This window comes from Tasmannia lanceolata, unplaced genomic scaffold, assembly GCF_043159265.1.
Source record: "Tasmannia lanceolata isolate RefF3 unplaced genomic scaffold, GAP_Taslan_0.1 ptg000015l, whole genome shotgun sequence".
NCBI lineage: Eukaryota > Viridiplantae > Streptophyta > Magnoliopsida > Canellales > Winteraceae > Tasmannia > Tasmannia lanceolata.
Window position 1 is genome coordinate 27,932,596 of NW_027518692.1, and position 129,275 is coordinate 28,061,870.

Genomic DNA, 129,275 nt, shown 5'->3' on the forward strand with positions numbered 1-129,275 from the left:
CCAGGTCGGGATGTGGTTTTTAAATTTAAAACTCAAACATGCGGTAATTGTAAAGTTGTGGTAGTAGTATTTAGTAAAAACATATAAAAGAGATGTAGAAGTGTCGTAGAGAATTCTAATGTATTGGAATCCGACGCGTGTACTGCACCCATTTAGAAGAATCCGTGTAATGGCACAACCAATATGGACATTCATGCTGGTAATATATGTAAAATAACGAAGTGGATTTTCATTTCACAGCTAAAATGCTACAAAGCAAACTCTATTCACCAGATGCATAAAGGAATTGCATGAGGAGTGCAATGGATTTTCCAACTCTAGAAAGCATACATATCAGCAATCTACAATACCAAGTTGCATAACAGAGATTCGAAAGGGTAATCATGTAAGGCCAAACATGTAAAGACTGAGAGGAACGATTGATTCCAATGAGGCAAATTTCACAGACATTGTCCCGGACAGTGATTTCAAAAAAAGATTAGATACGACAGATCTCGAAGCATCCTTATTCACCTTTTAGGAAGTGCGTTCCAATTCCAATAAAGCCAATAAGCCCTCTACATATTGGAATAAATGAATATTTTCAAATCGTTGTGAAAGCAGACGGGGGAGCGAGTTTGTTTTCTTTCAAACAGAAAGCAAAAAAAAATCTGTACTGTTATCACTAGAATGACTGAAGCTATAAACACTTTCTTATGGAAAATTAGCCAACCCTAAAGGGTTTTGTAACTTTTGTCCCAAGTATGAATAGCTTTCTTCCAAACAGAACGAAAAATTTGTGGTGTTATCTCTAGAATGACTGAAAGTATAAACCCTTCTTATGGACAAGTAGCCAAACCTAAAGGGTTGTCCCAAAGTATGACTAAAATATTTCCAGTTGTTCCATGCGGATCCCTGTGAAGTTCCAACATTGGCAATGGCTTTGCCGTGCGCTCTAATTTTTTAAATGATTGGTGCATTACCTCACCATTCAAAAAAAAAAGGGAGCCATTCAACAGTAATAGCAATTAAGGAACTCAAAAACAGCATGGAAAAAGGTTTCTGAAGGAACAGAGCCATCTGCAACAAGCAAATAAACTAATGGAAAGCTCTTAAAATGGCACAAATGCAGAAAGAAGAAAATGAGATTGCTAAGAGCTCAAACATTCCATAAGTTCTATTTTCTAACACTCAAAATCTAACCAAATTAAAGTAAAAAAAATAAAATATCAGATCCTTAATTTCTCATTCATCTAGCAGCAAATGCCAGTTTCAAGGTTCAAGAGGCATAACAGAAACCATGACCGTGGTGAACAGAACAATAAAAAATCAGCCACATCCCTCACTGGCCTGTCTATGTAAACTTTATAACGCTAAAACAAATAATCAATGCCTCTCCTCTCTTTCCCTGTTCCACTGTTCAATCCTAGCCCTCCGTTCCTCACTCCCTTCTCTATTTGGGCTTCTAGTTCGTCTTGGACTTCCATGCCGTCGCCTCCCTCCATCACTGTCATACCTCCCATGCCGGTCCCCACTCCTTCGGCCATGGTAGTCCCTGTGATCACGATAGTCCTGTCCATGCCTCTCTGATTCCCTCTTATAGCGAGGACTCGAACTTCGGCTCCGACTCCAACTACCCATCGATCTTCGATACCGCCCAAATAGCTTTCTCCTCAATTCCCGCCCTATCAGCTTCACGTGCATGAAATTGCAATACCCACCTCGATTGCAACTATTCTCCTCAATTGCCGGCAAGTTGCCTCGTGAAAATCCGTCACCGGAGAGAAATCAGCAATAATAGGACGACCAGAGTAGAACCGCCCTTGTAGTGCTTGCAAAGCGGCAGCTGCATGATCTTCCTCCTTTAATTGGACGTAGACATTACCAACCATTTGATCGGCGAGATTGTCAAAAATGTTGAGGCTCTCAATCTTGCCGAACTTGTTGAGTTCCTCGAAGATATCTTTGTAGAAATCCTCGAAGTCTTCTTGTATCTTATGAGGATCGATTGCCTGGCCATGTGGGTCGAGGCCAGGGGTGATCATATCGGGACGCTGGTACATGTTTGATAGGAGGAGGGTGGGGGAGATTGTAGGACGATTGTGAAGGCGGGAGCATCGATCGCCATGGCGGCAAGCACCGATTTTGAAATAGAATGGGCAATTCACCCGGTCCTTCTCGGTACCGAAGATCGAAGCTAAGTGTTCCGCCATGGACGTAAATGAGGAATTAACAAAACCCTAGTTTTGAAGAAACCCTAGATAGAAGGAGATGATATGTTTTTCAAATCCGATTTCTTCCTCGTTTGAAGTGATATCGAGCAAATGGGGGCTAAAAAACTTTATTTCACAGAAACCCTAGTTGTAGGAGGATAGAAGGGTTACTACAAAACCCTAATTTTGAAGAAACCCTAGATAGAAGAAGATGATATGTTTTTCTAAACCGATTTTTTCCTCGCTTGAAGTGATATCAAGCTAATGGAGGCTACAAAACTTCATTTAGCAGAACCCCTAGTTGTAGGAGGGTTAGGGTTTTGTAGAAACTGACCTTTTTTCCAAGTGGATTGAACCCGTTTAGAATAAATGAAATGAAACCTTACGTTTAAAATCGTAGCTTGAACCTTGCAAATGATAAAATGTCAGGGTTTGGGCAAAAGAACCACCCTTCTCCACTAACCCGAATCTGTAATTTCCAGAAATCGTATTAGAAGAATACCCAGGTTTCTGAAAGCCCTAGATTGCAGAAAAAGAAAGGATTAAACCCTAGATTGCAGGGGGGGGGGGGGGGGGGAAGGATAAAACCCTAGATTGCAAAAAAAAGGGATAAAACCATAGACTGCTAAGAAGCTGATTAGGGTTTCCGATAAACTGACCTTACTACGTCGTTCTGGATCGGTTTTCAGAGAATGAAATTAGATAGGGTTTCAGAATTTCGCCCCTTCTTCCGTTTTTTTTTTTTTTCTTTTCTTTACCCGAGTTTTTCCACCTTTCGCCCGGAAGATCCCGAAAACCGGGTTCGAAGCAGGTGATGTGGTTCGCTCGTGTAGTGCGTGTTGTGTACGCCCAACCCCCAAAAATCTTCTCCATAGGATGATCCTAACCGTTCTATTGGGTGTATATTACGTCTTTTTTTTTTTGAATTTTTTGATCCGTCGATTTTATACCAAAATTTATCGGAGAGTTAGGATCGTACAGTGGAGAATATTTTAGGGGGTATGGGCCTATCTAGGGGCGTGAGCAATAAATGAATGTTTTACATCGTCCACATAGGTGGGCTTACGCACTTCTTTCTATACATGTATTTCCATGAAAATATGGGACGGGCACCATATAATATGTATGAGGACATTAGTTCAGGGAAAAAAAATTTGTGTGAAGGGAGACGTTGTTGGGTTATGAGAGAGAGAGAGAGAGAGAGAGAGAGAGGGGGATGACGCCACTGAGACTTCTGGGGGGCATGGGAAAATACTCCTTGAAAAATAATGAGTCCCCGTTGGGGAAGTGAAGCTCTTGGGCAGTAGTGGGCCAAAGAAAAGTGGTTTCAATAGGCTAAGCGACATGAGCCAGAATGAAAGAGCCATAAGAGGCCAACAAGAAGATCAAGAGGAGAGGAAGGAGGACTAACAATTGCGCTTGGATACAAGTTTAGGTACATTAATTAATTTTGGCTTCATAAGAGGAACTTTACAACATTGAAGACAGATTATGCAACTTAAACGTGTCATGAAGTGGAGTGAAGCGACGGAGAGAAAAAGGGGTGGGCTTGCATAAAAATTATGTTTATTAATGGGGTGTGCATTCGCATGAACAAAGATAATATATGAACAACTTTCTACATGAAAACATGTGAATATTGTACAAGAAAAAAAATCAAGAGAAACCAGGTTCACCTTGCTAGTAGGCCAAGATTCATGCCTCCTAAGATTCACACTTTTGGCTTTTTCTTCCTTCTCCTGTAGATGCTGTTAAAGATAACTCTTGGCCAAGATTCATGCCTCTTAAGATTCACACGAGCTCTCCAAACCCCCTGGACAACAGGTCCCACCCGCGCTGCTTGCCTGCTTGTTCTGCCCTCGCTTCCACCCAATGGATATCATATCAGGCCCTGTTTGATGAGGCTACCTCCATTCATCTTCGGGTTGGTTCAGCTACATTTGCATGTGCCTCCCTAGGCTTTAGCTATCTGGATGGGACAGGTTGTCCCTACAGTTTAATAGCACGCGCAAGTCCCTCGAGTGAAAGACGTTCAGTGGTTAAACTTGGAAAGTTACCCTTCTTGAGAAAGTGCTTGATGTCACAGAACCATGGATTTCCATCGTTTATTACAAAATGATTTACGACCCATTCCTTTGATCCAAGATCCTACCTGTTATCTGTTTCACTTTCTTCTGATTCCCCTCGTTCTTAATCAACCAAGGGAGTGGTTAAATAATGCGAGACTCGATTTTCTCGCCGGAAGCTCCTTGCCGGTTTGATGAGATATCCCAATAAAAGAGAACCTTCATGTTCTCCTAGCGGACATATAGGAGAGGTGTGCTAGGATCCATTCCACAATGAGCCCGTTCTAGCCCCTGTCAGTCCTTTGCCTCCTTGAACTTTGGTACTGCCTGTTTCCAGTCAGAGCTCTCTTGCGAGCCGAGCTCCGGTGCCTCAATTGATGCTCATCCCTCATAGTCTGTCTAGGATCTCTTAATTGTAGTTACTTTTAGATTTTTCGAATGGAACTGTTTTGCTATTGTTGCATGATGCCTAGGAGGTCATAAGAAATAATCCCACATCTCATCAGGCTTGTTTTTAGTTTCCTGTCTATCTGGGTTGCCTATCTGGAGGACCAAGATTCTCTTGTACTCTTTGTATCTTATAATATTTTATATGAGAAAGAGTCCTCGCATGCCTACGGTGTAGACGAAAACTTAGTACAACCCACTTTGGAAACTTAGAGTTTTACGTGGTATCGGAGGTTACCCGAACGTTCTCTCTTCGCGTACCTTAATGTTCTCAATCTTTTTTCTCTTCATTGGTCCATGGCTTCACCATCTTTCTACAAAGCTGGAGTTATATACTATATGCACTCCAGCTTGAAGGGGGGTGTTGAAGAGTACGTAAGGGTAGTTTAGGTATTACATGTATGTGTAGAATGTATTGTAGTCTCTGTACAAGGTTTCCCTACTTTTGGTCTATATATAATTTATTTCCATGGGAGGACTCTTGAGTGGAGACTCTCCATCCAGGGGCGGAACCACATATAGCGTGGGGGGCCATGCCCCCCCCCCCCCCAATGATTTGCAAAATCCTTGATATGTGGAGAAATTTTTTCGTGTAAATTCCAAAGTGATATGGCTACAGCCCCCCCAAATTTGTTAGTGTAAATTCCAAAGTGATATGGCCCTTAAAAATCGTAAAAAAATTGATTCATTCTTATCCCATAATTGAAGTTTTCCGGAATTGCCATTTTGCCCCCATTTAATTTTTCCATTTTTTTTGGAAGAGGGCAATGCCCTTATAGGTATTTCTCTAATAACTCTCTCTGTGCAAGTCCAAATTTTTGGGGATTTCCTTCCAACGGTATGCTCTGCTTCTCCCACCCTATGCGAATATCTCTCTTTCTTTCCCACTCTCCCTCAATCTCTATCTATCTCAATTTCTCTCTTAACACTCTCAACCTCTAATCCCATAGAGACCTCATCTACTCTTAACTCTTCTCTATTATCTTTTTTTTAAGGTTCCTTTTTTACTTTCTGGCTGTAAAACAGGGTATCTAAATTTTGGAAAGAAACTTTTTTCCAGAGAAACTATGATGCCACCATCAAAATATAATAATGCATATACTTGCACCCTATTTAAATCCCCTTCTTTTGGTATAATGCATGTTTCTTAAATTAAAGTCCTTCATAGGCTACTAGCCTACTAGAATGGCTCATCAAGTCATCTTGCAGAGTCCAACGACTAATAAGCTATAGTAGAATAAAGAGGCACACGGTATAAAAAACAAGGGGGTGTAAATATCAGTCATTAGATGTGGATATAAAAACAAAAAAGGGAAAACTAAATATTAGTGGCAAGTTTCTGCATCTCTATTGAGATCTTCAATTAATATTTATATTTATTTCTAGAATTTGTGTATGACGCCAAGAACAGACAATATAGAGGACATTTTGATATTATCTTGTGACCATCTTTATCGAACGGATTACATGGACTTTATCTATTTTTTTTCACGGAATTTATCTAATTTTTTATCATTCGGTAAAGTTATTTTTCATGAAAAATAATCCAAAATAAAAAAATTCAGAGAAAATTACAATTTTCAGACAATTAGTGTTTAGTTAACTAAATACTTTATTAAGGAGAGTGGTATTTACCCCCCTTTTATCACCAGGACACCCAGCGCCAGTGTACGCGGCAATCAAACCCATTGGATTCTTATGACGTAAAGTAAATTAGTCCCCTTTTAGTCGTTGATACCCTGGGACCGGGAGTGCCTAGTAATAAAAGGGGCGTAAATATCACTTCCCTTTATTAATTGAGTGTATATCAATTGTAATTTGAGAGCTAAGTTGTATATTATCAATTTAATAACATAATTCAGATAAGATTCAAATAAAAAATGTCATTAATTTCAGCAACAGTAGTCCATTTAAAAATAAAATAAAAATCAACACAAGTCAAAACTAATGCATAAAGAATTACAATTCAAAATCATTAAATTCTGGGTATTGTAAAAATAAAATCCCCCCCGCCCCCCCCGCCCCCCCCAAACATGACCAATGCAGGCAAAGTGTAAATTAGTCCGCCCCCCAAGTGTAAATTCCTGGCTCCACCCTTGTCTCCATCTCTGATGGGAAATTTCCCTTGTCGAATGTTTAGGAGGGAGTAGATGGTATGCTTGTGAGTGATGTCTTCTCCTACATAGAATACTTCACTTTTGGTCCTGTTAACATAACATTGTTTGAACATGTTCACGCAATCCATAATTCTGGAGGCTGAGATTGGGGTGACATCTGCATCAATCATAACGTCATCAGCAGATAGAACATGGCTAATGGAGAAGTTACCTCGGGAGAATGGTGTTGAAATCTGCTTGGTGAACAGCTTCTTCTGTGATAGAGGAGAGCATTTCCATGTAAATATAGAAGAGATGGGGTCTCCTTGCGTAAGACTCTTGGATGAATTAAAGAAGCTGGAAAGAAAATAACTTGAACATCCAAATATAATTCACGAAGATATCCATCTAAATAAGCCATAACCCTAACGTTGCCCTCTAAATTGTGAAAATGGAATAAACGTTAAAATAAACTTTGGGCGATGATTTTTTCCCCTCCATGTAGGATTATTCGCCTCCCTTATCACATGACTTGACGTCAAAAAGCGTTAAAGTCTGCCTCAATTCACGTGACAGGTGGGGCGCATCATCCTATAGGGGGCGAAAACATCATCTCCCTAAACTCTTCCGTCGGAAATGTTTTTCCTGCAATCCAAAGCGGGGCCAGGCGCACGTGCCTTGCGTTTGAACTTTGAAAACAATCGGCAACAGACGCACGTGCCACTCAGATTTCGAACCTAAAACACCCTAAAAACACCCATCTAACTGGTTCCAAGTTCCTCATTCTCCTCTATTTTCTCCCTTTTTGCCCAGAGAGGGAAAAAATCGCCATGGAAACCCTACTAGTGGACTGTGTTCAGAGTAGCCTTCGTCTCTTCATGCACCGAAATGCCATTTTCCTCTGCGAACGCCTCTGCGCTGAGTTCCCCTCCGAGGTTAATTTTTTTAATATCTCGATTCGCATTTTTTTGGGTTTTATGTGAGTATGTTGGATTTTGTAATCACATTTGAAATGGTTAGGTTTTGGTGATTTTGTTTTGGAGTTCATGGATGATGATCCTCTAGAATTTTTTTTTTTTTCCACTCATATGGAGTGATATTAGGTTTTTTTTTTTTGTGTGAGGAGTGCTAGCGAATTGATTTAATGCATTTGAATATTTTCTTTCGTTTTATTCTGGATTTGATTGGGAAAAATTGCCTGATTAACGTTGATAAAAACTAGGTTTTTCTTTAATGCGAATGAGATGAAAATGATATTGTAAGAAAATGTATGAGAAGATTAGTCTCTTGTATTAGAATTCTTGGGCTTGGTTAGGTATTAGCCTATTAGCGCATCGAGTTGTTTTGAGTTTTATATTATTTTATGAGTTGAAGGAGTTTTATCTTATTTTATTTTTTTGGTAGATAGGATGTGAACAGTGAGCTGAAGTTCACTTGCACTTGAAAATAAGATGTATTTACAAGAATTATTGGTGATTTTAAGCAGACTCATCTATGCATCGTAGGGTATTAATTGTTGGTACTCCCTTGCAAAAACTATGACCTAGGTTAGAAAAGGAAGGTTCTTCTAATCGGCATTACATGATTACCATGGATGCAAGTATAGAACATCTGGAGTACTTCAGCAACAAAATGTATATTGTCACCTTCAAAGAGTAGAAATTGGAGGGTTGTTGCAGTTTTTTTTTTTGGGTCCTTTTTTTTTAATTTACTTCCTCACAAGTGTTGCTGGGGACTTGGGTCCCCAAAACTTTGATATTTGTAAGCTCTTTAGTGCCTGCATTGAGTATTCTTTGAGTTTTGGAATCTCCAGGACCATCCAAGACTGAGAGAGAACTTATCAAGTACTGATGCACTGTTATACATGCTAATGTATATTGTGCTAGGTCTGGTGAGCAGGTGCGGAACAATCTCTAGACAATGAAAAAATAGAGTTCGTATAGAACAATGTCCAAAACATGGTGCACCTCAAATACCCAATTGACATTGCTTGCCGCAAATGGTCCAACACTTCTATCTTCATAAGCTTTTACTTATATGGTCTTTGTTAGATACGATTGGCGAAAACACAGTAGGCTGGTGGTTTGCAACTATTTGTTAGCTTGTAAATTTCTTGTGATCCAAGACGACAATGGTTTAATGTGCCATGGCTGCTGAAGATCTGTTGTCCTGCAAACTCTCGTTATTGCTGAGTTTGTCAAAGTTGCTATCATTTATATGTTTCGTCTCCTCCCCCTCCCTTCTTTCTTCCCCTCTATACACCCACCCACCCACATGCACACACACACACACACACACACACACAATGTGCCATGGCTTCTGAAGATCCATTGTTCTGCAAACTCTCGTTATTGCCGAGTTTGTCAATGTTGCTATCATTTATGTGTCCCCCCCCTCCCTCCCTCTCTCTCTCTGTCTCTATATATATATATATATATATATATATATATATATATATATATATATCTGTGTATGTACGAATATGGGTATATCAATATATCTACACACAGACACACTATGCACATTATCCACCTCAGCGTTGGCCGAACACCAAGCATACTGAAAAATCACTGAATGACTCACCTCATCCTTCACGTCCTCAATTGCGTCCTCAAGCACCAAGGATACCTCTCGCCCTCCTTAACCCTTCTTATAACATTGAGCGAATCATCTTTGACTATGAGGATGTCCAGACAGTCATGCTCAGTTAGGAAAATGCATGTGAGAGCTTGCGTATTGGACCAGAAAGAGCCACTTTGATCTCCTTGTTAACATTATGCAGTAAACCCCCAACACTTGCTGATCCGGGATTCCTAAACTTGACCCATCAAAGTTTAATTTTAGGAAACCAAAGAGGGGGTCCACATAGGGGCCACGATAGCCACAGGGGTTCTACTAAATCGAATCTTACCCCAACATCTCTGAAGCGAAGAAATAGAACAACCATGAAAATCTGGCAGGATCGCGGCCAATTGGACAATAGTGAGAAGAATTTTTATCTGGATGGACCACACCTTCGAAATATCCTCAAACACTGCTATTTCTCTCATTCCAAAGAATCTAAATAGCTGCTGGCATGGTCCCATAGAATCTGTCCCTTGGCCAGCCAAGGGGCAAATGACTGTTGCTTAAACGACTCAACAATATGGCAAGGAACGACCCGATCCGTCCCAAATCTGCAAAATGATCAACAATGACATCTCCGAAGATGATCTGCCGTCATAATTTTATTAAGGAAAGTGGTGCATCAGAATGTACAAACCCTGAGGGGCGCGTGAATCTTCCAAGCTCAGCCAGCGGGGGAGGTAGAACAGGAGGAACTAGGTGATGATCTAATGATTGAACCAAGAACATCCCATCCATTTCCTAAGACCAAGTTCTCGTCTTATCAGTTCTAATGTAAACCAATTGGAACCTGTTTAGAAGAATGACAACTCTGTCAATCTCTCCATCGAAGAGGTTTCTGAGGAATTGGAGATTCCAATCCACCTTGTTATTATGCTGAACAGGACACTCTTTTTTCTTGCATCTCTACAGACCCCTCTTTTTGCAAGTGAATCCACTAAGTCATTAGTACTTGCAGGAACAGTAAAAATCCTCTTCAATGCAAATATCAACAGTAGTCTTTCTCTTATCTACAAGATGTGTCAATCTCCAAGGCCCTTAAATCTATCAGCCCAGGTGATAACATTGAAGGAATCACATTCTACACAAAGACTACTTCAAATGAGTGAATAGAACCGAACCATAACTTCTCTAAACATGCTATGTTTCTTTATGTGAATTCAGACTTTTATTAGTTTTCGAGAAAACGGTAACTAATTTTATTCAAAGAACAGGAACAGAAATACAAACAGTCCATGACCCCATTTCAGAAACATATATTTACAGACGGGGCGGAGATTTCCCCTCAATTAAATTCTCATGGCTGACCCCTTCTCTGGACAAGGAATCAGCAACCTCGTTAGCCTTTCAAACACATGATGGAATGTACTTTTCGCCGCACTCTTTTCTTAATAATTGAGCCCAGGCTCCACAATTCCCTGCTGTTTCCAGATCCACACCCATTATCATTCTGCCACTTGCCGTCCACAATGAGATGCCCATCAAACTTGCTACAAAAAATTAGCAGATCCATCTGGAGCGTCTTTGCTCTTGTTTCATTCGAATATAACAGAAAATCCTCAGACCCAATATGAGATGCCCGTCTAACATAACATAATTTCTCAGGCTTCTATTAGTAATCACTTATGCTCAGATATTTCTGTCTTCAGTATTGATATGTCCTTGTTTGTCTTCTTTAGGATTGTTTACATGTCGCCAAGTCTGTATTCCCTTTACGGCTATATCTATAGTTTGCATTTCTTTCCTCTTGTAACGTTTCTTAACTCTTGTAATAATTTCTCTGAAGTGCAGTTGAATTTGCAATTATTGGCTAGTTGTTACTTGCACAATAATCAAGCTTATTGTGCATACCATATTTTGAAAGGTATCTACTTCACAATTTTCCCCATATTTCCTTTACTCTTATTCCTAATACCGTTTGTTTTCTCCAAAGTGGTGCTCATATGACTTCTCATTGTTGTTCGGTCTTAAAATGTGAAGGAACAAAAATGGCTCAATCCCGCTACTTGTTTGCAATATCATGCTTTCAGATGGATCTTCTTCGCGAAGCTGAAGCAGCATTATTCCCTGCCAATGAGCCTAATGCAGAGGTATCCCTCTCCTCCCACACCCCGCCTCTACAACCATGGTTTTAAATTTCGTCCGAAATACCGAAAATTTGGCCGAAATTTCAGATTTCGGTTGGGACTGAAACTGAAATCACCTAATCCCGAAATTTCGAAATTTTTGTTAATTTCGGACGAAATTTCGGAAAAATGTGATTTTTAAGTTTGTTTACAAAATTTCGGCAATAATTAAATTTGCTTTGATTTTTTACCGAATTTCGGCCAAAATTTGAGTTTCGGCTATGTCCGAAACCGAAACTGAAATTTAAATCCATTTCTACACCCACACCCCCATAGACACGCACAGATTCATTTGAGGAATGCATGCTTTGTTTTTCTAGAACTGGAGCATACGCTGAGATTTGATTGTTGATTTAAAGTTAAATCTTTTTTGATTTTTAGTTCTATGATAGCATGCTTCTTATGTTTGTGTGCAGGTGCCAAATGGTGCGGCTGGCCATTACCTTCTCGGGCTTATTTATAGGTGCTTATTTCCTCATAGTTTATCTTGTCAAGACAATAAATAGTGCATATTTTACCCAAAATACTGATATGCAATGAGTTCAGAATATGCGGCACCTCTCTGTCAATAGGTCTCTGTCAACACTTCATCTGCCTCTGCATCTAAAGTCTAGGTGTCTTGGCTGAAAATTTATGTAGATAGTTCATCTTCATTAACTGTTTGCTAATGGTTGTCGCCATCATTTTTGAAATAGTTACCAAATATCATTAGCTTTCTGTAAGGCACTGGAACGGCTGAAGATCTAATTAATTTGACGATGTCAAAAATTCAAAACCTATCAAAACCTACAATGTGAGCTTATTACTACCTATCCATTGGTCAGGTATCATTTGTTGTAGGTCCTTCCTCAATAGCACGAGGTGAACATTAACAGTTAAACATCATTATAGCTCCTTCCTCAACAACATGAGGTTAATTTAAACTTCAGGATGATTTTTCAATTGTCCATCGTTCATCAAAGAATAAATAAATAATTAAATAGATGGATACCAAAGAACTTGACACAGGCCCCCGCAGACCTTCGCATATTCTTCTAAACAGGTCAGATACCATGTTGAATGTTGACAGTTGACACATGTTGGATTTCCCAGGACTATTGGTTCGAACGTAACACTTCTGGATTTTTTTTACTCGATTTATTTTCCCCCTTACTTGTGTATCATACAAATTTACATTTACCCCAGGCTCAATCAATCACCATCTGGTCTGCTAATGCATCACATAAAAGGTTCTCGAGCCTTCCATGCCAGTGTGTTGAATGCTTAGTTTTCCAACCGGAGTTAGCATCAAATTATTGAAGGCCTTTCATACTCATCCAAGAACTTCCTGATAGTCCAAATCCACTATCATCTTCCTCAATTATGCTTTGCCTCAGTGGCATCATTTATAGTTAAATATTTTGTTTGTCTCAGTATAGTATCTTAGTCATAGTTCTGAATTGATTTCTTTTGCCCAAGGAGTTGCAATATTTGGTTGTGCTTATAGATAATGTTATGACTCAATATTATATTGGTGGTCTTTACTCTTGCAACTCCTGAAATCCTTTAATTATTCAATGCATTTATTATATATTCATGTACTGTTATTAGAGGGCGAGCCTTGGCGCAACGGTAAGGTTGCTCCATTGTGACCTCTTGGTCACGGGTTCGAGTTACGGAAACAGCCTCTCTGCAAAGCAGGGGTAAGGCTGCGTACATCTAGCTCTCCCCAGACCCCGCAATGGCAGGAGCCTCGTGCACTGGGCCTCCCCCTTTTTTTTTTCATGTGCTGTTATTTGTGTTTCAGCCACATTTTAAAATTAAGCACATCATCTATTGTTATTTTGGCCATCTTAGGTACACTGATAGAAGGAAAAGTGCGGTTGATCACTTTATGCAGGCTTTGTCAATAGATCCCTTTCTATGGGCTGCTTATGAGGAGCTGTGTATTCTAGGTCAGTACAAAATGTGTCATGTTCAATTTCTTTATCTGCCAAGAGGCCAGAGACTTGTACCTTTGATGGTTACTAAATTTTCTACTACTATGTTAATGAAATTTAAGATGATTATAACTTGTTTACTCATGAAGAACCACCTCCAATTAAACCGTAGTCTAGATTCTAAAAGTTCTTGACTTGTTGTGGACACTCTTTATGGGGCTGGGCGTCACCTACCCATTCAACATGCCACTCCGGTTTTATTATCTCTTTATTGACTTTGTGATGCCACTCAGGTTAGCGTAGTGCACATTGAGTATCATCTGCTTGCCTTGTTACTTTGTTGCCATTAATCAGAGTGTATTCCCTCTTCCGTAGATCACCTAACAAAATACAACTTTATATGTGTCGTTATGAGTATTGTCCACTTTCCATAGTCTTTAGGAAGGAATCCTTATGGATTTTCCAAAGCTTATGATGCTGTATTAAATGTTCCTTTTCATGATAATTACCGCGACTTACCTTTTATTAAGTGTTGCTACAATATAAAAGATTAAATAGTGCCATCTCCAACGGCTTAAGCTTTTGGGATAATTGGTTGTTTCACATGGTATCAGAGCAAAGGTCCTGAATTTAAAACTCCTCGATATTAAAACTCCACATGTAATGGCCAACCCAAAAGATGGGCCACATGTTCCACGTGTAGGCCAACCCCTAAAAAGAGGGGCCACACGTGAGCGGGAGTATTAAAGTATAAAAGGTTAAATAACGCCGTCTCCAACGGTTTAAGCTTTTGGAGTATTTGGTTGTTTGACAAGTGTCGAACTAAATACTAGAATTTCTAATTGTATCTGTAATTGTAAATGAAAAAGTATTTTTATTCTGAAAATGCATATATCTGTCTTCTAGACTCTGAAATGCAACTATTAGCATGGAATGCATTCTTTGTGATGGAAATGCTGTCAATTTAATCATCCTTCCTGTTCACTAATTAGACTGTGTCTCGCATTTCAGCTGGGAGGACCTACTTTTTGTTTGTTCATGCCATTTGGTGCTTATTTTCATCATGGTTTGAAATTTTGGTTTTGGTGTCGGTTTCGGTTGTGACCGAAACCGAAATTTTTTGCTGAAACTTGGTAAAAAAAATCGGCTTTTACTGTTTTTTTTCCTGAACCAAAATTTCGGCAAAAACTGGAAATTTTGAAGGAAAATTTAAAAATGAAATTTGGCCGAAATCCAAAATTTCAGTTTTTAAAACCATGATTTTCATATTTCTTGTGTATTGTTTTTTTGAAAGGTCATTTCTTGTGTATTGATACGGTATATATCTTTATGATTTAGGTGCTGCAGAAGAAGCAAATGAAACATTTGGCGACTCAGCTGCTCGTCGAATCCAACAACATATGCATTCTGAAGCGAGCTCCCAAAGCTTGCAGAGTGGCAGTGAGGATTGTATAGTACAATCCAATCGGACATTGGGCTCAGATGATGTGAATCCAAGGCAATTGAAACAATTGCATGGGCACAACCTTAAAGAAATCCATGGTCATCCACTTGGATCAGTTATTGTGGCAGGGAATGCTCCTCAACATGCAAATTGTGCTCATAATATGTCTCTATATAATACTCCATCACCGGTGTCAATGCAGGTAAATTCATTTAAGACTCTCCTAGTAGGGGTGCAAGTCGGGTCGGGTCGGGTTGAGGCTAACCCCGTAACCCGAACCCGAACTGAGGAACCATTTACTCAACCCAAACACGACCCGACTCAAGTTCCAATGCGATGAGGTTCAACCCCACCCGACCCAAGGAACCTCTTTTTTTCCAACCCAAACTCGACCCGACCCGAGTTCAACCCGACCCAACCTGACCCAACCTGAGTTTTTAAGCTTACTAAAGTAAAAAAATAATAAAAAATGCCAGGTTTCACTCGGGTCGGGTTGCCCAAGCCCTTAACCCGAACCCGATCCGAACTCAACCCAGGTGCGGAAACCTGAACCTGAACCTGAACAGAACTCAACCCATTGCAACCCAACTTTTTTTTTTCCGGGTTGAAGCCAATGGGTTCGGGTTGAACCAGACACAAGTTGCACCCCTATCTCCTAGAACCACTGCTCTATTGTTTCTTGGAATATTAACAGAAGATAACATTGTTCACTCTGACTAAACCTACTGATGTCCTGATGATCTTTTGCTGTACAAAATATACATTTGATACATCACGGACTTGATTTCCTAGCTTAAAAACTTTTGCTTAGGAACTGACCAGCCGGGTTTCCAGCACATGTCAAAACCATTTGACTTGCAGCATAAATTGGCCAAAGCTTTCGTTTTATTTGCCCTCCCAAGATATATTCCTTTTTTTTACTAGTTTATGACCTACTCATGTATTCCGTGGTTGGAAATTATTACTCGGATGCCTTTTAACAACATTCTGATTGTCATCAAAGAGGAGATATTATGTTTCCTTGCTTTTAGTGATCTTTCGGGTTCAACCCTCCTGTAGATAGTTAGTTTTGTAGGTTTGTTGCTTTTTGGTGTTAGTCTCTGCCTTTTAGTGATCTTTTCAGGTTGTTGATATCATGGATATGCTGGGAAATAGAAAGCTAGCGCAGTTTTTTGGAAGGTGGTGGTAGAATTTTCTTTTTACAAGTGATAAGAGTTTTTTTTTAGAAAGGAATAGACTCAAAGTGGTGGTAGTTTCAGAGTAAGGTTGTTTAAAGGTTGTGATTCGAGTGGTCTGAAAGAAGATGGTTGGTTAACTTATAAGGTGGTTAGTTTGTAAAGAAGGTGGATTTTATTATTCTGGAGGTTGCAAGTGAGCAAAGAGCACGATGGAGATCTTTACTATGCTTCAATACATGTGGCCGTTCTAGGCACTAAACTTTAATTGGAAGCTGTGGAGCATTCGCTTGGAAGTTGATTCCCCTTGGCTTGAGAGACTTTAGGATCATTCGCTTTGGGTGATATCCTTCCCCCGAGGCTGTTCTTGCCCTCAGGAGGTTGGGAGAGGAGAACTTTCAGGGGTGTATCTGGAGGCTGCTTGATTAGGAATTTTGTCAGATCAAGCACGTCATGATGTAACTAAGAATTGTCCTCTTGCCTTCATCTTTAGGTCAAGAGTATACTCTTGACTCACCATACTATGTAATGCAAGTTGGGATTTCTTGTTCCCAATGTAATTCTCATAGTATAAATATATTTTGTCAAATTTAAAAAAAAAGATATAATGTTTCCTTATGCATACACTTGTGTATTAAACAACATATTCTTTCTGTAATGATGCGGCAATTGATAATATCTCCTCATGGTATTTAGATCCCTTATTTTGTTAACCTTGCAGTTATCAGCTGCTGCTCCACCACCTCTATGTAGAAATCTGCAGCCTAACCCAAGCATTTTGGGTGGTGAAGGTTCTCCCAGGTCAACCATCAATGCTGCTATGCAGCCCCCCAGGAGGAGGTTCATAAATGAAGGGAAGCTACGAAAGGTTCTCTCATGCATTTTCGTTACTTTTATCAATGTACCTTGTCAAGCATGGTTTTAAATTTTGTCCTAAATCTGAAATTTCGGATTTCGGTTGGGACCGAAACCGAAATTTCGCGAAATCTGAAATTTCTTGAAATCCGAAATCCGAAATTTCAGGAATTTCGGCTGAAATTTGGTAAATAAATAAAATATTGCATTTTTTTGTACCGGATTTCGGCCGAAACTGAAACCGAAATTTAAATCCATGTTGTCAAGAACATTGAAAATATTTTAACAAAAACAAATGCTCATTTATTTTCCTTGCTTTTGGTTTGAAATTATGGAATGCTGGTCTCTTGCACATCAATTAGAAGTAGAACTATACAAAATAGGGGAGTTTGTTTCCACAATAAGTACATCTCAGTGGCAAGGAAGAACCTTATGCATCTTTGCTTGCCATGAACTGAGTAACGGAATCTCCTTTAGCGCTGGCCTCTTTAAGGCACTGTGGAGCAAAATACTGGTTCTTGGAAGCCAGGTGGTTGGTGGCATGGTTTTTAATTTCATCCGAAATTTTGCGAAATCTGAAATTTCAAATTTCCCAAAATTTCGGAAATTTTGGCCGACATTTCGAGAAATTCATTTTTTTTAAAATTTAATATTTTTATGAAATTCTGACTGAAATTTGGTAAAAAGTCATTAATTTTTTTTTGGTACCGGATTTCGGTCAAAATTTCAGTTTCAGCCAAGGCTGAAAACCGAAACCGAAATTTAAATCCATGGTTGGTGGTCATGTCTTTTTGCACGCTGTCGCCTCTCTGTCTTAGAATTTACTTTGAGAGCATGACTCTGGGTTGCTAGGTTTTACCTGCTTTTTCCATTTCCCCTATTTCCTTGAATATTGTTCATATTTCCTCTTCCCTGTAATTAGAAACTTTGGCGTGCTTATTCTGGCCTGTAGAGCTTTCGGACGCATGCAGACTCAGTTATGGTGTTGAAGCTTTCTTACATGCGTTGCTTTTTGAAGTTTATTATTATTTCACCTCTTCGTTCCTTTAATATCCTTTCAATTCTTTGGACTTTTCACTTGCCTTCCCCAACTGCATGGCCTTCTTTGTAGACATTCTACTACATGTATTTTCTATTTTCTCCTTGTGTTTAGGCACGCTTTATTCAAGAACTATTAATCTGTTTCTCTTTATCTTCTCTGAGTCTTTAGTTCAGTAGTTCTGAGGTTAACCTTCATCTTATTATTTGTTGGCTGGACTTGAGTGCAGAGCTTTTGTTCATCTTCTGCCCATGCTGCTCACTCTCAGGTGCATGTTCGCGTTCTTTTGCACTTTGAGAATATTCCTTCTATTTGATCACTTTTTGCTTCTCCAATTGTGTGGACCCACTGTCTTGTTCCTTGGGACACCTTCTGTCCTTTTCATTGTCTGCGTTACCATCCTCCCTAGCTTGAAAAGTGATGTTCTTAGCATCGTTTTAAATTTCGGCCGAAATATTGAAATTTCGGCCAAAATCCAAAATTTCAGAAATCCCGGAATTTCGAGAAAATTTAATTAAATTTTTTTTCTTCTGAAATTTACTTTTTTGCCGAAATTTCGGCGCAATAATGAAATTTGTTTTTTTACCGAATTTCGGACAATATTTGGTTTTGGCTATGTCCGAAACTGAAATTTCAAACCTTGGTTCTTAGTGAGAATAGGTTTGATGATTATGTTCTAAATATGGTGCGTATGATTTGTATATCCACATTTTATCTGTGCTTCACTGGCATGCCTGTTTTCATGAAATGTTCTCACTGAGCACTTCATCACAGGTATCTGGGAAGTTATTTTCTGATTCAGGACCTCGACGAAGTACAAGGCTCTCTGGAGAAGCAACAACAAATGCCAATGCAATTTCCTCACAAGTAGGGGGAAATGGAACAAGTCATACTTCTACTAAATTTCTCGGAGGATTTTCTTCGTCATCTAAAATGAGCTCAGCAACATTTCGTTCTGTGACCGTTCGGAAGGGACAATCCTGGGCGACTATAAGTTTAGATGAAGGTTATCCTCCTTTTCTTTCATTAATCATTACATGTTCGGGATTTTCTGAACCATTTAAAGCTATTATGTAAGTTTGAAAATGGATGATTGTATAACTTCTATCAGAGAATTATATAATGACACAATTTATGAATTTGGCTTTCGTCATCTTCATATTTCTTTCTCCACTTCTGGTCTTTACTTCAACAAATGCTAGCATTTTGTGACTTGCACTCTTGTATGCTGGGTAATACATTCCTTTTTAAATTATAAACTAAATATAGGTGATGGATGGAGCTACGTTTTGGAGCTTGATTTTAGCTTATGAGGGTTTTTTTAAATGGTTAATACATTGGATCGTGTTGAGCCTTTTATTTTATGCTTATAGTCCTCTTTCTTCAGTAGACGGATTTCAATGGACAAAGTATATTGTGGGTGGAAATCCTCCTTTGTTTCAGGTTTACCTCATACTTTGATATATGACTAGAGAGAGATAAGGGTCACTTGGGAACAAGTAGAAATCTAGACTCCTAGATGGGCCTCCCGATCCTAGGATGCTAAGTTCAATGACGGGTCCAGACTGGGCAATCCAGGGATGACTGGAGTTGGAGGACCACTAAGGGATGAGAGAGAGAGAGAGAGAGGGGGGGGGGGGGGGGGTGATCGTGTGGGCTTTTTTCGGGTTCAATTTGATTCGCGAATTCAAATGAAGCAAAAGTGCGTGCGGTCCTCCAGGGCTTCAGGCTGGTGGAGGGTATAGATTTTGGCTAGATTAATAGTGGAGGTAAATTCTCTGAATGTCATAAGATGGTTAGATGAAATCCACCCGTGGACATTCACGCATTTCATGGAAGAGATTATATATCGAGTGGCAGATTTGAAACTATTGTCATTCTGTTTTTTTTTTGGTTAATATATAATCTTATAGGGCCTTTGGAGTCAATGTACATTTATTTCATTGGATCAATTCTATCCTACATTTCTTGACAAGTCACTAGAATGCTTCAGCAAGAGAACCCACGAGCCCATACCATTTCAAGAAAAAAAAAACACTTCACGAGCCTAGATTGGGAGCATTCATCCCTGGTTTCAATTTGTTTTGAACAAGTCACTAGAATGCTTCAGCAAGAGAACCCACGAGCCCGTACCATTTCAAGAAAAAAAGAAGAAACACTTCACGAGCCTAGATTGGGAGCATTCATCCCTGGTTTCAATTTGTTTTGAACCTGTATGCACTAGTGTGTACCTTCTGGTTAGAACTACAATCTTGTTTAGTTGGATTCACCGTTGATGCATTCTTGCCTCACTTGGGCCTGGTTTGGTCAACTGTACGTGCTGGTTGCTTTTTTAAGTAGTTTGAAACAATTTCAAGTCTTTATGTTCATAACTGTTTCGTCTTATTCTATTGGATCACTGTAAGATTGTTGCAAGTGCTTTGGTCTTATTGTAGGGCGACGGCCTGATGCTTTTGATGATGCTCAATCCGATAATGCAACAACATCTTCATCCGCGGTATTGGGATCTGGTGATGATAAATTACCTGAATGGGAGAGAACACATAATTTGACACATGTTTCAAGAGTAACTGCTGGTGTTTTAGAGCTATTGAGCCTCTTGCGGACCCTCGGAGAAGGCTACAGGCTTTCCTGTATGTATAGATGCCAGGTATACCATTCTGATTGTTGAAAATAAATTCTCTAGATTTTCGTTTTGATGCTTTCATGTTCAAATAATTCTTATAATTGAGCAGGAAGCATTGGAAGTTTATCTTAAGCTTTCACACCAGCAGTACAATACTGGATGGGTACTTTCCCAGGTAATTATCTTTCTGCATGGAAGATTTAAATGCTTGTTGAATTTATTAACATTATAATATTCATGCTCAGTTGGAAGATAAATATTACCTCACTTGTGCACTGATTAATTGGGCATTTATAATGGTCCAATGAAATTTGCACCATTCAACATATACACTTTGCGGCAATGGGAGGAAAATCTCAGATATTATACGTGTGAACCAGAATCTATTGTTTTACTTTTAAGAAAGGGAAGCTATGAAGAGGAAAGAGAGATAAGTTGAGTTTTTTCTCACACTTTAAGGGATTGTATGAATGGATAACTAAAAATTATTGTCCCAATCTTTATGCTTACTTCGAGGAAAGCCTGCAATGCCATTTTAATTATGGATTTGATATTTATTAATTAGTTTAAAATTTAAATTACTTGGCTGTAAATGTATGTTTCTGTTAATTAAATAGTTTTCTTTGACTGAGGATCTCTTTTGGTAGGTTTGAGTGAGGATTTCTGTATTTTAATCCGGTTAGTCTCTTTTTCATTAAAAAACAAACACGTAACTCGTAGTTCTTGAAGAATTGGGTTTATACAACTCTCGAAGTAAGCTTTTCGTCTATATCTTATTTTTGTTATAGACAGTGCAAGGTTCTTTTTTATTTTTTGACAGTGCGAGGTTCTTTTTTATTTTTTGTTGATATGATATTATAAATCTTGTGCTCTTTCTCCGGGGACAGTTTTGTTATACCATGCCTTTCATTTGCTCTTCATATGGTTCTGTTCTTATATAAGCATTTCACGTGTACTTTATTTATTTATTATGGTACTGGAACATTTGCAAATAATCTATGCAGGTAGGAAAATCATATTTTGAGCTGGTAGATTATTTTGAGGCTGATCGTGCCTTTAGTTTGGCTCGCCGCGCATCACCGTACTCTTTAGAGGGTATGGATATCTACTCCACAGTTCTTTATGTAAGTTTCTTCTCACTCTTATGTATTCTGTTTTATATTTTTGGTGGTTACTGATATGTTGATGATTGGACGACCATTCACAAAACCATGAAACCTGGAGATCATTCTCAAAATGATGATGGTCAAGTGGGGCCCACAAGATCTCTCAAACCCATACTAGAAAACCCATGAATATATGTATATATATGGGTAAAATTATCATTTTGACAACTTTGACCTTGGTCATCCTGTCGCAGATTGCAATCCCCCATAATTTGGGTTTTGTAGGCTAAAGGGGGGCCACTCGATTGATTGAGGAAGTTTGGATTCTTTTGTTTATGGGATTGGTTTAAATGTAAAGATCCTGATTAATATCTTGAGGATAAATTTAGGGGACCGATATCTGGAGTCTAGGAGACCATGTTTTGATAATAAGACAACCCACCTCGTTTTACACTTCTTTAATTGGCTTCTGATTGCTTTTTCAGATTGTCAGCTGGTTAAAAAAGTGTAAAACAAGGCAGTTCATACCATTATAAAACATGGTCGTGTGGATATCAATCTGCTAAATTTAATCGGAGAGTTTGCTATTTTGCTTACTCTTAAGTTTAGGAGTCCAAGTCAAGAATCTTAGGATAGTTCCATTTTTTTCAGGCTAGTCAAAGAGTCCTATTTGTGCTCTGTAGATTCAGAGGTTTTCTTTATTTAATTAGGAGAGTTAGTATTTTAAAAAGTCTAGAGTTAGTAAGCGTTTTGGAGACAAGGGTCTTTGCCATTTTCGTAGGGTTAATTCCCTATTGCTGGATTTGACATGGATGAATGAATAAAGATTTTGAAGCTTTTGCTCTTGCGTGGATGTGATATCCTTAGATCTTGGCATGACCACTTGATCAACAGAAGATCTGATGCCCTAGAATCACATTGGTGTGAGGCCTTGGGTTTTGGTTAGTATGACTTCAACCTTAGATATGAGTGTGATGCTCATGATCTAGCTATTGGTGTGATACCTTTGTTGCCATGGGTGGGATGCCTTTCTCTAATTAGTGGTGTAATGTCCAATCATATCATTTGTTAGTCCTTATTCCTTCTTTATTCTCTTGTCGCCTTCTTTTCAATCCTTCTCTCTACATTTGATCTTCTCCCTTGTTTCTTAATAGTGACTCGTGTAACTATATATTTTGGGTCTACTATCATGATGCACACAGTTTCAATCGAGAGATCCTAGCCGTTGATCTAATGGGCGGATTTGGCTCCAGGGTTTCCCTCTACTCCATAAACGACACCCATACCAAAGTTTCAACTTGATCAAATAGCCAGATCTTCTGATTTGGCTCCAGGGTTTCCCTCTACTCCATAACCGACACCCATAAAAAAGTTTCAACTTGTTCAAACGGCCAGGTGTTGATCTAGGCTCAGATCTAGATCTGGATGTTACCAAAACCTGCACAATTTAAGAAACTTTCAAATCTGATTTCTTTGTGATTTGTTGATCTCCAACTCTATTATCTTTGGTTAGTGATTTCCTACCCCACATTAAAATTTCAAAGAGATAGTTACTTCTCTAAACCTGGTTTTTTTAATGGCCTCTAAATCTAAACATTCCCAATAGGTTTTTGTTGAAATTCTTGAATTGGATTCAGATCACCAAGAGAAGTGAGAACCCAATCCTTATTCCTTCCTGCTTTCCGAGCATTCCCTTCCCTAGAAACATGCTAAATCATTTGATCTCTTCTTCGTGAGAGTTCATTCTAGTCATCCCATTCTGGTAAGTCTTTTTCTGTAGTTGCCCTAGTCGCTTCCTTTTTTTTGTTGTTGGAACAATCGAATATAAAAGTGAAGAAAGAAACCAACAACACAATAGCTGAGCTGGTAATATTATAGTGCCGTCTACATAGGCAACATCCACTATCTTTATATAACACATAGGAATGATTTTAAAAGGTTCCCAAATGCTAAGAAGGGTAGATTGTTATCTCTGCCACCAAATGTCAGCAAGTTGAATTTTGATTGGTCTTCTTCTTTGGGCAACTCTGGGCTAGCGGGAGTTGGTGGCCTGTTTGAGAATGAGAAAGGTAATTTAGCATGGGAATTTTCGATATGACTAGTACCAAAGTTTCAAGTGAAGCGGAGCACATGCTCTTCTTGTTGGCTTGCAACTATTCTATGATGATCTTGATGAGATGTTATGGGTGGACAGTGTTTCGTTCAACTTCATATCAAAGGCATTTTTTCTGTAGTCTGAGACCCTTTGGTGTTTGGCTTACATAGTATATATGGTAATTGATGCGCATAGGTTGGGGATTTTCCATTTTTTTTTTTCATATTCTTAGAGGTACTGATGAAAATATGGATTCATTTGTCAAAGGTATATAAAAGAGTCCCAGTCGTGGCAATCTTTGCCCCTATTGTCAGGCAATTTTGTGTCTACAAGAGTCCCAGTCGTGGCAATCTTTGCCCCTATTGTCAGGCAATTTTGTGTCTACGCTTTTCTCTGTGTCTCTATGCTTTATTTTTTCCATGTGCTATCTCTTTGCGTGTGTAGCTGGTTGCATCCGTTTCAACTATTTCGTCCATTATCCTGCGAATCTGGACTTTTCAGATTTTTCCTTGGATTGTTTCCTATTTGTTTTTTCTTTTTACCTTTCCATGTGGAGTTATTTTCAAGTAACAAAGGAATTTTGAAATTTTTATAGAGGAATGTCATTCGATGTTAATCCTCGTGCACTGGGCCGCCCTTTTTTTAATGTCATTCGATGTTAATCTTCATTAACTTCATACGATTTCTTCTTTAAAATGCATCTATGTTTGTTCCATTATAATTCCTCTTTTTTTCATTAAACTCTTTTTATTTCATTAAAAGGGGTTTCCAGCTACACTAATATCTTAAGCCAACCGATTTCACCTGTATGCTTGAAATTTCAAATTTCCCCAACTAAGACTACTAAGGGCATTTAGCCTGTTACTAATAGGATGGAAGTCTTTCTATTTGCAGCATTTGAAGGAAGAGATGAAGTTAAGCTACCTGGCTCAAGAGCTAATCTCAACTGATCGATTATCCCCTCAAGCTTGGTATGTTCTAAAAACTCTTTGCTATATGTCTGTGTGTGTGCAGATATGGAAATACTGTCGAGCCTTAAAATTAGGCATTGGCTAACCGTGCTATTTTTTTTTTTTCGAATAACGAACTTTATCAAGGAAGAAAGAAAGAAAGCAACAAAGGAGCAAGATGTTCATAGTGGGAAAATCAATCAAAAAAGGAAATATGAATGCCAACTCATATAACCACATTCAAAGTATATGAATCGGAAGTAGCTATAGAATCCCTAGACACCTTGCCCAAGCTACCATTAGTCGATATACATATAGGAACATGGGTACATGATATTAAATGTAAACCACGTCAAGGCGCAAAGCTGGCTTGTGCAGCAGAAAGTCAGAGACTTTTGCTAAAATAATGAAGGAACCAGCACCACAATGTCTTGTGCGGCTACCTTCGGGTGTTGAAAAACTCATTGATTCGTTGATTGTCTAACGTGCTTAGGAAAACCTCAAACTACTATGTTTAAGTATTGCTCAATTCACTATGCAAATCTCCACATATAGGCTTCTCCCTTCACATCATCTTTGCTCCACTGGTGAATTCAATGAGAGAATCTTTAGCCAGAAGGCGGGTGGCATTTTCCGGAGTAAGCTAAGGCTATCTTATTACGTTTATAATGTGATGTTTGTCATTTGTCTAACGTGTTGAAACAAAACCTCAAATCAACTTTGTCTAAGTACTGATCAATGCATTCTGCAAATCTCCACAGATAGGCCTCCTTGGCTTGTATCTATCTAATCACATAATTCTAATCTCCTATGATTTAGCCGACACTTTGAATTTATTGCTGACAAACGTGTCCTGCCGTGTCCAACGCGAGATGCGTGTCCACCCGTGTCGACACTCCTTTGGACACTTTTAAATGTATTCCGAGTAGTGTTAGAGTTAATGTGAGTGTGTGGGCATATATTTGTGTAATAATCAATAATTTTGTGCGTATCTATGTGTCATCATTTCAAGGTTTTTAGATGTTGCCATGTCAGACAACTCATATTCATGTTGAAACTCGACACACGTATCCATATCGACAAATTATAATTATATATACTTTCTATTTTAGCCGTGTCCCCGTTTCTAAATTTTGGGGGTTTGCCGTGTCCGACACTCTGTGTCAGTGTCGACACGCGACACTCGTATCCTTGTCCACAAATCATAGCTAATCTCCCACTACAGTCAGAGGCTCAACCTCTAACTCAATCCAAAGCTTGGTGCCCTATCTATGCGCAATAATTTTAGCCTCATTTGAATCCTTGCAAGTACTAGGACCTCAATTTCTCTTTTGCCGTATTACGGGGCACAAGCTTAAGTTTTCTTGTACAGTTCTTGTCTATGATATCTAGATACGGATACGTATACGGACAGAAAGATGCAAATGACAATTTCTGAAATCTTGGACACAGATTCGTTTATGGGTTTCCCATACCATAAGATAAGATGCAAGCATTGTAGACCAATGTTACAAGAGGTTGCCATCCCTCCCTCTGACTTGCGATCTGGAGTTGCACAATCCCAAACGCGGTTCGTTTGCGACCTGGATAGCCAAAAAGGGTGACCGGTGGGAAAGAGAGAGATGCACATAGAGAGAGATGGGAAATAGAACAAAATCCAACACTCCTTGCTTTTGCTGTTGCAGAGAGAGAGAGAGAGAGAGAGAGAGAGAGAGAGAGAGAGAGAGAGAGAGAGAGAGAGAGAGAGAGAGAGAGAGCAATGAGGAAAAGGGGACATAGATTGTCGGTGGCTGATACATACGAGACAAAAACCAACATTTTTTCCTTGCTAGAAAAAGAGATGCACAAAAAGGGAGAAGAAGGCAGGAAAGAGAACAAAAATCGACACTCCTTCCCCTCTATTGCTATTGCTGTGATGAGAGAGAGAGAGAGAGAGAGAGAGAGAGAGAGAGAGAGAGAGAGAGAGAGAGAGAGAGAGAGAGAGTACCGTAACGACTTGAATTAGCGCTCTAAACCAACCTGTTACTCCAAATAGCGAACCAACTTAGCCTACCCCCATCGTACCACGTAACTGTTGCACCCCATACCCGTACTGCGTACCTGAACGAACTACATTCCAGGTAATATCGATGTATTGTAGACAAAAAAATACCATAAAAGTAAGCTTAACTAGATTAAAGTTAGAAGATGAAACTGATAATTAATTTAAAATAGCATCTATATGACTCACATTCTCAAATTTATAATTGCAGATATATGTCGCTAATAAGCCAAAAATATGATAGCTAATTTAAAAGGATGGCATATATTTTAAACATGATAATTATCTTGACCAGCAGAAATATCTGATACGAGTATTGGTATCATATCGTATCGAACACGATATGTTGGACCTATATAATTATCTGAGTATTATAGCTTCTTGCTTGGTTTTTATGACCAAACTGAGTGTTACTCGGTGTCTTTTCAGTGGATCTGTTTCATACATATCCTAAGAAAATGTGCTGTGCTAAACTTCTCATTTGGATTTCTCGATCTTTACCTTGTTGTCTGGCCATGACCTGCGCGCTATACATACACATGTACAAATGTTCAATCTAGGGCACATTTCCACTTTGGAGTGTCACTATTTTTGAGTGCCTCAAATCATAACTTGCCTACTCTAATTTTTGTTGCTTCTCACGCTCCCTCTTCCTGTCACTTTTGATAGTGCCTTTGGGCCCGCATGGCCAGACAATCGATGTGATTGATTGTCACCTTGATTAGTGTAACTAAACATGTCACATCAGTGTCTTGGGTTAGTGCTTTTCTGTGTTGGTTGAAATAGAAAATTGTTTTGGGTATGGTGCCGTGGTTTTGACTCATTGGGTGGAGTCCACCTTGCTGAGCTATGGTTTAACTAATTTATTTAGGGTGTTTATGTTTACTACTACGGATGCATGTTGCATGATTTTTCATTTTTTTTCTGCAGAATGTTCTTGAAGCCTTTATCCAGATTCAGTACATATTGTTAGAAAGTTTAACTGTGAACATGCTTCCAACAATCCAACTTCCTTTCTAACACCTGCTTAGGCCCCTGTTCGTTTAAGATTATGCCAACCGATTGTGAGTCCATAACCTATTATTGGACTCAAAATTAAACGTAGTTTTGAGTCCAATAATAGGTTTTGGACTCACAATCGGTTGGCATAATCTTAAACGAACAGGGCCATAGCATATATAATCTATTATCTATCTGCTGATTCTGCTCTATCTAAGTTTGTCACAAAGCATTTCCTACTAATGAAATGGGGATGCAGGTGTGCTATAGGTAACTGCTACGGCTTGCAGAAAGATCATGAGACTGCTCTGAAAAATTTCCACCGTGCTGTTCATCTTGATTCAAGATTTTCTTATGCTCACACACTCTGTGGCCATGAGTATGACAACCCATCAGTTCTCTACTATTTCTTACTTGAAACTAATATTTAGTTTATACTAGACTAACATAATTGATAGCATCCTGCTATTTTATTGAGTAACTGTTTCCTTAAATCTTTTCTATATTTTGTTGCTTTCATTAACAGGTATGTGGCTTTGGAGGATTTTGAAAATGGAATAAAGTGCTACCAAAGTGCTCTTCGTGTAGATGCTCGGCATTATAACTCCTGGTATGGCCTTGGGATGGTGTACCTTCGCCAAGAAAAGTATGAGTTTGCGGAGCATCATTTTCGAAAGGCTTTCCAAATCAATCCACGCTCTTCTGTTCTCATGTGTTATCTAGGAATGGCTTTACATGCTTTAAAGGTTTGGTCCTTGTATATATTAACTTCTAATCCTATCATTACAGAACAATTTCTTTGAAATCCTATTTTTCACTAAAAAGCTGGTTCATGCTCACCATTGTGCATGCAAACCAAGGAAAAGTGTGCGAATTTTATACGTCAAGATATTCATTCGCTTTTGAATTTCTTCATGAGGATTCTTGTGTTTCTTTTTCTGGCAGAGAAATGAGGAAGCATTGGAGATGATGGAGAAGGCCATTCTGGCAGATAAGAAGAACCCACTACCCATGTATCAGAAGGCTAATATACTATTAAGTATTGAAAAATTTGACGAGGCTTTGAAATATCTAGAGCAGCTAAAAGAGAATGCACCTCGTGAAAGCAGCGTTTGGGCATTGATGGGCAAGACTTATAAGCGACTCGGCATGCACGGGAAAGCCATGTTACATTTTGGACATGCTTTGGATTTGAAACCATCTGCAGCTGACATTGCTACCATTAAGGTACCAACTCACCTTGGTTCTTATTTTTTTCCCCTTGTCCTTTGTGTTTTGTATTATGATGAGGCATGGCTGAATAAATGCAGATGCACTTTCTTGGAAATTCGAAATATATGGAATCTGCATCATGATAACACTGGATAAATGCAATGCTTTCAGCATTATCATAAAATAACTGTATTTTAGCCAGTAGTCACTACATCATAAAATAACTGTATATACCGTCTCTTGTGCAACACAACAATAGTTGGCACTCTATTGTCTTCTATGTGGTACATTGGCCGCTGCCACCCCTTGTGTGCGTGTGCGATTGCATGTAAACTTTACACTTGCGTCATGTTGGGTTTTTCATGTTTACTATTTTAGACATTGAATACTTGAGTGTCTACCATTCAAAAAAAGAAAAAAGCTTGAGTGTGCCATTCCGAAGAAATAAAAATGAAAATGCTTGAAGTGTGTCAAAATTACAAGATCTTCAAATGCTTATTTCGAGTTACGGAAGTTTTTCGACATTCCCTACTCCCTTTACATTTTTTGCATTCAGTTGGTCTTTGATATGAGCTCCCTTTTTTTTCTTGATTGGTAAGATGGGGTTAGGCAGACCCCAACCTGACAATTAGAAAGAAAAGAATATTACAATCTGGTATAAGGGGCTCCTGAGGAGTCTTGAATAACAATGTCCAGGAGGTCAGATGGAAGGAGGAGAGTTGGAATGTTTGCTCCTTTACAAGAGCAGTCAACCTTGGACAAAAAGTCAGCAGCTCTATTGGCTTCTCTCTATATGTGTGTGATTCTCCAATGCTTAAATTGGGTGAGGAGAGCTTTGATCTTTGTAAGAGTTATCTTTTTCCTATGGACAGGGAATTTCACCTTTGATGATGTTAACAGCAAGAAGGGACTCAGACTCGACCCATACTTGATCTGAATGCTTTTCTCGAGCAAGTAGACCCATTAAAATGGCTTCCAGCTCCAGTTCATGGATTGCAGTTGGGTTGACATTGATGGAAAAAGTACCCAGAATTTTGCTGGAGTAATCTCGAAGGATACCTCCGATGGCAGCGTGGTTTCCGATGAGAGAAGCATCGGTGTTCAACTTGGAGGTGGCCACGTCGGGGGGATCCCAGCTGTATGTTTTGGGAATGGAGGACTTCTGGAAAAGCGGGTGGCCCAGGTTTAAAGCAATGGCTTTGGATCTGCTGTTGAGAGTGTCATTGAGATGGAGGTGGAGCATTCTAGAGCGAAGGGTGCTGAGGATGGAGCTGAGAAGTTGCTGCTTGTGAGTGCGATATCTGTCATGTATTCTGGCATTTCTGTCTAACCAGAGGTGGTAGATCGAGGCCCCGAATGCTATATCCTGATTGCAGTGGCATATAAATGATTAGTGTGTCATCTTACAAATAACAGTGGGCGAAATATAAAATATAACAGCATGAATAAATGCCTGAAATATAATGAAAATTACCTAGAAATTAGGGGTATAAACATGTATCCACAGCCAGTTGTTTGATAGGAAACCCAAAAGTGTCGTGTATGTTACATTAGTGTTATGGATGTTACCAACTATGTTGCATCAGTACAGATACGAGTGTCGGATTCACCAAACCACAAAAAGAACGATTCGTGGATTCACCACAATATTTTAATCAATTCTCATTTTTTTACACAATAATATGGTTGTAAAAAATAATATATTAAATATTTTAATAGGTTATGTAGATATAATATTTTATTTACCTATAAAAAAAGATATAATATTTTATTTCCATATAAGAAACTTACTATTAGGATGGGTAAAACTCAATACATATGGTAATTGTAAAGTTGTAGTAGTAGTGTTCATAAACAACAGATAAAAGAGATCTTGAAGTGTCTCATAGATTCTTGAAGTACTAGAATCCGAGACGTGTCGGACACGGATTCTTCGCCCATTTAGAAGAATCCATGTAACAGTGGTTACCAACAACATAGCAAATAGCAAAGGAATTTGAAATTTCTACATAATTGGCTCATGTAATGTTTTGCATTTTTGGCAGTCCGCAATTGAAAAGTTGAACGTACCCGAGGAAACGGAGGTGTCAGAGGAAACAGAGGACAGCTTGTAGATTTATTTGCTTCAATGAAAGTAACAGTGTGAAGGATCTTGGACAAACCCCTTGATTGTAAGGAGGTCAGCATGCCTTTGCTTTCGACTAATCCACATGAAAACAAGCTCCGGTGGTGATCAAATGTTCTCATGAGCCTCCCCAGCTACGCGATGTTTGTAACGGTAATATTCCAGTTTTGTAATATGACAGATAGTAATGAGAGAAAAGTAGCTTTAAGAACCTAAAGCTGCTTTACATGTATGTAGGAACAGGGGTGCACCAGTGCCAGAAAGGCTTTGTATGATCATTGGATGTTCATTGTAAGTGCATTTTTCTCCATTCCCAAAATTTCAGAAGAATGTATTTTCAGTTTGGTGCCCACCATTGTTGTCCATAACTGCAATTGGATACCTCATAAAAATAGATGTGAGCATAAATATGAGAAATCTGTATTGCAATGGTGACTTTCCTCACAGAGTATATGGCAACAGCTTGAGGTAAGTTATTCCCATTGTTTGGTGAGTTCATCATCTGTATCTAACTCTCATTGATTAAAGTGTTGATTTCATTTCATTAAGCTTCATTTTGTCGAAATTTGTAAGCCCTTTTTCTAACAAAAATGCAATGGGTTGGACGTTTTCTGTTTGATAATCCAAATTTCATTTCTGCTTATTGCAATGTAATAATTCTCAGTAAAAAATAAAAAATATTATTTACCTTCTTTGTTGTAATACATCCAAGATGGAAACAGCTGAGCTAACAGGATCAGAACTACATCATTTACAATTAATAGAGTTCTAATTGAGTTAGTCTTGTAATATAAAAACAGAACAAAAGAACAACTATGAAGACAGTCATTTTACCTGTCAATGGTAAAAGGCAAGTTTTAGGTCCTACTTAAGTGGGAATGTATGCGAAATCTAGAACGTTGTTATTGTAGAGCATCATGAGGCACACCGCTCACATATCTGAGTTCCATCCCATTGGTAAGATAAAAGAACTAGAAAAATCAACGGTTTTTGGCAGGACCCTAAATGGGGCTTGATCCATGGGCCAAGGATTGCCCCATCAATGTGTTCGATAGCAACTGGGTGACATTATAGTTGCCATTTAGATCAAGTAAACGAGGCCAAAGTAGCCCAATAAATGTCTTTTAGAGGCCCCAGTTCTGCCTCGTTTACATGATCGGATCCTTTGATCCAGAGGGCAATCATATTCATCGAGATCACCTTCATCGGATGATTCTAGGCCCTTGATCGATGGAGCATCGACCAAGCCTTTTTTAGGGTTCTGCCAAATAGACCTAAACCATTCATCTTTGTAGAACATTTGGGCTGCCTTGTGATGTTCTACAAGATCAACCGTCTCGATCTCACCTACTTCCCAAATTATACCCCTTGTAAGGCCCAGAAATCCCCTTTTACAATTAATCCTAAAAGTGACTTTCTGCGTGATCTTCTCTCTTTCCAATTTAACAGGTCAGTAGCCGTTGTAAAGCTGATGAATACTTAGGTAATGAAGTGGAGATATTGCCTTTTGACGTGAAACATAAAACTAGAAACTTATTACAAAGTCCGTTGTCAAAACATTTTTCATCAAAGGTGGTTTTGATATCTACACCCAAACTAGGTTTTTATATAGTTAAATTTTATCACCACAAGCATAGGATGACTTACCATCCTTTCACCCTCATTTTCCAAGCCTTATGTAGCTCCAGATTTCGGTGGGCCTTCTATCTATTTAAGTTGATGACATTGAGGCCTCCAATACTCAACCTCTATTTTGATAATGGAACACTATGGCTTCAAAGGCCTTGTATGTGTGACAGGGGCATCTGGATATCTAGCTTCTTGGCTGGTTAAGAGACTTCTCTTATCTGGGTATTCTGTGAGAGGAACTGTGAGGGACCCAGGTTTCAAAATTTCTTCTCCTTATGATTTCATGATGGCTTGGCTTATTAAACACCCAAACTGCGCTTGGGATTGCCGGAATCAGACACTAGAATCGGCACCTTGTTCTGATTCCGATGTTTGGTTATAAAAAAAAGATTGATTTGAATCAGGGCTGGAATTGACAATGGGGGCAAAAATCTGTTTCCTACCCCAAGAGGTGGTTTTTTTTATTCCACCCCGGTAGGAATGAGATTTTTTATTTTAATTTTCTTCCATGGGAATCAGAATAGGATGCCGATTCCAATTCTTGATTCCGGCAATCCAAAGACACCCTCAGATGGTTGTAATGACAACTAGGGTTGTTCTCTGATAACTAGATTCTGTTTGGGGCTGTTCTTCACAGGGATAGCAAGCCTGAGTTTATTTTATATTTAGATAGCCTTGTTGCTATGGTTCTTCATGCAGAGAACAGCCCCAATGAATATGGCATGCGATAGAATCAGGGTACCCAATCGGCCAATCCCCAGAGCAGCTTTTCCAAGGATTTATGTCCCTATTGAGAACCTCTTTGGTGTTACTTAAAAACACCCATTGGTTGAAATGGTTGAACCCATCTGTGATCAGTTGGGCTCCCACCCCATCAAAACATGAGGTGTAAAATGGTGGGTCCGACCCCATCAGTGGGCCTAATACTATATTTTCTTACTTATGGGTGGTTTTGGCAGGGAATTACAAGAAAGTGGAACACCTATGGAAGTTGGAAGGAGCAAAGGAGAGGCTCCAATTAGTGAAAGCTGATCTGATGGAGGAGGGTAGCTTTGATGATGCTGTGATGGGTTGTGAAGGTGTTTTCCACACTGCTTCTCCTGTTCTTGGACCTAAGTCTGATCCCAAGGCATGTTATATCTTTCCCACTCTAAACTTTGTTAACGGGGTTATTACACAAACATAGTTTTAAATGAAAGGTACGGACCCACATGCATGAATAAGGGGATTGAGCCTATTAATCTTGTTAGCCACCAAGTCTGGCTTATTTCCCTTGGTCCCACCTTCCTCGAATGATCCTAGACTCTTGATCAAAGGTGATGAGACCGACATGTCTTAAGATGCTTTTGAAGCCATTGATTCTTTGCACACCTTAATCTTGTGAATTGAATAGACATGGGACGCCATCGTATTGCTGAATAATGACCCACCTTATCCATGGACTCAATCACCCAAAAAGCGTGCACTTTGGATGGGGTCGGGTTGAGATTTTGCTAAAAAAATGAATTGGAATCAATGTGAACCTGACCTGATTTTATGGTAAAAGCTCAATCCGAATTCCCAAAAATCGACCTGAGGTGCACCCCTATTAATTACCCATTAATACTTGTATCTCTAAAACTCATCAAATTCCCCAAAACTGATTGGGTAGTGACACTGTTTATGGGTCCTATTTAGGCTGAAATTTTGGATCCAGCTATTAATGGCACCCTAAACGTGTTGAGATCGTGCAAGAAGAATCCATCCCTCCGGCGGGTTGTCCTCACATCGTCTTCTGCGGCGGTGAGAGCAAGAGATGATTTTGACCCCAAAATTCCATTAGACGAGTCGTCGTGGAGCAGCATAGAGTTATGCACAAGGCTTAAGGTAAACGAAAAATGACTAAACTTCTTGTGATTTGAGATAATGACTAATTTTTTTTGTGGGTGTGTGGACCCAATGGGCCTTGATCCTGCTAGTTCTCCAGCTCAAGCCCGTAATGGGACATCTCTGTTGGGCCCCAGAAGCCAAAATGCCCAAATCGGCCCACAATTAGCAGATACAGTTGGAAGGAGGTGGAAAACTAACGGAGATAATTGGGGGTGTCAAAGGGCTGGAACCCAAAGGTTAACTGGTGGGCCTGAACTTTTGTTGTATTTGGGCTGGGCTCATAATTGGGCCATTCGTGGCCCAACACAAGGGCCCAACATCCTACTTAAGCCCTGTTTGTTTTGGATTTTGAGAACCAATTGTGAGTCCAAAACCTATTATCGGACTCAATCAGCTCTCAAAATCGAAAATGAACATGTCCTTAGGATTGATGGGCAGAGCCTTCATAGCCTATGCGAATACCTAATCCATAAATACCCGAACTACTTTTATGAGGAAAAATGATTGAAACTCCGCCCCTTTTTCTTTTGTTGTGGGATTTCTCCTCCTCGTAATGTAAACTTCTCTCCTTGGAAGTTAATAGCTTGTTGGGATTTATAACAATCAATGAGAGGAGTCCCAATATAAAAAAAAAATGCCCGTCAAGTATAAATGATGAAATAACATAGCTCTAACAGCTTAAGCTTTTGGAGTAATCGGTTGTTTCACATGGTACAGAGCTATTACATCACGATGGGCACCTGGGCTCAAAACCCAACAACTCTTCGATGTTAAAAATAAAATAAAAAATCAACATGAACGGTCAAGTGTCAACCCCAATAGAGGGGCCACACGTGAGGGGGAGTGTTGAAATATAAATGATTAAATAACACCAACTCTAACAGCTTAATTTATGGAGTAATTGGTTGTTTCACAAAAACAAAGGAGTCCAGAAATTGTATTACTGTTTCACTGTTAGTTTGTGATGTTTTGTTTTAAGGTATGGTACGCCTTATCAAAAACCCTAGCAGAGAGGGCGGCCTGGGAATACGCAAATGAAAACAAGATGGACTTAGTGACTGTGCTTCCATCTTTCGTCGTAGGACCTAGTCTTCCACATGACCTTTGTTCAACTGCTTCAGACGTGCTTGCCCTACTTAAAGGTATGCTTATTGGCTTATTGCTTATAGTTATTGATCCCGGGTGTGAAGTTTAAGTCTTAAAACTTAATTACACCTTAGCTGCAATTTGTGTGTAAGCTGCAGTCTAAAAAGCCCTTCTTATGGTGAGTTTAGTATTGCAATCTAGTATTTGCATTTTGGGTTCACTTGAAATTGTGGTTTATAGAAACAAGATTATATTTTATATAGTGGGTGTTTCGACCCGGGGAAAAGAAATTTATTGCAAATTTCCCAGTTAAAAGTGGGTGTAATTTTATGCCCATTTTACGTTGATGGCTACTTATTTTAATGTAAAATGGGCGTAAAATTTTGTTTTACGTCCAAAGAAACAAAGCCTTGTCACCTGATGATGTTCTACATCCCCCCCTATACGTAATATAGGGCACCCTATGTAGAAAGGGGTACTAAGATCAACGGTATTGATTTGACATTCATGTCCCCCTTTCGGACCCAAAAATTGCCTTTTACCATTGATCGTAAAAGGGGTTTTCTGAATAATAATCCTCTTAGTTAATCTTCTAAATATAAGGTGCATATGGAAACAGGTGACACTGAGAAATTCTCGTGGCATGGACGAATGGGATATGTTCATATCGATGATGTTGCACGCTGCCATGTTCTTGTTTATGAAGATACCAGTGCTTGGGGGAGATATCTTTGTAGCTCAAAAGTGTTAGACAACTCTGAGTTAGCATCATTGTTGGCGGAGCGATATCCATCCCTACCCATCCCAAGGAGGTTACTTCTCTTTGCAAACTTATGATTTCCTTAACCAATTTGAATGATTTATGGAATTCTCGTACTTTATATTCTCAGATTTTGTCTTATTCATTTAATTTATGTAAGGTGGCTGTTCTCTCATGCAACAGTGAGCCACGAAATGGCTCTCCGCAAAAGTGCCTAGCAAATCCCCATGCTTTTTGCATTGTGTTGTTACTTTTATTTTATCCATATTTACTTGTGGGTTTCAGGTTTGAGAGCTTCTTAGGCGACAGACCTTACTACGAGTTCAATACATCGAAATTGAGGAAGCTTGGGTGGGAACCAAAGGGTATAGAAGAGATGTTTGATAACTGTATTGCGTCACTGAAGGAGCAAGGCTACTTTCTCTAACTATCCAATGCAATTCTTCATATGTATTACTACTACTATGAAGTGTAAATGACTGTTGGACTTTCTCTTTGACGAAAAAATTAAGCCACTTTCATAACTTTACGTACAATACTAATTATTGCTGGAAGATTATTATTAACAGTCAATGAGTAATCTCGAACTGCAATTGAGTTGACTCAACTCGACAGAAAAATCAATCTATTTTATTTTATAATATCATGGGCGAAACTATAAAATAAATGTATAGCATGTTGTAAAGTTGTTGGAAAAAATGGGATCTGATCTATGACTTAATCGAACGCAAAAATATGCAACTCGAAGCGAAAATAATTTTCTGTTGAAAAATCTAGAACCGAAATCTTAAGGAGATTGTACTTACTTGTTTTGGAAGAAAACCTTTCTGTAAATAGGATTGAAAGGGAAAAAGCTGAGTCGTGCCAATTTGTCACTCTCCTTAAGAATCGTATCCGCCCCATACTGGTGCAACCGGGATCCACGAACCGACGCTTCAAGATAAAACAACCAAATATGGCTTTAGTCCACGTGCACTCGCTAGATGGTCCATCCAGAACCACCGTAGAATTGTGCTCAAACACATAAGAAACGAAGGACGAAGACGAACAAAGAAATAGAACAAAAATTGTTTCTTGCTATATAAAAACTAGAAAGTTGTATGTAAAAATGTTGTGATTTTTCTGTGTGAAAACCAATCTGTCTTGTCCCCTTTTATAAACCTGAAGGTGTCTGTTGGGGAGAGCCACCATTAATGGTAGGTTGTGACTGTTGAGGGAGGAAAAGCCACCATTAAAGCCATTAACGTTTCTCTCCCAACAGTCATATTTGTGAGCATTGGAGATTTGAAAACGTTCAGCAATTAACGGGGGTGTCGACAACAAAACCGTGGGGTAAAAATGAAACAGTGGGTGTCCATAACAAAAACGTGGGGTAAAAAATGAAATTGTATTGGGCACTAAAAAGATCCTTTTTTTATTTAAGCCCAAACCGAAACCCGGACCTTGTACCACTGGCTTGGCTTGGCTTGGCATGTGCGTGTTTTTAGCCTATGGGCTGGTGTTCAATAAAACCCAAGGATCCAACAAATCCCATGCCCCTTAAAGGCCCAAGCCTTTTCTCAACTTTTTCCTTTATAAAGATGAGAACCATTTTCTTCCAAAGCAATCTGGGACTATTTGTGTTGCCACTTTAGTTGAGAGATCACTTCACACACACACACACACCAAGGTCTTGGGTTCAAGTCCCCATTCAAGCAAAAGATTCTTGCTTTCAAAACAAGAGGGAAACTTTAATTTGAATCTTCCCTCTATATTTTTAAAGTCTAGCAAAAGCAACTTTTTCATTTGACTTTGTCTTTTAAGACTTTTGCCTTATTCACTTTAAAAACCAACAAAAGTTAGACTAGAGAAATTTATATTTACAAGATATTTAAATCTACATTCGGTAGAGAAATTTACACTGAAGCTATGTCTTGAGAGGAATGATAGAACGGAGGGCACCCTTGCCAAAACCAGCTACAAGGGCTGCTCCCATTTGTCCTTTTCAACAATATTCATTTTGGCCACGTTTGGATGCCTGATGTTTTTGTATTTGTATTTGGATTTGAGTTTTGGATACAAAATACATCAATCATCCTCATGCTCATGTTGTATGAGAGGGAGAGAGGGAGGGACGTCTCGCTATGGGTGCAACTCAGGTTGGGTTGGGTTGGGTTGGGTTGGGTTGGGTTGAGGCCAACCCAACCCAACCCGAGGAACCCATTTTTCCAACCCTACCCAACCCAACCCGAGTTCCAACCCGGTGGGGTTCAAACCGATCTAACCCGAGGAACAATTTCCTCAACTCGACCCAACCCAACCCTACCCGATTTCCATATTGAATCGTGTTTAGACTTTAGACCATTTAGTATGTTGGCCCCACTTTTACTTCTACCGCTAGTGTTTTTTCTCAGAAAATATGCACGGTTGTCATATAATTCATCTAATTAAGACACTAATGGATCCAATATAGAAAATCAGAAATGAAGGGTCAATGAAATAGTGATGCACTAGTTTTTAGTTAAGACACCAATGGATCCATTATAGAAAGTTAGAAATTAGATGCATAAATGTAGATTGAATACTACCGAGAGTGCACGTGGCATTTTTCTAAAGTCTCAACTATTAAAAGTCCAAAAGTAAAACACAAACTCTAAAACCGTAAATATTACTAAAATTTGAAAATAAATAAATAAAAAACTTAGTAGAAAATGGCCAGGTTACAATTCAGGTCGGGTTGCCCGATACCCCAACCCGACCCAACCCGATTTTCAGTCGGATTGTAAATTCCCAACCCGAAAAAAATTCAACCCAACCCGCCCAAAAATCAGGTTATGAACCCGTCAAGTTCGGGTTGAAACCAACCTGAGTTGCACCACTACGTCTCTCTGATGTTGCACTAAGGTCGAAGAGCAACGAGGGTGAAGGTAATTGCCAAAAATATGGATTTGCAAACGCATAAAAGATTTGAAAATTTGATTTCTTTTCACTGTTATGGCTGATTTGGAAATCGAAGGATCCGATCCAGCTCCAAATCTCAACCGCAAGTGTGAGAAATCCAAATCTAAATTTTGTGGGTATCCAAATGTGGCCTTATGGTTTCTTTAATGTTACATTTGTTAAGAGAAATTATATGGTGAATGCCATGTAGATCGGTGTAGCCGGTTTCGCCCTCCAAATTATATAGTTTCTGTTAGATCAAATATCAAGGGCGGTGCCCCTTACACCGATCTACATATAAAATCTCTATTTGTTAATGCCATTTCCATATTTTTCTGTGCCACCAAAAATGCACTGTCTTAAGATCATGGTTTTTAATTTCGACCGAAATTCGAAATTTCAGGTCTTAAGATCATGGTTTTTAATTTCGACCGAAATTCGAAATTTTAGGTCTTAAGATCATGGTTTTTAATTTCGACCGAAATTTCGGATTTCGGTGGAGACCGACACCGAAATCGATAAAACCGAAACGGTCATTTCTTTCTGCCGAAATTTCGGTTTTCCCGAAATTTGACCCAAAAAATCTGTTTTTTTTCTAATATTAATTTAATATTTCACCGAAATTTCGACCGAATTCGGCCAAAATATAATATTGAATAAAATATTGGTTTTGTGTTTTATACCAGATTTCGACCGAAATTTTGAAATTTCAGGGTCTGAAACCGGTACTGAAACCGAAATTTTAAACCTTGCTTAAGATAGACCTTGTAGCCGCTCTTGTAGCTGTACTTTGCAAGTGCGCATTTCATTCTATCATTCCTCCTGTTTTGAATGACAAAAGTACCCTTCCAAACACCAACAGAGACGTTGAGTGAGAGGGTATTTTCATAATTTTGTAAAACCACTTAAAAGCCGTTAGGCTGAAAAGCTGGTGTTCCAGGTAATGTGAAGGGGCAGGAGCAGGAGTAGGAGAGAATTTTCATGTTGGGCAATAATGGGTGAAGCTGACATTTCAGTATTCTACGGGGGTATTTAGGTAATAGCGATGAAAGAGATTCCAGAATCAACCAAACCTACCAGAGTTGAGAAGAAAGCAGCCGACACCGATTTATATTCTTCTCCTTAGATCACCCCATCTATGGTTTTTGTTTTGTTTTCCGATCTTTCTCATCGATCTCTAATGGCATCTTTCACATCCTTAAACATTCCGTCCTCTAGATCTCTAGATCCGAACCTTTCATCTCCCTTTTCTCTCAGATCTCCTACTTTTTCCAACAAATCTTCGTTTTCTCACCCGATCAGAGGCTTTTCTCTCAGATCTGCTACTTTTTCCAACAGATCTTCGTTTTCTAATCCGATCGGAGGCTTTTCTCTCCGATCTTCTGCATTTTCAAACAAATCTTCGTTTTCTCATCAGATCGGAGGCAGAAAAAAGGTGATTTCCCCTTGCAAGGCTATGGCGGTGGTGAAATTTAAAGGAACACAGAAGAGAGAGAAACAACTGAGTGAAATGATAGAGAAGAAGGTTCTAGAAGCGAAGGAGGTGTGTGAAGGGAACAAAGAATCGGACGAATGTAAAGTGGCTTGGGATGAGGTGGAGGAAGTTAGTCAAGCCAAAGCTGATTTTCGAAGGAAAATTGAGAAACAAGATCCGTTGGAATCGTTTTGCCAGGAAAATCCTGAGACGGACGAGTGTAGGATCTACGAGGATTGACAGATCTCAGCCGTCGATTCTTGATTCTCTCAAGGTCTCTTGTTTTATTTTAGCCCAAATTTTTTTAGGGTTTCTGTTGTATATAGCCTATGCTTTTTAGGGTTTCTGTTGTACATTGTCTATGGATTATATCCACTTTTCATCTATTTTCTCTTGTTATTCTGAAAGTGACACTGTTCTTCCTCGTATTCTCCCTCGTGTCCTCTCTGGACTTTGTCTCTGTCTTGCTTTAGTTCTTGTTTGGATTGCAGGAATTGTCTGGAAAAGTTTGGAAAGGAAAAATATTTCTAATATTTCCTACTTTTTTAATACTTGAACCAACCCTATTCAATTTTTTGCATATGATCTTCAAATTATGGTAATATCCGTCTAAATTAACTATAATCATGTCATTTCTCTCTAAATTGTGGAAAGAGAAAGAATTCTCAAGAAAATATTTTCCATAGACAATTATGGGGCATGCTTTTCCCAATAATTTATGTACAAACATTTCATCATATAATTTCTCTGTTTTTCCCTTTTGGGGCATGTTTTATGGCCATGAAAGAAAAAAATAAAATAAATTCATGCAACATTTGTTTACCAAGGTGAGAGAAGGGTTGAGAGGGTGATACAAAACCAGTAATAAAAAGACCAATTTGGTCTCTAAGGAAGAAGAATATTTCGTCTATAGTGACTCTCCTAACAATTGTCAACAACCCTGATTTTATTCCAACTAGAACTTCTAAGTTTTAGAAAATTAATCCTAATCCATAGCTGCCAACATGTGTCCATGTGGGAAGCAATAGTGCAGTCAGTGATCCTATACATATCACCCCTTCCCTCTTAAGAAGAAACCTTGTCAATGTGGCACACGTTGCCTCATCATCTTTGAGAGGTGATAAGTCTTGTATTGGCTGTATTTGAGACCCTATCGTTGGCTTCAAATTTGAAACATGGAACATGGGATGAATATGCAGGATGATGGTAAGTTGAGTATGAAAGCAATTGGACTATCCTTCTCCAAAATCTAAAAAGGTATGTAGACGCGAGGTCAGAGCTTCAACGATTGCCTAACCCATAACAGACATCTGCCAATATGGTTGGAGTCGAAGATAAACCCATTCATTCGTTCTTGGACCCATTGTGGATTCTCTTTTAGCAATCTCGAAACGTGATCCCTTTCGCGCAAAAGTTGCTCAACTGCTTGTAACTTTGTGGTTTTGGGCAGGGCAGAGCCAAATATTTGCCCTTACAGGGGGCAAATAATTGTTTTTTTAAAAGAAATCTGAAATTTATCTAAGAACCCGAGCCGGCATCTTAAATTTTATTGATACGATAAGAGTACAGAGAGAGAAAAAATATCAGCTGAACACTTGACAAGCGAATTCCATTTGGAGTTTTCAAGTTCACAAGAGATCTTATCAAATTGATGCACATACGAAATTCTCGGAATAAATAAAAAATTCATGAAAAATTTCAAAATTTTATATTCCAGGCTTCAAAAGATGCCACATAATTCAGAAAAGCTTATTTCTGTTAGTCAAATAAGAAAAGCTTTCTTTCGTGAATTTTGCATTTGTTTTTGGACATTCCACAAAGTGGATGACTGGATTGGGTAAAGAAGATGATAGTCTGCATTATTACTACTCTACTTCCTCTTCTATGGTTTTGACCGTACAACAAAAGTTTCTTCCAACGTTTAGCATCGTAATTTAGGACATAGAAAGAAATATCTTGTTCTTCTTATATTGGTGTACAAAATGGTATTGTAGAACATAAACATCTTGTTCTTCTTATACTTTGATTTCAATTCCACATTCCTTTAAAATTTTGGGGAGATTGTGTTTTGACAATAACCTATCTTATTAATCGTCTTCCTACCCTTTTTTTTGTCTTGAAAAATACATCATGAAACTCTTCTAAATAGTAAACCTCGTATCATCATCATCATCTTCCTGTTTTTTGGGTGGCTTTGTTATGTTAAAAATTTAGTCAAGGGGCTTAGATGATTTATGACCTTCAATCTCATACCACTTTCATCGGACGATATGTCATCTTTCAGAAAGATATTTTTCCTTTTTACGTCTGAATGCCAAAGCTATCTTTTGTTGTATTTCCTACCATTTCTGTGGATATATCTCTCCTTCCCCACCTCTCCTTTCTCTCAGATGCCAAACCAACCTATTTCTTCTCTCATGGCATCTCATTCCTACATCTAACCCCCCTCTTTTGGTACCATATACCCTCCTCTTACAAGACAATTTTGTTCAACACATCCAAACAGAAAGCAGACAGAACCCCAAATAAACAAACCTTCCTTATCCATTTCGATGAAGAAAATTAAGTTACAGCAAACTCACCTCAGTATTCTTCATTTGTTTAACTTCGACGTAAACACCTATGCATTTGTCCTTCAACCCAACTTGATGTTTCCTAAGAAACAAAACTTGTTGGGTTCTAACATCTTTTCCTTTATATTATACATATGCACAAGCTTGAGTGTGCTCTACCACAGATAGCCACACTCCACCCCACTTTCTTTAATCACAACTTCCGTGCTCTACCACCGATAGCCACACTCCCACCCCACTTTCTTTACTCACAAATTCCATGCCTCCCCAACCCTTGGAAAACTGTGGCGACCACAAGCTATCAGTGCCCACATCAGACCACCAAGAAGAGCAATTTCACGTGGAGAGACTACAAAGAGCTCAATGGCTTCGAGCTGCAATCCTCGGAGCAAATGATGGGTTGCTCTCCACCACCTCACTTATGCTTGGAGTTGGCGCGGCCAATGAGAGCCATAGGACCATGATACTATCAGGGCTCGCCGGGGCAGTTGCCGGAGCATGTAGCATGGCGGTTGGGGAATTCGTGTCGGTGTCCATACAGAGAGATATCGAGAAGATTGGCAGCCAACAGAACTACAAAACTGAATTTGATCGAGAGTTCAGTCCTCCAATTGCTCCAAGTGATGCTACAATTGTCAAGAAACCGATGGGTTCGCCCATGTCTATAGAGGAAGGAAATATCAATGGTGCAATTAGGGGATCACCCCAGGTCGCATCCCCCACTATGGAACCAGGACCCAAATTGGCAGAAGAGAATCCCAAAAAGATTAGTCACCCCAATGCCTGTATGGAGGACTTAGTTGTCCCAGAAGAGAATCCTGAAGAGACTCTGCCGAATCCACTTAAGGCAGCAGGAGCGTCTGCCTTGGCATTCGTGTGTGGTGCCCTTGTGCCAATTGGGGTGGCCATGTTCATAAGAGAGGACGAGATTAGGATTGTGATGCTGGTGGTGGTAACATCAATAGCATTGGCTCTCTTCGGCGGAGTCGGGGCCTATCTTGGCGGGTCTCGATTGGGTGTCTCGGCGTTTAGAGTGCTGGTTGGAGGGTGGATTGCTATGGTGATTACATATGGGCTGCTTAAGCCCTTTGAAAAGAGAAGAAAGGGCTAAGAATAATGCACCCATGAACACAGCTATAGAGAGATTCCATGAAAAGTTATTCCATGGAATATTGGTGGGGCCTTCTATAAATGACGAGTTGAGAAGAAGAGTGGGGAGATACTTGGAACAGTGAAAAAAGATATCTACTTCAAAATTGGGATTTCCCCCTGTTTTCCGAGGTTTTTGCATGCTCCCCTTACTCCCACCCTCTCAAGTCTCTCCCTCTGAGCTCATTCCTCACAACTGGCCCTATTAATCTTACATGAAATATTTTTTTTCATTAACTTTTAAGAGTGCATTTGGATGCACACCATTTGGGCATTTAAAAGCATATGCCTCTGCTGTAAAAGTAGTTCTCATTTTAGGATCTTTTGGGCAACATGTGAAATTTATCTTTTTCCAACTCCATAAACCACTTAAATGGTTAATCTGCCCCAGTCTCTGTTGCACATGTACAGTGATTGGAAACATGGAAATAGTAATCCAGTAGGGCCCATTGTAAGAGAGAACAGCCAATTTCTGTGAGCTTTTTTTTTTAACGAAATTTGGGTCTGCTGATTTTGGCTCATCTTTTACTACCTCGGGAATGATCGGCTACCTTGAAACCTGTATATACTGGTTTGTTTGTTTTTATATCTTTGCTCGATTATGCTTAGACCTGGCAAACGGCTGGGTCGGGTTGGGTCGACCCGCGGGTCAAAATGACCCGCATTCCTACGGGGAGCAAACAGGTGACCCGTCCCAGTGCGGGTGGGTCGGGTCGAACCGCGGGTTACCCTCATGTTTTTCCAAAATAAAATTTTTATTGGGCGGTGATAAATTCACTCCCTTCTATGTATGAATTCACCCCCTAATTTTCAAAATGAATGGTACAGCCTACATCATAGGATGATCCAAACCGTCCATTTGATGGGCCACAATGTAAATAGATCGTGCCCCAAAAGTCATTGCGATAGGATGATCTCAACTGTTCGATCTATCGAAGTTTCCATATTGTCAGTCTCTCTTTAGATAGGCACGACCTATTTACATTATGGCCCATCAAATGCACAGTTTGGATCATCCTTGAGGGCTGTACCATCCAATCGTCCATTTTGAAAAATAGGTGGGGTATTCAAGTTAGAAGGGCTGATCTCCATACACAAGTGCACTATTCCAGTTCCAATCTATCGACAATACTTCAAAAAAGCTTTATTAATTCAAATGTAGAACAGTGACACTGAAATTGTGTGTTAAATACAGACTTCAGAAGCTACAGTCGAGAGAAATGGCTCTTGATCTCCTTTTCTCTTTTAAAATAATTAAATAAAAATGTTAAAAAAATGAAAAAAACCCGCGGGTACCCACAATTTGACCCGACCCGACCCGTGGGTACTCACTAAAAACCCGACCCATACCCGCAAATTTGCGGGTGGGTTGGGTCGACCCGCGGGCACTGGTCGCGTTTGCCAGGTCTAATTCTGCTAGATCTTAAACTGTTTGATCGTGTGATCAGTGGGAAAATGAATTTCCTCTTTGTTTTTTGCTCTTTTCCTTTAATTTGATCCCTTTCAGTACAATTGCGCCCAAGACGAGCAACTGTAATGGAATTAAGGAGTGATTTAAGGTCGAATTTTAGGGAAAGAGCAGTTTGAATTTGATTCCTCGCGAAAATCTAGAGAATGTCGGTGGCTGCAATGGAAATGTAAACAAAAGTCAATTGGCCAGTTCCCATTTGTTGAATTTAAGCAAAGGGTTCAGAGGGTGAAGCTGTTAGCAACATGTCCTGAATGTTTGCCATGCTACCCATGAAGGATTTTAATCAAATCCGAGAAAACATGATATACAACCCTTTGAAATTTTTACTACAGATTAAAGTAAACAGAAACTATCACATCTATTTGTTTACTACAGATCATAGAAAAAAAAAAGAAGATATCAAATCTATTTCTTGAGGTAGCCGTCTCTGCGGTCTTGGTCCTCAGCTGCTTTATTAGCAGCTTGAACTGATTTGAACCATAGGAAACCCTGCAGTAGCGTAATATATTAGCAGAAGAACCTATATTTTCTGCATTCTTTAACGAGTAGAAAAAAAATCAGAGGGAGAGACAAAAGAAAAAGCATGAAATACAGAACTTACAGAAGTGGGTATGCCGGTGAAGACGAAAAATCCAAGCAACGGAGCGTAAAATATGCTGTCTGAATTCAGGACTCCAAAAACAGGCTTCTGGTTCACATACTCAAAAATGGAACCTATCTGTTTCAATCAAAATTTGACACATTTCAACTGTTTATTAACTGTTCATAAAGAAAACACAAAAAATAGGAAGTACCGCTGCTATGGCAGTCACGGCCGATGCAAGCAGATAAGCATAAAAGGGTATCTCAAAGGCTTGTTCCGAAGCGTCCTTGAGTTCATCGCGAGCCCAAGGAGGTGTCTCATCAGAATCTGGTCTAGCCCAAGATGGAATTTTCTCATCTGACTGGCTTGTTGATTTTGCTGAACCTTCAGTCACTGCAAATACTCTGAACCTATGAAACAACCTGGTTACTTGTTGACGCTGTTGGCGTAGGCTTCTTTTTAAAAAACCAGATAGATTTGAGGTTTTAATCTGTAGGGATGGCTTCAAGTAGAGATACTTCCGATTGCATTTTATTGAAGCTTGGGTTGGATTTGAAGTGCATAGAAATAATGAGGCTGCCATTAGCTCCTTTTTTCCTTTCTTTGTTTCAGCTAGAAGTAGAGTCCTGAGAAAGAATCATGAGAAGGAAATTACTAATTTTCATGGACTCGGGTTCAAAGAACAATAAGAACTGTGCATGCATTAATTGGTGCCCACACCAATGAGCATTGTACTGTTAATAAATCTATTGTGAAAATAAGGTGTTTGTGTCTCAAGAAACATCCCATCACGTAAAAACATGTTCCAGTGTGAGATGGGTGGAGGAGTGAGAGAGGGAGAGACTAGAGTTGGTGGGAGTGGAGAGAGCATCAGTAATCCCCTGAAAATAGGGGGAAAATATTACCTACTTAAAATTAGCATTTTGTTTTCCTGATTTTTAGTAGCTTTTCATGCTCCCCTCGTTCCCACCCTCTCAAGTTTCTCCCTCTCCCGTCTATCTCTCACAACTGACCCTAGTCAAGGGTGCCCAACTATGGCCAAAAACACAGTAATTACTGACCAGCACAGCCAAGTTTCCAAATTGAAAAGTAGAGTGATTCCATCCATGATCTGGCTTCCAATACTCACTGTGAACTGTGGAACCGATGTGTTATGAAAAAATCATCTAAAATACTTAACATAGGCATTTTTTCTAAGAGAGTCCTACAATAAGACAGCTCCAAACCTGTCAGATCCTTGACCAGACTGATGTTAGAGATCACTATGAACTAATGTGTTTTAATCGATTGCATTGGATATCACCTGATTTGGCAGCCAACTTTAACATCTTTAGTGGAATGAAACTCAATACAAAGTTTTGGACCCTAAATGGGTATGGATCCCAAACACAAAGATTACAACCATCTCCTATACAGAAAACCTTTACAGTTTGTAGTACTACTTTCTCCCATAAATTTCCAGATGCAAAACAACAAAACTTATTAAATGAGAAGTTGAGAACTACTTTAATTCCACAACTTATTAAATACTGATATATTACCTAAGTCAGATGTGAAAATCCCTGGTGAAGGCAGCTTGAACCCTATCTTCTAGCAACCCAATTCAGAAGCTGATCTGATTTTATAAAATTTATTCTAAGATTAGACCTACATAAATCAATCAAGAACTAGCTACTGGGTTCTTTACACTGCAATGGACATGAAGAGTCTAAAACTATTGCAATCAACAACAGTCGCCTATGACTCTGCTCGGTGAAAATTAAAAAAATAGACAGAATGAAGTTAATTTGTAGCATATGATTAATGGGGTGAGTTGGGGCTTAAACGCTATCGAAGGCTTAAGAAAATGCAAATATAAATCTATCGATATCACCTATATAATTAATTTACTTCGAGCAATTGCTTGCTGGTAAACTGAAACTGAGTTCTGTAGTTCATTTTGTGTTGGCAAAATAAGATCATATTCATGAGTAGAAAGACACTACAATAAATCCAGGCCAGTCACGTGAATCTATCAAATTGGAGGAATTAGACAACCCAGCCAATGTCAGTAGGTTTGGCAGCCAAATTCAGCAACACTTGATTCTCTTTTACTTATATCAAGGTCTTACCTTCTTAGTTTAAGATAAACCTATTTTTCAAACACAACTTTGGAGGCTATTTACCCATCTAAGAATAACCCCATCTCAGATGCAGTTAAGCACGTCTTATATGAAAGGGGCAACTTCAGTTTGCAGCATCGGTGAGTAGATAACTAGCAAAAAAGTTAACTATTTACAATGTTAAGAGAAAATGGCGTAAACGGAGCTATTGAGATATGGCAGAGACTTTACTTGACAACATGATGGTTATGATGTAGGTCTCAAAACATTCAAGGAACATGTTTGATCACAAGTTAACTCTCCATCAAATCAAACATGCTCCAAATCCATAATAAAAATGGACATAAATACAAACAAGTATGTAGCTTAGCATGCCATTAGTTTGATGCTTCTAAGAACATTTTATTACCCTCTAAAACAAACCCTTCTAGGTCAGTCTCTCAATGTAAAAATTATAAGTTTTTTTTTTTTTTTTTTTTCAAGTCTGAATGCATATCAACCCAATTCATAAGTGTATCCAATTTCAATTACTATGCTCCTAACATTAGATCCACACAGATCAATCAAAAACTTGCTACTGGTTTATATATCATTTGTATGAAAATGAGAGTAAAACTCACGAAATTCAACTGCACCAGCACATGAATCTATTAAGTTATAGCACAGAGAAATAAAGACGAAATAGATATATGACAACACCAAAGAAATAAATGGCTGGAGCTTGCATTGAAGGTTTATAAAAAACATGCACTCGAATAAGAAATCTCATCAGAAAATCCGGACTTACTTTCAGTAATTACTCATGAACTGAAATTAAGTTTGTGGATGTTTTCCATAAAGCCCTCCAGAATCCTTTATCAGTTGCTTTGGAAAATTTTCCTTTTTAGTTCTGTGCTGCCAACCGATTAAAGACAATAAATACCACTAAAAGCTTTGATTTTTTAAATGGATTCAGGTAATTCCAAGTTCACAATCCAACTGGGCATAAAAAAGCAATGAATTGGAATACTTTTGAAAGCTGAATTTGAAACTTTAGGGGCTCATTCGGATGGAAAATAACCCATCTTTTTGGTGGAAGATTTAAGGAATAGAGACAAAAACCAATGACAGTACTGATTCGGATTCTCCCACTCACAACCCAATTGGGGGGGTTTGCCAAAAATTCATTTAAAACCAATAAATGAAGCAATTGGGATGAAGTTGAAATTTTCGGGCTCATTCGCATGAAAAATAATGCACATATTTTCTATAATTAAGGAATGTTCTGTAGTGGGTGGTAAGGAGAGGGGAGGAGAGGAAACGTACCGAGATTTTGGAGGAGGAGGAGAGGGATTTGGAGAGTTCTTCTGTACACCACAAGTTGTTCTTATTTTGTTTTATTTTTCTGTTTTTGGGATAGAAGGCCAAATATCTTGAATATCATCAAGTGGTAAGATGTGAATAGTTTCTGATTTTTGACCATCAGGAATGATATTTCAACTCCCAATTCTCCTTTTCACCCCCTGGCTGTACCGCTGCATGGGTGCGTCGGGCTCAATCCGAACCCGACGGGTTCAACCTGGTGTTAGCTTGGGTTCGATTGGCAATTCCTCGGTTTAGGTTGGGTTGGGGTTGGGAAAAACTAACCTGATTTCATTTCGGGTTGGGTTAGGGTTGAGGCCTTGGCAATCCGACACCATTGTCCTCTAATTTTATCTTTATTTTCTCTGGGTTATTGTATTTTTTTATTTTGCCCTAGGTGAACCTGAACCAACCTGACTCAACCCGACCCGATTTCGGGTTAGATGGGTTGGGCTAGTGTTGAGAGATTTGAAGGTGGGTTGGGTTAGGGTTGTCCATCCTCAACCCGGCGCTCGAGTTGGGTTGGATTAGGTTAGGTTAGGTTAGGGATGAGGGAATGCTATCTCGGGTTGAGTTTGAAGAGATGGAAATAACAAACTTGGACGGTCCTATGGATCTAGAGGAACCGAATCTAAATGGGCGGGACACTAGTCATAACTTGTGGGTCCCTCATAGTATCTCAATTGCACATAGGATACCCATCATGGTTCGAATTTGTCCCTTCATTCTTCAACATTGTGTCATCAAATTGGGGTGGGGATACCCTGTGTCATAAATTAAAAACCATTGTACATTGCCGGTTAATGTAGAGTAAGACCCAGTACAGTTTGATGGATGCTGATTAGAAATGGGTCAGGACCTAGATACTGAAAGTAGAATCAGATGAATTCTCCTATTTAGACCCCCATTCAAACTCGGCCTTTTTTTCAAATGGTCAAATTGGGCCTTTTAAAGGCAAACATTGCTGTGACCAGTCATCTCTATCTCGCCCTTGAACGAAGAATGCAAATCAAAGTGACTCCATCAATTCCGCGACGGAAAATTCATTTAAAACCATGTGGGTTGTTGACCAGTGAGATCTGAGCTGACATAGGATGGGATTAATGGACCTCCATGGGCTAAAATAAAGTGTGCCACCCATGACCCACTGACAACGAGCCTCGATGGGCCATAAACAATAGATCCTGGCATACAAATCGGGCTTGGACGCACCATGGATTTTCTGAGTTTCTTGGCAAAAATGCGAGTCCATGGGTAAAATACTTGTAAATGACGCAATGTGTTGACTGGACCAATATTTAAGAGTAGAGCTTGTTTCACCCCATCACGACTGACTGTGTCGTCCGAAATCAGCCTTTCACTTCTTTTGGGCAGGACATATTAATTTCACTAAAAAACAAGATTTTTAATCGCAGCCCCTTGCCAAAAAAAAAAAAAAAAGAGAGAGTAAAAGGCTGATTTTAGGGCTACACACTTGATCGCGACAAACTCCGCCTGTGTTTTTCACAGTCTGTCCCAAGTAAGGATAAAGGAGGAGGGTTGGCTTCAGGTTGGCAGCCGGCCGTAAACTTTGCCATTCTTCTATGCCCCAACTAGTTTGGGACAAAGGCTTAGTTGAGTTGAGTTGAGTTGAGTTGGCACTTGACCACGGCATATGTGAAATAATCTCCTAAAAGTAATGAATTATGAGTGTGGGACCATGACCTAGATTTGATAACCGAACACCCCAACTTTCATGATGATCATTGGCTGATACATGGTTCAAATTTATTGTATAAGAGAACCACTATACAAAAAGTTAATTTAACAATCAATAGCAAAAGGCAATCTTTCGATTACATAGGAGGGGATAGTGGGGCATACATGTGAAATCAAGAGCGCTGGTCTTGTAGAACATCATGAGATAAATACCACATGGTCTTTGTCCTATCCTTGGACATCCCATGCATAAGATAATTGACTACAAATATTGACAGTTTCAGTCCTGATTGTTTTCGATTTTGAGAACTGATTGTGAGTCCAAAACTGACAATTGAACTAAAAACTAAAGTAATTATTGGACTCAAAATTCAACTTAACTTAGAATGGCTAAAGCCCACATGAAAAACTAGAAAAATCTAAGTATCAAATAGAAGAAAATTTGTATTAGAACAATGATTCTAGAACTATATATATGTATCTAGAACAATCGAGTCCATGAGTAGCCCCTGAAACAACAGGCAGAACGAGACCCAATCTTGAGTGAAATAAATACCACAGATTAATTCTTTTTAATAAAATCATCACGCAGTAAATCAACAGAAGTCAAAGTCATGTCCTGTTCTCCTTCCAGTTTACCTACTACGGTCTGAAGTAAATATGACCTCCATTGGACATACATAGTAATTAGTTTTGGACTCACAATCCGTTCTTAAAGTTGAAAACAAATAGGGCCTTAGCTTTTCTCAGCGTAACCCTATTTGAGGCTTGACGGATTAAGAGGATTATCCAATCAAGGTGCTCCTAATGGTATATCTCTCTGCTCCGATCAACTGGTCTGATCATGTAAAACAAGGCAGAAGTGAGGCCAATCAGTATCTTTTAAGGAGTGCATACGTTTTGCTTGTTGTAATTAGCACCTCATTATAATTAGCCAGGACACAAGAATAGAATCACACCTTAGCTTCGACGGTGAACTCATTATTTGCCCCAATTTTGACACATCTTGCTAGCCATTGTAATGGTGATCTTAATCACGACCCTTCATTTTGTAGCCACAATATTTGAAGGCTAAAACTACCCCAAGGTTGAGATAGAACAAGAAAAAGAGAATTAAAAAAAAAAAACAACTTATCAAGGGTGAATGTGCCAAAGACACCCCTTGTGAAATCATTTAAGTGGGTGTAGAAATTAAAAAATAGTAGAGATAAAAAAAAGCACCCAAGAAAAACAAGTCTACTGCGGTGATCATCATTTCTCATCTTAAGAGTCAACTTATTTGATAATGGCTCAGGTGGGATGCCATCCAAACCGAAATTTGAATTTTCGGTTCGGTTTTGGTTCAGTTCGGCCAATTTCGCCTCCCCTTACTCATAATCATTGGAAATCAGGGGTAACGGTTCGGTTTCGGTTCAGTTTGAAATTTGAATCAGTTTGGTTTTACTAAACCGAAACCGAAATTCGGTTTCAGTTCGGTTTCGGTTGGATTGCCACCCCTACTTCCAAGGCTTGTATGAAGGGGCATATATGATGATTATAACTTGCCCTGACCATCATCATATTTCCTTTTGAACAAAGAAAGATATCATGGACATCATCATCGTTGTCGTCATCTTCGTCAATGATTTTTTTCATGGTGCCCCAAAGTAGGAGCAAGACAGTGGGTCCCACATGGTCCGATGATCCAAACCGATCATTTGTTGGGCCTGACTTAGATTGGTTGACCCTAAAATTAATCTTTATAATCTGATCAGTAGAGATCAAGGTATGATATACGACTCATTATAGAAACCTCGACAGATTGGAGGGTTAGGATCATCCTATGGAGATGATTTTCGGGCCATGCAGCCTATCTAAGTCGCTTCCCAACAAAAAATGGTTTGGGTTTTTTTTTTTTTTTAAATACTTGATGTAGTTGGCTACGCTAAGGGCCTCTTTAGATACCACTAGAAGTTATTTATGGTTTTGAAGTAAAATATGATTATTTTCAAATAATGATTCCAATAGCTTTAGTAATGACATAATTAATAGCTCCCAAGGAGGACCTTTCTGTACCAACTGCAAATAAGATTAAACTAAATTTGTCTTATTTACAAATAAAGGACAATTTTAGTGACATCAAAAGCAACCCTAAACTTGACTAGTGGTTCATGACGCTATGTTAACATTTGTGAGGTTAGGTTAAGCCCAATTAACCCTTGTAAAACAGTAAAATTATTTAACCCTAGTGTATCTCTATATATAGGGGCTGGAGGCAACAAACTAGGTATTCCAAACTAGATACCTAGGGTGTAATGCTTCAACCACTCTTTGTTTGACTCTAACAATCTTGAAGGAGGCGCAACTCACATTGCTTAATCTAAAATTTAAAATTTGAGAATGATATGTATAAATTTTAAATTATCAATACTTAGGTTTGAGTGCACTACTCACATTGCTTAATCTAAAATTTAAAATTTGAGAATGATATGTATAAATTTTAAATTATCAGTACTTAGGTTTGAGTGCACTACTCACATTGCTTAATCTAAAAAACTAAAATCAGATTCTCTTTGGGTTTAAGAAAATGGAGGGTTTTCTTAGGGTTTTGTTGCACGCAATACATGGGGAATGTCTGTTGATTGTCTCCCAAAATGAAGGTTTTTCTATGATTGTATTTTAGTTTTGTTGGTCCAAGCCATAGATGGGGCATGACCTAAAATGGGGGACATATTATGATCTTAACCCTTCGATGTGTGAAAACTTTTATAAGGTCACAAGTTGTTACACTAAAAGCAGAAAGCTAGCAAAATATGAGCCAACATGACAGGTAGCAGTTCTAATTGTTATCGCAGTGTACCTAGTTTTCACATTTCTGTTGATGAAACTCTAAAAGTGGCCGGCCTGTTAGATTAAGGGCTAAGATCATTCCATTAATGTAGGGTCCACTCAATGAGACAGATTTATGTTTGCACAGTTGGAAAAATAGAACCAATGATGTTCAGCCGCCACACAAAGAGCCTCCCGCCAAGAGAAAAAACACATGTCCTACCCTTTTATATCTTAGGTTTTACAAAACCTAAAATAACACTTTTCAGTTTTCCAAACACATTTTGAATACCTAATTACATTGGGTGTGTTTGGCGTACCGTTTGAAATAGCGTTTAAAACTCCGTTTTGCAAAACGGTGTTTTGCCAAATGGCATTTTCATGTTTGGTTGGCCAGATCAAAACGGCGTTTTAAACGGAGGTATTGTGTGTTTGGTTGCAAATGCCCCAAAACGGAGTTTTAGTGTTAAATTACCAAAAATGGCATTGTTTGGTTGGCTTCAATGTAACTCAACTACTCTCTCATTAGGCCCAATATTAAAAGGTCATTATGATCTCATTCAAACACTATTAAAATTTAACATCATTGCCAAAAAAAAAAATGGCTATACCTTTGGGGTTCTTCTCCTTCTTCTTCTCAACGGCCGGATTTGACGGACGAGTGGAGGCGCTGAGGCAATGAGGCGTGAGAGGGTTTGCAACTTTGCAAAGTAGATGAACAAAGTAAGAAACTAGGGTTTCTTTTAATTCTTGTCTTTAAAAAATCAAAATTAAGAGATCATATAATGATATCAGCAGTCCCTTGTTTTGAATTAAATATTAACAATTTAACAAATTTGTATCCTCAAGAATGATATTAACACCCCCACTTTTTTTTAATTTGACGTAACGCATAAAATCGCACGCATATACGTAAAAATGGGTTTTGGTAAGGGCAAACATGTAAAAACCCACAGCCCAAAAACTCCGTTCAAAACGGCGTTTTGCAAACGGGCCTCCCCCCCTCCGTTTGCAAAACACCGTTTTGAGGGTTCAAAACGGTGTTTCAAACGGTGGCTGCACACCCAAACACTCCCAAACGGCCGTTTGGCCCCAAAACGGTGTTTCAAACGCCAAACGGTGTTTTAAACGGTACGCCAAACACGCACTAAGTAATTGGGGTTGGTGGAAACAAGGCAACTTTCCTAACAAAATGGTTCACGTTTTCACAGCCACCCAATCTTAATCAGGCAACTGCAAGGATAGCCATCAATCAATATATAATCAATAATATAAAGTAATGGTGATGATAATATAAAGTAACGGTGATGATAAATTCACATTCCCATTGGGGTAATTCGCACCCATTATATAAAGTAAAATTTATCATCTCCCTATGGTACCAAACGTGTTTATTTCTTATATCATTCAATTTCTTTATAGGGAAAACTTTTTCTATAGAAAATTTTTATTGGAATTTTTTCTATGATGGGTTTTTTTACACCTCATATATAACATGGGTGGGGCTAATCATTTTACAACATATGTTTTGATAAGGTGAGGCCCATCATTTTACACTCAAAAGACCCACCATTTTACACCTCATGTTTTGATATGTGGTATGGCCCACCACATCCACCCAAAATCCATGGATAGTGTGGGTCCCAGGATCTCCACCCAAGCCCATGCAAATGCAAGGATAGCTATCGATAACTAATAGGGAACGTTGCTACACAAACTCATCTATGAGTGTTAGCAACTAAAATTGATGATTCAACACTGCCAATCAATTCTATATAAATTTTGCTAATAGAACATGTTGTCGGTTATATTCCAAGCCAATCCAATGGTTAAAAAAAAAAAAAAAATCTCCACTTAATAAGAAGAAAAAGGGAAATCCCATGAACTTACCTACCCTCACATATGGATTAATTAACTCAGATTTCCTCCTTGGTGTTGAGATGCTATTGCAAGGCTCCCTGCCATTGGAAAGCTAAGCCGCTGTTTGCTCTCATCCAAAGGCAATTCGTGAGCTGGAAAATAGAGAGAAGCAAATGCTAGTTTAGGTTACCTCTCTAAATTAGATTCTCCTTGTTGGACAAGAACAAAAATGGCCATACAACACCTTAAAGCTGGCTTTACCTTGTTCATTTAATCCATTCCATACTTGGGTCTTCTCCCCTTAAATAGGACAGGCCACAAAATCCCTTACAAGCTTTCATATGAGTTTTTATGTAATGAAGTTGAAGCTGTAAAGTCCCCATTATGGTGTCCGTGTGTACTTGCACGCAATCAAGGTGGTGGCATGTAGATGGCATTTTGAATTTAAGGTTTTCATCCTATGATGTGGTCCTGTACATCACTTTTTGAAAAATAAGGGACTATAAGGGCTTACACCATATGAAAACTCATAAGAGATTTTAAATTCAAATGCCTTCGACTCTATTTTAATCGAATACAATATTTTCCATGAATTATATAAGAAGTGTCATTTTCAAGTAGTAAATAAGAGCAATTCTAATGTGAAGCCTGAAAGGTGTAAGGGCCATGGACCTATTTGCTGAAGTAGAGGAACCGCCCCGAGCATATGAGGGTCTTAAGGCCCTGTTTTTCAGGGAAGCCGAGTTTTGAATTCAGGTTCTATGGTATTTGCCCCCTTTTCTTCACCGGGACAGCTCCCTCTAGTGTACCTATGACTACGCTTGTACTGTTTTACGCTACAAACGGGTTGCCCAAGGAAGAAAACGGGGTGAATATATCATTTCCCCTGTGTATAAGCAAGAAAAATGTAATAATATTATGACATAAGATAAATTGGTAAGTGCCTAAATTAATGAGCAAAAATAGCATCCCTTTAGTAATAACAAACAATGGATTCTTCCAATCATCCCTTCTATAATGCCCCGACATTCATCAAGATAAGTCGTGTCTGTCATTTCTTTAAAAAAGAAGTATTTCTTGTCATGAAAAGATGGTTATCCTCTTCTCTTTGATTTTACTTTGGGAATAATTAACGGCCTCCTTGATTTAGGGGAAGTTTGGTTTGTGGTTAGTTGTTCCAAAAGCAAGACCTCGAAACCTTCACACTTAATTTAAGTGTGGAAATTCTCCCCCTTATTTTAAATCCCATCTCAGTAAAGTGTGAAGAATCACCCCCTTATATTTAAATCTCTCTCTCTCTCTCTCTCTCTCTCTGGAGATGGCTGGCTACAGATACATTATCAATCAGTGTTTGTTTCTTTGTATTCTTATTGCAGAAATCAGATACTGTTTTTCTTCCCAGGTGGATTTCTTCTCCATTAGATTTGTGGTATTTGAGTGTTTCTGGGTTTGGTTTTTTGAATGTATCTACAGTTTTTCATGTCTTCTTTTTTGCCATTTTTTCACCCTCCTGTGTTGGTAGGTATATGTTGTTTATATGGGGGCAAAAACCAGTGATGACCCAGATGAGATTTTGAGGCAAAACCACCAATTGCTTACTTTTGTTCATGAAGGAAGGTTAGTTATGGCTAATTGAATTGGCAGAATTGTCTCAATGAAATATGTTTGATGCTTCATTCTTTACTTATTTATTTACTTGAACTTGGTTTCTAACAGTATTGAGAAAGCAATTCAGTCCCATGTTTATAGTTACAGACATGGCTTCAGAGGATTTGCAGCAAAGTTGACAGAAGAGAAAGCCTTAGAAATGGCCAGTAAGTAAACTTTTTATCTTGTTATGAGTCTAAATGTTTATTATTTTTCTTTTCCTTTTCAAATTTTGGTAATTTAATTCACAGAAATGCCTGGTGTGGTTTCGGTATTTCCGAATTCGAAAAGGAGGCTACATACTACTCATTCTTGGGATTTCATGGGTCTTATGAATGATGAAGAAATGGAAATTCCTGGGTTTTCTACCAAGAACCAAGATAATGTCATCATTGGTTTCATTGATACAGGTCTGGTAGCTATATTGAGGGGTTTTTATTCTGAAATTTGAGAAATTAACAGTCCATCTATGTTATTCATGTTTAATTTCAATATGAAGAGGGCTCTGCTTTCTGTTTGAATGATAGTTTCTTTTCTAATTCCTTATTTATAGCATGCCCATGATCAGAATTCCTTCTTTATATCATACCCATCTGATTCATATATGCAAGTGAGCTGGTTTTATTTAATGATTCAGTACATACATGGTTCTTTCGTTTATGACTGTACGTATTCGGGTGTACATGTAGATGATTTATGGGTTTTCCTCAGGGCCTTAGCAGTTGGAGAGATTTTTTTGATTTGGTTAATATGACAATTTCTTCATGAGTTTTTTCTTAAGGATTTATTTTAGCCGACCCCAACTAGTTTGGGACAAAGGCTTTGTTGAGTTGAGTTGAGTTGAGTTGAGTTGAGTTGAATTGAGTTAATATGACAATATATTCTACTATCAAAATTGTCTGATTCTGGCAGAACTCTTTGATTCATATATATACACATGACCATGTTTTCTGGTTTCCCGAATAGTTCATTACTTACATGTTATTTTATTAACAAACATGTTTGTCATCCATATGTATTTTCTACAACTAAAAGATTTCTACACGATGTCCGAACCATAGTTACCAGGGTAGGAAACGAATTCAGGAAGCGAAACGTGAAACGGAAACGGGAAACGCTGAGAAAAAATAGAGGGGAAATGAGAAGCGGGAAAACGATAGAAAATCGCATGAGAAACGCATTGAGAAACATCTTAGGAAACACATTAGAAACATTTCATAGAGAAACGCCAATGATAACAAAACACGCAATATATGGTTTTGTAAATTTAAAATTTGTTAATTTCAAATTTCTATTTGAATATTTCTTATTTTCATTTTTTATTATAATATATGCTATTGTTTTCCTTTTTACTATCTATTCCGCAATTTTTTTGGTGTGTTTTTTCCAAAACGATTTTCATAAGTTTCACACATGTTTCTCACACGTTTTCTATGAGTTTTCCATACATTTCTCAAGGTTTCACACATACTTCACATAAGTTTCTCATATGTTTCCCATACGTTTCGGAAACATTTCCCCAATTTTTTCTATCATGTTTCGGAAATGTTTCTGAATCGTGTTTTAGGGGAATCGAGTTTCCCACCTACCCAAGAAGTTTCCGGCTACTATGGTCCGAACTCTCTAGAAGAAACATCATGAGTGGATGATTTCACTTGCCTGGAGAGAATAAATGTAACAGCTGATATTCTCTCTTAGATTGACTGGTCTATTCATGAGTCTTATAGAGATGAGGCTTTGCTCCCTTAGCTTCTCCCTATCATTTATGATGTTTGTATTAAGAAACATTTAACTCATTTGCGATCATTCTATTCTATTAATCAACTGGTAGGGGTCAATCCCAGTTAACCTACCAGCAGAAAGAAGTAGTTCTATATTTTTTATAATATTGATAAATTTGAAATATTCCCTTAATTAGATATGTTTGATATATGACCTCTCTTTGATCGATTTGTGCATATGAATAGGCTTTCTGGTTTCCCGAATGGTTGGATTCTTAAATACCTATTTTACTAATTTAAAAACATATGCCCACAAATAGAATCTTTTCTGATATTTTGGGTACAGACTCCTAATCAGATTTCAATTTTTAGAAATTTAAGAACTGATTTGATGATCATTTATTCAGGAATATGGCCAGAATCCTCTAGTTTCAGCGATCTAAACATGCCTCCAGTGCCTTCTAGATGGAAAGGAGAATGCCAAAAAGGAGAAGCATTCAAAGCTTCATCTTGCAACAGGTTTTTTTTTTTTAAAAAAAAAAAAAATCTTGTAACAGGCTTGGTTAATGAATTTACAGCTTTAGATACATATCATGGAGATCACTAGGTAACGGGAATTTCCTCTTATTTACTTTACACAGGAAAGTGATAGGAGCAAAGTATTATCTCAACGGTTATGTTGCCGAAGAACCAAACAGTGAATTCATGACAAATTCCGATAAGTTGGTGAAATTTAGATCCCCAAGGGACAGCTCTGGCCATGGTAGCCACACAGCATCAACGGCCGCTGGTAGATATGTGAATAACATGAGTTTTAATGGGTTGGCAGCTGGTGGAGGCAGAGGTGGAGCACCAATGGCTAGGATTGCAGTCTACAAGGTGTGCTGGGACTCAGGTTGCTATGATGTGGATATACTAGCTGCCTTTGATGATGCAATTAAAGATGGTGTCGATATCTTGTCACTCTCTTTAGGCCCTGACTCCCCTCCGGGAGATTATTTCGACGATGCAATCTCTGTTGGTTCATTCCATGCAGCTAGTCATGGAATTCTTGTTGTTTCTTCTGTTGGAAATAATGCTAATCCAGGATCTGCAACTAATCTAGCACCATGGATGTTGACGGTCGCTGCTACCTCTACAGATAGAGATTTCACATCGGATATCATACTTGGGAACGCCACTAAATTCACGGTGAATGAACTGGTTTCTATTAATCAATGATTTGCAAGAGATTTCATGATTATTCTGAATATTTTCTACCATGGATAGGGTGAAAGCCTCAGTCTCTTCAAGATGAATTCTTCTGTAAGGGTTATTGATGCTTCGGAGGCCCATGCTGGATATTTCACACCTTACCAATCCAGGTGAGCAGGGTAGTTGGATGATATTGTTGATAGATATTGAATTATAAATGCTTAAATAACAGTCTGTAACAGCTTAAGCTTTTGGAGTAATTGGGTGTTTCAAATGGTATCAGAGCTATTGCTTCATGGCAAGTCTTGGGTTCAAAACCCAACAACTCCGTGATATTAAAAATCCACATGTACGGCCAACCCAAAAGTGAGGGAGAGTATTGAAGTATAAATGTTTAAATAGCACCAGCATTAAGCTTTTGGAGTAATTGGTTGTTTCACAATAGATAAGACAGAATTCTAATCCTGGTTTTCAGAATGGAAAACTTAAATGAATCATCTTCCTCTCAACCTTCCTCCGTGAACCCCATGGATTTGGGTAGGAAGAGGAAGCAATCAGTGGACCTCTCTGAGCTGGAATTTATCTTTAATAGGATCAAAGATATGGTATATAATGAGGAATTAGCCTCTAAGTCATCGCCAACACCTAGGGAAACCATTAAGGACTTCTTGAAGCATCAATGGAGGCTCTTCAAAGAGGCTGCTAATAGAAGGCCGGCAACTTTCTTTAGTATAACAGGACTCCATAATGTTAAAGACACCCACTCTCGCATGCACAAGCATCCTTTCTTCATCAAGATGCTTGCGGATGAAAGGGCCGCAAGATTCACCCGATGGATGGAAGAGAAGGAGTCGGGAATCAAAAGAGACTGGAGGTTATGATTGATAGGAAGCGGGCCTCTGGACAGAAGGATCCAATGGATGAGTAGCTCTTGGCTATTGGTCTTGATGAGGAGGTATTCGTTATCGAGATCGATATGCTCCTGTCGGAATTACAGAGATGTTCGTCTCAGGGGGGGTGACTTTTAGCTTCTGAAATCTTTGACTTTTACAGATCTCATGGTAGAGGGTTAGAGGTCTTGTGCTTACAAGTCTTGGTTTTGAAGGTGGTCTGGTTTTGACGTGGGCGTATCTCATGACCAGAAAATTCCTGAGACCCAGAGATTGTAAATATGATAGGGACTACTGGTCCCTGTTCTTCTGTAATCTTTGTTTTGGATTATAATATATTTTACTGTTGCCTTTCAAAAAAAAAATTCTAATCCTGATTTTGCTTGTTGATTTTGGTTTTTGAAGCTACTGCTTAGATAGCTCTTTGAATAGTACGAAGGTTCGAGGAAAGGTTTTGGTTTGCCGCCATGCCGAGAGTTCTACAGATTCGAAGCTAGAAAAGAGTGTTATAGTGAGTGAAGCTGGCGGAGTTGGAATGATTTTGGTAGATGAACAAGATGAACATGTAGCTATTCCTTTTGTAATTCCTGCAGCTATTGTTGGAAAGGAGATTGGTGACAGAATTCTATCCTATATTAACCACACAAGGTTTGAGTTGTCTCTCTAACTATACATTCGAATCATACTTTCCTAATTTGTGTGTGTGTGTGTGTGCTAACTGCTATTTGTTTTTAGGAAACCAAGGTCATTTATATTGCCTGCAAAGACAGTATTAGGGTCTCAACCAGCCCCTCGTGTAACTTCGTTCTCTTCCAAGGGTCCTAATGCCTTAACACCTGAGATTTTGAAGGTATGTTGGGTTCAAAGTAGGACTGAAAGAGAGAAAGATGCTACTGTGTGAAAATTGAGAAATAGTTGAAATGGGAAAGTATTGAATATTAATTTGAATGGATTTTGCTGATAAATCTATTTTTGTAGCCTGATGTCGCAGCGCCAGGATTGAATATCTTAGCAGCTTGGTCTCCGGCGGTAAAGAAAGTGAACTTCAACATTCTCTCTGGAACTTCCATGGCTTGTCCACACGTAACAGGAATAGCAGCCTTGATAAAAGCCGCATACTCATCATGGTCTCCTTCGGCAATCAAGTCAGCAATCATGACAACAGGTACAACTCCTAGTTCTACAATGTGCAGAGTCTAGCTCTATATGAAGGATTAAAAACATGAAACTTTACTTGGATTCGAAGTGGGTTCAACGTGGAGGTGAGTGGTAATTCGGTTGAGTACTAAATTGAACTGTTTGAGTTTACCAAGTTTATGTTGTAGTGTGATTTTTCAAGTTTTTGGACACTTAATCAAGATTTTAATGTTTTTGATTGAGGTTTCAAGTTACCTCCTTAACTCAATATGAGTCTTGAAACCAAGTTTCTAACTACTAGAATGAATTGTCAAACTGATTTATATCCATAACCTTATTCTTAATTATCTGAAAATGCGAACAAAAAATGCAGCGACCACGTTGGACATGAACGGGGATGTCATCAAAGCAGACCCAGAAGGAAGATTGGGTACCCCATTTGATTATGGGTCCGGCTTCGTAAGCCCCACGAGAATCCTAAATCCTGGCCTTGTCTATGATGTTAAGCCCACAGATTACAAAGATTTTCTCTGCTCAATTGGCTATGATGTTAAGTCCTTACGTCTGATCACAGGTGATGACAGTGTATGTAATCAGCCTTCTCCAACCCCTTTGGGCCTGAATTACCCATCAATCACATTACCTAATCTGAAGCACAGCTACACGGTCACTCGAACTGTGACCAATGTGGGGAAAGCCACAAGTATCTACAGAGCAGTGATATCTCCGCCTAAAGGAATCACTGTAACCGTGACCCCGAAACTTCTGAATTTCACTAATTACGGTCAGAAGATTAATTTCACAGTAAATTTCAGAGTGGTTGCTCCCTCGAAAGGCTATGTATTTGGGTTATTTTCGTGGAAGAACAGGAAATTCCAAGTAACCAGCCCTTTGGTAGTCCGCGTTGCATCCGCTAAGTCTGGGTTGTTGTGATAAATGTGCCGTAACTGAAGAACACTGTCTACAAGGTTCGAAAGCCTAGACAGCTTAGATACTAATGGCAAATCTCTATGAAGTTGAATTTTACTGTTACATAATTACACTCTGCTTGGAGCAAGGGGTAAAGAAATCTCTGGTGGTGGTTCAGAAAAGTTAATAGCAGATTAAAGATTGATTAATTTATGTCTATACAACCAGTGGGGAACTATGATTTGAACTCGAAAGCTATGCTTCTGTTGGGGGTTCTTTATTTTTCTTCTCTTGAACTCAAATACCTCAAACAAAGCATGTATACAGATTATTTTCTCATGGAATAACATTCTCTTTCTTCTGCACAATGTGTAGTACTTTCCAGTTGAACAAATTTGGAATATCACTTTTGTGCAATGTTCAAAGATTCAGTGGGTCAATTAATGACTTGTACTACAGAGTTAATTAAAAACCCATTCGACTTCCTCAGGTCTGGGTCAATCGAAAGCTCATTGGGTCCGTCACATTCGCCTGGTTCAACCCATTTTTGCCTTTGGTGTGTTGTTGATCAAGTTCGAGTTTTTGAAAATTCTTTCTTCCAAGATTTGTATTTCGATGAGAAGTTGCTTTTCAGAAAAGATTAAAGAAACAGCAATAAGGTGAGCAACATGAACTCCTGTAACCTTCTCCATCTATTAATGAGTTTAAACCGAAGGCTTTTTTTGGGTTGGCCATACACATGGCACATGTGGCCTCTCTTTTGGGTTGGCTGTACACGTAGATTTTTAATAACAAGGAGTGGTTGGGTTTTGAACCCAAGACCTGGCGCGAGGCCATAGCTCTGATTCAATGTGAAACAACCAATTACTCCAAAGGCTTAAGCTGTTAGAGTTGGTGTCATTTAATCATATATGCTTCAACAGGCATGTTGTAAGTACCAAAGACAGAAAATCTTGGAGGATTTGGGGTAAAAGTAGTAGCTAAGCTTGATTATTTTACATAAGAAACTGAAGGAATCCAAGTACTAAACACTATATAAGCTGAAATAAAACTGAAAAAACAAACACCTAGAAAACGAGAAGAGAAGAATAAAGCATAAGCAGAGAAGACAAAAAGGCTGCAACCCCACTGAGCACCTAGGCTTGAATATACTTTAGCTTTGAAGTTCAAACAAACTTCTAAGGGAGGAAAGCTGCTCTTTTTTACCAGAAAAAGCAAAAGAAAAAGTGATTTAGTGCTCCTCTCTTTATGTTACACTTCTTTGATCGGGTTTTCAGAAGGGTGGCAATCCAACCGATACCGAACCTAAACCGACCCGAAAATTCGGTTTCGGTTGATACTAATTTCGGTTCGGTTTCGGTCCGGTAGAACCAAACCGATTCAAATTTCAAACCGAACCGAACCGAAAATTCGGTTTCGGTTTCAAATTTCGGTTTGGGGGTCAAACCGAACCGAAACCGAACCATTGCCACCCTTAGGTTTTCATAACTTTAGTGGATGTTCTCCAGAGGAATAGAAATTCTTGGACAAGCTGTTCTTGGGATTTGGCCGATTGTCCAGCCAAATCAGGAGTATCTTGCACCTCATTTTTATATGAGAAAATATTTACGGCCAGGTAGCGTACTTTTTAAAAAAAAATTCCTTTTTAATAAATTTGACATATTTATCAAAAAGAAAAAAGAAAAAAGAAAAACTGTTATTGGGATTAGGTATTCTGTTTGGATAATTTGAGGGCAGTGATAAATCGACTCCCCATTTGGATAAATCGATCTTTAATAAACCCCTTGGAATGACTACCCTGCTTGTATAGTATACTCTACACATTGGATCTGTTCTCAACGCAAACGGAGTATAGCAAATAAAATAAAACCCGGCTTGCTATCCCGATGAAGAACAGCCCCTTGCCGAATTATGTAAGTTTACAAAAGTCTCCGTTTCTTTCGACGTAAAAATGGATGTCAAATTTGTTTTATGTTCCTTTGTTTTCCTTCATTGGCCTCGTGTGGGTAGCGTAGTTCCCCAAAGCCCATTAGCACACCCATGTAACCATTAACATTAACAACGGAACTCTGCCTGTTAAGGTTTCTCAACTCCTTATAATTCAAAGAACATTTGCCCATTTGCTACTTTGTTTTCTAGCCCTAACCTTGAAGGTAAAGGTCATGTTTTGGATGGGATCAGATCTGACCGGATTGGATAATTTGAATCTTTTATGAGTGTGACTTTTATCTGACCTTACAATAGTAGGGATCAGATCTGACCAGATTGGATAATTTGAATCCTTTGATGAGTGTGATTTTTATCTGACCTTACAATAGTAGGGCCCACCCACCACATGGGCAATCTGGATCTTCCAAATTATACCCATCCTAGTGCAATATAGAGATGGGCAATTAATCCATGGATTTTACTAAAGAAGACCTTAGGGTGAAGCCCCATATGTTCCTTGTTTTTTTTTAATGATAAGCCCATATGCCCTTAAGCTCAAATAAACCCTTTAAAAATCAACACAACACATGGGTTCTCTTGTAATAATAACTCAAGACTCAAAACAGAACATGCAATTTTACAAATAAATCAAAAAAGAGAACAGAACATAGGATTTAACACACAAATAAAAAACAGAACAAACAAATCAAAAGCAGAGAACACAGCATAGGATTTACCACATGGGTTCTCTTGTAATAATAACTCAATATGCAACTTTACAACCTGAATTAACCTTACATTTTCTCCCACCAGGAGAGAGAGAAGTAAAACCCAAAAAGTCTGGAACAGTTATAGATTCAAAAACACATCTATGTGCATCTGCAAGTGGATGGTTTCCCCGCATATTTACAGGGAATGAAGGTAGAACACTTCAGTAAAAGACTACATAAAATGGTTGAGATTGAAATGAACTCACATTAAAAGGCCTCACTGGCGCTGAAGATCTGAAGGATCAACAAGACCTTCTAAAACCACAAGCTGATCCAACAGTGCAAACTTCTCATCTTCCAGAGTCTTAACCTCAGTTTCAACCTCTCTCAGCCCACTTCCCAATAAGAAACTCTCTTCCTCCAACAGTAAATACTTACGTCTTAGGCCCCGATATTCACTACCTGATATTGAGGAATCCGAATTTGACCTGTCCGTCTGTTGGAAAGATGAGGAAGCTTCAGTCTTCATGCTTCTTTTCCGTAGTTTCGTTGTCTTGAATGAGGGACGGACTCTCTCTTGCATCCCTTTCATCTCTCCTTGTCGCTGCAGTACAGGAGCAACCTTGGCCAAGGATTTCTTTTTCCATGGCTTAGGGTTGGAGACTTCCTTGGGTGGCAGCATTTGAGATTCTTTCACTTGGATAAAGTGCGGAAACAGTCCTACATGCAAACATGGCAAATTTTCAGTGAATTCAGTACTAGGTTGAAAAAGTGAAGCACGGTCCACATCAAGAGTATGTTAGAACATTTTATGGAATAAATTTATATACAGTAATTAAATTGTTCATTAGCCGCTCTTGCGAAGAAAAAAATAATTGTTGATTAACCAAAAAGACTCAACAGTCAAAAACATCCAAGGAACAAGAAAAATGAGAATACAAATCTTGGGATTGACACCGATTAGATTAGTTCGAAAATTTGTTGATGAAACCCACAATTGTCGATTAACCAAAAAGGGTCAACAAGTCAAAAAACAAACATGCAAGGAACAAGAAAAATGAGAATTCAAATCTTGGGATTGTCATCTATTAGATTAGTTTGAAAATTTGTTGAACAAACCCACAAACCATCAATGAAGTAGTAAAAATATCTAGAGAAAGAAAATACAAACACATGCACAGAACAGATCGACACAGTGAGCAGTTCTTTACCATACCTTGGGATACTGTCTGATCGGATTATGGAAAAACTGTTGACCATAACCCAGATCAACTAATCAAAAAAATTAAGGGGAATTCAAAAAATAATACACACAATGTTTATGTAATTGAAAGTTGTTTTTTTGTGGACAAGGATTGCAAAAATCCTCAAATGGAAGTACTCAAGGCTCTTGGATTCCCAACAGTGGCAATAACATGATGCATTCTCATATTATCCAGTATCAGCATGAAAAGAAATTCATAAATTTCGAGAAGGAAAACCTGGGCATCCATGATTATGCTGCTTGAAAATTGTTCACTAGTCCACCAATAATCAATTAGCCAGAAAATAGAATAAAATAAGAACGGAAAAAAAAAACACTACGCGCAAGAAAATATTCAAAGAACAAGCACAAGCTTATGGGGTTCATCAAATTCACGATATATGGCAAATAGGGTAACAACAGTATGTTACACCGACACTTCATAAATAACCATGTCTGACACTTCAATTTAAAATGTAAATGATGTACCAATTCCATACATGGATAACATGGATCACAATGCAACTTTCACTACTGCTAAGAAGAAAATACAGAGTCCATGACAAGAAAAGCTCCCAAGTTGATTTACCAGAATACATCACTCAAAACACTAAGGCATAATGTTCATCATGCCCCAGAAACCCAAACAGCAAGTTCTTACGCAAAGCCTCTTGATATCGCATTGTTGTCATTTCTTGTCCATAAAAACTTTGGGTCCAAGCCTTAAGGGGCATGATAAGAAATCACGTTTTAGATAACTAGAAGTCGCACGAATTTCCCCAAGAATACCTTCTGATGGGGAAAATGTCCAAAGTACCTCACCAAAAGATGAAATACATCTACATCCCTTTCCTTGTTTCTTTTGGAAGGTATGCTTGGATAAAACACATAACCTGGAGGTTGTGCTATAGGACGCCATCAAATTAAAATATAGTGTTTTTTCTAAACTAAATCTTACAGTCAAGAGGTGTTGAACCAGTACATTGTTTCGCACAAACCATTAGATTCTAGAGATTCTAAATCATATAGCTATGAAAAGAAAACTAGCAGAAAAGGGTCTTCTAGAACGGCATTCATGCTAGAGAAAAAATCCTATACAACATGTTAACATAAAATAAGAAAAATAAAATTTTGAGGCAATCTACCAAGAAAAAGGAGAATAAAGAAAAGAGGAGGGAGGCCCAGTGCACGAGGCTCCCATCGTTGCGGGCTCTGGGGAGGACTAGATGTACGTAGCCTTACCCCTGCTTTGCAGAGAGGCTGTTTCCATGACTCGAACCCATGACCACCAGGTCACAATGGAGCAACCTTAATAAAGAAGAGAGGAGGAAGAAGGAAAAAGAAAGTTATAGGATTCAGATTTTTTTTTTTTAAATGGATATAGGATTCGGGTGTTAAACCCCACAAACTATATACTTTCATATATATAGTGTTTGCAAAACAGGAATTACAATATATGATGATGGGTCCTATACTAACCCATAAAACTAATTCCTAAAAGTCTAAAACACATTCTAATCTCAACACTCCCCCTCAAATTGGAGTATAGATGTCATCTATTTATAACAAATAAAATCAAAAGAGTTGTGACCAAAAGCCTTGGTAAAGATGTATACTAGCTGATCTTTAGATCTCAACAACAGAGTAGATATTAGCTTCGTAGTGACCTTTTCATGAAACAAGTGGCAGTCCACTTCAACGTGCTTAATTCTCATCAAATACTTGATTACTAGTTTTGTAAGTAGTTGTTTGGTCCCCCACCCTCACATATAGCCAAAGAATGGAATATACCAACGCCTCTTCTTAACAAGATTCTCATGGTCGACCATCTTAGATTATCATTGACCATTGTGCTTTATGTTTAGAAGCGGGGGAATCGGTTGACCATATTTTTATCCACTGTAGAATAGCAAGGGAGATCTGGAGCAGAATCCTACAGAGATTTGGGATTTCTTGGGTATTTTCTCTATGATTATGTGGACTCTCCATTCTTTCGCTAGAAAAAGCAAGATTCTATATGGAAAGAAAGAAATGCTAGAATATTCAGAGGACTAACAAAAAGCCCACTCTTTATGTACACATAGGTGATCGCACTTACCATATCTTAGGTAAAACCCCTACCAAGCTTTAGGTTCATCTCTAGTGATGACCTTTGGAGAAAATGGAGAGAAATATTCAGGTACACACTCTGATACCAAACTGGGAGCCAAGGTAACCTTTGAGGTGGGTGGTGTTCTTAGAGATGAGAGGAGAGTAACCAAGTGGGTCTTCTAGAGTCCAATTGAAATTGCGGATTCAAATGAAGCTGAGGTTAGAGCACTCTTACAGAGTATGATGATTGAAGAGACCAGTGACATTTGTAGACTGATTGTAGAAGGGGATTCCTTCAATGTCATCAGGTGGGTCAGCACGAGTCAGCCTTGTCCCTGGAGATTTGCAAACAAGTTTGATGAGATATTTGATAGACTAGAAGGTACGTCGGTGACTTTTCATCATGTGAGCCGATCGGCTAATTCTGATGCTACTAGGCTAGCTCGCACGGGGGTCGAAAGGGGCAGTCTTGCTATCTTTGACTTCATGCCCCCTTGAATGTGTACATTTTTCAGATTCTCCTCTCTTTACCTCTCTTGCTCGATGTACTTTCTTTTGGTTTTGACCTCCTCTATCGCCATCCTTTTAATGAAATCAATTTGCTATTCAAAAAAAAAAAAAAAAAAAACTAGATGCCTGGTTATTACAACACATTGTCATTGGCTTGTCAACCGTCAAATCCATATCTTCCATAGGGTCTTCAACCACATCAATTTATATATCACACGCTGCACTAGAAAATGCAATTACAATCTGTTGTGTTTCAACAAGTCACATGATTCCCACCAACAAAAGTACATTATCCAGAATTTTGGAAACATTCAAGAGTGGGCTACATATCAAACAGTTGATAATGTTGTTGTTACGATCTGCATTCTGCCTTGATCTGACGCACCCTTTAGATATCTCAAGATATAATGAAAGCATTTCAATGATAAATAGTAGACACATGCATGAACTGACTTACAATGCTTACTGCAAATGCAATATTAGGATGAGTAATAGTCAAATGGGCCATTTAACAGTACGGCGATATCTTCCACGGTCATCTAATATATACACATATACATATATATAGGGAATTGCTAGCGTCCATCGCAAAAGGGTTTTCACGGCTGGTCTGTCGCACATCAGACCAGCCACCTCGTTAATGAAGACAACATCTTTTGTCTCCATTCACGAGGTGCTGGTCTGATGTGCAACAAACCAGCCGCGAAAAGCCTTTTGCGATGGAGCTTAGCAAATCCCATATATATATATATATATAACGTGACGAAACGAAACAGAATTGTAACTACGATTTACAGCAAGTTTTTCCATATTCCATAACACATGCCTAACATGCTTTGTAGCAACTTCGTAAAAGCTAGGAGATAAACACTAAGGGCTGTTTGGATACGCAGATTTTAGAATCCAGGTTTTTAGTTTGAAAACAGTGTAAAAGAGGGTTCATGATCAAGCTGTTGTATGCTGTCCTAACAGCGTTTCTTGGATTTTAAGTGAGAAATTCTGGTTTTAAAAATCTCTCCCGCATCCTGAGATTTCTAAAACCTGGAAATATGGGAGGATCTCCTACTCTCTTGCTGACGGAAATAAGGTCGAGAAGTAAAAAACAAGTAAAAAATGACGGCTGGTCCTCTTCATCTCTTGCCTCTTAGGTACAATTTTGAAGAAATCCCGGATTCTAAAACCCGGCCCCTAATTCATTCGGTGGAGATTTCCTATCTAAAGTGTAAACCAACTAACCAAAAGCAGATTTCCCATCCAAATGAAATTACAAAAAGATAACAACAAATCAAAGGATAAGTAATCATATGTGGTGCGGAGCCCATGTAACAGCATGCTGAGATATTTGATCTTATTGTTTTGTTTGTTCATTCGATCTCATCGGTCTTTAAGCTGCTTCTTCTCTTCTAATAAAATTCCATCATTTCAAAAAAAAAAAAAATCCAGGAAAAGGTGTGACAGATTTCTTATCATTGGATTATGTTTCTCTTTCTCTAAAACTTGTATTGTTTTCAGAACCCATTACAATTCAGTCATACAAAAACCAAACCTAAAACCCTAAAATTTAAAATCTTGCAATGCTCATCCAAGTCACAAAAGCTTAAACCAACAAACCAAACACAACTTCTTCTTTTTTTTCTCTACAGATTACAAGAAACCATATAAGATCCCAAAATCAGGAAAAAAAAATACCAGAGTTCGTGCTTTTTTCAGTCTGAGAAATACCTGTGAGCACGATCTAGAGAGAAAATTCCCTCTCTCTCTCTCTCTCTCATGAAACTGTGAAAGTAGACTTGTGGCTTAAAAAGTACAGGAGGGCCCACGTGAATAAATGATCTAGATCGTTCATTTGTTGGCTTCTGCCATACACAGCAGTGGGTCCCTTTGGATGACTCCAACCCTTTGATTGAAACTATGCCGTCCATCATAAACCTCAATAAATTGAAGGGGTAGGATCATCTTATGAGGCCCACTTTTGGGGCACGGACGTGTGAGCAATCAAAGGAATGGTTTAGATTGAGGTATCAATAGATCCACATATGTATTGGTCCCGATCGGTTTGATACCTTTGTTGGTTGAATCCTTTTCTGCTAGGGACCCTAGCAGAATGCATTTTACGGTACTACTGTTGCATGAGAGAGCAGCCACCTCATGAACAAGGACAAAATCTGTTGACAAGTGAGCTTATGTGGCTGCTCTCTAATGCAATAGCCGTTCTGCGAAATGCCTTCTCGGATGGTCCCTAGCAAATCCGTTTTTCGAATCTTAATTCATGAGTGAATTCACAATCTATTTCAAATGGGACCATCCATTAGAGTGTCCTAGGCTCTAATATTTTTTTTCTACATAATTAGGGCTTAGGATTTGGCAAGGGAAGAGAGAAAAACCTCGAGAGAGAGAATGGAGGAAGATGGTGTTTGTCATTTTGAGTTGAGTTTATAAATATTAAAAAAAAAACCCTCATAAATGAACATAAATAAATGAAAATACTAAAGGTATGGCGACTAATATTAGCCCAATAAATTAACAGTTTAAAGCAAACTTATTAGTTATTATTAATAATTATTAACTTACCTTTATTTTTGTATTAATGTTTTATTTTACCTCACAAGTGTGACACACAATTCGGAGATTTTATATCATGAGTGGGCATACAGACATGTAATAGCGCCCAATATTTAATCCAACAACAGCTCACTTTTTTAGAAGCTGCTCTTGTATCAAATATTGAAGGTGGTACATCCATCGTACCACCTTTACGTGCTTGTAACAAGCACACTCATCATATAATTTCTCCACAAAGAATGCCCCAAAATTTAGATCATTCCGCAAAGCACGCTACACTGAAAGTGGGCCCACCATGCATTTTATTCCATGAGTGTGACACACCAAAGGTTGATTCACCCTGCATTCATTTTGTATTTTATTATTTTTTTAGTTAAATTAATTAATCTATACATCTGATATTTCGAATCTTGCTTAAAATTCAAGTAAAAATGATGGATCAGAATTATCATCCAGCTTAAATCAAGTGGATAGTATAAATTTGTAATGGATCAAATTTATAAAGATAAAAGTATCTAACTATGATAAAAAAAAAGAAAAAAAAAAGAAGAGGAATTCTAGACTGAAGGGAGCCCTTGCAAAAAAGAGGTGAAAGGGTTCTCCTATGGGCTACACATCTTTCACCTCTTTTTTGCAAGGGCTCACTATCAATTACATCTGTTCAAGTTAAATTGAGAATAGAGTATTGAAATGTACATATAATTTGTACGCCTGCAGCACTGAAAGGTACATGTGCCAAGGATGAAAGAAAGATACATTGACCTGAATACAATACACATGATTGTTTAGAAAGATTTTCGAAAGTAAATACACCAATATACACAAAAACACGTTAAAATATTAAGTAAAGATCTCAAAATTGTTTTAGATATAGGTTAAACTGCATATTCATAGATTCCCATAGCATTGCCAATAACTTCTCTAAAGTGCAACCACAAAAGACTACGCAAGGTTATCACACACACTAAAGTAGGGAACAATTTTTGCACATTAATTGTTAAAGAACTTGCATGCATTTAACATGAAACATGTGAAGATGGAGGTCCAAAAAAACAAAGGTACATGAGCACGATACACATGATTATTCAAAAAGATTTTCTAAAATAGGTACACCAATATACACAAAAATGCATTAATATATTAAATAAAGATCTCAAAATTGTTTAATAAACATGTTAAACTACATATTCATAGATTCCCATAGTAGATTCGTAGATCTTTATCAAGATAGCAATGCTAACTTCTCTAAAGTGCAACCTCAAAAGGCTACCCAAAGTTATCACACACTAACTACTTTACATAATAAAGTGGGGAACATGTTTTCCACATTAATTGAACTTACATGCTTTTAATTAACATGAAACATGTGAACGCATGTGAACATGGAGGTCCAAAAAAACCCAAATTCCCCTTTCGACAACTTGACTCAGACCATCGATCTAGTCATGGTTATCTTAAGACTTTCATGTCATATGACAATCTTAATCTTTATACAAAACATCTAGTCATGGTTATCTTAAGACTTTCATGTCATATGACAATCTTAATCTTTACACAAAACATCTAGTCATGGTTATCTTAAGACTTTCATGTCATATGACAATCTTAATCTTTATACAAAAGAAAGTGTGATTTGGGAATCTTATGCTATGATTTTTTTTTTAACTCACCCGTACACTTTTCCTAAGCTTTCTTTCTTGCAATAAACGAGTGACATGATAAATAAAGCTATAAAATGATCTTGCTATCAAAATAGAATTACCACTATAGATGGGCGTTATATTGAAACCTTGTGACCAGAATTCTATCATCTAGTTGTTCATTTTCTCTCATTGAGAATAGCATGACATTGGTGTTAGTAGCATTCGTGATTTAATGACTATTTCATATATTTTGAAAAGTTTCACAAAATCTTCTTGCTCTGTAGAAATGTTTATGTTATTTTCTAAATTATTTTCTTAAATAAATTTTACTTTTAGTGAATATTGAAGGTTTTTAACTTAGTCGAAAAATGGTACTTCAACATATAAATTTGAGAAATGTTTTCGATTTAATATTAGACGATTTTACTGAAGGGATGCAAATCAAATTATGCTTTGTTAAAGAGCTTTGGTTAATGGAAAAGAGGAAAAATAAGATAATTTTAGTATCACAAAGTGGGCTTTCTCAGGCACGATAGGAACTTCACACTCTAATGCAACAGAAGTACGAGCAATCCTTCAGGGAATTAAGTTGATGTCGAAAACAGAATTGAAAAATCTTACAGTGGAAGGAGACTCCCTAAACGTAATTCGATGGTTAGAAGGCAGACCCCATCACCCTTGGAGATTTTCAGAGTTTCTTGATGAGATTTTGGATCGGATTGAGGGTCATTTTGTTCGTTTCTAGCATGTTAGAAAGTCGGCGATTGGAGATGCGGATCTTCTGTTAATGTCAAGCAAGGATTGCTTAAAGCATTACACCCTGGGTATCTAGTTTGGAATACCTAGTTTGCTGCCTCCAGCCCCTATATATAGAGATACACTAGGGTTATTGACAGGTTAATGGACTCTAGCCCATGTAGGCCCACTACACCGGTCCATTATCTTATTGGGCTTATATTAGAGTATAGTTAGGGTTATACTATATACCCAACAATCTCCTCCTATGTTCTACATATAACACAATCCAATAGATAGATAATGTAACGTCCAAACAAAATATTAAATCATCCATATCACTATATCAAAAAAGATCTGTAATCCAACTGAAAACAGGAATACTTTTAAGAATAACCAAGAGTTTTAGAAATAATCTAAACTCAAACAAAAGCAGTTTCATATGTAAGTGAACTATTTATTCAACTGAAAAGAAAATAATAGTCCCTACTGATCTATAATGATTCACTCATCAAGTAAGTCATTCTCATCAAAATCCAGATCGAGGCAAGCTCCTCCATTTTCGTCAATTCCTATAAAGTACCAAATATGAATTTCGTGAAAATGAATACAATCATTTGTGTAAAATACTAAAGTATCTAGTTCTACCAGAATAACTTAGTACAATTTCATAATGACCGAAAAATAAATATCAATAAGCATCATTGTCAAGTTTCAATACAAGAACTAGACCTAAATGATTTCTTTTGCAAAGAATCATTTCATGTTTCTATTTGGAATCACTTCTCAAGATTAATCACTTGAGGAGTGATTTCCTTGTCTTTTTGAAACTTGAAATCCACGAATTTGTCCACAAGATGGGTTTTAGACAATTCCTCCTCCTTTTTGAATTGAGCATCTAAATTATCCCAAATTTCTTTAGCAGTTGTAAATTTACTATAGGTTTCTGCAAGAATGTCTGAAAGACAATTTAACAAGTAGTATTTGCAGAAATCTTCATCCCTAAGCCATTGAGAATCATCAACATCTTCAATCGTATCAGCAGAGGTACTCAAAACGGTGTAAAAACAATTCAGATATTTTAGACCGAATTGAGTCTTTCGCTTCCATGAATTAAATTCAAATCCACCAAACGATTGTAGTTTGATCATCTCAAACGGAATAGCATTTTTATCCATTGTGTATTTCAGATGAAAATAAAATTAGAAAGAGTGCACCTGATTTGCGAAACATAGTACCAAATCCAAGAACCGACGGCAAGAACCGAACCGTGTGAACTGTTTGTAAGAACTGAACCGCGTGAACCGGTTGCAAGAGAGAACCCGACGGCAAAGTAAGATGACGGCAAGGGGAGTCTGGCGAGAGGGAGAACCCGAACCCGACGAATTTGCACCAAGGGGATTCTGTTTCAAATTTGCACCAATGAAAAACAGTGCCAAATTGCACCTTCGACTCCAAATTTGCACCATAATTCAGCCCAAACGAATTGATTTTGCACCAAACTACCACCAAGATGACCCAAAAGAGATCCGACCAAGGTAGAAGAGAAAGAACCAACGTTTTTCCAAGCAGGGACGCGTCCCTCTTACTTGGGACACGCCCCTGCTTGGAAAAACGCCCAAGAATTCTCTAACGTTTGATGAGAACGAAAAATATCACGAGAGAGAGAGAGAGAGAGAGAGAGGCCGACGATCCAAAATTAGGGTTTTAGATAATGCTTCAAGATTGTTAGTGTCACGCAAGGATTGCTTGAAGCATTACACCCTAGGTATCTAGTTTGGAATAACTAGTTTGCTGCCTCCAGACCCTATATATAGAGATACACTGTGATTATTGACTGGTTAATGGACTCTAACCCATGTAGGTCCACTACACCGGTCCATTATCTTATTGGGCTTATATTAGAACATAATTAGGATTATACTATATACCCAACATCTTCTTGCTTGGAGTGACTAGAGCGGAGTTAGAGTTTTAATTTCAAATTTCTACCTCCTTGAGGAATCTATATCGTGGTTTCTTTGTTTTCTATTTTTATTGCCACCTTGATTGCCTTGGTCAATGGTGCTTCATTCTAATAAAGATTCACCATTTCAAAAAAAAAAAAAAAAAAAAAAAAACTTGTATACATAATGACATATTTAGAATTTAGTATTTTGACCCTAATGTTTACAGTTTTCTACAAGAAATATTTTTGTTCTTCAGTTTTTTCTGGTTAACATTGAATTCTCAAGAGAAATAATATCATGATATAAAAATTCCAACTCTTAATCTCTAGATGCTCGTGCAAAAGAAATGGATACCAATTCTGTCTCTGTGGGGATAGAAATCCTTGGAAAGGATATTCTGGGAATTGACTACCCTACTTGAATAATTTTATCATGAATAAACCCTTGCACAGAAGCCATGGAGGCATAGGGATTTTGCTTAGCTCATTTAGGTGCCACAAAAGCAAAATTATCCGTTTGGTCATCAATGTAGCATTGAAATCCCTAGAGACTTCGTGGGATGTCTCATGGGTAACTATTGCATGCTTGCTAATCTGCGTTCATGTCCCCTCCTAGTAACATTCAACCCAAAATCCACAAAAAAGAGAAACATTTGCTTGAAATTTCTTGGACATGGTGCTCTCTCTCTCTCTCTCTCTCTCTAAAAAAAGAGAAAATTTTGCTTGAAATTTCTTGGACATGGTTCTCTCTCTGTTCTCTATATTGGTAATGACACCCCTACTCTTCCCTTTACTCTCCAAGTCTATTATGCGCAACTAAATACTACTTACCGCCCTTCTACGAGGTAATTCCAGGCAAATCCAATGCACGTGTCCTCCTTGAGGCTATTCACAATGTGAAATGACCAATGCATGTCTCCTCCTTGAGGCTATTCACAATGTGAAATGAGGAGCTTGCGTGTAATCAAGGTGCCACTCTTGACATTTGATCCAAAGACAAACAAATTTATAGGGATTGTACTTGGATCAAATATCAAGGGGGGGTGTGGTACCGATGTCACTAAACACAGCAATGCGCGGACACCATATAATTTCACCATAGAAAGGAACCATTGTCCTTGGTGAAGTGACAACTACATGTGTACTCACTTTTCTTCATCTCTTAGCTGTTAACAGGCTTTCAATGAATGTAGTTCTCAAGAGTCCTTCCCCATGCATGTTAAGCCAAAGTAAGGGTCCATAGAGAGGCTGAATTCTGGTGCAGAAGTCGTTTATTACGACCAGTAACATTGGGAGGATAATAGGTTTGGGACCATACAATGAACAATCAATCGGTGATATAAGAACTTTAATACAAAAATTGGGAATTGATACTACCACTCCTGAGCTTTAATAATGACTCTCCTCTCATCACGCCTTTTAATTAGGAGACAGATATCCTCACTATATATTTTTTTTATAACTAACGTACAACTCATTTGTTTTTTACATTTTAACTAGATGTTGATAGCATCTTGAATATTGAAATAGCAGTGAAATGATAATTACAGTGGAAAAGAAAGTGAGTAGTACCAATATCAAAATATATGGTAGTGTGGATGTCGGTCACCTTTATTTATGGCCTTTTATTAGTTCTCTCAACTCTTAACCCTTAAAAAGGCCATTGATATTGGCACTACTAAGTTTCTGTAATTGCACTAAATCAAATTGTCTTTTATTATTTAGCTAGCTGTCAGAGTGAAGCCAATTAAAAATTAAAAGACAAGGAAAGTTGGTGCATTTATCAAAACATTGTAGTACCAATATCAGTTGTCAAAAAATTGTAAACATCCAATAGAAAATAAAAAACTCTCTGGGGTATTCCATTATTAAAAGAGAGAGGGGGTAGATAATGCTGGTCAAACTCGGCAAAGGGAGGTGTATTTGGCAAAAACTTTGTTTTATCCTTTCCACCAAACTATTTAAAATTTATAACGCTGCTTTCATTGAAATGGCACGGAGAAAAAAGTTTTCACTAATTTGATAGTAAGACGAATTCACCTTGTCTTTTATAGTTTGACCAGATGCCACAGGCTGTTAAAACAGTAATTTGACCAGTGTAAAAGTCTATTACAACTCTAAAAATGGCTTCTGCCATTAAAAAAAAAAAAAAAAAAAAGACAATTTCAGTTCGTCTTGTTATCAAAACATGGTATTGGGAATATCCATAGCTAAGAGAAACAGATCGAAATGACAGGAAAAAGGACCTTTGTGGATAACGGATAACCCACTTTAGTATCTTTCTTTGCTTTGCTACGTGGTGAGGGTAGTCGCGTAAATATGTCACTATAGTAAGGGTCTTTTGAAATTTTGACGTAACCCAGACGAGGCTGACTGGAGTACTAGCGGACTGAAAGGGATGGGGCAGCACTAAAGAGTGTCGACATTGGGTGCCACGTGTCAGGTAGACCTGCCACTAAGGCACTAGGTGTTCCACGTGTCATGAGGTGACGAATGCCGAACTTTGAGTTTATCTCTTTATTACTTTAGTTTCTTCAGAGATTTGAATCGAGACGGTACGGAGTGCGGGAAGGGGATGGTGTCGTACAGTACGGTGCAAAAGGAAACTGAACGGTCTGGATTTCGAGGTTTGTTAAATGAGAATAGGTGGCATTTCAGACCCATTTGAAAGCAACGTCTCGGACTTTTAATTTTATATTATATTTTAAAAGCCCAATTTGATTGGAGGAACGCTAAAGTGAAGGGCGCACATTTTAGACCATCTCACCAAATGTACATTTTTTTATTACTTTAATTTTATATTGTTTTTTGTGCCGTTAGATGTGCACTCTGGTGAGATGGTTCAAATTGGATAGCCTTCGTGCAAAACGTGGTGTGTGGAACACGTCAAGTGTTCTTCTGCTTCGTATTATTTTTCTTTTCAAAATTGTGTTGTGAGCAGAAAGGAGAACTTATCCTTCACTCGAAGTGGGTCAAGAGGCTGAACTTCTGTCTGAGAGGATTATAATTGTTGGAAACCAAATTGAGTTCGTAACATTTGGTATCAGAGTCGCACATGGTTGATCCAAGGATTGGATTATTGAAAGCTGAGGTGAGTTCTCTTGCTGTGGGACGAGCGAGAATGATCAAGGAGATGCAGGAGATGTTTTCTTCTACGAACGCTCAATTTGAAGAGATGGAAGTTTTGAGTATTTTTCCAATATGCATAGTGAGGCCCACTTCAAAGGATGATTCAAACCGTTCATTTGTAGGGCCACAACGTAAATAAGTTGTAACGTGTATATAATCTCCATAGCATGATCCTAGCCCTCGTATCTAAGGCACTGCACATTACTATAGATCTGAGGGTTATGATCATCCTGTGAAGCAGGCCCCAGTGTGCTTCTGGAAAATACTGGAGTTCATGCGCACACGGCATACGAAATCGGCAGAATTTCCGTGCCGGGTACGACACGCGGTTTTAAGCCACCGACTTAAGGGATCTTACACAGTTACACGCGGGTTTGAGAATTGAGACGGCTTTCTTTCCGTTCATGTGGGCCGCCCGGGTAATAATAGTCAACCTGCACGAAATTACAAAAATATCCTTCCAATACTTACTAACCACACAGAACCACCCCGGCGTATATATTATTTCACCGGGTCCCGTGTAAAATGACTAAAATACCCTCCGACAACAGGGGCGGAATTATAATACCACTTCTTAGGCAGGAAAAACGATTCCGACACTTTCTCCCCATCAATCGATTCTATTCCTTTTCGGTTTCAATTTCGCCCCCCTGTTCAATCCAATTTCTTCACCCAATCGAATTCCAACTTTTTTTCTATGGATTTTTTCGAAAATAAAAAACACTCTTTTGATAATGAGACAAACTCACCTTGTCTTTTAACAAGCTCTCAAAAGCTATCACAATTCCGAAAAAGCTGTTTAACAGCCAATTAAAAACGAAAAGACAAGGTGTTTTTCTCATTATGAAAACATGGTAGATTTGTAGTGCAAATATCAGTAGCATAAAAAAATATGTAGTAATTGAAAACGAAGTAGAATGGTTGGTTGAACGAGGCCTGGATTTAGTGTAGAGGGAGTGGGCATTCAGACACTACAGGGGGTGGCCCGAAGAAGAGGAGTGGGTGGATAGATCACTTCCCAATTAAAACTAATCTAAAACAACACACTAGACATACAGTTTTTTAAAAGATATTGATTTGTAAATTTTCCGAAAAGGTCAAAGCTTATATTACAGTATTCAAAACTCTACTAAATTTAGTTCACATCACTACAGAAAGAGACTTTGCTACCATCCACACATTGTGATATTTTGGTTGCCTTTGCTACTTTTTTGGTTACTTGGGTACGGTAGAAGAAGGGGTCTATGAGATTGGAAGTTAAAATCAATTGAAAGCAAAATAATTTAAAACATGTCCCTATTACTAGAAGTTAATACGATATCATAATTTTACCAAAGGCACAAACTAGTTTATCAATGTGTCATACTCAACCACATGTTTTAATAATAATAATAATAATAATAAAGGAATTGCTAGCGTCCATCGCAAAAGACATTTCACAGCTGCTGGTTTGTCGCATGTCAGACCAACCACCTCGCGAATGATGACAACAACTAATATTAATATTAATAATAAGGGATTTTCTAGGCAATTTTGAGGAAAGCCATTTCAGCTCGCTATTTTAGGAGAGAACAACCACCTCGTAGCAGATTTTGTCTTATTCATTTAAGTCATCTAAGGGGGCTGTTCTCTCCTGAAAAGTGAGCCGTTGAATGGCTTTCAATGAAATTGTCTAATAATAATAGGTATTTGCTTGCCTTTACTGCAGAAAGCATTTCGCGGATGGGCTGTTGCATGTGAGAGCAGCCACACCGGCTCACTTTTCAACAGATTTTGTCTTCATTCATGATGTGGCTACTCTCACATGCAACAACCCATTTGAAAAATGCCTTTATGCGATAGATGCTAGCATATCCCATAATAATAATAATAAGGGATTTGCAAGGGACCATACCATAAGGCATTTCGCGGATGAGCTGTTGCATGTCATGAGCGTCTGTTGCGTGAGAGAGCAGCCACAAAGGCTCACTTCCCAACAGATTTTGTTATTATTCATGATGTGGCTGCTCTCTCATGCAACAGACGTCCCGCGGAATGGCTTTTGCGATGGACCCAAACAAATGTCTAATAATAATAATAATAATAAATTAGGGAAGTGATATATCCGCCCCTTTGATTACTTGGGACAGCTAGGGCAGTGTAGCCCCTCTGCAATCGTTGATACACTGCTGCTGGGTGTCCCAAGTAATCAAAAGGGGCGGATATATCACTTCCCTAATAATAATAATAATAATGTTTGGATCACAAGTAATATTTTGGATTTGATAGCAGTAACGGCCTGTTCTCTTAGTACCTAATGTTGACTGGTCAAAATGTCCAACTTACAAAATTATCATCATCTATTCTATTCTTTTTTCTTTTTTTTTTTCAAAAATATGGTATGCAAGATTTTTTTTAATTTGTTCTACTCTCTCTCTCTCTCTCATTCTTATTTGTCGGTAATTTTTTTTTCTTTTTCAAAAATATGGTTTGCAAGATTTTTTTTAATTTGTTCTACTCTCTCTCTCTCTCTCATTCTTATTTGTCGGTAATCATATTTTTTCCGTTTGGTATAATTTATGCAACACAAACAGAAGTAAAATTAAATTAAATTCATCTGATTTTTACCGACCATAAATAATTGTCAAACAAATTTATTAGTATGAAAGGCACCTTCGGAGCTTTGAGAGAGACATTGAGGGTGGTACATGGACTTTTTGTATCTCTATTGAGGCTAAGATTTATACGTTGTTGAAAGAGATTTGTGTTTTGGATGTTCTGATGGTCGAAGGTGACTCCTTTAATGTTATTCCATGGATGACGCAGAGCTAAACAACATATATATCGAGCTTTCTTGGTGTCATAGAGCAAATTCTTGACACAATTGAAGACTACTTCAAAATTTTCTTCTTACTCATCGATTACTTAATTGTGAGGTATACCTTCTTACTCGTTCGACGGTTGACCGTATGGAGTTTGAGACTTTTGTCTGCCACTCAAGCCTTCATGTATTTTCTTCTTCCTTTTTCGTGTTGTATGCTTATCACCTTTATCATGGTTTTTGGTTCATTTTTAATAAATTTTTCACCACTCAAAAATAAATAAATTTATTGGTTTATTTTAGTCATTGTTTGTGGATTATCATTGGCTGATCTAATATAATAGGTTGAGTAGTGCCGATGGCTTAGATTCACCTCATAATTTTTTATGTTAAGGGCATGTTTGGCTACCATGATTTTTTTTTTTTTTTTTTTTTCATGATAAACTAGTGCCTCCGAGTAGTGAGAGAAGGATAGGGCGGGTGAAGTGGCTAAAAATCAGGAAACTAGTGTCTCCAAGTCGTGATAAGTGGCTAAAAATCAAGCAAAGAAAAAAAAAACTCAAATCAAAGTAGGATAAATACAAACTATGATTAATAAAAGAACCTTGTTCAATGAAATATTCCTTAGATCTTGCTCACAATCTTTTCAGATACCTTATCGTTTAGACCCCTTATCGGTCATATCTGTTTTTTGGGCAATAGTTATCGAAACGAAAACTGAGAAAGGGGGAATGTGCGTACATACACACAAAGGTGGGGCACGATGGAAATATAACCCTTGATATTTGATCTAAAAGCAGCTTTTCAAAAAGTGACCTGTTGTAGGATCAAATATCAAGGATGGGATTATGAGTACGAGTTTGTACGCCCATTTATCATATAATTTCTCATGAAAATACCCTTCTTTATTGGGCATGGTAAATTCGCATCCCTTTAGGATAATTCGCATCCCTTTAAAGGAGGGCGTGTGGCTTACTTTAACCTTTAACGCTTTTTTAAGGTCAATTCACGTTGAAGGGGTGCGAATTATCCTCTAGTGGCAACGAATTTATCATTGCCCTACTTTAATACGTAAAAATAAACGAAAAACATAAAGGGTATCCTTCTCCATTGGCATCTCTTAATCAAGAGGCTCCATTGGGTTTTGTGACTACGTCTGGATCAATCCAAAATGATTTTGGACAAATTCAAAATCTTGTCCAGCAACATTCGGATTCTTTGATCCATCGGACCGTCGAGGTCCATTTACAACTATCTCCGTTTGAAACTTAGCACAAGATAACTGGATGTCTAATTTCGTAATTTCAAGCAAGGGAAATGAATGCTATACCATGTGTCCAAAATAGGGTTTGGCATTTATTAACAAGATTAGGGCAATTTTGTCATGGAATCGTCCGAGAAGCTTTGCCACTAGGGGTGGCAATGGTTCGGTTTGACCCTCAAACTAAACCGAACCGAAATATGAACCGAAACCGAATTTTCAGTTCGGTTTCGGCTTGGTTCCATCAATTTTGCCATCTCTTAATTATAATAATTGAAAATCTTCGGTTTCGATTCGGTTTGACCCCCAAACTGAGCCGAACCGAAATTTGAATTCAACCAAACCGAAACCAAATTTTCGGTTCGGTTGGGCCAATTTTGGCACCCCTATTCGCCACCCTCCCGAAAGAAGCGCGAAGTTGCCATGCTTTCTTATGCGTCATGTGACGAGAGTGAGGTGTTGGTAGTCATTTGTCTGAAGGTGTGGGGTTCGTTTTGTAATTCATCCAACAAAAAATAGCCCTACAAATCACCTTGACAGCAACATTTTAGAAGAGAAATTTTTAGCAAGTAAAGGATATTCTAGTAATTACGTAGAAGTGAAACAAATTATCCGTATCGGAGGAACCCCCTTTTTAGTTCAAGAGGTGGGAAACGAACGACTATGCTGTGATTCGCTTACGAGGGTATTTTCGTCATTTAAAGAGGAGAGAGAAATAAGTAAGGGTATTTTCGTCATTACAATTTCAACAAGTTGGTTGGGATATGGTTAGAGGCATCCTGGACTGTTCATCTCTAACCTTTTGGAACAGCTGGGAAGCAGAAAGGGCATGAAATAGAGAGAGAGAGAGAGAGTGATTTTATGAAAATTCCTTCTTTATATCGGTTTATGAAATAATTGGAGGATAAAAAGGAAGGGCCCCATTAGAAGAGAATAGGGAAATTACTGTTTTACCACAGGAGAAAGAGAGAGAGAGAGAGAGAAGGAAAGCACCAACTAAAGAAGAAGAATAAGAAGAAGAAGCCATCAGAAAAAAAGGTTATTTCAGGTCTCTTCTTTTCTGATCTCGGGAATTCCAGATTGACACGGTACGTTTCGATCTCAGTTCCGAAACGTTTCGCGTTTTTTTTTTTTAATATTATCTCCAGCAAGAAACAGTTCAACGGCGAGAAATAGAGACTTCCGGCGGTGAATTTTGACGGATTCTGACACCGGAAGAGGTGATGGAGTCGAGATTCACGTAGGTTTTGTTTCAGATCTGTTCTGCTTCTTTTTAGGGAAATTCCCAGCATGAAACGTGACGTTTCGATCTCCGTTCCGAAACGTTTCGCGTTTTTTATAATCTCCAGCAGCAAGAAACAGTTGAACGGCGAGAAATAGCGACTTCCGGCGGAGATGGAGACGAGATTGCTTTAGGTTTTGGAGACGAGATTTGAAGTGTTCTAGAGGAGAGTTGCGAGGGATTCGAGGTTCACGTGCTTGACAGTTGTGTTTTTTTTTGCATTGAGAGACCGAGATTCCGTCGGGAATTAGGGTTTTACGGCAGAAAAGTTTGGGAATTAGGGTTTTCATGCCATGGGGATAAACCCTAGACGTCCGTAAGGTATGTGAATCTTGTCCGTTTGATTGTAAATTCTTTTTAAAAAAAAAAAAAAAACTTGAAGAATTTCTTCAAGTTTCAGGTGCTAGCATTCGCATTTTTTCTTCTTTTTTGAGATCTTTATAAGACTTTCTTTTTTGCGTGAGCTTCTTTTCTGCATCTGTTCTTTCGAAAATTCGACGAAATACAAATCTTGAAAATTTAGGGTTTTCTTTGTCTCTTTGCTTCTGAGAATAAAATATCGCTGAAAAACCTTGAATGTGAAATCACAATTGTGCTGTTGATTTTAGAAATTTCTTTTATTTTTTTGGTAGAGATGGGAGGCTTTCCTGACTTTCTTTTTATCTTCTGTTCTTCTGTCAGGGGAGTTTAGGAGTTCGATTCAAATCAAGAGTAGGTATTTTTTAGGACTTTGCCTGATTTAGGGTTTGTCAAGAATGGAAAGGGAGGTCGGTGCCCAAGTCGCTCCCCCAATTTTCCTTCACCAGCCACTTCCATTGCGCTTCTGCAACCCTCCTACCATGACGAAGAAGCGCGATTTGCCGTGGCAAAACCCTAATTTTCAGCACCAACAACAGCTACAGTTCCAACATCAACAGCTACTACTGTTGAACTCAGGGTTTCAAAACCCTAATAGTAACTGGAACCCAAATCCTAGTAGTAATTGGAACCCAAAGGGTTGGGAATGGGACAGCGTTAGGTTCTTGGCAAAGCCCTCAGCGGCAGTTGAGACAGAGCAGAAAAAGAAAGGGGATGAAACCCTAAAGCCTCTGGTTTTGAGGAAGGATAATTCTGATGAAGATGGGGGGAATCTTACGTTGAAGCTTGGAGGGAGTGTGTATTCGGCTGGTGAGCCTGCGGTGAGGCCAAGCAAGCGGGTTCGATCCGGATCGCCTGGTTGTGGTAGCTATCCGATGTGTCAGGTGGATGATTGCAAGGGGGATTTGTCGAACGCGAAGGATTATCACCGGAGGCATAAGGTGTGTGAACTTCATAGCAAGATGACCCAGGCTCTTGTTGGGCAGCAAATGCAGAGATTCTGCCAGCAGTGTAGCAGGTAAACCATTTTTTTGATGTTTTTGAATGCTCGTGGATGAGAATTGAACTGGGTTTTTTTTGCTCTATGGTTTTTGACGTGATTGAAATCTTTGTACCTTTTCCCTGTTTGAATTGCAGGAATTTTTTGAAAAAAGTTTCGAAAGGGAAGAAAGCTTTTCCACCATTTCCTGTTTTTCCATTGTTTGACTACAGATGAAAAAAATAACTCGAACCAGTGTGGTTCAATTTTTATGAACCTTTAATTTATGATGATATATCCCTTTACATAAGCCATAACCATATTATTTTCCTCTTGATCGTGAAAATGAATTTTTTTTTCTGCCAGAATTGTTTTTCCTGCAATCCAAAAGGCTCTAGTGTATGAGCAGTTTGAAGTTCTAACGCATATCCTTCTTTCTGGGTTGGGATAGTGTCAACTGCAGGTCAGATTGACTTGTTTTTGGTCTTCCTCTTATCAGTTTTTGGGATTGGAATTGAAGGGAGTTGACCACAATTTATTTGTTGGGAATTTGCATGTTTCAACTTTCTATTCTTTCTTTCTTTTTCTTGGTGTGTTCTGTATATTTGAATTGAAATCTGAGTGAGGTGTTTTTTACCAGTTTTGATTTGGGTGGAAATTGTATGTTTGGATCCAACTCAATATTTATTTATTGATTTATTTCTTCTTTTTTAATTTTGCAGATTTCACCCACTTTTGGAGTTTGATGAAGGGAAGAGAAGCTGTAGACGTAGGCTTGCCGGGCATAATCGTCGAAGGAGGAAGACCCAACCTGAGGATGTTTCCGCCCGGCTCCAGGGTAGCCAGGAAAATACTGGCCGTGGAAATTTGGATATTGTCAATCTGTTGACTATTTTATCACATATGCAGGGTGGGTGTCAGTTAATTGCATTTACATTTTATCATAATCCTCATCTGCGTATTATATTTTAACGGTTTCGTTCATTTTCAGGGAATAATGTGGATAAAAATGCTAACGGCACATTGACGCCCGATAGAGAGCGACTCATCCAGATTCTTAGTAAGATGAAGGCCCAATTACCTGTTTCTGAAAACTCGTCTGCAAGGTCTCCTGTACCAGGAAGATTTGATCTAAACATTGCACACCCTTCGCAATCTTGTTCAGAAAATCCATCCAATGTGGACCCAAGCCCATCGGCCACGAACTTGCTTGATGTTTTTTCTGCTGCATTGGCGGCATCCTCCCCTGAAGCCCTTGCAATTCTTTCTCAAGCAAGCAGCGATAGTAGTGGTGATGACAAAACTACATTAAATTGCTTGGAGCAGGGTGATGATTTCAATTTGCGGAAGAAACCAAGCCCAGCATTTCCTCCAATTGGAGAAGAGAGAAGTAATACTATGTTCCGATCTCCAGTAGAAGTTTCGGAGTGCCCTGTTCAAGAGGTTCGATCGAGTTTGCCACTGCAGCTGTTTAGTTCTCCTGGAGACGATACTTCCCCGAAATTGGGATCATCCAGGAAATACGTCTCCTCGGATAGCAGTAATCCTATGGAAGAGAGGTCTCCTTCATCGTCTCCTCCCGTTGTGCGGAAACTGTTTCCTTTGCATTCCGCAACAGAACTAATGAAACATGAGAGGATGGCGATCTGTGGTGATGATAATGTGGCAATTGAGGCCAGTACGAGTCGTGGGTGGAGTCCACATCTGGATCTCTTTAAAGGCTCAAATGGAAGGGCTGAAAGTGGCGCAGTTTCAAATCTACCGTATCAAGCTGGCTATAGTTCTTCATCTGGCTCAGATCACTCGCCTTCTAGTTCAAATTCTGATGCTCAGGTAGTGCGTCCTCGTCATCTTTGTTGAAGTATAAGGGATTAAATAACACCAACTCTAACAGCTTAAGCTTTTGTAGTAATTGGTTGTTTCACATGCTATAAGAGCGAAGGTTCTGGGTTCAAAACACAACTCCTCCTTGATATTAAAAAACCACATGTATGGGCAACCCAAAACAAGGGGCACACGTGAGGGGGAGTGTTGAAGTCTAAGTGATTAAATAACACCACCTCTAACAGCTTAAGCTTTTGGAGTAATTGGTTGTTTCACAATCTTGATAGAGCTTAATATTCCTGCATTTTGAGTTATCATCGACATTCTACTTCATTGGTCTTGTTATGGGAATTGAAGCATGGCTGCCTTGTGTTCTCTGCAGGACCGGACGGGACGAATCATTTTCAAACTTTTTGATAAGGATCCTAGTAATTTTCCGGGGACACTCCGAAATCAGGTCAGGGCTGTTGGGAATGGCATCATATAGTTTGATCAGCTGGAAATATTAAATGCACTTGTTTCTAGAGTAATGCTGATAAGCTGAAAAGCTTAATAATGATATTAATCTCCATTTCAGATTTTGAATTGGCTTTCTCATAGTCCCTCAGAAATGGAGAGCTACATTAGGCCGGGTTGCGTTGTTCTATCGGTTTATGTGTCAATGCCTTCTACTGCATGGGAAGAAGTGAGTGCAATTCTTCTTAAAAATAGAAGGGCATCTATGCTGTTTTTTTTTTCTTTTAATTGATTGTAAGTCTATGTTTTGCCCATAAAAAAAAGTCTATGTTTTGCTTGCAGCTCCAAGAAAGCCTTCTTCAGCGTGTCAGTTCACTAGTTCAGGATACCGATTTGGATTTATGGAGAAATGGAAGGTTCTTGGTCCAAACAGATAGGCAACTAGCTTCGTATAAAGATGGTAACTATTGATTTGATTATCTTTCCATTCCCATTTCTTCTATCAGCAACAAACTTAAAGATTTGCTCTTTTTTATCTTTTTGTTTTTTCAATTTTTGCCATTATTGACTGCTTACGGACAATGAGAAGTGGTCTTAAATAAACCTGGAATTATAACTTCTCTGATGGCAATGTCTAAAATTGAACGTCAGGCAAGGTACGTTTGTGCAAATCCTGGAGAACATGGCGTTCCCCGGAACTAGTATCCGTGTCACCTCTGGCAGTCATGGGTGGGGAGGAGACCACTCTAGTTTTGAGAGGTCGCAATTTGAGCATTCCTGGTACCAAGTAAGTGGAGCACAATCATTCTTTGAAGACCTATATCACATATAAATGTCCTATTTCTTAAATATTAGCAAAATCATGGACTGTATGTAGAATTCATTGCACATTTATGGGAGGATACATGTCAAAAGAAGTTCCAGCAGCATCTTATTTGGGTGCCATATATGATGACTCGAGCTCAGAGACTTTTCATTTTGCCGGCGGAGCTCCCAATGTCTTGGGTCGCTGTTTCATAGAGGTAATTCATTCAATGATTCAAATAGGATTAGCAAGAGAAGAATGAGAATTTTCAGTCAAGTTCATGTCTTTTATTTCTGATTGATTGTCAATAAATCCATCGTAGTTATTGTTGCTTAAGCTTACTGTTAAACATGTGTGTGTTCAGGTGGAGAATGGTTTCAAAGGAAATAGCTTTCCTCTTATAATTGCAGATGCCTCTATCTGTAGAGAATTGAGAATCCTTGAATCTGAATTAGAGGAAGATGACCAGAATCAGGATTTTGTGCAGCCAAGGTTGAGGGATGATGTTTTGCACTTCTTAAATGAACTGGGATGGCTTTTCCAAAGGAAGTGCATCCCGGGCAGTCCTGCTGGTGCTGATTTTTCAACTACTCGATTCAAGTTTCTCTTCACATTTTCTGTTGAAAGGGATTGGTCTGCAGTTGTCAAAACACTTCTAGACATACTTGTCGAGAGGAACTCTGAAAGAGATGGGTTATCAAGTGAATCATTGGAAACACTGTCGGAAATCCACCTCTTGAACAGAGCAGTGAAGAGGAAGTGCAGAAAAATGATCGATTTACTTCTCCATTATTCTGTAAGCTGCAGTATTAGTGCTTCGAAGAAGTACCTTTTCCCGCCAAATCTAGCTGGCCTAGGTGGTGTCACACCTCTGCATTTAGCTGCTTGTACACAAGATTCAGAGGAGATAGTTGATGCGCTTACAAATGATCCACAAGAGGTAAAATTCCAAACTTATAAAATTTTACTCCATAGTTTTGCATGGCCCACACAATTCTCCCAAACACCCAAAGCACGTCCCTCTGTCCTCTGAAATCATTCGGTGTAGCTCGTATCTTCTCATTAATTTCCACCCCAATAACCATCATTTTGTTGTCGTCAAGTTCTTTGCTTAGTGAACTTCTATACTTAGCAACTTTGGAATTTGTACACAGTATTTTCAACTATTGCTGCATCCTGCATGAGGCTTAATTATTCTGTAATCAATTTGTGTAGATTGGGTTGAACTGCTGGAATTCTGTATCGGATGCAAGTGGGCTGTCTCCATTCATGTACGCATCAATGAGGAAGAACCATTCTTACAACAGACTAGTGGGTAGGAAGCTCGCAGACAGGAGGAACAGTCAAATTTCGATAACAGTTTCGAATGACGAAATCTCATTAGACCAGTTATGGATAGAAGCAAAGAAGTATAACCCAAATCCTGAACCTTTTCAAGTACGGACTTGTGCCCGTTGTGCAGTTTCACTTACAAGATGTTCAAAGCGACCCCCTGGGACACAAGGGCTGCTTTACCGCCCCTATGTCCATTCCATGCTCGTAATTGCTGCCGTCTGCGTTTGTGTGTGTTTGTTCCTTCGAGGGTTGCCGGATATTGGTGATGTTGCCCCTTTCAAATGGGAGAATGTGGGTTATGGCTCGTGTTAGTTTGGAAAAAAGATGGGTAGAGATTAAAAAAGAAGCTCATGCTGATGCCCACAACAGTGAAAATGGCCAATTTGGTTCAGATGTGTTGATTCTCAGTAAAAGTTTGCATATTTTTAGATGGGCTGGTTTGGGTTTGTGAATTTCAGTTATAAAAGCTGTTCTTTAGTGGATTTGTGCCTGAGGATAGATTCTTTGGGTGGCTATACTGTGAAGGATGTCAGCTTCTAACAGAGAAGAAGGGCAAAGAGCAGGCCAGAGAAGACCTTTTGGAGAAAAAGCAGCCCCAAAAACATACCAGTTTAGGTGAAACCAGAGAATTGGAAGAAGAGAGAACACAGAAGAAGGAAAGGGAAAAGCTTAGCAAAATGGGTAAAATACTTAAAGAAAAACGAGATTTCAATACACCCAGACATAGAAAAAGGGTGTTGAAAGAGTAAGCAATGTTACCTTTTTTCTTGTAGTTTTAGTTGTAGCTATATTATTCTCTTTACATCATCGGTTACATATTTTCATGGCGCCTACGGGAACTGACCGTTGATTTTTTGCTGCTGTAAAGTCAGAATACGCGATCAAATCTATATATTTTCATAAATATAGGAATTATTTCATTCATTGTGTTGAGAAATAAATATTGAATATATATTTATCCTTTTGAGCTTTGTACCGGTACAGTGCCGATTACTAAGACCGGTCATCTCAGCTTGAAGGCAACGCCATGTGCGTGGGACGATGCCTTTCTTCCCCCCCCCCCCATCTTCCCAGTGCTTTCTTTTTTTGTCTTAGTGGGGGCTGTTTTTCTTTCGGTGTGACGGGTGAATGGTTTCTCCGGAAAAGTTAACGGTCGTTGGCAGGACCCCACTAGAAAGATCTTGATCGAAGAGAGCGAGGAAAGTGGGCCCACCCTTTTTTTTTTAATGGTACGACTCAGTGTATGGCATAACCTCGTATGTGAGGTGTTCAACCTGGCTTCAAGGGCTTCTTTCATACATGAGAAGCTTATCTTGTAAGAATGGCTTTCTGCGTAGACTCTGTGTTTTTTAAATAGATTTTAGGGAGATGGGTCATTGTCTTTCTGTTTTCTAACCTTGTGTTTAGAAGGGGATACTAGTAATTGAGGGTTATGGTTGGTGTGAACAATATAAAAGAAGAGTGGTTGAATGAGGAAAGATAAGTTATTGAATGCCCAACTTCATATGTCCTGCTCTCCTATTCCTATACACCATCCTCTTCTTCTATTAGGAATCTTTCTCTCATCAATGCACGCTTCACAGAGGTTTAAGATCATCGTATGGTGACGATTTAAGGGTACGACCTATTTACGTTGAACGGTTTTGATCATCCTAAGAAGTGGGCCCCACTGTACTGGACTTCGCGCACTCATAATAAAAAATCTTAAGAAATGAGTCCCCATTCATTGTCTCCCCGAACTTTGTAATTGGCTGTTTAAAACGTGTCACAATTTTTCAAAGGAGCAATGGTATATTCGCCCCTCAGCGATTACCTTGGGCCACCTGCAAGGCCGCAAGGGTAGTCAGAAATACACTGGATTGGGCTGGCTCAGGGAAGAATGATAGAACATAAAAGTAGTGCATAATAAAGAAAAACGAGTGGAAAGAGTCGTTGACGTGTAACTTAAACCATCCGGCTTTATCTAGATGTACGGCGGGAGTGGGCCCTACTCGATTGTAGAACTATGACAACACGTGGCAATGAGAGGACTTGTGCTACACGCATGGGAGGCGCACTGTAGCTGGGACGCACATGGAGGAGCTAACGGACACGGTGGATGTATTGGCTGTGAGCTGGCATGTTCGAGATCACGAAGTGTTTGTACCCAATCGGGCCCACACTATGTCCTTTTCGGAAAGGGAAGTGGTAAATTCGCCCCCTTTTCTTCTACAGGCCACCCTTCCTAGTGTATTTATTATGACCATGGTCAGCCGGCCCTAAAATCGAATTCAGTAATACCCGCCGAATTTCAAATTTTAGTTACGTCCGAAATTTAAACGAAAATTTCAAAATTTTTAATTATTTAATATTTCCTGAAATTACTGCCGAAATGTGGTCTGAAATAAAATATTGTTTTTAATTGTTTCTTCAGATTTCGGCCAAAATTTCAAAATTTAGGTGAGGACCAAAAGCCCATTTTGAAACCGAAATTTCAAACCATGGTTAAGACTCCTCTTTTTACCCTGAAGGACCGCATTGGGAAGAAAAGGGCAGAAAATATCATGAAATTTAACGTAAGCGATCAGCTATTGAGGGCATGGTTTTAAATTTCAACCGAAATTTCGGTCAACACCAAAATTGAAATGACCGAAATCCGAAATTACCAAAACGTACAAAATTTCAGTTGAAATTTCGGCAAAATTTCAAACAGAATATTAATTATTTATTCCTTTACAAAATTCCAAATACCGAAATTTCAGCCCAAAAAACCAACATTTCGCCCGTCTTTACAGAATTTCGGCAGAAATTTCGGTTTGGGCTAGGTCCGAAATTTAGGCTAGGGATCCAAAACGCCCCAGTTTAAGAGAATTGCATCTTTTTACTAACGTGCGCTGAGTGCGTGTGGGGTTTTCAAGCAACGCATAGGGTGGTTTGATAAGGAACGGTTTGCAAGGGAGTCGGTGGTCTAATTTGAGAAAATCATTTTCCAAACAAACCAGTGGCCAAAATACGGTCAGGATATAAAACCTCTCGATATAATTAGGGTTACAATTGGGGTCCGGTGGGTCGAGTTTTGTAGAATCCTAACCCAAATATTATCTGGGGTCAGGTCTCTTTTTTTAATAGAAAACACCAAGATTCATAAAACCTATCTTCCTCCTCATAATTTTTCGGGTGTGGTTGGATATAAACAAGAATCTCAAAATTTAAGCCATCAAGTTTATATAAATTTAAGAAGACAGACAAACTTGATCATCTCAATGAAAACAATTAGATCGAAACTAATTCGTCATGTTATTCAAGAGATATTTAAGAAATTCCCCGACTTTGCCATCCCAGAAAACCCAACTAGACCCTGAAAGTGTCGATTGTCTAGTTAACATCGATCCAATCACAACCGACTCTTTACTTGTCGATTTTGTTTTTTGGGAACCTATAAACAAGATCTAGTCCAATCAAAATCAGATCCAAACCCTCTCTAACGGGTAAGAGCCTCCTCCAAATCACCTCCTCTTGTTTCTAAAATCCAAAACAAGGAGAGACAACACAACACTTGCAATAAAGGCCGTCCAACAAATTAAATCTCTAAAAAATAAAGCAAGTGTTTTACGTAGTTTAATAATGATGGATACAACCATGGGAGAGTAAATAAGGAATTCAGTGCGAGCAAGAAAAAAAAAATCTACAATAGTTTTCCCTTGCTCATAAAAAAAGAAGATTAAGTTATACAAAATCCTTTCCCCTAAACTCTCTTAACTCTCTAGCTCCCTCTCTCGTTATTCCCACAAGAGACATTATAATCGTACGACCAAGGTTTTAAATTTTGGTTTCGGTCCTCACCGAAATCTGGCTGAAATTTAAAACCTTGCGTACGACCACACACTTTAATAAGGTATACAACAACGTGTATGTTTCCGAAATGTCTGTCTAGATTCTAGTGTTTATATAATACCATCTCTAACAGCTTAAGCCTTTGGAGTAATTGGTTGTTTCACATGGTATTAGAGCGACATGTTCTGAGGTTTTGGATTCAAAACTCACAACTCCCTGGTGTTAAAAGTCCACATGTAAATCCAACCCAAAAGAGGAGCCACATGTGCCACGTGTATGGCCAACCCAAGAAAGGAGGGGCCTCACGTGAGGGGGAGTGTTCAAGTATTAATGATTAAATAAAACCATCTCTAACAGCTTAAGCCTTTGCAGTAATTGGTTGTTTCACATCTAGTGTCTTTAAGAAACACACCATGTAGCGCCTCTCTTCTAGAATAATTAGAAAACACAACATTCGTCATAAAACTGTTTCTCATATGGTATCAGAGCTTTGTTCCAAACTAGAGTACCCAACGATACAATAATAGTCTGAGGATAAGATATTATGGTATCTATTAAACACTAAACAGGGTATTTTTAGTGATGTTATTGTAATGAGAATCTGTTTTAGTTTTATAGCTGTGATTAGTCCTAATAGGGCGAGCACACCGTTCATCCTAAAACTACTAATCACCTTCTCTTGTGTTTTAATTTGTTAACGAATGTACAGGAACGCGTTAAGTTAGGCTTTTTTACACCCCTTACAGTTAAAAGGGACCTGCTTTCTTTTGACATTCACGTAATTCAACAAATAGAACAACACCAGTCTTATTCTCTTTTAAGGTAAGCCGGAATATGATAATTCCCTTTCTTTTCCAACTTTGAACAACTTCTGCAACTAGAAAGCATGTGTTTCCCTCTTGTGCCACTGTGAATTTATGACCATTCAAAGAATACCAGTCTTACCTTTAGTTGCTTTTCCAGACAGAAGAAAAAGCTCTATAACCCATGGAGAAAGAATACGCAGGATTACCCTCACTTTGGCTAAAGTTCACTAAATTTGCCATAAATTTTGAAATGTGGCAGAGGAACTATGTGGCCAGGTGTGTGAGACAAACTTCACTAGACTAGATATACTTACACGAATCTTTACGAACGAACTACTAAAAAGTAAACATCAATCTTCTGTTGTGTAACGACCTCTTTGGATTACTGGGTTTAGCTAGATGAGAATTCATCACAGCATGGAGACTTCACAATTGCGAAAGAGGAAGAGGAGGAGGAATTATTACCAATGATTCTAGTACATGATTTACTTTGAGTATGTGCCTAGCGGTGTCACCTGCCTTTTCTTTATCACAGAGCCTGCATTCTTCATTGTCAAAGGTTGCATGGTACCTTTTTCTTACCAATTGGTCCAACTTAATAAATTTAGACCCAACCCAGGACTATACATAACACAATGAATTTGCTTTTTCCCAAACATTATATAAACTCTAACGGAATCAATTCCATGGGCTTTAACAAATACTTTCTTTCTACCTCTCATACAGAATCTTCAAAAGCTACTCTTTCTCTTTTTTCTAAGCAGTGAATTATGGAAACAAAAAAAGACTATAGAAAAAATGGGGATACAATAACAAGAGAGAACATCCTCACATAAAAGCACCGCAAGTGGAATGGCCTTCACAGTGAAAATCTGATTGTATCCAAATTGGAGAATGAGGAGGAGAGACCAAGAGAATTGCAGAAGCCCAAAAGAAAAGTGGCATTGGAATCACAAAATCGGGGGTTGAGCTTGGATGCTCCACATTCTCAAAAGTGTCTTAATGCATCTAAATATTAACGTTTGCCTTCACAAAATTTGCAATGAATAAGTCTTAGTGTTCCTATGAGAACTGTAATTTGGGAAAAGATTGTGTTTACCATTCCCAATCTTTTCATTTTGATTTTTGAACCCAGAAAAGATCATCTGTCAAATTTTATATGACTACCCCAAAGCTTTGGGTGATTTAGGAATGTTATTCCCACAAGAGTAGTTTGCTGTTTTACAACTGGAGAAAATGTTCGATATTTCAAAGGATGGAAACTTCCAGCTAAATCCAGGATAGTAATCATTTTTTCTGCTTTTTGGGAAAGACAGATACGAATATAATTCCAGAAATATCACATCTGTATTATTGACTGGGGCTAGTCTATGGAATCTTAAGACTTAGGCCTTTGTTCTATACCTTAAAAAAAGAAACAAGGAAAAGCAAAAGAATGGCCAATGACGCAACTGTAACTGCCAAATCCCACGTGGGTTCTGTTTATTTAGAGAACGTGGTCGTGTAGAAGCAACTACACAAATTCCAATTGAATTATATAACATGAAGCTACAAAATAGCCTAATGAAAGGGACCTGTGCCTGATCGTTTCACTAACTCTACCTCAAACAAGATGAATTTTGTAATTTCATCCAAATCCAAGGGTATATAGTCAACTAGATCTCCCCCACCACAAACAAAACACTAATCTTGGGCACAGAATCTCGAAATGCTTTCTTAATCCATCACTCAACCCACCTCTCACCTTGTTTATTTCACCCACATTGGTCAAGTTATTCTCTTAAGCAAAGCAGATGCTTCAAGGAATTCCTAGAAAACAACTTTCACTATTTAAAAAGAGAACAGTTTCAAAACAAACCCAACATCCCAAATCTTTCCTGACCTTCATTTAAACCCAACCTCACAACAAAATCACCAAACAAAAACCCTTCAGCCCAAAGAAAACCCATGAAGCTAGACAAGGAGATTTTTCATCCCTGCCATCCAAAACACAAGCTCAAGCTGGAATACACTGAAATCCCATTCAGTTGTGATGGGTGCAAGGAAGCTGGAATAGGCCTCAAATACAAATGTGAAGAATGTGAATTCGACCTTCACAAGGCATGCGCCTTAGCACCTCCCACCATCACAAACCCCTTCTACAATAAATGTGACTTTGGTTTCTATTACAAAACTCCAGGCTCGGCCATGAGGATTTGTGATGCATGTAGAAAAGATGTTCTAGGGTTTGTATATCATTGCCCAAGTTGTGGTTTTGACCTCCACCCTTGTTGTGCAAACCTCCCACAAATCCTAGACGATGGAGATCGAAACCTCTACCTCTGTATAAAGCTCTCTAGCCTCTGTCTTCAATGTGGGGTTAAAGGGTTGGGTTGGTCTTACAGATCAGAGTGCAAGAACTACAACCTTCATGTGGCTTGTGTGAAGGAATTGATGGTGGAGAGCTGGCAAGCTATGTATCTAAACGTGGACAAGAACAAGGTGAGGGAGATTCAGACTAGGATTCCAACCCTTAAAGGGACGTTGGAAAATCATCATAGAATGAGGGGAGGGAAAGTGAACAAGTGTTGTCAGATTGCTGGGAGTGCAGTTCGTGTTATCGTCTCTGCCATTCTTGGAGATCCCACGGCTATCATTGCTGCAGTGGTTGGAGGGTTCATATCAAAGTAGCTGGTATGGCTGTGTGGTCTGGAAATTACATGTAAATGTGATCTATCAATAAAGAACAGAAAGGGGACAAAGTGAAAGATGACTCACTGTTTATTTATTTAGCTGTTGGATAGTTTATTATTGCTTCGAAGTTTATCTGGTTTGTTTGTTTAGGGCCCTTCAAACTTGTATCTTTCATTTGGGTGTGAAAAAAAACCTGTAGCTGTACTGATGTTATTTGATAGATCAATTAAAGACTCTACATTATTAGTCTACGTGCAATGTGTGGAAATTAACAATTTTTTTTTTAGTCAGGGTTTGCAACCCACTTTAATTTTTCCGAGTGAAGTTTTTGTCCCAAAACGGTCTTTAGATTGCAGTTTAAATGGAAATTGTGTTAGCAAATAATAGAGGAAAAATTTCTAGCTTAGTAAACAAGTTTCCTTCTTTATGCTTTATTAAAAGTTAAGAGATACAGAGTTCTATATAATGATGTGCCTATATGGTTTTCATAAGAATATGGAATAATGATATGAAAAAGGGGGGGACTTTTTGGGGTTCCAAGAGTTATATTTCTTATTTGTGTTCTTGAAACAATCTAAGTCTTGACTGTGCTCTGGCATTTTAAGTGGTTATCTTTGTATTCATATTTTTGAAAATATGATCTAGCATCTTTGGAGCCTAAAAATTGGTAGTTACAAGGCATGAGGAAATAGTTCAATCGAATCACAACTTCCACATGCTAAGTTAATGTAATTTTTAAGGCATAAGAAAGAATGTTTGAATTGTATATCCAACTTATGATAGAGAAATTTAACTCAACTAGAATGAAAGATGGAGAATCATTAGTAAAAGATGGAGAATCATTAGTAGGTTATGTTAAAAAAATGATAGTGAGTTGACCATACTAAAGTTAAATCACATTGGAATCTAATCTGTCTCAAACATCATCCTAGGACTGCTATGTTTGCATCTGAATAGCACTACTATATGCACAATAACAGTATAGACAAAAGCAATCCAGCATACACTACAAAAGATTGATGCAATCAAGGAGTGGATTTTACTCAACCATATCCACAACAAACAACAGAGTCAAAACTTAATTGATACCAGCTGGCATATACAAGAAGCAACTCAACTCAATTCAACTCAACTAAGCCTTTGTCCCAAACTAGTTGGGGTCGGCTAATGAATCCTTCAGAAAATTTTCATGAAGAAGGATATACAAGAAATAATTGCAGGAAAAAATTCAGAATTTTCAAGAATCGCTCAAAGCCTAAAGAAGCTAAAGAACCATGCGACCTCTCTTTAAAACGATAAACAAATGCCCATTTAATCGGTCTTACCTCATTGCCATCCATCTTGAGAAAGCTCTAATGGCTGAGCTAAACAACAAGTTCTAAAAGTGATCCGACAACAACAAATTGAGCATTACCAATCAGTACTATAGAAAAGTTGTTACCAAAGATCATGAGCAACAGAAACTAAATAATACCATATCTTCTTGCCTCAACAACATTAACCATTGTAGCAATTGAATCACAACCAGAAAACCACTTTCCAATCTCAACCCTCAATGGCGCACCCCGGAATTCATTGCTCCACGGGAAGCGGCTGGAACCAAATATTTAAATAAAAACCCAATTGTGAATTTCCTGCCAAATGGTCATCGTCTCCTCCAATTGACATAGAGCCTTACATTTGGATTTAAATAGCCCCTCTTCCTCCTAAATCACAATGCAAATAACACACGTAAGTTGAAAATAAGTGCAAAATCATTGGTGGATTAAACCATACGTCTCGGGTAACCTTTCACCAGCGTTCCTGAACTGGGTATTGAATTTCACTGAGTGTTACTCAGCATTAGAAGAACCTTTATCAATTCTGCTGCCTAAAGAGGATAGAAATGGAAAAAACACAAATGAACAGTTTTGGATGAGGACTAAAAGAAAAGGGAAATGTTTTCAGCACTATTGTATTTTGATGAGGGGACTCCTCACTTTATTAAAAGTACGGTATGGCCCGCACCATAGGTTGATCCAAACCGTCCATTAGATGGGCCACAGCCTAAATAGGTTGTGCCTCAAATATCATTTCCATAGGTTGATCCTAACCCTCCGATCTATAGAGGGCAAGGATCAACCTTTTTTCAGATCGGAGGGTTAGGCTGAACCTATGGAAATGATTTTTGAGGCACAACCTATTTAGTTTGTTGTAAATCTAATGGACAGTTTGGATCATCCTATGGTGCCGGCCATACCGTACTTTTAATAAAGTGAGTGCCCTCATCAAAATACAGTAGTGCTGATAACATTTGCCAATGAAAGAAAAATCTAAGAGAAAAATCTAAGAAACGGGTATTGAATATCGAGCAATGATAGATACAAGGGAACCCTTGCATGAAGAGCCAAAAAAGGGCTCTTCCTTGGATCACGTCATTTTTAGTTACAATTTAAAATTGGTTGAAAAAGTAAAATCAGTTATATTTGATGACGCAGATCCAATGTAGAGCCCTTTTTTGGCTCTTTATGCAAGGGCTCCCTTGTATCTATCAATGCTCTTGAATATCATAAAACTCATTCAGACCAACATGACCTTTTATCATCTATCATACAAAGAGGGAAAAATTTTCCATAATACTCAAAGTTCGAAATTCGGCAAAAAGGGAGATCAAAGTGAAAAATGTAAAAAGTGGGTGATGAAAATCTTATGACCTACACAGAATAAAGGGAGCTTCATCAATTTTCCTACACAAAAGTAAATAACAGAAGAAAAAAAATCAAATGCCCAGAATTTCGAATCCAGTGAGAAGAAGGATTAACATGAAATATCCAATAAATGGGTACTGAATCTAATGAAAACTACCTTGAATCTTGATGCAGATGGAAACTGCCACGAAGAAGAAGTTTCCTATTCTTAACTTCTATTTTGGTTACTTTATTTTCAGCCTATATTTTAGAAATAGAACTTTAAGGTTTAAGGTTTTCTTTTCTTATAAATAGAACTCATGGAAGCATTGTTAGGGACTTTCTTTGATTAATGAATGGAAATTTACTTTTAGGCTTTTGGGTTCTTTCAGTACTTTTCTGTGAATTCTCTTTGGCTCGATCTCTTAATGTTCTACTAAGGATCTAAGCACGTATTAATAGTGGTTTGCTTTGTTGTTTCATTGTTTGTTTGGAGTTTAGAATGTTTTTAGGGAAATCTATCGTCTTATTAGATTTGCCTGAGTATCTCCAACCTCATCTGAGTTTGATTTGCTTCTCCTCCTGTGAAATTGCTGTAATCTCTTCTGGGATTGCATCAAATCTGGAGGATGAAAATTCATCCAAGCTACATTTATCCATGATTCGATCTTCTCCAGAGGACTTGTAGGGGTAGTTACCTCTACACCAACCCTAAAAGTTCGAAAAACCCTAAAACTAGGAACAACGGGGATGGTTACTGGCAAAAACAGAGATATAGAGAGAAGCGAGAAGGAAATTTCGGACATACCTGCCAGAGTTGGGATTGTGCGAGCTTCCCATTCCGAAAAACCCTAAAAAATGGAACATAGTTTGAGAGAGAGACAGACCATTCTGAAAAACCCTAAAAATAGGAACTGAGTTTGAGAGAGAGAGATAAGCCCCAACAATGGCGCAAGCCCCAACAGTGACGTTCCTGAATGCTGGTAAAAAATTGTGCTTGGAATGTTTAGCGGGTTAGCTTTTTATCATTCAGAAACTTGCTTTGCACCAGCGTTTTCATAGGAACGCCTGCAAATGTTCGCAGCTAAGAATAGCCTTGTTGTGGGGAATAAGAGAAAAGTACAGATGTGGGTATTAATTAAAAGAAATTACAGATTTCGGGTACCAAACACACGTGATTCTTCAAAAACGGCTGGAAAAAGACCCCAATACCCTTCTGACATGATATCAATCATCCTCGTATGTTGGTGCAAGACGGTGCTTGCATGATTCTCTTTGCAGGTTCCTTCAGGTGGCTGAAATGACACATTGTGGTCAGCAGATTCGTCCGGTGGCATATCTGTATAGTACCGGTGGAGAACACCGGTGGAGAACACGTGGCGTGCCGGTGGCATACCTATATTGTACCGGTGGCGTACCTCTATTGTACTGGTGACGCAGACGTGGCGTATCTCTATTGTACCATGGCGTACCTCTATTGTACCGGTGGTGCACACGTGGCGTACGCCGGCGGTAATAGGGGGTACGCCGGCGGAATCTCACCGAATACCTCACCAAATTGAGAGAATGACACCATATTTGAACAGACAGTAGAAATGAAAGAGTTTGAATGAAGAAGATGGTGAATGCAGAGAGATGACACTCTCATTAGAAGACGCCACTGTTCCATATTGATGTCCATGTGTCGTGGATCTGACCTTAAACGAACCCAAGGGACTCTGGGTTCAAAGGAAAATTTCAAATTGAAACCAAACCAGCTGTGTATAGAGGCACCACCATTCCAAAAAGTTTTTTTTAATGCGTGTCAAGCATCGATCTGTCTCTGGTTATTTCCAACGACCAAGATAGAAACGAACACAAGGTTTTGTCGGTTCAAATAGACATTCAGACGAACCAAAAGAAGCCTTGTGAAGCGCACCAATTTAATGGGGATGAGATGTGCATTTTGATACAGGGGGATTTTCTGTGATAAAATAGGAACGTTCAAGGAGAATCATGTTGATGTCTGAAAGGTACTGGGGTCTTTTTTTCACCCGTTTTTGAAGAATCATGTGTGTTTGATAATTAATTTAATTGGTAACCGCAATCCGTAATATTCCGTAAATAATACCCACATTCCGTATTTTTCTAGGTGAATAATCAGTCTTGGACTCGCATATCTGTTTTCAAAACCCAAAACAAAACTGGGCCTTAATTATGAGTCCAATGATCAGTTTTGTCCTCGATTCTCACGATCCAAATCAAATAGGACCCTAATGTAAAAACCCATTTTGGCACTGTCCGAAGAGGCAATTACATATCTATTTCAAGAGTTTTTATATGATGCCCGACCGTGAAAATCATAAGGGCATGGTGATTTTCACGGTCGGGCATCATATAAATTCTCCTATTTCAAAGTTTGGCTGTTTTTCATCTGCCATTTCTCTGTCAATAGTCTGACTGACCACGCAACTTATGCATCGTTGCAGTTTCCTACGAAGGGATAAAGATTAAGGAAGAAAGAAATATGTTACTGATATTGGCACTACCATGTTTTCATAATTGCACTAAGTCTTCTTGTCTTTTCTTCTTTATTTGGCTTTGAGTGCTTTTTGGGAACTGAAATAACCTTTGTCTGCTGTTTAAATAATATAAGACAAGATAAATTAGTGCGACTACGAAACATGGTAGTGTCTATATCAGTACCCAAGAAATATTTTTCAATATATGATATATCTACATTATCACATTCTAAACACTCAAAGACAAGAAGTTTCCCGGAAAAATCAAAACAATGAAAATATTGGGATTAAGCCTTAGCTCGATGGTCAAGGCTTCAATACCAGCTTACCTACCGAACAAATTTCTTTTAATAATTTTTTATATAATGGCACCACTCTGTTTTATAGTTGTTTTAATTAACTTTTAACGCAGTTACAATACTCAGGACTCGATCAACCTCAACTAAGAAAAAGTGTATAACAAAGTGATCAGTTCCATTTTCAGAAGTGATTTTTGTGTTCTACAGTGGGACATGTGCACAATGAAATCAGTGCCATTGATCTATTAAAACATTACACGGCTACGTTCATGGTGCTGGTCCCATCCCGAACGGAGATCCCATGTGTAAGATAAAGAACTACAAAAATTAATTGGTTTTAGATTTTCTTATAGAAGCCTTAAACGATATCTCAGCTGAAAATAAAGTTTGAAAGTCCGAACATATTGGCGATATCAGACTTGTAGGTCCCCTACAAGAGCCCCTCGGTCGGATATATAATTGGTTAATATTTTGGGAAATTTTTGAAATATTTTTCACATAGTTCCAATATATCGATATACTAGAAGAATGCCAATGCAGACATAGATTGATATATCAGCCTATATATTGATATATTGAGATATTTAAAACCAAGTTTGGAAGATCTTTCGTGTTGGCAGGAAGCCATGAGGCTGTGTTCAAGCGAGCTTATGTACAAAAAAAGATTCTTGATGGGCCAAGGACCCAGGGTCGTTCAACCTAGGTGTGTCCAATGGTAATTGGCCCCACAAAAAAATAAACAAAAAAAGTAATCGAATCGACCGGACTTAATGATTTCCCTTTGGATTAGCCGATTTGAGTATTTGATCAACTACACGCTGCAGTAGGGTCCAATAAGACCTCATTTTATTCATCATTTTTCTAATCTTGTTTCTCTTGGGCTCGTTGGTAATGTGATTAACTACACTCTAAGTTTACATACCATGTGTTCTAGAACATGTACATAATATAAAGGTGTAAAAAAGAAGTCTACTGATACTGATGCTGGCACTACCAAGTTCTTTGGGAGTAATTGGTTGTTTCACAAGGTATCAGAGCTATTGCCACAGGATATATGTCGGGCTCAAAATCCAACAACTCTTTATAATATTAAAAAAAACCCACATGTATGCACAAGTGCCAAATTAATTACCCATTTGCAATTTTGGTTTCAATGGAATCTGATGAGAACCCATCCTATTTAGAGAAAGACCTCAGCTCTCAATCCTCAGAGATCCAACCTTCCAAAGAAAACTCCCTCTACTCCAGTCAGGCCCAAGACCCTTTTCTTACTACATCCCCAACCAAGGCTCAAACCCCTTCACAAAATTCAAACGGCAGCCCCATTGCCCTCAGTCAAATTAAGCCTTCCTCTTCTGGACCTGGTACCCAACCTCAACCATTTAACCCTCCTCCCAGACCAAACAGCTCCCAACCCCCAGCCCCCATCACGGATAATCATGATGTCTCTGGTGGATTGTCAGTCCCAGCCGATTCGAGGCTTGAGAAGGAACAAAGTGAACCTTGTCATAGTAAGGAGGAGGCAATTAGGCCTGAAACAGAGTACTCCTCCAAAGAAGAGTCGGAAATGGAAGCTGATGAAGAAGAACACCCCCATCTGAAGGAAAAAGAAACCCTCCATCAAAGAAAAACTAAATCTTCTAAGGTTCAGAAGCTGAGGAAGAGCTAGAGACCAAGGTTTTTTAGCCAGAAGATGAAAGACGCCTTGGATTAGTAGTGGCTTAATCATGAGGACCGGCTCTAGATTTCACATGTTTTCTCTATTCTCTTTCTTGTTTTGTTATCAAGGGTATTATTATCTTTGTTGTTTCCCCCTCCCTTAGTCATTGTTCTCAAGATTGGGGAGTGGTCTTGTTTCTTCATTGTAATATCTTTCTTTAATTAATATATTGGTAGGGGTTCGCCTAACCCGAGCTTACTGATAAAAAGAAAAAGAAAAAAAGTGCCAGCACCAGTTATTCCTCTTCTTTTATTCCTCATGAATTGAATGTAATCCTTCTGGAAGACTCCTCTGGAGCAGTGTATGACCGTATGTAATCCTTTTGGAAATCGTTGTTTCACAAATTCCCACTTTCGTGATTAGGGCTGTCAATAGACCCAGATGGGTCCGGTGGTTCCAAAGAGTTCGAATGTAATTGAATAAGGCTTATTCACAACGAATAGATCCATCCAACACAATTTGGACCCATAACCTAAGATCTGAAATCGTGTCAAATTGTAATGACTAATGAGACAGTTTTGATTACCATTGGAGATTCGGATTGGTGGCTGTTAATATACGAAAATACCTTTCATATTAATTGCACAAAGCAACTTATCTTTTCTTTTCTAATTTTTTCTTTTTTGGCTTCTGAGAGCTTTTTGGGAACTGTAATGACCTTTGACACTGTTTAAAAGACGAGCTGGTGCAATTATAAAAACATTATATGCCAATATCAATAGCCTAAATGAAAGTTTTCATTACATGTTTTGTCATAAATAATCACTAAGGGTACGTTTGGCTGTCATGGATTTTTTTTCATGATAAATCTTCATCTCCAAGTGGTGAGAGAGGGGTACGGCCGTACGGGGCAGGTGAAGTGGCTAAAAATCAAGAAACAAAAATCAGGAAACTAGCCGCTTCACCCTCATCTCAAACTAGCCGCTTCCAAGATATAATTTTTAATCTTGAGTATGGAGTCCTTCCTTTTTGTCAAACAAGTATTATAAAACTAGTAGTTCAAACACCTCCATTTACTATCCTTTGATGTTTGATACATTCATTTCATTTGCTATTACTACATCAACCCACATAATTGTTCCACCTATCTGTTTTGTTCTTTAGTTAATGCACGGTTTGTCCCACTAGTTTCAAAGTATGGCCATTTTTATATGTCATTTCTCTGGGAACCCAGTTAGGTTAAGGAAAATTGGACACCTTCCTTTTAGCAACCGTCCTTTTAGAAAATTGGACACCGGATAGGTTAAGCAACCTATCCATCAAAACTTATGGTCCCGGCCCAAAAAGCACTTACTGACAGTTAATTAAATGCTAAAAGAGAAGATACATGAGCGTCTTTTATCAAAACTTAGCTGTGCTGAAATCATTTCCCTACATCAATAGTCAAAATATATGTGGACTCACAGCTGCAAGACAAACACGGATACGCCCTCAAACAAACGAAGTCCACACGCACTGATAGCTTATGGGTCAAAACCCTGTTTTTTCAAATGATACACTGATGGGGAGAAATTTCACAAAAAATTCCTGCTTTTGGTTGACATAAAACAGGTCCAAAGCTTCTTCAACTTTATTTTAAAGATAGAAACGAGAAATTTCGCAGCTGTATTACATAGGGCTGCAACTCGGGTCGGGCAGGTCGGGTTTTGGAGAACCCAACCCTACCCGAGAAATATCTCGGGTCGGGTCGGGTTTTTTTTCGGAAAACCCACGATTCCCAGACCCGGCCCTACCCATGATAAATCTCGGGTCGGTTCGGTTCGGGTCGGGTCGGGTTTTTTCACGTTGACGCAATTTTTTAAGGAAAATTCTTGTTTGGCAAGGCAACTCAACTCATAGAAGCAGAAATTACACTCACATTACACTTAAATCAAACAATGATGTAATTACACTCACATCACACTTGAATCAAACAATGCTGTAATCAAACAATGTTGTAATTACAATCAAACAATGGTGAATCAAACACTTGAATCAACTCAACTCATAGAAGCAGAAATTACACTCACATACAGTAACAGTGGGTGCGTGGGTTTTCACTTTTAACTTTTAACTAACAATAGAAAAAAAATGTACATACTATAACTTATGTAACTCGGGTCGGGTCGGGTCGGGCCCCTTCAAACCCGGCTCGACCCGAGATTCATGCGGGCTTTTGAATGCTCAACCCGGCTCGACCCGAAACCCATGAAACCTGAACCCAACCCAGGTTATTTTCGGGTCGGGTAGATGCGGGTCGGGTAAAACCAGGCTCGAGTTGCAGCCCTAGTATTACACCATCTTGTAAAATATCTTGGTCACGTGCATCTTTTACTAGTATGAGATACAAAAGAGTAAAGAAGGCTCCTAACATTGGCACTACCAACTTTTAATAAGTGCACAAACTCAAGTTATCTCTTCTTTAATTTGCTTCAGAAAGATTTTTGGGAAATGTAATAACCGTTGACAGCTGTTTAAAGAATAAAAGACAAGATGAGTTAGTGTAATTATTAAAACATGGTAGTATTAATATCAATGGTCAAAACGTATACATGGACTCGCAGCTGCAAGACAAAGACGCGCTACCTATACCGCCCTCAAAACCAAACAAAGTCCACATCTCTCTAAGAAATAGTCCACCCCAATACACATTCTCTCTCTCATTTATTTAACGACAAACCAGGGTCCTTTCTCCTCATTGTCCTTTGCAATTTTACCATATCTTCCCATATGGGTTTGCCGGAAAAACTCCCGATCTTCCTCCTCTTGCCCTTCCTCCTCCTCAATTGGCTCTCCATTACCACCGCAAAGGATCCAGGATTGGAAATCAGATATAAAATAGAACTTATCTGCTTGGAATGTTTAGCGGGTTAGCTTTTTATCATTCAGAAACTTGCTTTGCACTAGCGTTTTCATAGGAACGCCTGCAAATGTTCGTCGCTAAGAATAGCCTTGTTGTGGTGAATAAGAGAAAAGTACAGATGTAGGTATTAATTACAAGAAATTACGGATTTCGGGTACCAAACACACGTGATTCTTCAAAAAGGGCTAGAAAAAGACCTCAATACCCTTCTGACATGATATCAATCATCCTCGTATGTTGGTGCAAGACGGTGCTTGCATGATTCTCTTTGCAGGTTTCTTCAGGTGGCTGAAATGACATTGTGGTCAGCAGATTTGTCCGGTGGCGTATCTGTATAGTACGGGTGGCGAACACGTGGCGTGCCGGTGGCATACCTATATTGTACCGGTGGCGCAGACGTGGCGTACCTCTATTGTACAGGTGGCGCACACGTGGCGTACGCCGGCGGTAATAGGGGGTACGCCGGCGGAGTCTCACCGAACACCTCACCAAATTGCGAGAACGACACCATATTTGAACAGACAGTAGAAATGAAAGAGTTTGAATGACGAAGATGGTGAATACAGAGAGATGACACTCTCATTAGAAGACGCCACTATTCCATATTTTTTTTTGAAATAGGACGCCACTATTCCATATTGATGTCCAGGTGTCGTGGATCCGACCTTAAACGAACCCAAGGTACTCTGGGTTCAAAGGAAAATTTCAATTCCAAACCAAATAAGCTTGTAGACACCCCATTTTGCTCTACCTTAATCGATAAAGAAATTAGGGTTTGTTTTCCGTCGGTTTTCCAATGTCTTTCTTTCCCGCATCCGTTTGTTACATTTCTAAATATTTTTGGTCATTTCCGTCGTGTTTCGCATTTTCCCGCTAAATGTTGAGAAGGATTATTCAGAAAAATCTAAACTAGGGAGAATTTGTACCTGCTAGTGTGGGACCTGCTAGTGTGGGACCTGCTAGTGTGGGACCCGTTTGTGTGGGTCCCGCTGGTGTGGGACCTGCTAGTGTGGGACCTGCTAGTGTGGGACCCGTTTGTGTGGGACCCGCTGATGTGGGACCCGCTTGTGTAGGGCCCGCTGATGTGGGACCCGCTTGTGCGGAACCCCCAAAGTGGGACTCACCATTAGCATGACTTAACTTTCTCTACCATTTCCACTAACTTTATTTTTCCCTTTTAAAATAACACCATTATCTCCATTACCATTATATATTCCATGATTCCCACCACCATTCCCACCATTCCATTATATATTCCATTATTCCCACCACCATTCCCACCATCCCATTATATATTCCATTATTTCCATCACCATTCCCACCATTCTCATTATCTATTCCATTATTCCCACCACCATTCCCACTATTCCATTATCTATTCCATTATTCCCACCACCATTCCCACTATTCCATTATATATTCCATTATTCCCACCACCATTCCCACCATTACCATTATATATTCTCCACCATACCCACCATTCTCATTTTTTATTTTCCACCTCTCCATCTTCTCCCACTAAGTTTTTCACTATATAAAGAGAGGAGAGGAAGAGGGGATGAGAGGAAGAAAAGAGGACCAAGGTGGCTCATCTCATAAAAATCCTTCTTCCAATCACTTCCTCTATCAACAGTGAGGGAAACAAAAAAATAAAAGAAAATAAAACAAAGAAAAAGAGAAAGAAAGCGGAAGCGGATCAAGCGGCGGTGCGATTTTCGAATTTTTCGGCTCTCGGATTCGGCGAGGATTTCGATCACAGGTAGGTACTTAATTTTTAGATTTTTCTAGAATTATTTGGTATATTTGCATGATTTTTAGTATTTAATTGGATTTAGTTGAAAATTAAATATGTATGCTCAAAATCATGATCTCCATGAGTGTTTCGAAAATAAAATATATACTAAATGAATTCCAAAATTAATGAAATTTCGTGGGAAACTAATATGATACCAGTACATTCTACCATGAAATTTTGAGAATTTTGAGAATTTGTTTGGTATATTATTTTATGCTTTCTTTGAAATTTACCAGCTTTTGGAGGAATTGTTACTGACATCAGATCACAACTAAAATTCTTAAAATTTTTACAGTAGTCTTCAATCTCACATTTCTAGTTACTGTAAAAGTTTCAAGTGATTTGGATCTGTTTTCATATGGGATGTAGGGTTAATTCATAATCTGGTCTGAAAATTAAAAAATCTGAAACTGATAGTAAATGGTTTCCAAAATTCATGAAAATTTCTCAGTATGTTATTTTTACTTATATCTTATTAATGTAGAAATTTCATTGAATTTAGATTCATATTTCTAGTGGTTTCTGTGTTATTTGTGCAATCTGGTCAATCAATTGTTAAATCGAAATTAAATATGAGCTTAATGTAAAAATCTGTAAAACTCTTTCCGTAAGCTACATTTCATCATATCTTGCTGCTGTAGAAATTTCAACTCATTTCGAATTCGTTTGCTACAATTTCACTTGTAAAATCACTCATATGTTTAAAATTGATAAAATTCATTGAAAATCCGAAATTAATTGAAAATCATCTGAATATTTCTAAAGAACCTTAAATCTCTGTCACACATTAACTCCTTAATCCATTGAAACAGAAATCTTAGGATCATTAGAATTCCCTGGAAAAATGGTCAGTGCATCCATAATCGTATCCCAATTGCAACCGATCTTTGACAATTTGAATACTTAAGCTATAGCATGTTGTTGGCTCCGAGGTTACTGTCCACGGAAATCCTGAGATATGCCAGGCAATAAGATGTTATAACCTAAGTATTAAATTGCGCAAGGAAAGAACGCACGATTCCCTTCCTTGGATGCTATTCTGGGCCGAAATTGGTGAACCCTAGAACCATTGGTAATCCTCAAGTGTCCATAAATCGAAAATCCATGAAATCTGAAATTAATTAACTTCAAGAATTTGAATTGATTTGTCTCGAGTCTTCCGGAACCATTGGATTATGGTTTCCAATCTAAGAACCATTAGAGCCCAATTTAGGAACACTAGTGTTGTGTCGTGTCCTAAGTTTTAGGGAGTCCTAGAGTTAGGAGTCCAGCCTCATCACGGACGCTTGCTATGTATAGCAACCGTACCATAGGTCTAGTTACACTAGTCACCCGATCTTTCCCTAGGACAAGCCTAGTAAACTAGGATGTAGGCAAACCTGCATTAGTCTAAGGGACAACTTGCATTCAGATAAGAATCATATAGCATCTTAGATGAAATCCTAAGATAATAAAATCCTCAACTTGAATTAAATAATTCCTCTTAAAACTGTTGAAACAGTCAAATCCGTCTAAGTCGGTGTCCTAGTTGAGTTAGGCATATGTAGCTTAGCTTAGGTGCACCGAACTACGTCGACTCTGATCCCAGTGAGGCTTGGGTACGTAGGCAGCTTGGATGTCTGACGGCATACCACCCGCGAGTCGGCACCACAACAAATTGTGGTGTTTTGTATATTAATTTTCTTGTAAATACTTAATCAAATCAGTTAGGGTTTTCCATGAGATTAGAATCTTAGGAGAACTTGCACTTAGATTGAATCCAAACAAATCAAGAAATCAAAATACACATTTAGGATTCACATTGAAATTAAATCATAGGATGCATGTCCCGTAGATAACATATTAACATAGAGTTGAATGAGCCATTTAAAATAAATTTAAAAGAGTTAGCTTTTGGAATCGAAGACCGATTATCGGGCAGGAATGGTGCATGTGGTGGATAAATCCCCATACCTTCCATTCTTGTAACCAGGTAGCGAGTCTAGATTTCTGGTTAATTACGGGTCCTAGATCCCACATCTAGGTGGCGACTCTGTCAGTCTCTTTTATGTGGAATTCGGATTGTCTTAGTGATCCCAAGTTCACATAAAAGACGAATCTAAATCAACACTAAGAAGCACACGCCAATCGCGTGGGTACTAGAGACCAAGAGAGCGCGTGGCGGCCCGCGCCCCACCCCTCTCGCGGGATCATGTCCCACAGTCTGGCGACTCTGCTGGGGACCACCTAACTTCATTAAAATTTCAAAAGATAATTCATTTGAATTTAATTTAACTGGCTCATAAAAACTCTATACTTGTTAGATTAGTTTGTCTTGTTTTATTTTCTCTCATCACATTTTACTCGAACTTAATTTAACAAAACCTGAAGGCATCATAGATTGCGCGAACTTATTGCACACACTTACATCACTTGCATCTAAACCCTTGCATCTCACATTCACACACGTCCTATTTTAGGAACCCGGAGTGTTATCTAGCATGGTTGACTGGGATTTTATCACCTGGTGCCTCTGTGCTAGAGAAGCATTCCACCCTTAGCCTAGTACCTTTATGGTGCGTAAACGGATCTATTGTTCACGTACTGATACGCCGGACACTGGTACAGTATATCGAACATGGATTCGCGCTAAGGGAACTCTTGGCCTTACCCCTAGATTAACCCACACATGCATGTAGTATACGAACACATGTGCATCACATGTGTGAGCCTAGTTTAGGATATCCTACCCATTTGTGTCTAGATTAGACCGTAGTCCATCTTCCAATGGCTACGATCGGTCCTAGGTACACAAACAAAGTCATGAGTTGAGATCCTATCTCCACTCCGCTAGATTAGGATTAGGGTTGATGCCTTCAGGTAACACTGATAAAATGTGTGAAGAATAAAAACTTTCCCTTTGGGGTTAGGATATAAATCCCATCATTTCCAAAGATCTCATAGGATTAGTCATTCATGATCTATCCGTTGAAAGTAATCCTATGCAATCTCATCTTTTGATCATGTGTCTATCATTCGTCTTTTGTGGGATTCGATTGTGTCTTCATTGGCGGAAATTGTGTCTCAATCATTTGATCGTGCAATCTTGATGATCCAATCTTGCCTGTACCCTTGATCTCTTCCTCCTCTAGGGGCTACCTTTTTCAAGAATATTTCTGCTAAATCCTTCAGAGTTTACTCTCATAATCCTTGAACTAAGGGCATTCCCCTATGCGAATCTGTCATCATTGTCATGTCTTGGTCCTTTAGGATTCATTCTATTATCCCAATTACTTGCTTAAATGTGTAATATTTTTCAGTCATTGAGAAGAAACACTCCATGAATGTCAAGCTCATATACCTCGTGTTCATTATTTCCATGACAGAGCAGTAAACACCATAGCTAACCCTGCTACTCCTTGGGTTCGGATTTCTTCACGGTTAAAGAGAAAATCTGTCTCTCCGCCACCTTCCCTGAGAATCCCAGCATCTCCTTCTTTCTCAACCTCATCTTCGCCAATGGCAGACAACCAAGATGGTCTTCCACCCGCTGCCATTATCGATACTCTTACCTTGATTCTCCAGCAGCTTCAAGAACTCAAAGAAGAGAACCGAGTTATCAAGGCCCAGCTTTCTGAAAAGTTGGGGCCATCGTTGTCCAAAGATAAAGGGTCCATGCACCATACAGTTACTTCAGCCGCACCTGCCCAGCCAGTGTTCATTCCTATCCCTGACAAAACTGAAGAAGATTTTGAAAAAGAGCAGTACAGCGAAAATCGCAGCAGGCCTTCTCAGTCCATGGTTGATAAAGTAGTTATGGAGAAATTAGAAAGTCTTACCAGGAAGGTTCAGGACATTCAGTTTCAAGACCAAGGTGGTTTCAATCCGAGTGATCTCACACTGTTCCCAGAAATCCGTCTCCCAGCCAATTTTCAAATGCCGGACTTTGATAAATATGATGGTGTGGGTTGTCCAATCACACATTTGCAAATGTTCACCATCATGTGTCAGCCTCAAGGCTTATCTTCTGAGCAAATGGCTCAATTGTTCCCGGTTTCCCTGACCAAGGTTGCCAGGAGGTGGTTCATGGTCTTGGACAAGACTCGTTACAAGACATGGAAGGATATCGGCGAGCAATTCATCAGGCAGTTCAAATATGATGATGGTACAGAAATCACTAGAAAGGATTTGGAAAGGACCAAGCAAGACTCGAGGGAGTCCTTCCTAATTTTTGTGAAAAGATGGAGGAGAACAGCAGCGCAGATGATGGAGCGCCCTTCTGAGGAAGAGCAGGTCCAAATAATCATGAAAAATATTTCCCCCCAGCTCCAGTATCACATGTCGTTGCAGTATTATCCGGACTTCAAACACTTTATCGTGGCAGGCACCCAAATAGAGGAGGCTATGGCTCAAGGTGTGTTCAACCGAAGTAACCCGAATACCAGAGAATTCAGGAAGCCTCCATCAGCTGAAATTAATAACCTTTCCCGCTCCAAGCCTCAGCCTTCAAAACCTCAGAACCCCATGGTGATGGATTATACCCAACTTGCTGTCGCACCTCGGCCACAGGCCCAGACAGAATTTACCCCTCTCCCTCTTCCGCCATCTGAGATACTCAAGGAGTGTCTAGCTTCAGGTCGCATAATCCTGCCCGACATTAGGGCTCTTCCTAATCCTTTACCAGCAAATTGGCGAACAGATCAACACTGCGAATACCATAGAAATTCTGGCCATCTCACTGATAATTGCATTGCCCTAAAATTCAGAATCCAGAGGTTGCTCGACAATAAAAGCCTTGTGTTTGAGCCAAGTCCCGTTGCTACCAATAACCCATTATCAAATCATGCAGTACTGCCGCCAGCCATTCGCAATGCTTAAATAACTGAAGGTTCAAAGGGGCACAGGTCCGGTTGCAATGAAAAGAATCAGAAGTTGAAAGTACCATTTATGAGCCAGCTTTCGCCGAGCCTCCGAAGCTAGACAGTTGCGGCAGTTAAAGTTTTAGTCGTTTACTATTTTATTTTGAGTCAGCCATCATGGTCAGTACAATTGTTGAGTCCGGTTCTACAGTTCTAGGTTAATGCCTAGTCTAGGCAAGTTATCTTTTGTTTTTCTTTTAGAGTTGTGAATCCTGAACATGTTCAGGATAGGTTGTCAGATGTAGTATCTTTTTCTTTAAATAAAGTTTCAGTTCCAATAGTTCACTTGTGTCTATTTCTTAAGTGTGCTTCTGATCTTAAAATAAGACTCCCTCCTCAAATGAGAACAAAATTGACGAAACTCCACTTGAGTCACAACGATTACTTGAACAAGAGGAGGAGCGCCAATCTCAGCCTTTCAAAGATGAAATTGAAGTGGTAAACACTGGCACTGAAACCTTGATCCAATAAATGCCGATTGAAAATACATTACCCTCTGAAGAGTGTGAAGAATTGGTAAACCCGTTTTGAGGATAAAAAGATGGTCCCGTAAGCGTTACCATTAATGTCAAGAGAAAGACCCAGATAGAAGGTTCAAGAAAGAATGAAGTGAATATCATATGCTATGCAAGGGGCATAGAGTGGAAATAACTTTCATATTTCCAATCAATGACCTTGGTTCTCAAATTCATAACATGAAGCCAACAAATTCAAGATAAGAAGTTCAAGAGCAAGTATTGAAAAGTGGTCATCAGATATCAAGAGTTACAAATCCATAGATGGAGGATGTCAAGGAACAAGTTTCGCTCTATGAAAGCCGAAAGCACGCATTAGAATCTTGAAAGAAGAAAATCCATTATCTTACCTGGAAATGCCGTCAAACTCCGTGAAAAAAAAAAAAAAAAAAAAGAGAAAAAAAAGAAATAAATAATCAGTACCAGACAGACTCTAGTAACCTAGATCGATTCCCAATCTGAACATCGAAAGGCCTCCTTTGGCCGATTAAATCCCAAAATCAAAACCCAATGTCAAAAGAATACCGATTTGCAAACCCTTCGAGCCTAAATCAAATTTTCTTGAAAACCCATCAAACTTGGGGCATTCCCCCGAACTACGCGAGACCTGATCCCTACACTGGGGTACGTAGGCAGCTCGGTTAAACCGAGTTCGGTCGATTCAAAAAAAAAAGAAAAAAGGAAAAGAAATGTAATCGTTCCAAAAAAAAAAAAAAAAAAAAGAGGGACCAGTTCCAAAAGAAGAGAGGTCAATCATTCCAGAAAGAAAGAAAAAAAGGAAAAAATCAATTAACCTTCAAACAATTTATTTTCAAACTAGGGGCATTTGCCCTGAACTACACACGTCCTAATTCCTACATGGGGATATGGAGGCAACCTGTTCACAGATTTGGTCGAAATCTTTGTTGAGCCTTAAGCCATTCTTTGTAAAGCCCTATCCTACCTATAAAGTCCCTCCGGTGTTCAGAATTATTGATCTAGGTACCGAAAACACAAAAAGTGAAAAAAAAAAAGGAACGGAGTTTGAAGATCTGCTAGACTGAAAACCTGAAAGGGCGGTCTAGGCAAAATTTAAGATCGTTCCCCTGCTAAGTTGAAAACCCGAAAGGGCGGCTTAGGCAAAAGCTAAGGGGATAGCCTGCTGAATCGAAAACCTAGAAGGGCGGTTCAGGCAAAAGTTAAGGCCACCACGGTCCGCCAAGTTAAAAACCCTGAAGAGGTGACTTGGTCATGGTAAGAGAATCATTGTAAGAAGGCTACAGCCGGTATCATGACTGAAGATCAACTGAAGTTCAAGCAAATTCAAGTGACATCCTCAAAACTGGGGGCATTGGAGCTAAGCAATCCTAGGAGTTGTAATTAAATCATTGAGGCATTACTATTTTAAGGAAAAAGTCCAGTGTTTACCAATTAAAAAAAAAAATATTCCTTGAAAGGATAGACTTACCAAATAAAACGTTAACTAAGTCAGAAGCATTACTGTGTCTGTCAGTGTAGTTAATCAATCGTTGTTATTCTATGTTCATTCCTTCAGAGCTCCTCAATCCTTTGAGTAGTGTCTTTTATCTAAGTTTTCTCTTTAGAAAGAGTCAATCGTCGTTCCTATGTCCAAATGATGTAACTGTCTTGGTGAAGGAGGCCCGGCCTAGGCAGCTCCCTTCAATTGTACCTGAAAGAGCTCGAGAATTTAGTCAAACAACTTCATTTCAAAAAAGATCAGCTCAGAAAAATTCAGAAGTGGAAACATCAGAAAGCCCAGCTTCCGTAAAAAGATCATACCTCAAAAAGGCATCTTAAGCTTGGAAGAGCCTCAGATGCAATGATGGTCGAGCCAATTTCTCAGAAAGATGAACCGTTAAAATTCAGAATTTCCTTCCAGTTAGTTAAATACTATCCTGGTCAAGAAATGTTTATCTAAACACCTATCAGGAGGCAAGTCCCACTTTTCCATGATTATATCCAAGAGAGCCGTTGTTCTAGATTACCAATTTTAAGTGTCTTGTTCAAGGTTTCAGTTATCCAAATCCCCAAAGACAAGACCAGCAGTCTCTTTGAGAAAAATCTTGTTGAAGTTTAATAAAAGTGTTTCTAATCCATTCTGGTTACTAATGGTTCTTCGTTCATAAGGTTGGTCGTCTCATCATTCGTCAAAGTCTTGGTTTCCAATATCTTTACTGGGCACGATCTATAATGTCCCCGATTTCATTAAGTTCAAATCCAAAATTCATCAAATCCAATTCTACGTCAAATTCAAATTCATGAAAACCTCTAAATTCCTTGAGCCCGTTTGTGAACGGTGTCTCATTCTCTGAGTCCATTTGTGAATGGTCTCATCTTCTCCTTGAGCCCGTTTGTGAACGGTGCCTCATTTTCTGAGTCCATTTGTGAATGGTCTCGTGTCCTCTTTGAGCCCGTTTGTGAATGGTGCCTCATTTCTCGAGTCCATTTGTGAATGGTCTCATCTTCTCCTTGAGCCCGTTTGCGGACGGTACCTCATTTTCCAAAAATAAAAAAATTTATCAAATCCAAATCCTTAATTAAAAAAAAAAAAAAATCCAATCCTACGTCAAATTCAAGTTCATAAAAAATATCTAAATTCTTCGAGCCCGTTTGTGAACGGGGCCTCATTTCTCCAGTCCATTTGTGAATGGTCTCGTCTTCTCCTTGAACCCGTTTGTGAACGGTGTCTCATTCTCTGAGTCCATTTGTGAATGGTCTCATCTTCTCCTTGAGCCCGTTTGTGAACGGTGCCTCATTTTCTGAGTCCATTTGTGAATGGTCTCTTATTCTCCTTGAGCCCGTTTGTGAACGGTGCCTCATTTCTCGAGTCCATTTGTGAATGGTCTCGTCTTCTCCTTAAGCCCGTTTGTGAACGGTGCCTCATTTCTCGAGTCCATTTATGAATGGTCTCATGTTCTCCTTGAGCCCGTTTGTGAACGGTGCCTCATTTTCTGAGTCCATTTGTGAATGGTCTCTTATTCTCCTTGAGCCCGTTTGTGAACGGTGCCTCATTTCTCGAGTCCATTTGTGAATGGTCTCGTCTTCTCCTTAAGCCCGTTTGTGAACAGTACCTCATTTTCTGAGTCTATTTGTGAATGGTCTCATGTTCTCCTTGAGCACGTTTGTGAACGGTGCCTCGTTTCTCGAGTCCATTTGAGAATGGTCTCATCTTCTCCTTGAGCCCGTTTGTGAACGGTACCTCATTTTCTGAGTCCATTTGTGAATGGTCTCGTCCTCTCCTTAAGCCCGTTTGTGAACGGTACCTCATTTTCTGAGTCCATTTGTGAATGGTCTCATCTTCTTCTTAAGCCCGTTTGTGAACGGTACCTCATTTTCTGAGTCCATTTGTGAATGGTCTCATATCCTCCTTGAGTCCGTTTGTGAATGGTACCTCATTGTCTGAGTCCATTTGTGAATGGTCTCTTATCCTCCTTGAGCCCGCTTGTGAAAGATGTCTCATTTTCTTTAAAAAAAAAAAAAAAAAAAAAAAAAAAAAAACCGCTTGAGAACGATCTTTGTTCTTTCTCTTCGGAATCCATTCGAAAGTGGTATCTCATTCTCTCGTTGCTCGTTTGTAAACGGCACCGCATCAGGATTTCTTATTATGTTCTAATTCTAGGATTTCATTTAGGGCCTTGCATTAGGTAGTAAATGTTTGCGTCTAAGTTCCGTTTTGTGTAGAGTCTTTTGTCGATTAAAGCTACGCAAAATGGCTCTGTCATTTTGACTTTGGTATTCGATGACTACGTCATCTCTACCAAAGAGGGGCATCTGTAGACACCCCATTTTGCTCTACCTTAATCGATAAAGAAATTAGGGTTTGTTTTCCGTCGGTTTTCCAATGTCTTTCTTTCCCGCATCCGTTTGTTACATTTCTAAATATTTTTGGTCATTTCCGTCGTGTTTCGCATTTTCCCGCTAAATGTTGAGAAGGATTATTCAGAAAAATCTAAACTAGGGAGAATTTGTACCTGCTAGTGTGGGACCTGCTAGTGTGGGACCTGCTAGTGTGGGACCCGTTTGTGTGGGTCCCGCTGGTGTGGGACCTGCTAGTGTGGGACCTGCTAGTGTGGGACCCGTTTGTGTGGGACCCGCTGATGTGGGACCCGCTTGTGTAGGGCCCGCTGATGTGGGACCCGCTTGTGCGGAACCCCCAAAGTGGGACTCACCATTAGCATGACTTAACTTTCTCTACCATTTCCACTAACTTTATTTTTCCCTTTTAAAATAACACCATTATCTCCATTACCATTATATATTCCATGATTCCCACCACCATTCCCACCATTCCATTATATATTCAATTATTCCCACCACCATTCCCACCATCCCATTATATATTCCATTATTTCCATCACCATTCCCACCATTCTCATTATCTATTCCATTATTCCCACCACCATTCCCACTATTCCATTATCTATTCCATTATTCCCACCACCATTCCCACTATTCCATTATATATTCCATTATTCCCACCACCATTCCCACCATTACCATTATATATTCTCCACCATACCCACCATTCTCATTTTTTATTTTCCACCTCTCCATCTTCTCCCACTAAGTTTTTCACTATATAAAGAGAGGAGAGGAAGAGGGGATGAGAGGAAGAAAAGAGGACCAAGGTGGCTCATCTCATAAAAATCCTTCTTCCAATCACTTCCTCTATCAACAGTGAGGGAAACAAAAAAATAAAAGAAAATAAAACAAAGAAAAAGAGAAAGAAAGCGGAAGCGGATCAAGCGGCGGTGCGATTTTCGAATTTTTCGGCTCTCGGATTCGGCGAGGATTTCGATCACAGGTAGGTACTTAATTTTTAGATTTTTCTAGAATTATTTGGTATATTTGCATGATTTTTAGTATTTAATTGGATTTAGTTGAAAATTAAATATGTATGCTCAAAATCATGATCTCCATGAGTGTTTCGAAAATAAAATATATACTAAATGAATTCCAAAATTAATGAAATTTCGTGGGAAACTAATATGATACCAGTACATTCTACCATGAAATTTTGAGAATTTTGAGAATTTGTTTGGTATATTATTTTATGCTTTCTTTGAAATTTACCAGCTTTTGGAGGAATTGTTACTGACATCAGATCACAACTAAAATTCTTAAAATTTTTACAGTAGTCTTCAATCTCACATTTCTAGTTACTGTAAAAGTTTCAAGTGATTTGGATCTGTTTTCATATGGGATGTAGGGTTAATTCATAATCTGGTCTGAAAATTAAAAAATCTGAAACTGATAGTAAATGGTTTCCAAAATTCATGAAAATTTCTCAGTATGTTATTTTTACTTATATCTTATTAATGTAGAAATTTCATTGAATTTAGATTCATATTTCTAGTGGTTTCTGTGTTATTTGTGCAATCTGGTCAATCAATTGTTAAATCGAAATTAAATATGAGCTTAATGTAAAAATCTGTAAAACTCTTTCCGTAAGCTACATTTCATCATATCTTGCTGCTGTAGAAATTTCAACTCATTTCGAATTCGTTTGCTACAATTTCACTTGTAAAATCACTCATATGTTTAAAATTGATAAAATTCATTGAAAATCCGAAATTAATTGAAAATCATCTGAATATTTCTAAAGAACCTTAAATCTCTGTCACACATTAACTCCTTAATCCATTGAAACAGAAATCTTAGGATCATTAGAATTCCCTGGAAAAATGGTCAGTGCATCCATAATCGTATCCCAATTGCAACCGATCTTTGACAATTTGAATACTTAAGCTATAGCATGTTGTTGGCTCCGAGGTTACTGTCCACGGAAATCCTGAGATATGCCAGGCAATAAGATGTTATAACCTAAGTATTAAATTGCGCAAGGAAAGAACGCACGATTCCCTTCCTTGGATGCTATTCTGGGCCGAAATTGGTGAACCCTAGAACCATTGGTAATCCTCAAGTGTCCATAAATCGAAAATCCATGAAATCTGAAATTAATTAACTTCAAGAATTTGAATTGATTTGTCTCGAGTCTTCCGGAACCATTGGATTATGGTTTCCAATCTAAGAACCATTAGAGCCCAATTTAGGAACACTAGTGTTGTGTCGTGTCCTAAGTTTTAGGGAGTCCTAGAGTTAGGAGTCCAGCCTCATCACGGACGCTTGCTATGTATAGCAACCGTACCATAGGTCTAGTTACACTAGTCACCCGATCTTTCCCTAGGACAAGCCTAGTAAACTAGGATGTAGGCAAACCTGCATTAGTCTAAGGGACAACTTGCATTCAGATAAGAATCATATAGCATCTTAGATGAAATCCTAAGATAATAAAATCCTCAACTTGAATTAAATAATTCCTCTTAAAACTGTTGAAACAGTCAAATCCGTCTAAGTCGGTGTCCTAGTTGAGTTAGGCATATGTAGCTTAGCTTAGGTGCACCGAACTACGTCGACTCTGATCCCAGTGAGGCTTGGGTACGTAGGCAGCTTGGATGTCTGACGGCATACCACCCGCGAGTCGGCACCACAACAAATTGTGGTGTTTTGTATATTAATTTTCTTGTAAATACTTAATCAAATCAGTTAGGGTTTTCCATGAGATTAGAATCTTAGGAGAACTTGCACTTAGATTGAATCCAAACAAATCAAGAAATCAAAATACACATTTAGGATTCACATTGAAATTAAATCATAGGATGCATGTCCCGTAGATAACATATTAACATAGAGTTGAATGAGCCATTTAAAATAAATTTAAAAGAGTTAGCTTTTGGAATCGAAGACCGATTATCGGGCAGGAATGGTGCATGTGGTGGATAAATCCCCATACCTTCCATTCTTGTAACCAGGTAGCGAGTCTAGATTTCTGGTTAATTACGGGTCCTAGATCCCACATCTAGGTGGCGACTCTGTCAGTCTCTTTTATGTGGAATTCGGATTGTCTTAGTGATCCCAAGTTCACATAAAAGACGAATCTAAATCAACACTAAGAAGCACACGCCAATCGCGTGGGTACTAGAGACCAAGAGAGCGCGTGGCGGCCCGCGCCCCACCCCTCTCGCGGGATCATGTCCCACAAAGCTGTGTATAGAGGCACCACCGTTCCAAAAAGTTTTTTTTAACACTTGTCAAGCATCGATCTGTCTCTGGTAATTTCCAACGGCCAAGATAGAAACGAACCCAAGTTTTTGTCGGTTCAAATACACATTTAGACGAACTAAAAGAAGCCTTGTGAAGCGCACCAATTTAATGGGGATGAGATGTGCATTTTGATACAGGGGGATTTTCTGTGATGAAATAGGAACGTTCAAGGAGAATAATGTTGATGTCTGAAAGGTACTGGGGTCTTTTTTCCACCCGTTTTTGAAGAATCACGTGTGTTTGATAATTAATTTAATTGGAAACTGCAATCCGTAATATTCTGTAATAATACCCACTTTCCGTACTTATCTAGGTGAATAATCAGTCTTGGACTCGCATATCTGTTTTCAAAACGCCAAAACAAAACTGGGCCTTAATTATGAGTCCAATGATCAGTTTTGTCCTCGATTCTCATGATCCAAATCAAATAGGACCTTAATGTAAAAACCCATTTTGGTACTGTCCGAAGAGGCCCTTACATATCTATTTCAAGAGTTTTTATATGATGCCCGACCGTGAAAATCACAAGGTTTGGCCGTTTTTCATCTGCCATTTCTCTGTCAATACAGTTAGTCTGACAGACCACGCAACTTATGCATCGTTGCAGTTTCCTATGAAGCGATAAAGATTAAGGAAGAAAGAAATATGTTACTGATATTGGCACTATCATGTTTTCATAATTGCACTAAGTCTTCTTTTCTTTTCTTCTTTATTTGGCTTCTTAGAGCTTTTTGGGAACTGAAATAACCTTTGTCTGCTGTTTAAATAATATAAGACAAGATGAATTAGTGCGACTACGAAACATGGTAGTGTCTATATCAGTACCCAAGAAATATTTTTCAATATATGATATATCTACATTATCACATTCTAAACACTCAAAGACAAGAAGTTTCCCGGAAAAATCAAAACAATGAAAATATTGGGATTGAGCCTTAGCTCGATGGTCAAGGCTTCAATACCAGCTTGCCTACCGAACAAATTTCTTTTAATAATTTTTTATATAATGGCACCACTCTGTTTTATAGTTGTTTTAATTAACTTTTAACGCAGTTACAATACTCAGGACTCGATCAACCTCAACTAAGAAAAAGTGTATAACAAAGTGATCAGTTCCATTTTCAGAAGTGATTTTTGTGTTCTACAGTGGGACATGTGCACAATGAAATCAGTGCCATTGATCTATTAAAACATTACAAGGCTACGTTCATGGTCCTGGTCCCATCCCGAACGGAGATCCCATGTGTAAGATAAAGAACTACAAAAATTAATTGGTTTTAGCTTTTCTTATAGAAGCCTTAAACGATATCTCAGCTGAAAACAAAGTTTGAAAGTCCGAACATATTGGCGATATCAGACTTGTAGGTCCCCTACAAGAGCCCCTCGGTCGGATATATAATTGGTTAATATTTTGGGAAATTTTTGAGATATTTTTCACATAGTTCCAATATATCGATATACTAGAAGAATGCCAATGCAGACATAGATTGATATATCAGCCTATATATTGATATATTGAGATATTTAAAACCAAGTTTGGAAGATCTTTCGTGTTGGCAGGAAGCCATGAGGCTGTGTTCAAGCGAGCTTATGTACTGATGTACAAAAAAAGATTCTTGATGGGCCAAGGACCTAGGGTCGTTCAACCTAGGTGTGTCCAATGGTAATTAGCCCCACAAAAAAAAAAAACAAAAAAGTAATCGAATCGACCGGACTTAATGATTTCCCTTTGGATTAGCCGATTTGAGTATTTGATCAACTACACGCTGCAGTAGGGTCCAGTAAGAGTCTTTTAGGAATAAGTGTAAAAACCTCATTTTATTCATCATTTTTCTAATCTTGTTTCTCTTGGGCTCGTTGGTAATGTGATTAACTACACTCTAAGTTTACATACCATGTGTTCTAGAACATGTACATAATATAAAGGTGTAAAAAAGAAGTCTACTGATACTGATGCTGGCACTACCAAGTTCTTTGGGAGTAATTGGTTGTTTCACAAGGTATCAGAGCTATTGCCTCAGGATATATGTCGGGCTCAAAATCCAACAACTCTTTATAATATTAAAAAAAAAACCACATGTATGCACAAGTGCCAAATTAATAGCCCATTTGACATTTTGGTTTCGATGGAATCTGACGAGAACCCATCCTATTCAGAGAAAGACCCCAACTCTCAATCCTCAGAGATCCAACCTCCCAAAGAAAACCCCCTCTACTCCAGTCAGGCCCAAGACCCTTCTCTTACTACATCCCCAACCAAGGCCCAAACCCCTTCACAAAATTCAAACGGCAGCCCCATTGCCCCCAGTCAAATTAAGCCTTCCTCTTCTGGACCTGGTACCCAACCTCAACCATTTAACCCTCCTCCCAGACCAAACAGCTCCCAACCCCCAGCCCCCATCACGGATAATCATGATGTCTCTGGTGGATTCTCAGTCCCAGCCGATTCGAGGCTTGAGAAGGAACAAAGTGAACCTTGTCATAGTAAGGAGGAGGCAATTAGGCCTGCCTGAAACAGAGTACTCCTCCAAAGAAGAGTCGGATATGGAAGCTGATGAAGAAGAACACCCCCATCTGAAGAAAAAAGAAACCCTCCATCAAAGAAAAACTAAATCTTCTAAGGTTCAGAAGCTGAGAAAGATCCAGAGACCAAGGTATTTTAGCCAGAAGATGAAAGACGCCTTGGATCATTAGTGGCTTAATAATGAGGACCGGCTCTAGATTTCACATGTTTTCTCTATTCTCTTTCTTGTTTTGTTATCAAGGGTATTATTATCTTTGTTGTTTCCCCCTCCCTTAGTCATTGTTCTCAGGATTGGGGAGTGGTCTTGTTTCTTTCATTGTAATATCTTTCTTTAATTATTACACTGGCAGGGGTCCGCCTAACCCCAGTTTACTGATCAAAAAAAAAAAAAAAGTGCCAACATCAGTTATTTCTCTTATGTTATTCCTCATGAATTGAATGTAATCCTTCTGGAAGACTCCTCTGGAGCCGTGTATGACCGTATGTAATCCTTTTGGAAATTAGTTGTTTCACAAATTCCCACTTTCGTGATTAGGGCTGTCAATAGACCCAGATGGGTCCGGTGGTTCCAAAGAGTTCGAATGTAATTGAATAGGGCTTAGGCACAATGAATAGATCCATCCAACACAATTTGGACCCATAACCTAAGATCTGAAATCGTGTCAAATTGTAATGACTAATGAGACAGTTTTGATTACCATTGGGGATTCGGATTGGTGGCTGTTATTATACGAAAATACCTTTCATATTAATTGCACAAAGCAACTTATCTTTTCTTTTTTAATTTTTTCTTTTTTGGCTGCTGAGAGCTTTTTGGGAACTGTAATGACCTTTGACACTGTTTAAAAGACGAGCTGGTACAATTATAAAAACATTGTATGCCAATATCAATAGCCTAAATGAAAGTTTTCATGACATGTTTTGTCATAAATAATCACTAAGGCTGCTAGGGCTGGACATGGTTCCGGTTTTAACCGAAGAACCGAACCGAACCGGCTGCTTCGGTTCGGTTCGGTTCGGTTCTGGAACTTCACGGTTCGGTTCTGGGTCCCGAATCTGGGAACCGATGGCTTTCGGTTCGGTTCTGGGTTTGGGGACTTGGAACCGAGAACCGAACCGAACCGACAATTATATTAACTAATAGTATTAAGTGGGGGGTGTTGATATCATTTTTAACTTTATAACAAATTCGTATGACAAAAGGGGCTGCTGATATCATTTTTAAGACAAAAGAAATTAAGAAAAAAGAAACAAGAAAAGATAAGAAACCAGATCTTTTTTTTTGAAAAGGTTTCAATGATTTGATGCTCCTTTACAGAGAGGGAATGGAGGTAGATCTGTTCTAGGCTTCGGATTTTTCCTTCTCTTACTAGACGGCCTAGTTTTGTTACGGGCACCCATTTTTCTTCCTCCTCACGACGGCCACCGCCACGTCGGCCACCACGGCGATCGCCTCGGCCTCGGTTGCCTCGGCCTCCGCCTCGGCCGAATCCGCGTCTAAATCCGCCTCGCTCGCCTCTTTCAGCCATGGATTTGTTTTTGGGGGGTGGAGGGAACAAAAGGAGGGGTTTTGAGAGAAGAAACCAGATCTTTTTTGCCTCCACTGTTCTAACTTAACGAAACCCTAGATCGTTTCTGCCTCCACTCCGGCATCGATTGCTGCCGTGAGAAGATGAAGAAGAAAAAAAAGAAGAAGAAGAAGAAGAAAAAGAAGAAGGTATGTATTAATCCCTCTTTATCCCTCTTTCAATTTCTGTTTTCTCTTTCTTCTTCAAGAACTTTTTCAAAGAATCAAGGTAAGTTTCATAGTCCTCTGCTTTTTTACTCGATTTTTCACATCTAGTACTTGTTTCCTGGCTGATAAATGGATCTTGTACTCTGATTTTTATTTGTGGTTTTTTTTTTTTTTTGTAATTCCTTTTTTTTACTGTTCAACATTCATATTTCTGGTTTTGATTACATTTGGAGGACTCTGATTTGGTTTGTGTACTAGCAGAACTGTTCATTCATGGATTTGAGATATATTTTAGTCGAATTTGCTCCGAAAATGTCTTTTTGGTAGTGTCTCATGTTTGTTCTACCTAGGGTTTCTGGTTTTGATAGCATTTGGAGGACACTGATTTGGTTCAGTGTTTAGTATGAGGATGTATTTCAGAATTTTCAGGTTCACTTGGTTTAAAAACCAACCATTTTTTTTTTTACTGTTGCAAACCCAGAACCGAACCGAACCAGAACCGAATAATTCGGTTCTGGTTCGGTTCGGTTCCAGGTTCACATGGTTCGGTTCTGGTTCCAGAACCTGGGAACCGACAATAGGTGGTTCGGTTCTGGGTTCACCCCAGAACCGAACCGAACCGAACCATGTCCACCCCTAAAGGCTGCATCTCCAAGAAAGGAAAGGAAACTAGCCGCCTCAGTCCTCACCCTCATCTCAAACTAGCCGCTTCCAAGATACAATTTTGAATATTGAGTATGGAGTCCTTCCTTTTTGTCAAACAAGTATTATAAAACTAGTAGTTCAAACACCTCCATTTACTATCCTTTGATGTTTGATACATTCATTTCATTTGCTATTACTACGTCAACCACTCAACCCAGCCAAATATAAAACTCACATAATTGTTCCACCTATCTGTTTTGTTCTTTAGTTAATGCACGGCTTGTCCCACTAGTTTCAAAGTATGGCCATTTCTCTGGGAACCCACTTAGTCTAATTAACCAACCAACCTATCTACCATTACTGTTTTGTAGCAAGTGATGAAAGGTTAAGGAAAATTGGACACCTTCCTTTTAACTCTATATGGCAGCTAAGATTCTTTTGGCAGCTAAGATTCTTTTGACTGTAGATTTTTCGGATACCGTGTGTTCTTGTCCCCTTTAAAGCTTAATTCATGACTCTGCCCATTTTTTAATTTATTGGAAGGAAGAAATAAGCTACTGATATTAGCACTATAATGTTTTCATATAGGAAGAAATAAGCTACTGATATTAGCACTATAATGTTTTCAATATATGAAAACATATTGGCACTACCAACTTTTAATAACTGCACAAACTCAGGTTATCTCTTCTTCTTTAATAGGCTTCAACAGATTTTTGGGAAATGTAATAACCTTTGACAGCTGTTTAAAGAATAAAAGACGAGATGAGTTATTGTAATTATTAAAACATGGATCAATGGTCAAAAAGTATACATCAAAGGAAATGATTTCAACACAAACATGTTTTGATACAAGACGCTCATGTTTCATGCCATTTATATTTAAAGAGGTGTAAAAGGGTTTTTATGGTCCCGGCTCAAAAAGCACTTACTGACAGTTAATTAAATGCTAAAAGACAAGATACATGAGCGTCTGTTATCAAAACTTACTGTGCTGAAATCATTTCCCTACATCAATAGTCAAAATATATGTGGACTCACAGCTGCAAGACAAACACGTATATGTCACTTTCCCACCATTTGACCGGTCTCTCTCTCTCTCTTTCTCTCTCTCCACACACAAAACACGAACAGTTGGTGGGCCCAACAGAAACTGTTGGTGGAATCGTGGGCCCATCATTG

The 129,275-nt window shown here is 38.7% G+C and overlaps 7 protein-coding genes, 1 long non-coding RNA gene and 2 pseudogenes across 13 annotated transcripts; 7 read left to right on the plus strand and 3 right to left on the minus strand.

The window, feature by feature from the left end:
• Nucleotides 1–1,106: 1,106 nt before the first annotated feature.
• On the minus strand, nt 1,107–3,044 carry LOC143845446 (splicing factor U2af small subunit B pseudogene; annotated as a pseudogene). The gene is made up of 2 exons (XR_013234415.1): nt 2,852–3,044; nt 1,107–2,661 (listed from the first exon to the last, which is right to left on the minus strand). The product of XR_013234415.1 is annotated as a splicing factor U2af small subunit B pseudogene (transcript).
• A 4,510-nt stretch (nt 3,045–7,554) lies between these two features.
• Nucleotides 7,555–31,682, plus strand: LOC143845987 (cell division cycle protein 27 homolog B-like). Of its 3 annotated transcripts, none has more exons than XR_013234613.1 (17): nt 7,555–7,736; nt 11,218–11,290; nt 11,407–11,516; nt 11,969–12,015; nt 13,389–13,486; nt 14,810–15,117; nt 16,812–16,958; nt 18,759–18,990; nt 20,420–20,634; nt 20,720–20,785; nt 21,615–21,734; nt 24,706–24,782; nt 28,061–28,180; nt 28,328–28,547; nt 28,747–29,028; nt 31,059–31,291; nt 31,376–31,682. XR_013234613.1 is itself a non-coding variant. In XM_077354390.1 (16 exons), the coding sequence occupies exons 1-16, from the start codon at nt 7,632–7,634 to the stop codon at nt 31,125–31,127; spliced, it is 2,289 nt and encodes a 762-aa protein (XP_077210505.1). In that variant the 5' UTR covers nt 7,555–7,631; the 3' UTR covers nt 31,128–31,682. The 3 variants fall into 3 exon arrangements, 1 of the variants encoding a protein (XP_077210505.1); XR_013234615.1 differs by having other exon boundaries at nt 31,382–31,682; XM_077354390.1 differs by having other exon boundaries at nt 31,059–31,682.
• A 1,178-nt stretch (nt 31,683–32,860) lies between these two features.
• LOC143846007 (dihydroflavonol 4-reductase-like1) lies at nt 32,861–37,048 on the plus strand. Its single transcript, XM_077354417.1, has 6 exons — nt 32,861–33,021; nt 33,727–33,896; nt 34,445–34,633; nt 35,616–35,778; nt 36,342–36,534; nt 36,768–37,048. The coding sequence occupies exons 1-6, from the start codon at nt 32,898–32,900 to the stop codon at nt 36,907–36,909; spliced, it is 981 nt and encodes a 326-aa protein (XP_077210532.1). The 5' UTR covers nt 32,861–32,897; the 3' UTR covers nt 36,910–37,048.
• A 3,286-nt stretch (nt 37,049–40,334) lies between these two features.
• LOC143845406 (uncharacterized) lies at nt 40,335–41,303 on the plus strand. Its single transcript, XM_077353728.1, has one exon. The coding sequence runs from the start codon at nt 40,540–40,542 to the stop codon at nt 41,113–41,115; it is 576 nt and encodes a 191-aa protein (XP_077209843.1). The 5' UTR covers nt 40,335–40,539; the 3' UTR covers nt 41,116–41,303.
• Nucleotides 41,304–42,944: 1,641 nt separating this feature from the next.
• LOC143846445 (vacuolar iron transporter homolog 2 pseudogene) lies at nt 42,945–44,936 on the plus strand (annotated as a pseudogene).
• A 1,297-nt stretch (nt 44,937–46,233) lies between these two features.
• On the minus strand, nt 46,234–50,213 carry LOC143847017 (uncharacterized). Of its 3 annotated transcripts, none has more exons than XM_077355671.1 (5): nt 50,059–50,198; nt 49,541–49,642; nt 46,863–47,277; nt 46,670–46,786; nt 46,234–46,557 (listed from the first exon to the last, which is right to left on the minus strand). In XM_077355671.1, exons 3-5 carry the CDS (start codon nt 47,232–47,234, stop codon nt 46,474–46,476), a joined length of 573 nt encoding a protein of 190 aa, XP_077211786.1. In that variant the 5' UTR covers nt 47,235–47,277; nt 49,541–49,642; nt 50,059–50,198; the 3' UTR covers nt 46,234–46,473. The 3 variants fall into 3 exon arrangements, with proteins under 3 accessions (XP_077211786.1, XP_077211787.1, XP_077211785.1); XM_077355672.1 differs by having other exon boundaries at nt 49,541–49,647; nt 50,059–50,195; XM_077355670.1 differs by lacking the exon at nt 49,541–49,642 and having other exon boundaries at nt 50,059–50,213.
• Nucleotides 50,214–57,448: 7,235 nt separating this feature from the next.
• Nucleotides 57,449–64,326, plus strand: LOC143845990 (subtilisin-like serine-protease S). The gene is made up of 11 exons (XM_077354393.1): nt 57,449–57,862; nt 57,983–58,077; nt 58,177–58,274; nt 58,359–58,517; nt 60,236–60,347; nt 60,470–61,019; nt 61,098–61,192; nt 62,318–62,560; nt 62,648–62,762; nt 62,891–63,077; nt 63,423–64,326. Exons 1-11 carry the CDS (start codon nt 57,779–57,781, stop codon nt 63,980–63,982), a joined length of 2,298 nt encoding a protein of 765 aa, XP_077210508.1. The 5' UTR covers nt 57,449–57,778; the 3' UTR covers nt 63,983–64,326.
• A 2,264-nt stretch (nt 64,327–66,590) lies between these two features.
• On the minus strand, nt 66,591–72,821 carry LOC143846170 (uncharacterized). Its single transcript, XR_013234673.1, has 2 exons — nt 72,164–72,821; nt 66,591–67,317 (listed from the first exon to the last, which is right to left on the minus strand). It is a non-coding gene; the product is annotated as an uncharacterized LOC143846170 (long non-coding RNA).
• A 12,489-nt stretch (nt 72,822–85,310) lies between these two features.
• On the plus strand, nt 85,311–92,481 carry LOC143845993 (squamosa promoter-binding-like protein 15). The gene is made up of 11 exons (XM_077354395.1): nt 85,311–86,122; nt 86,483–87,176; nt 87,860–88,047; nt 88,129–88,970; nt 89,344–89,418; nt 89,539–89,646; nt 89,760–89,877; nt 90,069–90,204; nt 90,295–90,439; nt 90,587–91,162; nt 91,438–92,481. Exons 2-11 carry the CDS (start codon nt 86,557–86,559, stop codon nt 91,867–91,869), a joined length of 3,240 nt encoding a protein of 1,079 aa, XP_077210510.1. The 5' UTR covers nt 85,311–86,122; nt 86,483–86,556; the 3' UTR covers nt 91,870–92,481.
• A 5,427-nt stretch (nt 92,482–97,908) lies between these two features.
• Nucleotides 97,909–99,100, plus strand: LOC143846093 (uncharacterized). Its single transcript, XM_077354509.1, has one exon. It carries the CDS (start codon nt 98,124–98,126, stop codon nt 98,844–98,846), a length of 723 nt encoding a protein of 240 aa, XP_077210624.1. The 5' UTR covers nt 97,909–98,123; the 3' UTR covers nt 98,847–99,100.
• The last annotated feature ends 30,175 nt before the right edge of the window (nt 99,101–129,275 follow it).

Bases quoted from the DNA above. Each gene is read 5' to 3' on its own strand.
- LOC143845987 (XM_077354390.1), top strand. From the start codon at position 7,632: ATGGAAACCCTACTAGTGGACTGTGTTCAGAGTAGCCTTCGTCTCTTC. The intron at 11,291-11,406 runs GTATCTACTTCA...TAAAATGTGAAG, and splicing joins TGCATACCATATTTTGAAAG to GAACAAAAATGGCTCAATCC. The intron at 12,016-13,388 runs GTGCTTATTTCC...TGGCCATCTTAG, and splicing joins CTTCTCGGGCTTATTTATAG to GTACACTGATAGAAGGAAAA.
- LOC143846007 (XM_077354417.1), top strand. From the start codon at position 32,898: ATGGAACACTATGGCTTCAAAGGCCTTGTATGTGTGACAGGGGCATCT. The intron at 35,779-36,341 runs GTATGCTTATTG...ATATGGAAACAG, and splicing joins CGTGCTTGCCCTACTTAAAG to GTGACACTGAGAAATTCTCG. The intron at 36,535-36,767 runs GTTACTTCTCTT...TGTGGGTTTCAG, and splicing joins TCCCTACCCATCCCAAGGAG to GTTTGAGAGCTTCTTAGGCG.
- LOC143845406 (XM_077353728.1), top strand. From the start codon at position 40,540: ATGGTTTTTGTTTTGTTTTCCGATCTTTCTCATCGATCTCTAATGGCA.
- LOC143847017 (XM_077355670.1), bottom strand. From the start codon at position 47,234: ATGGCAGCCTCATTATTTCTATGCACTTCAAATCCAACCCAAGCTTCA. The intron at 46,787-46,862 runs GTACTTCCTATT...TGATTGAAACAG, and splicing joins CCGTGACTGCCATAGCAGCG to ATAGGTTCCATTTTTGAGTA. The intron at 46,558-46,669 runs GTAAGTTCTGTA...ACGCTACTGCAG, and splicing joins TCACCGGCATACCCACTTCT to GGTTTCCTATGGTTCAAATC.
- LOC143845990 (XM_077354393.1), top strand. From the start codon at position 57,779: ATGGCTGGCTACAGATACATTATCAATCAGTGTTTGTTTCTTTGTATT. The intron at 57,863-57,982 runs GTGGATTTCTTC...CTGTGTTGGTAG, and splicing joins GATACTGTTTTTCTTCCCAG to GTATATGTTGTTTATATGGG. The intron at 60,348-60,469 runs GTTTTTTTTTTT...TACTTTACACAG, and splicing joins AAAGCTTCATCTTGCAACAG to GAAAGTGATAGGAGCAAAGT.
- LOC143845993 (XM_077354395.1), top strand. From the start codon at position 86,557: ATGGAAAGGGAGGTCGGTGCCCAAGTCGCTCCCCCAATTTTCCTTCAC. The intron at 89,647-89,759 runs GTGAGTGCAATT...TTTTGCTTGCAG, and splicing joins CTTCTACTGCATGGGAAGAA to CTCCAAGAAAGCCTTCTTCA. The intron at 91,163-91,437 runs GTAAAATTCCAA...CAATTTGTGTAG, and splicing joins TTACAAATGATCCACAAGAG to ATTGGGTTGAACTGCTGGAA.
- LOC143846093 (XM_077354509.1), top strand. From the start codon at position 98,124: ATGAAGCTAGACAAGGAGATTTTTCATCCCTGCCATCCAAAACACAAG.